This window comes from Schistocerca americana, chromosome 1 (genome assembly GCF_021461395.2).
Source record: "Schistocerca americana isolate TAMUIC-IGC-003095 chromosome 1, iqSchAmer2.1, whole genome shotgun sequence".
In the NCBI taxonomy this organism is placed as follows: domain Eukaryota; kingdom Metazoa; phylum Arthropoda; class Insecta; order Orthoptera; family Acrididae; genus Schistocerca; species Schistocerca americana.
The window spans coordinates 508,323,838-508,468,016 of NC_060119.1; the positions used below are offsets into that span (position 1 = coordinate 508,323,838).

A 144,179-nucleotide genomic window follows, 5' to 3' on the forward strand; every position below is an offset into this window, starting at 1 on the left:
GGTTTTCTGCGCCATACGGAATCTGTTATTGACAGATTATGGCTCTCAGCCAACTTAATAGAGTAGTGAGCAGACACTTTCGGGTGTTCAAACAAGATTCAAATGGCTCCGAGCACTATGGGACTCAACTGCAGCGGTCATCAGTCCCATAGAACTTAGAACTACTTAAACCTAACTAACCTAAGGACATCATACACATCCATGCCCGAGGCAGGATTCGAACCTGCGACCGTAGCGGTCACGCGGTTCCAGACTGCAGCGCCTAGAACCGCTCGGCTTCTAACAAGAAAAATGTCCAACGAAAATGTTCCAACACGAAAATGTACAAATTTCAGAGTTCAGAATAGAATTATCTCAAGGCTACTAAGATCATTGACTGTCTGGAAGTCAACACCAAGAGTAAGCAAAATATAGAAAATACAAAAAAAAAAGGTTCAAATGGCTCTGAGCACTGTGACTTAACTTCTGAGGTCATCAGTGGCCTAGAACTTAGAACTACTTAAACCTAACTAACCTAAGGACATCCATGCCCGAGGCAGGATTCGAACCTGCGACCGTAGCGGTCGCTCGGCTCCAGACTGAAGCGCCTAGAACCGGCCACTACGGCCGGCTAGAAAATACACTGTACCGTGTATCCTCGGTATTGAAAATACTTTGTCGTAATCCATTCAATCTCCACTGAAGTATGCCCTCTTAAATAGTTGCCTGTGAGTGCCCTTTCTGGTTCCAAGTACCTCGTTGACTACGTTACGGGAGTTCTTAAATCCACACGACAGCTCCTCTGTTGTAAGTACTCCGCAATACCACTATAAACAAATAATTAGAGGAAAAACAAGGACATTTGTTTCTGAACGATCACACAAGCATACATCCAGTTGAGATGAAATAGCAGTGAATCTGTCCAAGCCAAAAAGAAAATTCCATTAACGTTCACTTCCAAAAGTGAACAACGTTCAAGAGGAAAAGTCTGTTATCACACAGCTGCCCAAGCTATGGTGGTCCCTATCCGTTTGGGCGGTTTACTTTGGAAGGCAAATTCCGGACCGGTGGCAGCTTTCTTCTGACTTTCGCTAATATGAGCTTCAGCCTGCGTAGCTGACGCCCTCTGACTGAGGAAAGGTGGAGACAGACTACAGACTGCCAATGATAAACTGCTGGTTGTCAAGGAATCCTGAACACATAGCTCCACCGAAGATGAACTCTGCTGAACTCCCAATGAACTGTGCTGATGAACTCTCGCTGACACGTCCTGTTGCGAGAAGTAAAACAGTGTGGATAATCACACTGAATCAGCACGACGGCTGATGCTGCCAGCGATGACGTACGACGCGCTCATTGGCTATGCAATCAGCGTGATACAGTGTCTAGAACTGGTACACGTGACGAGACATGGCGAAATAGTGTTGTAGCCGCTGGTGGTATCTGGGTCCAACTGCCGAAATCCTAATCACTTTTGACCTCACCTCGATGTAGGGGTGCTGGCAATCAGCTACGACATAAGGGCGGTCTACACAGCAGGAGCAGCGATGTGGGATACAGCACCAAGGCAATGTGAAATTTTTTCTGGACATTCCACACTACGAGCATAGCACTCAATTTAATATTCAAACTGGCTGACTGCATCTTAATCCAGACCAATGGGTAAAGCGGAGTCCGGCAGTATGGACCATTATTTTTTTTTTTTTATTATTAGTAGATAATGCAAAAAGGTGGGAAATTAAGGAGATGGGACCTGGATAAACTGAAAGAACCAGAGGTTGTACAGAGTTTCAGGGAGAGCATAAGGGAACAATTGACAGGAATGGGGGAAAGAAATACAGTAGAAGAAGGATGGGTAGCTCTGAGGAATGAAATAATTAAGGCAGCTGAGGATCAAGTAGGCAAGAAGGAATACAAACGTCTCAAAAATGAGATCGACAGGAAGTGCAAAATGGCTAAGCAGGGATGGATAGAGGACAAATGTAAGGATGGAGAGGCTTATCTCACTAGGGGTAAGATAGATACTGCCTACAGGAAAATTTAAAAGACCTTTGGAGAAAAGAGAACCACTACCATGAATATCAAGAGCTCAGATGAAAACCCAGTTCTAAGCAAAGAAGGGAAAGCAGACAGGTGGAAGGAGTATATAGAGGGTCTATACAAGGGCGATGTACTTGAGGACAATATTATGGAAATGGAAGAGGATGTAGATGAAGATGAAATGGGAGATACGATACTGCGTGAAGAGTTTGACAGAGCACTGAGAGACCTGAGTCGAAACAAGGCCCCGGGAGTAGACAACATTCCATTAGAACTACTGACGGCCTTGGGAGAGCCACTCATGAAAAAACTCTACCATCTGGCGAGCAAGATCTATGAGACAGGCAAAATTCACTCAGATTTCAAGAAGAATATAATAATTCCAATCCCAAAGAAAGCAGGTGTTGACAGATGTGGAAATTACGAACTATCAGTTTAATAAGTCACAGCTGCAAAATACTAACACGAATTCTTTACAGACAAATGGAAAAACTGGTAGAATCCGACCTCGGGGAAGATCAGTTTCGATTCCGTAGAAATGTTGGAACACGTGAGGCAATACTGACCCTACGATTTATCTTAGGAGAAAGAGTAAGGAAAGGCAAACCTACATCTCTAGCATTTGTAGATTTAGAGAAAGCTTTTAACAATGTTGACTGGAATACTCTCTTTCAAATTCTGAAGGTGGAAGGGGTAAAATACAGGGAGCGAAAGGCTATTTACAATTTGTACAGAAACCAGATGGCAGGTATAAGAGTCGAGGGGTATGAAAGGGAAGCAGTGGTTGGGAAGGGAGTGAGACAGGGTTGTAGCCTCTCCCCAATGTTATTCAATCTGTGTATTGAGCAAGCAGTAAAGGAAACAAAAGAAAAATTCGGAGTAGGTATTAAAATCCGTGGAGAAGAAATAAAACTTTGAGGTTCGCCGATGACATTGTAATTCTGTCAGAGACAGCAAAGGACTTGGAAGAGCAATTGAACGGAATGGACAGTGTCTTGAAAGGAGGATATAAGATGAACATCAACAAAAGCAAAACGAGGATAATGCAATGTAGTCGAATTGGGTGATGCTGAGGGAATTAGATTAGGAAATGAGACACTTAAAGTAGTAAAGGAGTTTTGCTATTTGGGGATCAAAATAACCGATGATGGTCGAAGTAGAGAGGATATAAAATGTAGACTGACAATGGCAAGAAATTTGTTAACATCGAGTATAGATTTAAGTGTCAGGAAGTCGCTTCTGAAAGTATTTGTATGGAGTGTAGCCATGTAAGGAAGTGAAACATGGACGATAAATAGTTTGGACAAGGAGAGAATAGAAGCTTTCGAAATGTGGTGCTACTGAAGAATGCTGAATATTAGATGGGTAGATCACATAACTGACGAGGAAGTATTGAATAGAATTGGGGAGAAGAGGAGTTTGTGGCATAACTTGACAAGAAGAAGGGACCGGTTGGTGGGACATGTTCTGAGGCATCAAGGGAGCACAAATTTAGCATTGGAGGGCAGCGTGGAGGGTAAAAATCGTAGAGGGACACCAAGAGACGAATACACTAAGCAGATTCAGACGGATGTAGGTTGCAGTAAGTACTGGGAGATGAAGAAGCTTGCACAGGATAGAGTAGCATGGAGGGCTGCATCAAATCACTCTCAGGACTGAAGACCAAAACAACAGATAATGCACAGATATTTTGGGGCACTATGTTTGTGCTTGAGATAGACATTTATTGATGGTAACAGTAATGCTGTTAAACATGATGGAGCTCATCACTAGTTACTAACATGAACAGTGCTAGTAATATTTTGATAAGGAAAACTTTCCTGTGGTGTAGTTGATATCCTAGCAAAATCAGTTAGTTGACTTCAAAAACATTGCCTTCAGCTTTCGATGGCGTCAAAGTGGCATCTGTGTGTGTGTGTGTGTGTGTGTGTGTGTGTGTGTGTGTTCCCTTCAAATTCAGGGGTGTAGCTCTGTCACTGATACAAAGGTCATTTCAGAACCTATAAGTTAATAGTAATTACGATCTCTTTACGAGGTTCCGCAGAAGGTCTTCGAACTGCGTTTCAACTCTCAAGTTCTCTAGACAGTTTGTTGTCTCATTTGGAAGCAGAAACATGATTCATAAGAATGTTCTCGAGTACATAACTGCATCTTTCTATGCTGGAGAAGGGTCTGGTAACACTTCCTCAACAGTCGGTTTCATGGCTCTGGTTCCTATTTGTCTGTACAGTACTTCATACTCCAGGTATGATTTGCTTTCTCCAGTACTATGAGCGAAATGTAACTTACATGTAAAAAGATGACTGACTCGCCATGTTGCCGCCACTACTACCAGATACGCAAGAAACTATATAAGAGAGTCATGTGACGTTTTAGCATTTTATATATCCATAAAAAGATCTGAATATTGTAGATACCGCCGAGCATGGTACTCTAGCGGTAAAGCGCGTTCCCGGAAACACAGATGTCGCAGTATCGAATCCCGCTCGGACCACGGAAATTTTCAGTCTTCCTTTAACCTAGAATTCACCTCTCAGTGCCATGATCGACATTTTGTTATAACTCTACTTTAAACTGTAGGACCCCTTTCTCTGGTGGGATAACTGATATGCAAGTCGCCGAACTGACTTAGGACTGAAACACCTGCACACGGCCAGTGAGCCACATAAATTATATTTTCTTCTAAATACCATAGTTGTAAATAGTGTGAAATACTTTCCCTATTCTTGCAGTTCCCAGCAGTGCACAAAATATACCGTATGACCTTTCTTGAGAAAGTTCGTTATGTATTTCTCTTTTTTTGCCATTAATAAATTCAAGTAGTATCATTGCCAGTTCCATATTACTGATACAATATTTGGCTCCTTTTAAGATAGCCCGTCACCCATAAGATTTTCGCCAATCAGTATACGCCATTGTCACTGCCTGACGTCGTTTATCTGTAGTGACACGTTCCATGCAAGTTTATTGTGAATCAGTTTCGCCATCAAACCTTCTGACAAATCATAAAAGTGTGAGGAACATATTGTTAAACACCTGATCTGTTTTCTGTTTAAAATTTTCATTTCCAGTTATATCAGATTCTAGATCCGTGTATATGATCTTTAACATTTTGATGTGTATTACTTACGACAGGTAATAGTACTGCCGGCAGGCGTGTAGGACAGTTCTGCATCATCACCTGCCGAACAAACATGTGCCTATGCAATATCATACAATCTTTGCGACTGGATTGAGGGGTTCCTAGCAAATAAAAGACGTCACGCCATTGGTAACGGACATAAATCTTTAAACACAAGAGCGACTTCGAGCGTTCCACAAGGAAGTGTTGCAGGACGATTGCTATTAACTACACGTCGTGCAACGGGTATAAGCGCACATATTTTTTAGTGTGTCGATCGTCTTTTCTTTTTGTTGAACAGACGTCCCTCAAAAATATAATTTATTGTCTGACGTTTTCTTCACAGTCGTAACAGCACCACTAAGTGGACCAAACCTGTCGATATAGACTGATCATACTGCATCCACGTGTCCAGATTTTAGCACCTGACCTGCTGCCCAGGGGAAAGTAAGCATTAATGGCTTGCTTTTACCACCTGTACTAGGAGGTACTAACAAACCTAAAAACATACGACTTGTAATCGAACGATTAGTCTGAAAATGACGTAACTACTGATGTAGTGTTATCCAGTACACCGTTCTCAGACACCAGTTGAAATACCTGAGCTTCTACCCGTTACTCACCTTATACACAAACGGACAATGTCGGAGGCTCCATGAGGCCGGTCGTGGAATATGCTGCGTTATACAGGGAAGTCGCAACACTAGAAAATAGTAAGCGACATGCAGAAATGCCGTTATTGACAACTGACCCTCAAGACGAACAAACGTACCGTATTGCGCATAAATAGGAGGAAATATCCATTGTTACATGATGTGAGGAGTACGCACACGACCGACAGCATAAAACTAATCGTACAAAGATAGATATCAGACTGTCTAGCCAACCCACAATGGAGATAGCTTACAACACTCTTGATCGACCGCTAATTGAATGTTACTCGTCAGTTTTTAACCCGTACCAACAGAGTCTGATAGAAGAAACGGAGAGAATTGCCGGAAGAGAAGCGAGTTTCTTCACAGTTCCGATTAGTAAGTGGAAAAGGGTCGCAGATGTGCTCATCAAGTTCCAGTAGCACACGTCATGAGGCGTTGTGTTTCACCGTATAGTTTACCGTTATAATTGCGTGACTGTACTTTCCTAGACGAGTGAAGCAATATATTGTTTCCCTCTAAGTGTACAAGGTGCCCAAGGAGGAAGGGCCAACATTCAGGGAAGTGACAGGTACGATCATTGGAAGCAAAACACTTCATATGTATATGTTCCCTATTCCGAATGATTTACTAGACAGAACACATTTAATGTACATTGTTTCACATTTTCTATATTACTGAGTACAATGTCAAGTTTACACATGTACAACAGTTAGCAAACATTGCATCACGCGTAACACAAAGTATCAATTGAAAACTACGTATTTGTAACACATTCACCTGTAAGCATTGTCGTACATGCCACATTTCAGACGCTGAACAATTCACAATATATGTTCGACTACCCCACTTTCAGCTTCAGTGCAATTGTGCACTCTTGGAAGAACATGTGCTGCTTGTCTGAATACTTTTGCACGTCCCTTAACGAGGGCAGCAGTGTCCACGGTGCAACCAAACAGTTCATCTCGCGTGTTTATCTTTCGTCTGTACATCTCAGACTTCATCCAACTCCACAAACAGAAATATAATTGCGTAAGGTCTGGCGATCCTGGTGGCCAGTTGCTTGCACTACCACGACCAATCTAGCAATTAGGGTAAGTGCGGTTGGGATGTTCCCTCACACGTCTGATAACATTTGAAGCGGCTCCGTCATGCTGGAAGGGTATTGGAGGCCCCGTGCACAAAGGAACGTCGTCAAGATGTTCAACAAACGAATTTTGCAAAAGATGTCCTGTCGTTCACTCTTCTAAAATGAGTAGACATGTTATCGATCATGCCGCACCAATCGTTGATTGAAAAACGAACTTGGAAATTGGTTTCCATTGTAGCGTGTGAATTTTTCTGCTACCTTCGATGATAATTATGTGTGTTGTTGATTCCATTCCGTGCAAACGTGGCTTCGTCAGGGAATAGCATTAATGAAAGCAAAAGACGGATTTCTAACCAGCGGCGAGTTTCAAGCCGTGTGAAATTGTCGCCAATGTGAAGACTGTGGAAGCGCTATAGGTGAAATTGGTAAAAGTTTTCCACCTGTAATGTTCGCCGTTCACATGCTCGTGGGACGCTGACGCCTTCAGAAAGTGGAAGTGTGCTGGTAGTGGGAGCAGGTTGCTTCAGTTCAGTAATGTGCTACTGTTCCTGCACAGGTTGTTGAACTAACAAGTTGAGATGGAATGTGGGTCTGTATCACACAGCGTGCTGGAAACTCTGATAGGCACCCTGCGATCAGGAACTTGTCGAGTGGGAAAGCACCGACGATACTGTTCCACGGCAGCAGGAGCACTACCATCGAATATTCATCATTAGTGTAGATGTGGTGCGTTTTCGCCATCGCGTCTACTATTGTAGCTACCCAATGCTTTTCTCCGATGCACTCTCAATACCTCGCACGAGGTAGGTTGGGCTAAAACAAAACGTTGTTTAGGTAAGACGCGTACCTTCGCGTCACTAGCCCAAAAAAAAATTGTGGAAGTACATTACATGTGTTCTATCTCGTAAAAGATACGGAATAGGGTATATGTCCATATGAAGACTTTTGCTTCAAATGAACGTTCCTGTCGTCCCCCTGATGACTGATCATTCCTGCTGAGACATCCTCGACGTAGCTAGAAATCCACGAAGGAAAATTAGAGAGATTTGAATTCACACGGGAGCCTCCCAGCGAACGTTTTCACGGGCACCATTCGCAACTGTAGCAGCAAAAGCAAGACAGTGACTGTGGTGCACAGCATGTCATCCGCGACACACCGTAAGACAGATAGTAGAATGTGGTTGTCAATGTAGACGCAGTAAATTTTTCTTGAAAATGTTATTTAGCTATTTGCACATACAGGAAACGTTTTCGCAGTTACCAATATGAACCATCATCGAACGTATATTAGAGTGAAACTTTGTGCCGTACCGGCACTCGAAGCCGGATTTCTCGCTTTAGACGAACGGTCACTTTAACCGCTTTGGCTATCCGAGCACGAAGCCTGCATATGTCGTCGTTCACATTCCACAATCTGCACTCATCCGTTAAATATACTACTGGCCATTAAAATTGCTACACCACAAAGATGACGTGTTACAGACGCGAAATTTAACCGACAGAAAGAAGATGCTGTGATATGCAAATGATTAGCTTTTCAGAGAATTCACACAAGGTTGGCGCCGGTGGCGACACCTAAAACGTGCTGACATGAGGAAAGTTTCCAACCCATTTCTCATACACAAACAGCAGTTGACCGGCGTTGCCTGGTGAAACGTCGTTGTGATACCTCGTATAAGGAGGAGAAATGCGTACCATCACGTTTCCGACTTTGATAAAGATCGGATTGTAGCCTATCGCGACTGCGGTTTATCGTATCGCGACATTGCTGCTCGCGTTGGTCGAGATCAAATGACTGTTAGCAGAACATGGAATCGTTGGGTTGAGGAGGGTAATACGGAACGCCGTGCTGGATCTCAATGGTCTCGTATCTTAACTGCATGGCTGTAACGGATCGTGCAGCCACGTATCGATCCCTGAGTCAACAGATGGGGACGTTTGCAAGACAACAACCATCTGCACGAACAGTTCGACGACGTTTGCAGCAGCATGGACTATCAACTCGGAGACCATGGCTGCGGTTACCCTTGACGCTGCATCACAAATAGGAGCGCCTGCGATGGTGTACTCAACGACAAACCTGGGTGCACGAATGGCAAAACGTCATTTTTTCGGATGAATCCAGGTTCTGTTTACAGCATCATGATGGTCGCATCCGTGTTTGGCTACATCGCGGTGAACGCACATTGGAAGCGTGTATTCGTTATCGCCATACTGGCGCATCGCCCGGCGTGACGGTATCGGGTGCCACTCGTTACACGTCTCGGTCACCTCTTGTTCGCATTGACGGCACTTTGAACAGTGGACGTTACATTTCAGATGTGTTACGACCCGTGGCTCTACCCTTCATTCGATCCCTGCGAAACCCTACATTTCAGCAGGATAATACACGACCGCATGTTGCAGGTCCTGTACGGGCCTTTGTGTATACAGAAAATGTTCGACTGCTGCCCTGGCCAGCACATTCTCCAGATCTCTCACCAATTGAAAACGTCTGGTCAATGGTGGCCGAGCAACTGGCTCGTCACAATACGCCAGTCACTATTCTTGATGAACTGTGGTATCGTGTTGAAGCTGCATGGGCTGCTGTACCTGTACACGCCATCCATGCTGTGTTTGACTCAATGCCCAGGCGTATCAAGGCCGCTATTACGGCCAGAGGTGGTTGTTCTGGGTACTGATTTCTCAGGATCAATGCACCGAAATTGCATGAAAATGTAATCACATGTCAGTTCTAGTATAATATATTTGTCCAATGAATATCCATTTATCATCTGCATTTCTTCTTGGTGTAGCAATTTTAATGGCCGGTAGTGTATGTCCAGGAAGGTGATATTCATTGAGAGTCCAGGGCCTGGCATTGGAGAATAAATGCGAAGTAGCAGTACCTGTGTTATTAAGAAGCACGATGCAATGTTCATTCGGATGCATGCACGTCCGGAGGAATATTACTTCGTACTTCTTAATGACAAAGGCACTGCCATTTCGTATTCGCAAATACTTTCCTTTAATCTATATTTCTACTGCCGTCTGCTGGGCCAAAAACAGAAATGCAGACCACCGGAGCGGGCAGAGTTCCTCGTCTGAATTTATCACTCCGAGCTGCGAGCCAGGCCTGCGCACCGGAAGACAGGTTTGCCTGGGGAGAGCTTCGCGGCGCCTCACCGCAGGCGGTGCTCTGCGGCCGCCGGATGGCCAGCCAAGCACAGCCGACACACGCTCGCATTTTTTTTTCCTTTCCTCTCCGCCTACGCAGTAGACCTGCACTGCATATGGACATTAATCTGCGGTACGGGACAAAACTGTGATATTTCGCTAAACGTGAAAACGAATTCTCGGGGACTGGAAGTAGTGGAAAAAAGAATTCGAGTCGGCCTGTCACGTCGTACCGCTTAAAAAAAAAGTACAAAAAAAGGAGAGGAAATTCCTGGGCGTTTAGAGGCTACAGCACGAATTCCGCGAACTACACGTAGCGAATCTCACTGCTGTCGTCTGCTCTATTCCGTATTTTATCTCTTTGATCTCTGGATTTATTTACACCCATCTCCATGTCTGTGGGTACACTGATGTTACGATTGAGACTGCAGTCCCTCCTCGCTCTTTTAATTTTACCTTTTAGTCCCACAATCAAACCGGCGATCCGGTATATACACAATGTGATCAAAAGTATTCGCACACCCGTCTGTAATGCGGTTTCACTAGAGGCGGACACGCCAGCATAAAAGGAGGCGGGGAGCACTGTGTTGCCAGCAGAAAAGTAGAAAAAGCAGAAGAGGTGGGACGGGATGTCACGTATTTTCTTTTTCTGACACATGAAAGTGAGAGAAATGTTTAAATTTTGATAAAAATACGTAATGCGTGAATTTGTCTCCGGAAAGGCACGTTACAAAACGGTTCGGTGCGCTTAGTAATGTTACACACATCGAGATCCAATCAAACTTTCTACCCTACGGAATTGCTGTCATTTAGATTGTTAAACCAGAGTACAGATCTCAATGGAAATCCAGTTCTAAGCAAAGAAGGGAAAGCAGAAAGGTGGAAGGAGTATATAGAGAGACTATACAAGGGCAATATTATGCAAATGGACAATATTATGGAAATGGAAGAGAATGTAGGTGAAGATGAAATAGGAGATATGATACTGCGTGAAGAGTTTGACGGAGCACTGAAAGACCTTAGTCGAAACAAGGCCCCGGGAGTCAACAACATTCCATTAGAACTACTGACAGCCTTGGGAGAACCAGGCCTAACAAAACTCTACCATCTAGTAAGCAAGATGTATGAGACAGGCGAAATACCCTCAGACTTCAAGAAGAAAGCAGGTGTTGCCGTGTAATATCTCTTTATATTCGATGAATTATTCTGATACAGTTCTACCCTTGAACGACGTTTACAAATTTTCTATCTTCATACTCGCAGAATCCATGCGCAAAATAGTTTCATACAATAGCTATGCCATGAGCGCATAAGTATTCTTTGTAGTACTCTCTCTGGTGGTTGTTAGAAAAAAAAGCTTCCGAGATTGTCTTCGTGCCGATTAGCCTGAGCTTTGTTTGAAGAACTGTAATCTGATTATTGGGATTTATGACAGAAGATAACTGATACGAAGTTGTACGATTAAAAGTGAAAAATATATATATATATATATATATATATATATATATATATATATATATATATATATATGGCTCTTTCAGACAAAAGATTAGCAGACTGCCGCAAAGCTCGAGCCTGCAGAGAAGAAGAATCATCGCCTGATTTCATTCTAACAAGTAAAATTTCAGAATCATTTTGAGTGACTGAGCTATGACTGTGTTTCCTATCATGAACGACTGATTGCTCGAACGAATTGAGAGCTACAGAATTACGTAGAAAAGAAGGAAAAAAATTACAGTGGCGCCAGTGTGACAGGACTCTCTGTGATTGTTATATAATATATGTATTTTTTGTTTCATGAAAACCAACGAGAACGAGAAGTAACTAATCTGAAGAGAGTTTCGGTGCCCATAGTAAAAGATTGCTGATACCAAGAAACGGTTTCAACTATTGGACAACACCGAGACTACAGAACAAGGCCAGAGAAATCTAATTTTTTTATCCTGTAGTTAAAATAGTTTGAAATCAATTTAGAAAGAACTTTTTTCCAGATAGTAGTTAGATTGTAGAACTGTATATTGTGTGATTTTTCGGATCTGGACATTGAACTTTATACCATCTGTGAAGTAATTTGAAAGTTAAGTGTGCCTACGACAGTAAATTTGAAACTGTATTTAGTGATTAGAACCTGATATTGACAGTTATTTAATGGTATTGACTAGAGCGGCATTTAAAATGTCATTGAATCAGCAACGAGAAGTGCAACAGCCTTCAGCTGTTTGCGCAGGAGCAGAGGCCACGGATAGCAATTCTGAGACTGTTGTGGCTAGCGGTAGCAATATAAATAATCCCGCTGGTTCAGAAAACATTCATACAACAGCTGATCAGACTGTTGTTGACACATTAGTTGTTATTATGCAACAGTTGTCTCTATTAGCCGAAGGCCAAGCGGAGGTAAAACGAGACTTATCCGTTATACAAAATGAACTCCAAAATCAATTAGCCGAAAATCAAACAGAATTACAAAATCAGTTAAGAGCCGCCTTTACCGAATTAGACCAGAGATTAAATACCCAGACACAGGAAATAAAAGAACAGGCAGAAAGGACCGAACAGAATCTTATTGCTCAAATTGAGCGGGTCCGCCAACAATGCCAAGAAAACAATAGTAAGTTAAAAGCGGAACTAACCGAATATGTATCCGTCAAAATTGACACGATACAAAAACAAGTAGAACTGTTTCCTCAAGTAATACAAGCTCAAGAGGACATACAGTGTTCCGTAGCTATGATACCAGAAATTACAGAATCCCAAGATAATCTAAAGAAGCAATTTGACGAAGTGAAGGAAAAGCAGGAGACAGTGGAACATAGAATGAATGTACTTGCGGGAAAGTTTTCAGAAATGACATTAGAGCGCCAAAATTTTCCTTCGGAAACCATAGAAGAAACTGTGAAAGTAGCTTTACAGTCAATTTCAGAGAGTTCCGAGGAGAATTTTTTCAACAAAGGGTTAAAGGAAGTTCGAGAACAACTTGGCGAAGAATTCTCGCGTAGGAAAGAAAATATCGAAAGATCACTAAATCTCTCGCAGGAGGATTTAGAAACAGCGAGAAGTAGGAAACATCTCAATCTGCGCGTGAAATTCCGTCCACGTCAAGATCCGATGTAGACAGAACTGGAACGTCACAAGTTAGATTCGATATAACGGATAGCCACAGGGAAGAGTACGAACAGGATGATTTTTGGAATCGTAGTACCGTTGAGGAAAAGATGATTAAACAGAGACAATTTCAAATCTTTAACCCTGACAAAAAGAATGTTCACCCTGTAGTCTTTATTCGAAGTTTCAGAGGGAATGGCAAAAGATTAGTTTTGTATCTGGATATATACAATGATCAGGAGCACTGTGGGCATCCGAACAAACATCTTCTTGTAAATGTTACAACGAATTTGAGCAGGCTTTTCTAGCAAAATGTTGGTCTGCTGGAATACAAGAAAGACTTAGACAGGAAGTATTATATCCTGAGCCTTTCTCATTTTCTAGAGGATCTCTAAAGAGATATTTTGAGAAACACATTAATAAATCTTTGTATTGGGATGTACCGATTCCTTTGCCGGATATACTTAGAATACTCAAGTCCAGACTACCCACCAGTATAAGGAATCAGCTGTTATATATAAATGATAAGGATATAGACTCATTTATGACTACGCTTGATCGTATTGATATAATTGAGGAGGACAATAAAAGGGCAAGAGAAATGTCTATCAAAGAAGAGCAATAGAAGCGAATCCGAGCTGCAACTCGAGTGGGAATGGCAGTAATGGTAGCAGTAACAATAATCATAACCAACTACACTCTCCGAGGAGACTTAGCAATGGACAAATTGCAAACAATAATTATTACCATAATGGAAACTTTAGTAATGGTGCAGCGAGGGGCTATTTTAGGATCAGTAGGAATTTTAATCGATATAATCCAATGTATGGCAACACAGGACAGTTCTACCAACACCAGCAGAATAACAACAATAATTACACGAATCAAGCACGACAACATAGACAGAATTCACCACAACAACCGATAATCACTGAAGTAGCTGAAGAGACAAATACCAATCGGACCAACAATCAGTCAAACTAAACATGACCGCATCGTGCCCCGGAGGAGCGGTCAGGGGATGTGTTAGGGGCGAAACAGTAAAATTACAATTGTTAAGATATAATGATGGTGAGCTGTTGACTGAAGAGTTAACAAAGGATTTAATAACGTGTCATAATGACAGATCGAGTGTTCCGGTATCGGAAGTATTTGTTGAAATAGAGGAAGTTCCAACGAATGTGATATTAGACACCGCCGCTTCCGCCAATGTCATCTCAGGCTCTCTTTTTAGAAGAATTATTAGGAAGAAGAAGGTACCAGTTTTGCCGGTACAGAACCGCAAAATTATCGGAGCTGTTGGAGCACGCTCTCCCAATGTCAAAATACAAACGCAATTAGAGATGCAAATGGGAAATGTAGCGATAAAATGCACGTTCCTTGTAGTGGAGAAGTTATTAGTCGACTGTATTCTTGGTATTGGGAGTATGCAGGAGTACGATTGTCAGATTGATTGCTTGGAAGAACTAGTTAAATTTAGATTAAATGGAGAAGAGATAGCACTGGATTTAAATAGAAAGGAAACTGTGCATGAGAAATATAATTCAATTAATTGACACTAGAAACGGTCGTTGGAAGGAGCTTTCAAAGGATTTGATACAACAGGAGGACTTTAACCAAACAACAATGATAAAAGCTAGTGAATCAAATCAGCTTACTGGAGAACAAAGGCAGCAGCTTCATTATTTGTTAGAGGCATACGAAGAGATTTTTGATGAGAAACCAGGAATTATTAAAGGGTATATTTGTCACCTACAAGTGAAGCCACATAAGACTTACACGCACTATCCGATCCCCTGGCGTTTAAAACAATCCGTTCAAAGGGAGATAAATAGAATGTTAGAATGGAACTTGATTGAGCCATCAACTAGTCCATATTGTTCTCCGCTCTTAGTCGTCCCAAAACCTGGCGGTAACGTTAGATTAGTTCTGGATGCGAGAGAGATTAATAAAGAACTCATCCGGAAAATATAGATGAATTAATTCAAAATTTCCAGGATGTTTCGTACTTAACTAGTGCTGATTTGAGAAGTTCGTACTGGCAGGTCCAAATGGATGAAGAATCTAGGAAATGTACCGCATTTATCTATGCTGGGAGAAGTTACCAATTTAGAGTTGTCCCGTTCGGACTTAATATTAGTGCCGGAATATTTATTTCAGCGCTGGATTATGTTCTTGGACCAGAATTGCGTAGTCGTATAACTGTGTTTGTTGACGACTTATTAATAGCCACGAAAACATGGGAAGAGCATTTGCATATTTTGGAAAGGATTTTTGCTGTTTTCAAGAAAACCGGAATTACAGTAAACTTACAAAAGTCTCATTTTGCTTTACCACAAATTAAGTTCTTAGGAATTATGATAGATGCGAAAGGTATCCTGCCTACCGAGAAGAAGGCAAAGTGCAATTCGAAATTTTCAATCACCACGGAATAAAAGACAGCTGAAGGGGTTTATAGGTATGGCATCGTTCTTCCATCGTTTCATAAAGACTCTAGCCATGAATTCTGAGGCATTAAACCGGCTTCTACGGAAGGATATGCCATGGCAATGGACTGAAGAATGTGAACTAGCTTTTCGAGACATTAAAGACCTACTCGTTAACGCATCCTTATTATATCACCCTGACATGAAATGTGAGTTCTGTCTGTCCACGGATTCATCGAATGTTGGATTAGGTGCTTGTCTCTTCCAAATAAGGAAAATAAAAGGGGTACCAACATTCTGTCCGATAGCATTTGCTAGTCGAGTGTTAGCGCCCTGTGAAAGAGCCTATACGACCACAGAACTTGAAGCACTTGCGGTTATCTGGGCATTCAAGAAGTTTAACTATTATTTATATGGTTCGAAAACGATTGTGTATTGTGACCATCACTCACTAATCTTTTTGCAAACATGTAAATTATTACATCCTAGACTGTCACGTTGGACAATGTCACTTCAACAGTACCAATTTAAAATTATTCATGTGTGTGGCAAAGAAAATATTATTGCGGATGCACTGTCAAGATCCCCAGAAGGTTTAACACCGGAAATAGAATCAGTAAATACTTCGGATTTTCCAGTATTACTGATGCAGGACAATATCTACAAGACTTATTATGTACATCTTTGTAGAGATATGGGAAATTTACAACGAAAAGACCCTCAATGGAAGAAGATAATTCAGCTAAAGGAACAACAAAATTCAAGGGCTAGTTTAGATCATTATAAATTAGTAAATGGAGTATTATTCTTCAGATGTGGGAAGGACAACAATCCACGGTGGTGTGTATGTATCCCGAAGGAATATGAGGAAAAATTAATTTGGTTAACCCATTTATCATGGGGACATTTTGGTGTAATTAAATGTGCCAATAAAATAGGAGCATACTGTTATTTTCCGAATATTCGGAGAAAAGTGCACCAAACAATACAAAACTGTTTACTCTGTCAAAAGGCAAAACCGGATAATAGAGGTAGTAAACATGTTCTGCATTCAATTATTCCACGAGAGCCAAGGGCGTTAATTTCGTGTGAAATCTGCGGCCCTCTCCCACGATCAAGAGGAGGAGTCAAACTTATTGTTGGATTCTTTGACGTGTTTACAAAATATGTAAAACTATATCCATTAAAGTGTGCTACTGCCAGAGCTGTTGTAGTGAGATTGGTGCGTGACTATCTTCCGCATGTAGGTTTACCGAAATCCATAATTACAGATAATGCCAGAATTTTTACTGGATTTAAATGGAAGCAAACATTAACACAACTTGGTATTCGACAAATTTTGACATCACGTTACCATCCACAAGGTAGTCCAGTAGAACGAGTTTTCCGAGAATTAAACCGACTTATGCGTACATACTGCCACAGTAAACAAACATCATGGGCTGATTATTTGTCAGAATTTGAACAAATATTTAATAATCTGACGCATACCTCAACTAACTTTACTCCAACAGAGCTTATGTTTAGTCAGATTGAAAAGAACTTCTGGATAAACCATCTGCCAAAGTATGAAGACCATAATTTAAAATGGGAGGAAAAGATTCGACTCGCACTTGTCAATTTAACTAAAAAGGCAATACAACGGAAATTGACATATGATAAACGGATTCACCGGATTCAGACGTTTCATCTTGGAGAAAAGGTTTTATTGAGGCGACACATCCATTCCTCGAAACTGATGAAGAACATAAATAAATGGAATCTTATTTATACCGGACCATATGTTATTGTAAATATACCAAATCCTGGATCATTCTTGTTGGCATATCCCGAATCGAAAAGAATAAAGGGATTATTCCCGCATAATGGTATTAAGAAATTTTTTGAAGGATCGTAGATCTGTGATACCAAATATGGAGAAGAATTTAGAGTGGAATTTGACTATGAGTCGAATGTGTATATAAATATCAAGAAGTTCATGTTGTCTAGAGGTTAAGAGACAGTGAGATTACTCCTGTGATAGGTTAAGAGACAGTGAGATTACTCCTGTGATAGGTTAAGAGAGAGTAAGATTACTCCTGTGATAGTTTAGCACAAAAATTTTAAGATAGGTAGAAGAATTTGTTAATTACTAGTGTTTGTAAGTGTGGACTATGAGCAGAAGCCACAGTAATATACAATGAAAGTGCATCTACATTTCCTCAAGACACGGCACTTATGTGAGAATTGCGTGTGAAACTTGAACAGTGTGGGATATGTAGGTAAATACGCTGTGTGTATGATGTGCGCTGTTCGCGCAAGAAAACAAATGAACTGTGAAATGAAGCAACAGTCGATAATGTCACTGTTGCAAACAACTGAAGAAACTCTCTGGTTGCGCGAGAGAAAATTATTATAATTTTTAGATTTTTCATTATGCCTTCTTTACCAGGAGAATTAATTTAAGAATTTTAATTAACATTTTAAGAATAGCAGTTTGTGTGTTTCGTATTATGGACATAATTGTTGAAGTATATTTCCATAAATGTTCATGAGAGGATGAAGAAGATTCTGCGAGTGGGTGATTTGTTAAATGAACATACGTCATCATTAATGATATTTATTTGGAAGTGGATCTATAAATCAATTAATTATAAGAATAATGAAAATTTTTCAAATTATTCCATTTGTGGAGCCAATGTCATATGCCTATGTTTAAAATTTTTCATCTGGTCTAAACTTAAATTTTATCCATAATTTCGTAATTGAAAGCAAACCTCGGACAGATTCAATGCTCTACTTCCACGAAGATTAGATTAAAATTTTTTTTGAGAGGAATGCATTCGATATGAGCTACAACAAAATTTAAATGCCCACAGTCTATTTGGAAATGTTTTGGACAATCAGCAGTTGTAATGCAAAACAACTTTGATATTGAGGACTACAAAAAAAATTCGCGATTGTCAGGACTGATGGATGTTCCAGTCTAGTACAGATGGAAGAATATAAGAATCCACTCCGATTTTGAGTTCAACGATGAAATATGGACTTCGTTGCCTTAATCCACTCTCTTCCAGGGATTTATTCAGTCAGAACCTTTTCTTATTCCACTTTAAACCTGTTTCATGTTCACGTCCCTAACCATCTGTTCCTGAGATCATCTTCTTGTTTCTACGGCACGTTACCAGCTTCTATCCTGTACCATAAGCCATCGCCTGTCCTCCGTGCCACCTCCACTAAACGCTGTGCGTCGCCTACCCGCTGTCCGTACCCAGTGTTCCTGTTCCATCGAATTCACAACGAGATCGCCGGCTACGTCGTCGAAAGAAGAATTTTGAAAAATTTTTTGAGCAATATTGTAAAATTTTTTGGCTATGAGGCACTTTTCCTTCAATCTAATCTATGGAGCTTCTATATATTTCAAAATTACTGGATTTAGGCTTTCCTATCTTCTTTCATACCTGAGCTGGGGTCTATTCTTCCGGGTTTTCCAGGGTTTCCCTGTGAAGGCCAGTTCCCAAATGGGTAGACCTTTTTCGTAATTACACCAATCTACATCTTCCCTGGTTATGTACTCGGGATGCGGGTATACCCCGGTACATGTAAAAGCTACAGCTTAGGTGTTCTCGTAACTTACTGTCTTAACATGTTACCCATACTCTCTATAGTAAAATTCTATTGATTCAAAATATTCCTCTTTTGAATAAACAACCCAACAATTTTTCTTCTGTTAGCTCGCAAAGTGTATTATCATTAACTTTGCTCGCTGCGAGGGGCAATTGTAATATCACTTTATATTCGATGAATTATTCTGAAACAGTTCTACCCTTGAATGACGTTTACAAATTTTCTATCTTCATACTCGCAGAATCCATGCGCAAAATACACTCCTGGAAATTGAAATAAGAACACCGTGAATTCATTGTCCCAGGAGGGGGAAACTTTATTGACACATTCCTGGGGTCAGATACATCACATGATCACACTGACAGAACCACAGGCACATAGACACAGGCAACAGAGCATGCACAATGTCGGCACTAGTACAGTGTATATTCACCTTTCGCAGCAATGCAGGCTGCTATTCTCCCATGGAGACGATCGTAGAGATGCTGGATGTAGTCCTGTGGAACAGCTTGCCATGCGATTTCCACCTGGCGCCTCAGTTGGACCAGCGTTCGTGCTGGACGTGCAGACCGCGTGAGACGACGCTTCATCCAGTCCCAAACATGCTCAATGGGGGACAGATCTGGGGATCTTGCTGGCCAGGGTAGTTGACTTACACCTTCTAGAGCACGTTGGGTGGCACGGGATACATGTGGACGTGCATTGTCCTGTTGGAACAGCAAGTTCCCTTGCCGGTCTAGGAATGGTAGAACGATGGGTTCGATGACGGTTTGGATGTACCGTGCACTATTCAGTGTCCCCTCGATGATCACCAGTGGTGTACGGCCAGTGTAGGAGATCGCTCCCCACACCATGATGCCGGGTGTTGGCCCTGTGTGCCTCGGTCGTATGCAGTCCTGATTGTGGCGCTCACCTGCACGGCGCTAAACACGCATACGACCATCATTGGCACCAAGGCAGAAGCGACTCTCATCGCTGAAGACGACACGTCTCCATTCGTCCCTCCATTCACGCCTGTCGCGACACCACTGGAGGCGGGCTGCACGATGTTGGGGCGTGAGCAGAAGACGGCCTAACGGTGTGCGGGACCGTAGCCCAGCTTCATGGAGACGGTTGCGAATGGTCCTCGCCGATACCCCAGGAGCAACAGTGTCCCTAATTTGCTGGGAAGTGGCGGTGCGGTCCCCTACGGCACTGCGTAGGATCCTACGGTCTTGGCGTGCATCCGTGCGTCGCTGCGGTCCGGTCCCAGGTCGACGGGCACGTGCACCTTCCGCCGACCACTGGCGACAACATCGATGTACTGTGGAGACCTCACGCCCCACGTGTTGAGCAATTCGGCGGTACGTCCACCCGGCCTCCCGCATGCCCACTATACGCCCTCGCTGAAAGTCCGTCAACTGCACATACGGTTCACGTCCACGCTGTGTTAAAGACTGCGATGGAGCTCCGTATGTCACGGCAAACTGGCTGACACTGACGGCGGCGGTGCACAAATGCTGCGCAGCTAGCGCCATTCGATGGCCAACACCGCGGTTCCTGGTGTGTCCGCTGTGCCGTGCGTGTGATCATTGCTTGTACAGCCCTCTCGCAGTGTCCGGAGCAAGTATGGTGGGTCTGACACACCGGTGTCAATGTGTTCTTTTTTCCATTTCCAGGAGTGTAGTTTCATACAATAGCTATGCCATGAGCGCATAATTATTCTTTGTAGTACTCTTTCTGGTGGTTGTTAGAAAAAAAAGCTTCCGAGATTGTCTTCGTGCCGATTAGCCTGAGCTTTGTTTGAAGAACTGTAATCTGATTATTGAGATTTATGACAGAAGATAACTGATACGAAGTTGTACGATTAAAAGTGAAATATATATATATGGCGCTTTCATACAAAAGATTAGCAGACTGCCGCAAAGCTCGAGCCTGCAGAGAAGAAGAATCATCGCCTGATTTCATTCTAACAAGTAAAATTTCAGAATCATTTTGAGTGACTGAGCTATGACTGTGTTTCCTATCATGAATGATTGATTGCTCGAACGAAATGAGAACTGCATAGATAGGAGGAAAAATTACAGCCACATGTGAAAATTACCGAACTATCAGTTTAATAAGCCACGGCTGCAAGATACTAACACGAATTCCTTACAGTCGAATGATGGAAAACCTGGTAGAAGCAAAGCTCAGTGAAGACCAGTTTGGATTCCGTAGAAATGTTGGAACACGTGCGGCAACACTGACCCCACAAGTTATCTTAGAAAATACATTAAGGAAAGTCAAACCTACGTTTCTAGCATTTGTAGATTTAGAGAAAGCTTTTGACAATGTTGACTGGAATACTCTCTTTCAAATTCTGAAGGTGGAAGGGGTAAAATACAGGGAGCGAAAGGCTATTTACAATTTGTACAGAAAGCGGAAGGCAGTTATAAGAGCCGATGGGCATGAAAGGGAAGTAGTGGTTGCGAAGGGAGTGAGACAGCGTTGTAGCCTCTCCCCGATGTTATTCAATCTGTATATTGAGCAAGCAGTAAAGGAAACAAAAGAAAAATTCGGAGTAGGAATTAAAATCCATGGAGAAGAAATAAAAACTTTGAGGTTCGCCGATGACATTGCAATTCTGTCAGAGATAGCAAAGAACTTGGAAGATCAGTTGAACGAAATGGACAGTCTCTTGAAAGTAGGATATAAGATGAACATCGAAAAAAGCAAAACGAGGATAATGCAATGTAGTCGATTTAAGTCGGGTGATGCTGAGGGAATTAGATTACGATATGAGATGCTTAAATGTGTAAATGAGTTTTGCTATTTGGGGAGCAAAATAACTCAGGATGGTCGAAGTAGAGAGGATATAAAATATAGACTGGCAATGTCAAGGAAAGCGTTTCTGAATAAGAGAAATTTGCTAACATCGAGTATTGATTTAAGTGTCAGGAAGTCGTTTCTGAAAGTGTTTGTAGGGAGTGTAGCCATGTATGGAAGTGAAACATGGACGGTAAATAGTTTGGACAAGAAGAGAATAGAAGCTTTCGAAATGTGGTGCTACAGAAGAATGCTGAAGATTAGATGGGTAGATCACATAACTAATGAGGAGGTATTGAATAGAATTGGAGAGAAGAGAAATTTGTGACATAACTTGACTAGAAGAAGGGATCGGTTTGTAGGGCATATTCTGAGGCATCAACCGATCACCAATTTGGTATTGGAGGGCAGCGTGGAGGGTAAAAATCGTAGAGGGAGACCAAGAGATGAATGCAATAAACAGATTCAGAAGGATGTAGGTTGCAGTAGGTAGTGGGAGATGAAGAAGCTTGCACAGGATGGAGTAGCATGGAGAGCTGCTTCAAATCAGTCTCAGGACTGAAGACCACAACAACAACAAACCAGAGCACATTATGGCCATTTGATGAATCGGGCTCTGGTGGCGGTTGAGTATCATCATTGTTTGAAGGCTCGTTGACCTTTAAATTATGTACTTACTTCCGCGTAAAAAGTGGTAATGAATCTTAATTCGGGCTTCGTAAAAATGGATCTACAGGTTCCGTTGTGGAGAATAAAATGCTTAAATGACATGACGGGATAAGGAGTCGCTCACAATTTCCTAGTACATCTACCTTGTAAGTATGAGATCATCTAATAAAATTAATTTTGTAATAGCAAAAGGTTTGTTCAGTAACAGCAGACACCACTATTTATGAATAAAGTTGTTATTATTCGATAAATCAGAAGTCCCACAGAAATGACAACATGTACCGCCTAATCCAGTGACAGAACAATAGAGAGTAGTCAGAAGGGGTAGTCTCAGCTCCCTAAAGCAGTGTTCGTTTCTCCAAAAAATGAATGCAACACAGACGTTACTTCTTAAGCCTTACGCGTATGTCTGTGAGTTACAATTAACAACTGTTCTTCAATCGCTGAAGTCACATGTACATTTTCTGGTGTAATACTTTCTTACAGATTGACGGTTACTTCGTGAAAGTAATAAAAAGTGAAACGCCTTTTTATATGATACGCTTCGAGGAGAGCTCAGTGACTTCGATCACTGACTGGTCGTTGGAAGTCCACCTGAGTCGCAGATCCATCAGGGATCTAAACCTGCCCTGACAGGTTGTTGACGACGCAAAGGAACTACCACAGATAAACCAGGACCAGGCAGCCCTCACGTCCTGAAGGACAGAGAACGTTGAGCATTGCGGAGGGCGGTTGTAAGAAATTGCATGAAATCGGCGGAAGGAACCACTCGTGAGTTCCGAAGTGTTACCAGCAGTCAAGCTAGCACAGTGACTAGTATACGAAGGGCTTGAGGCGGTGTAAAGAGCAACTCACCTGGATAGCGTATAACTGGAAACCAGTGATTCGTAATGATGAATTACGCTAGACCCTGTGTTTCGGTTTTTCGCGAAAGCCTGGTGAACATTTCCTGCCATTACGTGTGGTGCCAACAGAGAAGTACGGAGGACGTCATACGGTATGGGTATGGGTATGCTTTTCATGGTTAGAGTGCGCTCAAGAAAACGCTAAAATAAGAAAGGATATGAACCCAATGCGTACCGCGTGCACCAGAGGAGCAGTTCGGAGACGGTGCTTGTTTGTACCAGCCTGACAAGGCACGCTGTCACAAAGCAGCATCTGTGAGACAATGGGTTTCGGACAATAACATTCCTGAGACAGGATGCCTTGTACGCGATGGAACACCTTTCGGATGAGTGGGAACGTCGACTTCCCTCCAGACCCCGGCATCCACCGTCGCTGCCTTCTCTGGTTCCGGCTCTTGAGCAAGAATAGGCTCCCATTCGTTCCCAGATGCTTTTCTGAAAGTAACACCAACAGAGTTCAAGCCGTCATAAAGGAATAAGGTGCACACACCCCATACTGCTGTCCTCTAATAGGCGCCCGCATACATTTGAATAGATAGTCTAAGTGAATACAACCCCATCACTGTCACCATCATTGATCTGGTTTCGGCTCTTGCAGAAGAATACGCTGCCATTCGTTCACAGACACATTCCTGAATGTACACTACTGGTCATTAAAATTGCTACAACAAGAATAAATGCAAATGATAAACGGGTATTCATTGGACAAATATATTATACTAGAACTGACATGTGATTACTTTTTCACGCAATTTGGGTGCATTGATCCTGAGAAATCAGTACCCGGAACAACCACCTCTGGTCGTAATAACGGCCTTGATACGCATGGGCATTGAGTCAAACAGAGCTTGGATGGCGTGTACAGGTACAGCTGCCCATGTAGCTTCACCACTATGCCACAGTTCATCAAGAGTAGTGAATGGTGTATTGTGCCAAGGCAGTTGCTCGGCCATCACTGACCAGACGTTTTCAATTGGTGAGAGATCTGGAGAATGTGCTGGCCAGGGCAGCAGTCGAACATTTTCTGTATCCAGAAAGGCCCGTACAGGACCTGCAATATGCGGTCGTGCATTATCCTGCTGAAATGTAGGATTTCGCAGGGATCGAATGAAGGGTAGAGTCACGGGTCGAAACACATCTGAAATGTGACGTCCACTGTTGAAAGTGCCGTCAATGCGAACAAGAGGTGGCCGAAACGTGTAACCAATGGCACCCCATGCCATCACGCCAGTTGATACGCCAGAACGGCGATGACGAATACACACATCCAATGTGCGTTCACCGCGATGTCGCCAAACACGGATGTGACCATCATGATGGTCACCTGAATTCATCTGAAAATATGTCGTTTTGCAATTCGTGCACCCAGGTTCGTCATTGAGTACACAATCGCAGGCGCTCCTATTTGTGATGCAGCGTCAAGTGTAACCACAAGCCATGGACTCCGAGATGATAGTCCATGCTGCTGCAAACGTCGTCGAACTGTTCGTGCAGATGGTTGCTGTCTTGCAAACGTCCCCATCTGTTGACTCATGGATCGAGACGTGGCTGCACGATCCGTTACAGCGATGCGGGTAAGATGACTGTCATCTCGAGTGCTAATGATACGAGGCCGTTGGGATCCAGCACGGCGTTCCGTATTACCCTCCTGAACCCAACGATTCCATATTCTGCTAACAATCATTTGATCTCGACCAACGCGAGCAGCAATGTCGCGATACGATTAACCGCAATCGCGATATACTACAATCCGACCTTTATCAAAGTCGGAAACGTGATGGTACTCATTTGTCCTCCTTACACGAGGCATCACAACAACGTTTCACCAGGCAACGTCGATCAACTGCTGTTTCTGTATGAGAAATCGGTTGGAAACTTTCGTCAGCACGTTGTAGGAGTCGCCACCGGCGCCAACCTGGTGTGAATGCTCTGAGAAGCTAATCATTAGCATATCACAGCATCTTCTGCTCGTCGGTTAAATTTCGCGCCTGTAGCACGTCATCTTCGTGGTGTAGCAATTTTAATGGCCAGTAGTGTAACTGCTACAAAGTCCAAGCCGTCATAAAGGAAGAAGGTGAACACACCCCATATTGACGTCCGCTAATGCGCGTCCGTCCGTATACTTTTGAATGGATAATCTACATGAATACAACGCCAATCCTATCATCGTCATTACAGATCGTTGCTTGTCGTTATTGCTGCCTTCCCACTATCTTCAGAGATCGCTGTTATATGCTGACTATCCTCAATGATTGCTTGTTGTACTACCTACTTTGTTTTTTTCGCGCGAAATTGTTATTCGTTATAAGCGGGCTAGGGGTAACGTCTTTGATTCATAATCAAAACGTCTTCGGTCCCGGGTTCGATCCCCGCCACTGCCTAAATTTTGATAAATAATCAGCATTGGCGGCCGAAGACTTCCGGCATAAGAAGTCAGCCTCATTCTGCCAACGGCCTTGTCAAAGAGGGCGGAGGAGCGGATAGAGGTTCAGGGCACTCTCTTGTCCTAGGGGTGGGAAATTGCCCCTAAAGGCGGAAGAATCAGCAATGATCAACGACATGAGGATGCAGAAGGCAATGGAAACCACTACATTAAAGACACGTAACGTGTATTCACAGGACATGTGGCATGTAATTGAAGAAGTTTCATGATGATCTCTCCATTGGCAAAAGATTCCGGAATAGTCCCCCATTCGGATCTCCGGGAGGGGACCCCCTAGGGGGAGCTTACCATCAGAAAAAGATTGAATAATCAACGAAAGGATAACGTTCTACGAGTCGGGGCGTGGAATGTCAGAAGCTTGAACGTGGTAGGGAAACTAGAAAATCTGAAAAGGGAAATGCAAAGGCTCAATCTAGATATAGTAGGGGTCAGTGAAGTGAAGTGGAAGGAAGACAAGGATTTCTGGTCAGATGAGTATTGGGTAATATCAACAGGAACAGAAAATGGTATAACAGGTGTAGGATTCGTTATGAATAGGAAGGTAGGGCAGAGGGTGTGTTACTGTGAACACTTCAGTGACCGGGTTGTTCTAATCAGAACCGACAGCAGACTAACATCGACAACGATAGTTCAGGTATACATGCCGACGTCGCAAGCTGAAGATGAACAGATAGAGAAAGTGTATGAGGATATTGAAAGGGTAATGCAGTATGTAAAGGGGGACGAAAATCTAATAGTCATGGGCGACTGGAATGCAGTTGTAGGGGAAGGAGTAGAAGAAAAGGTTGCAGGAGAATATGGGCTTGGGACAAGGAATGAAAGAGGAGAAAGACTAATTGAGTTTCGTAACAAGTTTCAGCTAGTAACAACGAATACCCTGTTCAAGAATCACAAGAGGAGGAGGTATACTTGGAAAAGTCCGGGAGATACGGGAAGATTTCAATTGGATTACATCATGGTCAGACAGAGATTCCGAAATCAGATACTGGATTGTAAGGCGTACCCAGGAGCAGATATAGACTCAGATCACAATATAGTAGTGATGAAGAGTCGGCTGAAGTTCAAGACATTAGTCAGGAAGAATCAATACGCAAAGAAGTGTGATACGGAAGTACTAAGGAATGACGAGATACGTTTGAAGTTTTCTAACGCTATAGATACAGCAATAAGGAATAGCGCAGTAGGCAGTACAGTTGAAGAGGAATGGACATCTCTAAAAAGGGCCATCACAGAAGTTGGGAAGGAAAACATAGGTACAAAGAAGGTAGCTGCGAAGAAACCATGGGTAACAGAATAAATACTTCAGTTGATTGATGAAAGGAGGAAGTACAAACATGTTCCGGGAAAATCAGGAATACAGAAAAACAAGTCGCTGAGGAATGAAATAAATAGGAAGTGCAGGGAAGTTAAGACGAAATGGCTGCAGGAAAAATGTGAAGACATCGAAAAAGATATTATTGTCGGAAGGACAGACTCAGCATACAGGAAAGTCAAAACAGCCTTTGGTGACATTAAAACCAACGGTGGTAACATTAAGAGTGCAACGGGAATTCCACTGTTAAATGCAGAGGAGAGAGCAGATAGGTGGAAAGAATACATTGAAAGCCTCTATGAGGGTGAAAATTTGTCTGATGTGATAGAAGAAGAAACAGGAGTCGATTTAGAAGAGATAGGGGATCCAGTATTAGAATCGGAATTTAAAAGAGCTTTGGAGGACTTACGGTCAAATAAGGCAGAAGGGATAGATAACATTCCATCAGAATTTCTAAAATCATTGGGGGAAGTGGCAACAAAACGACTATTCACGTTGGTGTGTAGAATATATAAGTCTGGCGATATACCATCTGACTTTCGGAAAAGCATCTACATCTACATCTACATCTATACTCCGCGAGCCACCTTACGGTGTGTGGCGGAGGGTACTTATTGTACCACTATCTGATCCCCCCTTCCCTGTTCCATTCACGAATTGTGCGTGGGAAGAACGACTGCTTGTAAGTCTCCGTATTTGCTCTAATTTCTCGGATCTTTTCGTTGTGATCATTACGCGAGATATATGTGGGCGGTAGTAATATGTTGCCCATCTCTTCCCGGAATGTGCTCTCTCGTAATTTCGATAATAAACCTCTCCGTATTGCGTAACGCCTTTCTTGAAGTGTCCGCCACTGGAGCTTGTTCAGCATCTCCGTAACGCTCTCGCGCTGACTAAATGTCCCCATGACGAATCGCGCTGCTTTTCGCTGGATCATGTCTATCTCTTCTATTAATCCAACCTGGTAAGGGTCCCATACTGATGAGCAATACTCAAGAATCGGACGAACAAGCGTTTTGTAAGCTACTTCTTTCGTCGATGAGTCACATTTTCTTAGAATTCTTCCTATGAATCTCAACCTGGCGCCTGCTTTTCCCGCTATTTGTTTTATGTGATCATTCCACATCAGATCGCTCCGGATAGTAACTCCTAAGTATTTTACGGTCGTTACCGCTTCCAATGATTTACCACCTATGGCATAATCGTACTGGAATGGATTTCTGCCCCTATGTATGCGCATTATATTACATTTATCTACGTTTAGGGAAAGCTGCCAGCTGTCGCACCATGCATTAATCCTCTGCAGGTCCTCCTGGAGTACGTACGAGTCTTCTGATGTTGCTACTTTCTTGTAGACAACCGTGTCATCTGCAAATAGCCTCACGGAGCTACCGATGTTGTCAACTAAGTCATTTATGTATATTGTAAACAATAAAGGTCCTATCACGCTTCCCTGTGGTACATCCACACAATTCCGAAGACGGCAAGAGCTGACAAGTGCGAGAATTATCGCACAATCAGCTTAACAGCTCATGCATCGAAGCTGCTTACAAGAATAATATACAGAAGAATGGAAAAGAAAATTGAGAAGGCGCTAGGTGACGATCAGTTTGGCTTTAGGAAAAGTAAAGGGACGAGAGAGGCAATTCTGACGTTACGGCCAATAATGGAAACAAGGCAAAAGAAAAATCAAGACACTTTCATAGGATTTGTCGACCTGGAAAAAGCGTTCGACAATATAAAATGGTGCAAGCTGTTCGAAATTCTGAAAAAAGTAGGGGTAAGCTATAGGGAGAGACGGGTCATATACAATATGTACAACAACCAAGAGGGAATAATAAGAGTGGACGATCAAGAACGAAGTGCTCGTATTAAGAAGGGTGTAAGACAAGGCTGTAGCCTTTCGCCCCTACTCTTCAATCTGTACATCGAGGAAGCAATGATGGAAATAAAAGAAAGGTTCAGGAGTGGAATTAAAATACAAGGTGAAAGGATATCAATGATACGATTCGCTGATGACGTTGCTATCCTGAGTGAAAGTGAAGAAGAATTAAATGATATGCTGAACGGAATGAACAGTCTAATGAGTACACAGTATGGTTTGAGAGTAAATCGGAGAAAGACGAAGGTAATGAGAAGTAGTAGAAATGAGAACAGCGAGAAACTTAACATCAGGATTGATGGTCACGAAGTCAATGAATTTAAGGAATTCTGCTACCTAGGCAGTAAAATAACCAATGACGGACGGAGCAAGGAGGACATCAAAAGCAGACTCGCTATGACAAAAAAGGCATTCCTGGCCAAGAGAAGTCTACTAACATCAAATACCGGCCTTAATTTGAGGAAGAAATTTCTGAGGATGTACGTCTGCAGTACAGCATTGTATGGTAGTGAAACATGGACTGCGGTAAAACCGAAACAGAAGAGAATCGAAGCATTTGAGATGTGGTGCTATAGACGAATGTTGAAAATTAGGTGGACTGATAAGGTAAGGAATGAGGAGGTTCTACGCAGAATCGGAGAGGAAACGAATATGTGGAAAGCACTGATAAGGAGAAGGGACAGGATGATAGGACATCTGCTAAGATATGAGGGAATGACTTCCATGGTACTAGAGGGAGCTGTAGAGGGCAAAAACTGTAGAGGAAGACAGAGATTGGAATACGTCAAGCAAATAATTGAGGACGTAGGTTGCAAGTGCTACTCTGAGATGTAGAGGCTAGCACAGGAAAGGAATTCGTGGCGGGCCGCATCAAACCAGTCAGTAGACTGATGACCAAAAAAAAAAGTGACTCTATTATCAAATATCGTATTATGTTGCCGTTTGTCTTCTCAGCGAAGAGGGCCGCCTGTCATCACTCACACTATTCATTATCATCATGACTATCATAGAAGTCGCTCTTCCTCGTTATTCTCATCATCCTGTTTTTTTGTGTTTCATCAAGTGACTATTTCCACTATCACTGATGATGACATTAAGTCCTTCCATCCACCACCATCGTTATATACACTATGTGATCAAAAGAATCCAGACACTCCCAAAAACATACGATTTTCATATTAGGTGCATTGTGCTGCCACCTACTGCCAGGTACTCCATATCAGCGGCCTCAGTAGTCATTAGACATCGTGAGACAGCAGCATGTGGCGCTCCGCAGAACACACGGACTTCGAAAGTGGTCAGGTGATTGGGTATCACTTGTGCCATATGTCTGTACGCGAGATTTCCACACACCTAAACATCCCTAGGTCCACTGTTTCCGACGTGATAGTGAAGGGATACGTACAGCACAAAAGCGTACAGAATGACCTTGTCTGTTGGCTGACAGAGGCCGCCGACAGTTGAAGAGGGTATCAGGATCCACTGCAAATACTACGACAGTTAGGCGGAAGATGAGAAAACTTAGATTTCATGGTCGAAGGGCTGCTCATAAGCCACACATCACGCCGGTATATACCAAACGACGCCTCGCTTGGTGTAAGCAGCGTAAACATTGGACGACTGAACAGTGGAAAACGTTGTGTGGAGTGACGAATCACAGTACACAATGTGGCGATCCGATGGCAGGCTGTGGGTATGGCGAATGCCCGGTAAACGTCATCTGCCAGCGTGTGTAGTGCCAACAGTAAAATTAGGAGGCGGTGGTATTATGGTGTGATCGTGTTCTTCATGGAGGGGGCTTGCACCCCTTGTGGTTTTGTGTGGCACTATTACAGCATAGGTCTATATTGATGTTTTAAGTATCTTCTTGTATCCCACTGTTGAAGAGCAATTGGGGGATGGCGATTGCATCTTTCAACACGATCGAGCACCTGCTCATAATGCACGGCCTGTGGCGGAGTGGTTACACGACAATTCCATCTCTGTAATGGACTGGCCTGCACAGAGTCCTGACCTGAATCCTATACAACACCTTTGGTATGTTTTTGAACGCCGACTTCGTGGCAGGCCTCACCGACCGACATCGATACCACTCCTTAGTGCAGCATTCCGTGAAGAATGGGCTGCCATTTCCCAAAAAAACCTTCCAGCACCTGTTTGAACGTATGCTTGCGAGAGTGGAAGCTATCATGATGGCTAAGGTTGGTCCAACACCGTACTGAATTCCAGCATTACCTATGGAGGGCATTTTGAGCCAGGTATCCTGATACTTTTGATCAACATAGTGTATTATCGTCTTTATGTGTCCTCCGCCACTACCACTCGAATCACGTTAAGATCCTCCTTTGTAAATCAATGTCGCTGCGATGAACAAGAGCTTGTTGTCACTTCTGACAGATGTTCTTAACTTTTCTTAGCTTCTAATTAACTCAGATTCGTATCTCTCTGCGAAAGCAAAAAATGGTTCAAAAGGCTCTGAGCACTATGGGACTTAACATCTGAGGTCATCAGTCCCCTAGAACTTAGAACTACTTAAACCTAACTAACCTAAGGACATCACACACATCCATGCCCGAGACAGGATTCGAACCTGCGACCGTAGCGGTCGCGCGGTTCCAGACTGAAGTGCCTAGAACCGCTCGGCCACACTGGCCGGCTCTGCGAAAGCAATACTTGTCTCCTTTGCCGTCGTAACCCAAAAGTTATGCCCCTTAAAACTCCTTTCTTGAAATAAATAGACACATGTCGTCTGCAAAATGAATCAGCAGTTGCACAACAATCGTCACTTACCGATTCAATGGCCACGCGGGGTAGACGCGTGGTCTGGGGCGTCTTGTCACGGTCTGCGCGGCTACCCCCGTCGGAGGTTCGAGTCCTCCCTCTGGCATGGGTGTGTGTGTTGTCCTTAGTATAAGTTAGTTTAAGTTAGGTTAAGTAGGGTGTAAGCTTAGGGACCGATGACCTCAGCAGTTTGGTCCCATAAGACCTTACCACAAATTTCCAAATTTTTACCGATTCAGTACTCAGTGGCTTTCATTAACATGTTGTATACAAAATACCTATAAGAACTTCAGACAAAGACCTCACACTCACCCCTCGAAACATAATCACAAACCAAAAAAGGCCAAAAAGTAACCGAAAATGATTATAGATTCAGATATGGAAATCTCATGGTGAGAGGTCGGGACTGTATGAAGTGCAATGGCTTCCCAGCGAAACGTCTGCAGCGTAATCAAAACAAACTTAGCAACACATGGGCCCGCCAAGATTTCCATTTTTTGGAGCCCTGAAGAAAGACATTCGTGGCTGGCGACTTGCTTCGGCCGAAGAGGTGCATGCCCTGACACAATCACTGGTTCGTAGGCAACCGCAATTTTTTTTTCCACGAAGGCTTTGACTGTCTTGTCTCACAGTGTGATAAGTGTATTAACAGTTATGGCGATTATTTCTGAAATAATGAAGACTTTACTTACTTTTTGCAATCTATCTAGTTTTCATTTGATTGCCTCTTATTCAAGGAATAAAAATCTGTTAACTTCTATAATAGTGCCCATGTTACCTCTGTATCACCGTACCATTCTCGAAGCAACATCAGGTCTTCAAGATGAAAATACATTTTATCGTCTTGAGCGATTTGTATGTGATGAACAGTAATTTTTATTTTTTGTTTTTATTTTATCAGTCCTCTGAGAGTTGATACTATCCACAACGACTTTTATTTCGTAAGCCAATTTGTTAATTTCAGCGTGGCACTGACATCCAACGACCTCAGTTATTTGTAGTGTTTATTCCAGTCTCCTTCTCTCTACAATTTGTGGTCTCCGTGGCCCCTTCTAGTGCTATAGAAACTATTCCTTCATGTCTCAACATATGTTCTATCATCCTGTCCATTCTTCTAGTTAAAATTTTCCACGCATTCCTTTCCGTGCAGATTTCTGACCTCAGCACTCTTATGTGATATTACATCTATACCGCTTAGATTCTCCTTTTTTATAATTTTGCAACAGTTTGTGATTCATTTCCGTAACAATCCTGTGCACCAGACGTACATTCCCACAAATTCCGTCCTCGAATTAAAACCTACTTTTGATACTTCGGGTAACCTTCCTTCGACAACGAACGCCTTCCTTGCCTGAACTTGTCTGCATTTTATAAGATCTTGTCACATCCGCAATACGTTAGTTCATGGGATACTGTATTGATTTCCCCAAGACTATGCTTTTGGCCAATAAAATTGCAACATCAGTAAGGGTAGCAAATATCGAAATTTCACATTTCGTTTGTATACTCAATAACAAAAAGAATACCTCTTTAAGTGTGCAGTTGATTTGGAGACATACTAGGTGCAAAACTTCGTACACAGAGTTGCCACTTCCACCGACAATAGTTGTAACCCGGGTCGGCATCGATTTGAATTCAGTTTCGATGACATGTACTGTTACGTCATTTCAAGTCGCTTGAACTCTACACCAAAGCTCTCTTAAGCGCTATGGATGGGGACAGGTGGCATACCGGTCTATCGACAAACCAGAACCAGATGTTTTCAATGGCTGAGAGATGTGTAGGACATGCTGGCCAGGGCAGCAGTCGACCATCCCCTGTATCACGCGGTATCTTGTTGAAAGTGAGCGACACGGACATCTCGTGCATAGGTCTCAAAATCGTCCGTGTCACGTCAGAAATGTAATGGTTATAGTCTAAATTACCAGTTATGCGAACCAGAGATGATCGTGTTGTGTACCATATGCCACACTGTACCATCATTCCAGTGATTGTGTCCGAATGACAGTGGCCGGATCCTCTACAAGCAAATACGGCCCTTGTGATGCTGCGGTAACCCTTAGGATGGTATCTAGGAGATTCAGGTGAAAAGATTGGGGGAAATTACGTGGCGAGATAAACTGTGTACTTTACAGTGAATAGCTGTTTCCATTACAACTGGCATCAATATGCAACAATGAACATCCTAACGCTAACGGTTGCTAGTGCCTGATTTACTTATGATATAATCCTGAACTAAGATCCTTACAGGTGCCAAAAACGCTTCTATTTGTTGAATCAATTGTGACGTTCAAAGAAAGGGAATGCTGGATTAACGCCCTCGTAACTGGATTCACACAGATAAAACGAGCGTTACATAGAAGATAGACCAACACCTTCCACACGATTAGGGCATAGAGGTTCGTACCGTCTGACCCCACCTTAACAATAAATAAAGCAAGCATACATTTGGAATGTAACCAGTAATCCGAACAACATTAATACCCCAAAACGAATGAAAGAGTCCACGTGGCTCAGTAACTAAACGAAGGTAGCAAACGTGCGAATTATTATAAATGGTAGAAAATTGACTAAATAAGCAACACACGTTCGATAAAGATTAAGTGAAGTGTAATAGTGCCGATTAAACAATGAATAGGGTACTCGATTTGTTCGTAGCAACAACAAAGCAGTTTTCAGAAACGCAGAATTTCAGGATAATTTCAGACGGAAAAACAGTTTAAATACGGAGTTCGTTATAACAAATGACGTAAGATTGGAATTAGGAAACGATGAAGCCGACTGATCATTGAGCGAAGTATGAACACCTCGGTCCAGTGATTCGCAGCCACATATAGAGGATACGAAGAAAATTCAAATAAATATTGAACTACATCAAGAAGAAGAATTATACACACACGAAGACACAATTACACACTCATTTACACCAAGGAAGAAATATTCCAACATAACTAAGTCTCACGAAGTATCTCACATGTCCACATCTCAAGTTTCCAACTGAACGAAACAAGTCCCTGAATAATGATGAAAATTCTGCCATTCGTTTCTCTAAATAAGTCATGGAATACGATACTGAAAACAAAGCTGTAAAAGAAAATGATTAAATACAGGGTGTATCGAAAAGAATCATCTGATTTTAAAAAATCATAGCTATATGTTATTTGAGATATGTGCTTGAACAACATACTGTTGGAAAGAGCAAACTTTCGAGTTTTACATGGCTCTTGCTAGGTAGCAGTGGAGTGCGTCCACTTCAGTTCTAGTAAAAATGGTGACGGGACAACAGAAAGCGTTTTGTGTTCTACGTTTTGCGCAGTGCGGGTCACTAATAACTGTTCAGTATGAGTTTCGTACTAGGTACGGTGTGGATCCTCCCACAGCACAGGGTATTAGACGATGGAGTGAACAATTCCGAGAAACGGGTTGCTTGTGTAGGCAAATCGCCGGGCCGTCGCCGTCGAACGCGTCCACCATTATTTCACAAGGAGTCCGCAGACATCCCTTCGCCGTGCAGCTCGACAGCTCAATACGCCCCCGATGTCCGTCTAGCGTGCATTGTGTCGACATGCACACATGAATCCATACAAAATTCAGCTACTGCAAACTCTTCGTGCAGGTGACAAACAACAACGTGTGGAGTTACGTAATTTCGTTCTCTGCAAGATGGAGGATGACAGTTTTCTTCGCCTGTTGTTTAGTGACGAGGCAAACTTCCATTAAAATGGAAAGGTGAACCTTCATAATGTGAGAATACGGAATACGGGAACAGCCACATGAAATTGTACAACATGAAAGGGATTCCAGAATAAAATTTTCACTCTGCAGTGGAGTGTACGCTGATATGAAACTTCCTGGCAGATTAAAACTGTGTGCCGGACCGAGACTCAAAATCGTGACCTTTGTCTGTTGCGGGCAAGTGCTCTACCATCTTTTTCTTTTTCCCCCTCCCATCCCGTGGATGTGGTACAAAGGATGCAATGGGTATATTGTTTTGAATGTTTTTTGTTATTTTATTTATTTATTTTTATTTTAACTTTTTTATTTTTAACAGTAAGTAACTGAAACTAGTAAGTACACTCGTTGCGTCGAGTTGGAGACACACATAACTGAAAACATGCTTATAGTTGCAGCAAAGGGCATAAAGAAAGAGAGCAAAGTGTGAGGCTGAGGAAGCCATGAAACAAAACCTAAGGGTTGAATCCGTACCATCATTAATGGGTACTACATCTTGCACCAGATGGGAAACAAACACTGCGAAGAACTTTTCACACCAGGGACAAAAAGAGGAAATGGGTCAAATACTGCTACAGAGTGCGGGGGGTCACGACGAAACTCTCCATCTGCTGTATCATCTAGGTATGGCTTCTCGTAATGACCAAGGTCGATCCCATGTTGTACCATGCAGTGTTCTATCATCGTCTCGTAATTTTAGCCTCTCTTACCCGTGACGTTCCAGCTACGTGGAGTGTCGTGGATTGCACTCCACAAATAATTTGCAAAATATTGTCGTTACTTTGGGTTACGGAGGATCTTGCAATGTCGTTCCTGCAAATACTTACAAAAGTCTAAAGTGTCCTTAGTGCCGTCTTGAAACAAATAATGCACTGCATGTCCACGAAGCCACCTCATGGCATTAGTTTTCGTGCGTGGGTAATAAGTCTCATCCAGGAGTAAGATAGTCTTGGGTTCGATATGATTCGGCGTCACTCGAAGGAAGTATACTGACATTTGCTTCACTAAGTGCCACACTGCCATAGACTCGCCACAGCTAAGACGGTGTTCATCGTTGTCTTGAACGCCACAACTTGTGCACGTGGGTGAGTCTTCCATATGGACGGCATGTAGCCTTGATCTGGTCACCTGCTTACCCTTGACAGTGATATACCACATCGCCGTGACGTCAGTGTCCCGTGTTACGTGGTGAATTGTCCTCCACACTACTCGCCAGTTGATGTTTGGGTGCTTCCTCCCCGCGACGTTATCGGGTCGTCCACGTTGCAGGACCCGATAAACAGTCTTTGCCGTCGCCAGTTGAGTCGATGGTAAGACAAGTAGAACGTAACTGAGTTCGAGGTAAAAGACACGATTGTAGAAGAGCGAGGAGGGGACGTGGTGTATCGGCACAGGTGGCAACAGGGAGGGCGGTGCTAGTTCTTCTATCAACAAACTCGTCAGACCGTCCGGACGGCGGTGCCATAGTTTGACTAACGCGCTCACAAACAGGGAGACCGCTCTGTCATGAACGTGATAAAGGTCAAGCATTCCTGACTTACGAAGGACCCTAAAGCAGCCAGTATACGGCGAGCTAACATCACCGGTATAGGTAATATCTGGGCGATGTGTTGAATGCGTGACGCTAAATGTGTGTTGACATACTGGGTCCGTTGGACGATGTCCAGGGCTCGTAGACGGTTGTTGGCTATCGCAGTCCGAACATGTCGTAAAAGGCGTCGAAAGTTGTGAGCAGCGGATCGTCGTATATCGTCTGTGAAATCAATGCCGAGGCACTTCAAAGTATCTCTGAGCTGTAAGTGGGTGACACTGTCCTCAGGCAGTCCGACCTCGATGTTCATTGATTTTGTGACGTTGATACGACTACCAGTGGCCATGTTATATGTAGCTATCCAATTCAGTGCGCTGGCGGTGTCTTCACCATTGCGGATGACAATCACCAGGTCATCAGCGTACACTTCATATCGGGAAGTGTGGCCGCGTAACGTCATACCCGTTAGTCGTTGGCGCAGGCCGCATAGGAGTGGTTCCATGGCCACAGCGTAAAGTAAAGTGGACAGAGGGCAGCCTTGGCGTACCGACCGAGAAATGGTGAGAGGCTGCGCAGGTCGGCCGTTGACGATCACGCTGGATGTCGCCCCACGGAGTAGTCGCATGACGACAGTGACGAATGGCTGTGGGTACTGCTTATGTTGGAGGACCGCTTTCAAATAGTCGTGGTCCACGCAGTCGAATGCTTGACTGAAATCAATTGCCGCCAGCACACCCTTCAGACAACATGCCCTCGCCAGCGAGATCAAATCACGATATTCACTAAGTGCTGTTTGAATATTATTGTCGCCTCCTAATGAAGTTTGATCGGGTGAGATGACGTGTCTTAAGGTGTGGTGTATCCGCGCCGCCAACAGTCGAGGAAAGATAAAGTCGCAGTTCAATAGCGTCAACGGGCGGTAGTCCTGCAGCAGTGAGCCACCAGATGGTTTGTGAATTGGGATGATCATCCTTTCCTCAAAGGCCGTAGGGAGCGGCACTTCCGGGGATAGTAGTTCGCGACAGATGTCCGTCCATCGGGTGGCTAATAAATATTGAAAAGTCCGGTAAAATTCCAAGGGGAGGCCATCAGGACCCGGAGACTTATTGACAGCTCCTTTTCTAATGGCGTCGATCACTTCTTCTTCCGCAATTTCTTCCATCAGGGCCACTTCCATTGCCGGGGTGACGGTGCCGTAAACCGTTTGAGAGACGTCTTCCAGTGCTGTCGGATCAGGAGTCTGAGCTGGATAGAGCTAGGAATAATGATCGTAGAACGCTGTGTTTATGTCTTGTTGCGTGATGATGCGACAACCGTCCTCCGTGTTGATGAAGCGTATCAGCTCTCGTTGGCGTCGCTTACGTTCACGAAGTAAGTGGAACATCGACGGTCGTTCGCTCGGTATCCGATCCTGCGTCCTCGAGCGGATGACCACCCCCTCTAGATGGCGTCCCATATTAGCGATGATCTGAGCCTTAGCACGGTGGACAGCCGTTTGTCGTTCCGGAGAGGGCGCCATAGCATCGTAGTCGCGCAGTACCATGATGTAAAAATCGAGTGTATGTCTACGAAAAGCAGTGTGGTCGCCACCGTAGGTTATCAACGTTCGCCTCAGTGCCGGTTTGGCGCAGTCCAACCACCAGTGGATCGTTGTGGGAAATGCGTGGAGGCGATTTTCACACGAATGCCACGTATCCTCAAGGCTTGGCGGCAACCCGGGTACGACAGGTGAGCGATGTTTAATTTCCACGGGCTGCGGCTTCTCCACACTTGTTGCCGCGCAGTGTGACGGCACAAATGTAAGCTGAGTGGTCCGAAAAAGCTGCAGGCCATAGTTCCGCATCCTGTGTCCCAGCAGCAAGAGAGCGTGAGACATAAATCCGGTCGATGCGACTGGAAGAGTGACTCGAGAAGTGTGTGAATCCCGGTCGGTAGCCGTGAAGATGTTTCCAAGTGTCCACCATCTGCCGGTCTCGGATTAGCATCTCGAGTTCCGGGCACGGATTATGTCGCGGGAGTTGGTCTCTGGGCGCCAGTACACAATTGTAGTCACCTCCAAACACCAGATGGTCGTGGCGGCCTTGGAAGAGCGGGACGACGTCTTCAGCAAAGAATCGTGAACGTTCGCGACGTTTGACCGTTCCGGAAGGTGCGTAGATGTTGATAAGGCAAACACCTAATTCTGTGAGTGCCATTCCTCTTGCCCCAGACAGAAAGAGGATGTCGTCCGCCACTATCCCTTCCCGAGGAATTACAGCAACACCACTGCCTGTGGTGGAAACTGGAGAGACGCTTGCATCATAATCCTACATGCCTGGGAAATCGTCGGCGTACACCTCCTGGAGAAGGGCCATATCAGTGGAAGCAGAATTCAACATATCCTGAAGCAAGGATAACTTAGCGCTCGTCCGTATAGTGTTATTGTTTATAGTCGCAACGCGATAAGTTTGAGGTCTATCCACAGCACCCTTGTTGGCCATCAACACCCTTGTAAGGCTGTCTCATCTCTGTATCTGATGGTGGAAAAGGATCATTACTGGTGGGGTGAATTCTACCACGTGTGGTCCGACACGATGGGCAAGGAGTTTTCCTCACTGTCGTCCGCCCAGTCGCCATGAAATACCATCGGCTGTTGGTGGCTGTTTGTGGCTGCTGAGGCACTCGGCGCAGACTCCTTCGGCGCTACTGCCTGGGAATAGGCAGCAGCTGTCTGCTTGTGATCCTGCTGTACTGTGGGGTCGGAGGTACTGAAGCCGTCACCATGGCGATCTGTTGGGTGGGATGTTACTGCGACCCCTGCACCGCCGATACCGTCGTCGGAATGTTCACAGTCCATGTCAGACGATCGCTGTGAAACTCCTTTATTTAAATTTTCTGTTTATATTGCTGAGTGAAATTGACTATGCTGTCTCTTTGCTATTCTTTATCATCTCAACATTGACCAGCAGAATTTTCCCTGACAAACAGAACTCGAACTTTACCTAATCATTAATTACTCATAATATTCAAGGGTAACGCGATCTAACTGCTTTAAAATTGATAACCTCACTTCAAATAATTAATACAAAACAATGGCCCTGAATTAGTAGAAATCCTAACAATATCCTATACAATTCATAAATTACTTACCTCACAAAAATCTTCATTACAAGAACTATTGCAATACAGTTAGAGCCAATACAGCCAGCTAAACAAGAGACTCTAACTACTGAAGGCTCGAACTACTAATAGGCATGTGGTTAGCAAAGGAAAGATTTTTTTGCAGAGCAAACAATGTATTTACCTTAAGAATGTGACAACCAGTTCAAAAATTATATAATCATCAGTAATAAATCTCAGTGACGGATATACATTCAGACCGTCCGCTAATACTGAATACCTCCAACACTGCTAATTATTAACCTCTAACCTCCATCACTGCTGACTACTCACTCCCAACTTCCATCAGTGCTGGCTGTTTGCCTCCAACTGCCATCACCGCTGACTGTTAACTTCCAACTGCTAGTCCGACCAGCCACAGAGTCTCTTACAGAGTGCGCACTGCGCTGTCAACGTTAGTAATGCAGAGTGCTACACAGCGCTGCCAACATACAAACACATAAACAGCCTAATTACAGCTGCAAGCACTCGACCGATGGAGCACGCCATCGTCTCTTGTGTTTCCACTGGGAACGCTGTTTATAGACGTGTGTTTCAGTATCCGAATATGGGTGGATTTCTTCAGCTGCTCCGGTGTCTGGAAGAAAAGCCGCTGTCGGCACAACCCGTGGGTCAATGTCCATCCCGGCATATGTGCTTTCTTGCAAGGTCGGTCGGTGATTATCCTCAGGAGGGGGCCCCGTTATAGAGACCGGATCGGGTACTGCGGAATCCACTGTGGCCTCGCTATCGGTGGTGGCTATCGGACGAAGGTGGTCCGAATCACAAAGGGTTGCCGCCCGTGCAACCTCGGTATAATTGAGGAAAAGGGTCGTCACCGTAGAAGGAGGCATAGATTCACCCGTGGGGATTTGAGTAAGCCGTCGTCCGAGACAATCCGACCTGACGTGCCCTTCTTGGCCACAACTGGAGCAAGTGCGTGGCTGACCGTCATACATAATGATCGCCCTACATCCGCCGATGACAAGATAGAATGGTACTTGTTTGATCAGTTCAATTTTGATCTGTCGCACCCCGTTAAAACCGAGTACGTTGTAAAGGTGGTCCATTTTCCGGCCATGTAGTTGACCACCTTCCACTCTGCCGTAAGCCTGGAAAGCCACGGTGACTACGTCCGGTGGTACTTCGAAAGGGACTTCGAAAACGCGTGTCGTATGGAGACCAAGCCAGGCGTGATCGATAGAGACCGCCCCAATATGGCCATCAGAATGTTTGAATATAAGCTCGTTCGCATGTGCGCGCACGAATCTGTTGCACACTTCGTCACTTACTAACTTGACGTAGACAACACTCCTCGTGATAGAGAGACGGATACCTATAATGTCCTGCGGTTCAGTTTTAACGTCGCAACGTAGAAAATGTTCCACTTCAAAAGCTCGCGGTCGTGCATGATCGAGTTGAAAACTGATCTTGATGGTGGTTTGTCTGCATGAATGTGCCATATTGCGTCGGTAGTGATGGACTCTAAACTAGCGGCGACGAAGTAGTAAACAACTACTGTCACTCGAGACCGCGCGGACGGGACGAAAACAAGACGTCCTCGCCGCAGCGCTGCGGAAAGCAGACTGTCCATCTGAGCTACCCACGCACGACTCACGCCCCGTCCAAGTTTGGAAGGCAGGAGACGAGGTACTGGCAGAAATAAGGCTACGAGGAGGCTTCGGTAGCCTATATGGTAGAGCACGTACCGGCGTAAGGCAAAGGTCCCGTGTTCGGGTCTCGGTCTGGTACACAGTTTTAATCTGCCAGGAAATTTCATGAGAGGGGCTCTACAGAATTTTACGTGTTTTGTGCAATTTCACGGCCCGTTTTTCTTTGCCGAGAACACTGTTACAGGAAGCAAATATCTCAATATGCTTGAGAACTTGCTTTTCTCACAGTTGGAGACCGATTCGAACGACTTCACTTACCAACAGGATGAAGCACCGCCACGCTGGCCTCTGGAAGTGTGGGAATTTTTAAATCAAAGGATTACTAAACGGTGGATCGGTCGCATTGGATCAAATGATTCAGCCTTACATTATTGGCCTCCAAGGTCACCGGACCTGACTGCGTGTGATTATTTCTTCTGGGGATCCGTTACCAACCATAATGAATGAACTGAGACATCAGATAACTGCAGCTGTGGAAGCTTTAACTCAGGACATGTTCGCTACAGCGTGGGAACAATTTGAATACCGCATTGACATATGCCGTGCATCTCAAGGGGGGCTTATTCAGCATCTATGAAAAGGTACGAAAAAACTTTTTGAGTTTCCCGTTCATCAAAAAATAAAATTCATTGTATATGTTTATTAGTTCCATAATTATGATGTGCCAAATCGGGCGATTCTTTTTGATACACCCTGTACTTCAGTTAGGCTAAAAACCAACACAACATCGTCACGAGGTTACCAAGCTCGCGCTTAACCGCCGATACCCACTTACCAAGACTCAGCAGCAGCGTGTTCGTGCGCACTTGCTGACTGGATCACCCAGTTATAAGAGAGGAACGGAAGGGGTCACCAATATAATGAAAAGCCAAATGGCTTACAAAAGGGGGAAAAACTCTTTACTTTGGTCAACGTACCCAACGTTGATCATGTTGTCAAAACAGCAGCCGGAAAGCGCTACACTACAGCTACATTGGTAACACAAAGGTGACACATACATTCACTCATTCTCTCATGCAAGAGGGAAGGGAAAGTAAAGAACTTAGGAATATGAGATTCTATTGCATTGCACTGTATGTGAACCGGGGGCCTAGAAACGATGGAGAGGATCCGTCCCAGCCGCAGCAGCATTGGTCCACTGCCCCATGACGAGCACCGCAGTCCACTTCACCCCACCGCCGCCCCACACCGATCTACTCTTTCAGGGTTATTGTGCGGTTTGGCCCCCGGTGGACACCCCCGTCTCCCCCCCCCCCCCCCCCCCGCCCCCCACGGAACGTCTCATACCAGAAGAGTGTAACCCCTATGTTTGCGTGGTAGAATAATGGTGGTGTATGCCGACATGGTGTAGCTGAGGCGGAATAAGGGGAACCAGCCTGCATTCGCCGAGGCAGATGGAGAACTCCTAAAAACCATCCACAGACTGGCCGGCTCACCGGTTCCGCCGGGCGGATTCGTGCCGGGAACCAGGCGCTCCTTCCCAATACGGAAAGCCGTGCGTGGAAACACAAGAGACGGTGGCGTGCTCCATCGGTCGAGTGCTTGCAGCTGTAAGTAGGCTGTTTATGTGTTTGTATGTTGGCAGCGCTATGTAGCACTCTGAATTACTAACGTTGACAGCGCAGTGCGCACTCTGTAAGAGACTCTGTGGCTGGTCGGACTCGCAGTTGGAAGTTAACAGACAGCGGTGATGGCAGTTGGAGGCGAACAGCCAGCTCTGATGGAAGTTGGGAGTGAGTAGTCAGCAGTGATGGAGGTTAGAGATTAATAATTAGCAGTGTTGGAGGTTTGCAGTATTAGCGTGAGCGGACGGTCTGAATGTACACTCCTGGAAATGGAAAAAAGAACACATTGACACCGGTGTGTCAGACCCACCATACTTGCTCCGGACACTGCGAGAGGGCTGTACAAGCAATGATCACACGCACGGCACAGCGGACACACCAGGAACCGCGGTGTTGGCCGTCGAATGGCGCTAGCTGCGCAGCATTTGTGCACCGCCGCCGTCAGTGTCAGCCAGTTTGCCGTGGCATATGGAGCTCCATCGCAGTCTTTAACACTGGTAGCATGCCGCGACAGCGTGGACGTGAACCGTATGTGCAGCTGACGGACTTTGAGCGAGGGCGTATAGTGGGCATGCGGGAGGCCGGGTGGACGTACCGCCGAATTGCTCAACGCGTGGGGCGTGAGGTCTCCACAGTACATCGATGTTGTCGCCAGTGGTCGGCGGAAGGTGCACGTGCCCGTCGACCTGGGACCGGACCGCAGCGACGCACGGATGCACGCCAAGACCGTAGGATCCTACGCAGTGCCGTAGGGGACCGCACCGCCACTTCCCAGCAAATTAGGGACACTGTTGCTCCTGGGGTATCGGCGAGGACCATTCGCAACCGTCTCCATGAAGCTGGGCTACGGTCCCGCACACCGTTAGGCCGTCTTCCGCTCACGCCCCAACATCGTGCAGCCCGCCTCCAGTGGTGTCGCGACAGGCGTGAATGGAGGGACGAATGGAGACGTATCGTCTTCAGCGATGAGAGTCGCTTCTGCCTTGGTGCCAATGATGGTCGTATGCGTGTTTGGCGCCGTGCAGGTGAGCGCCACAATCAGGACTGCATACGACCGAGGCACACAGGGCCAACACCCGGCATCATGGTGTGGGGAGCGATCTCCTACACTGGCCGTACACCACTGGTGATCGTCGAGGGGACACTGAATAGTGCACGGTACATCCAAACCGTCTCGAACCCATCGTTCTACCATTCCTAGACCGGCAAGGGAACTTGCTGTTCCAACAGGACAATGCACGTCCGCATGTATCCCGTGCCACCCAACGTGCTCTAGAAGGTGTAAATCAACTACCCTGGCCAGCAAGATCTCCGGATCTGTCCCCCATTGAGCATGTTTGGGACTGGATGAAGCGTCGTCTCACGCGGTCTGCACGTCCAGCACGAACGCTGGTCCAACTGAGGCGCCAGGTGGAAATGGCATGGCAAGCCGTTCCACAGGACTACATCCAGCATCTCTACGATCGTCTCCATGGGAGAATAGCAGCCTGCATTGCTGCGAAAGGTGGATATACACTGTACTAGTGTCGACATTGTGCATGCTCTGTTGCCTGTGTCTATGTGCCTGTGGTTCTGTCAGTGTGATCATGTGATGTATCTGACCCCAGGAATGTGTCAATAAAGTTTCCCCTTCCTGGGACAATGAATTCACGGTGTTCTTATTTCAATTTCCAGGAGTGTATATCCGTCACTGTGATTTATTACTGATGATTACATAATTTTTGAACTGGTTGTCACATTCTTAAGGTAAATACTTTGTTTGCTCTGCAAAAAAATCTTTCCTTTGCTAACCACATGCCTATTAGTAGTTCGAGCCTTCAGTAGTTAGAGTCTCTTATTTAGCTGGCTGTATTGGCGCTACCTGTATTGCAGTAGTTCTTGTAATGAAGATTTTTGTGAGGTAAGTAACTTATGAATTGTATAGGTTATTGTTAGGATTTCTACTAATTCAGGGCCATTGTTTTGTATTAATTATTTGAAGTCAGGTTATCAATTTTAGGCGTGTGGAATATGAGACACAAGTAATATAAAATAGAAGTGTTGATTACGTGAGAAACACTGAATAATAGTTATATATATACACGGTGGTCCATTGATCGTGACCGGGCCAAATATCTCACGAAATAAGCCTCAAACGAAAAAACTACAAAGAACGAAACTTGTCTAGCTTGAAGGGGGAAACCAGATGGCCCTATGGGCGGCTCGCTAAATGGCGCTGCCATAGGTCAGACGCATATCTACTGCGTTTTTTTTAAAATAGGAACCCCCATTTTTATTACATATTCGTGTAGTACGTAAAGAAATATGAATGTTTTAGTTGGACCAGTTTTTTCTCTTTGTGATGGATGGCGCTGTAATAGTCACAAACATATGGCTCACAATTTTAGACGAACAGTTGGTAATAGGCAGGTTTTTTAAATTAAAATACAGAAATTAGGTACGTTTGAACATTTTGTTTCTGTTGTTCCAATGTGATACATGTACCTTTATGAACTTATCATTTCTGAGAACGCATGCTATTACAGCGTGATTAACTGTAAATACCACATTAATGCAATAAGTGCTCAAAATGATGTCCGTCAATCTCAACGCATTTGGCAATACGTGTAACGACATTCCTCTCAAGAGCGAGTGGTTCGCCTTCCAAAATGTTCGCACATGCATTGACAATGCGTTGACGCGTGTTGTCAGGCGTTGTCGGTGCATCACCATAGCAAATATCCTTCAACTTTCCCCACAGAAAGAAATCCGGGGACGTCAGATCCGGTGAACGCGCGGGTCATGGTATGGTGCTTCGACGACCAATCCACCTGTCATGAAATATGCTATTCAATACCACTTCAACCGCACGCGAGCTATGTGCCGTACATCCATCATGTTGGAAGTACATAGCCATTCTGTCATGCAGTCAAACATCTTGTAGTAACATCGGTAGAACATTACGTAGGAAATCAGCATGTATTGCATCATTCAGGTTGTCAGCGATAAAATGGGAGCCAATTATCCTTCCTCCCATAATGCCGCACCATACATTAACCCGCCAAGGTCGCTGATGTTCTACTTGTCGCAACGATCGTGGATTTTCCGTTGCCCAATAGTGCATATTATGCCGGTTTACGTTATCGCTCTTGGTGAATGACACTTCGTCGCTAAATAGAACGCGTGCAAAAAATCTGTCATCGTCCAGTTATTTCTCTTGTGCCCAGTGGCAGAACTGTACACGACGTTCAAAGTCGTCGCCATGCAATTCCTGGTGCATAGAAATATGGTACGGGTGCAATCGATGTTGATGTAGCATTCTCAACACCGACGTTTTTGAGATTCCCGATTCTCGCGCAATTTGCCTGCTACTGATGTGCGGATTAGACACGACAGCAGCTAAAACACCTACTTGGGCATCATCATTTGTTGCAGGTCGTGGCTGACGTTTCACATGTGGCTGAACACTTTCTGTTTCCTTAACTAACGTAACTATCCGGCTAACGGTCCGGACATTTGGATGATGTCGTCCAGGATACCGAGCAGCATACACAGCACACGCCCGTTGGGCATTTTGATCACAATAGCCATACATCAACATGATATCGACCTTTTCCGCAATTGGTAAACGGTCCATTTTACCACGGGTAATGTATCACGAAGCAACTACCGTCCGCACTGGCGGAATGTTACGTGATACCACGTAATTATACGTTTTTGACTATTACAGCGCCATCTATCACAAAGCGAAAAAAGTGGTCCAACTAAAACATTCATATTTCTTTACGTACTACACGAATGTGTAATGAAAATGGGGGTTCCTACTAAAAAAAACGCAGTTGATATCCGTTTGACCTATGGCAGCGCCATCTATCGTCATCTGGTTTCCCCCTTCAAGCTAGACGAGTTTCGTTATTTGTAGTTTTTTCGTTTGATCCTTATTTCGTGAGATATTTGGCCCGACCAATATCAATGGATCACCCTGTATATAGAAATATGTTTTAAACTGTTGCAGAACACATGTCGTTTGCACCATAACGTTAACTATGGATGAAGTAATACATTCCACTATTCAGTCTTCTCCCGGGTTAGAGACGCCAATTTGAGATGGAGTAACGGGGTAAATCATACTTAATATTGTGAAACGATCCTTACAGGAACATTTCACTGTTATACTATGGAAGACTTGTTAAACATTTTCCCGTTTCAACGCCGTTGTGCCCTACATCAAAATGAGCATGTCTAGTTTTGTTTTACTAGATCATCAGACTCCCAAAAATCCATGTGCTCTCTTTGCGTGTGCTAGTCGACTTTTTCTAAGCTATCTTCCCTGCGTCGTGTGTCATGTGTAATTTCCTTCCAGAAACCAAGAAGGCCACCGCATTGTCGACTACATGGTCCCCGATTTTTGGATTTTAACCGCTAATCTAATTTCCACTATTCCTGATTGCTTCCGTCCTCCTACTCTCAATACATATTCTGCGCTTGTTAACTATTCATTTAAATCCGAGGATATTGAAACTCCACTTCGCTTTCACTGATGACACCAATCTCATAAGGGTATTTTAATACTGTTATCTCTTTCTATTAGATTTTACCACTTGAATACTTAATAAACTAGAACATTAAAAACTGTCTTTTATACAATGAAAAAAGACAAACAAGATCGCTTCACTCACAAAGATGAAAGTTACAAAACTTTTAGTAGCAATAGTTGCAATTTATTTAGAAAAAGATAGCATATTAGATTCAGGATTTAGTGTATCTGAAACAAACATTTCAATTAGTAGTACTGTCACGGGCAATTAAATAAAACATCGTTATTTAATCTCAGCGTACAAAATAATGCCGACTTATTCGCTTATAACAACTAATAACGACTTAACGTGTCAGTATTTGAACATCCAGTAAAATTTATTTTGTCTGTTTCTTTCAGATCAGAATCAGTGAGTTAAATTACGATAGAGATTTAAATTAACCACGCTGGACCTCTGGAGTAACAGACGTACGCTACTGGACCACAGATACAATTTACTCTCTTATATAAAACATAGTATTTTTAGACATGTTCCGATTGAGAGACAACAAACCCCCATTGAGGAAAGACAGTTTTGCTTTTTAACGTATCTGTCATCACTCTAATTTTACTCTCTTTTCATTACAAGTAGTTTTAAAATTCCTTCTTTAAAGTAAATATGTGACTGACACCCTAACTCATATTTTATTTCAGGGTTTCGTAATACATTTCGTCTTTAAAGATTGCTTCTTTGTATCAGCCTGTGACTGTATAGAAAGGAAAAAAATATGGAATTCTTTGGACTCACACAAAAAAATGGCAGTCAGTCACTACTGACACGTTTAAACACCATCAGGTACAATGCATAATAGCTCACAGTTAAACTGACTAAAGCTACACCAACAAGAGAAGTAAATTTTTCAACTCAAACTTTGCATAGTATAAACAGTTATTTAAGGGTCCTGGCGTAAAGAATACAGTGCAAACGTGTGGGGAAAAATGACTGAGTATAACGGAACTGAGGTGTATCTGTACATATGTCACAGGTAATATCAATTTGTTTCTTAATTTGGTGAGCATACACTTCTTTATTTCTATTTTTTATTTTAATGGTATTTATATTTTAGGGTTTGTGTACATTCTCACCACTGGTGGCTCTTATTATTTTTGGATTATCATCAAGTCCAGCACCTAGGCAGATATTGATATCATCGTTCTAACCACAGACCAATAGCGGTTCCATGCTTCGTATACGTCTACAAGTACATTTGTTGCGAGTCTTTGTGATTTGTCGTTCATATTTATTTCAGTTTCCACATTCACACAGTTGTATCGTCCGTTTCACTCAGCTGAACTACCACAATTCGTATTTTTGATCATGTTGGGTACCACAGCTGTCACTAATATTAATGATTAATGAAAAGCACCTTAGCTGTATTAATGCACTTTTATTGTTTTGCAATTGGTTTCTTTCACTGAACATCTTCAGTTTTCCAAGCTGTGCTGAAGTCATGACAAAACTGGTCTGGTTCTCACACGTAATGTTGCATACCAAATCCAAAACCAGTGATCAGAAATATTCTGCCGACCGCCTGGTGGCAGTATGGCAGTATGCTGCGTACACTTGGATTTGGTCTTTAACATTGCACAATACTGTATGACAACCACACCATTTATATCATGACTTCAGAACAACTCGACAACCTGAAGATGTTCAGTGAACGAAACCGCTTGCAACACAATAAATGTGCAATAACGCTGCTGAGATGTTTTCATTAACCATTAACACAACAGTTCAATTTAGCAAGCGGCTAGGTTTGTAGTCTCTTAATACTAAGCTGCTACGTTTGTAGTCTCATAATACTTTTCCAAATGCGGAGTGTTTGTACACGTTCTACTAGATACTGTCAAGATTTGTGCCCATGTGGAAAACTGTACTCATCAACTTACGTAGTGATAGAACTTCTACACGCTGTCCTTGTCACAGATAAAAGATAAGTCAGTAGTCACAGTGCTGTAGTTTCTGTTCACATACTGACTTCCATTTCACAAATGTTCTGATCAGCTAATACTGCTCATCTTCTATCTTCACATGTTTCGACTCTGCACTAATTACTCCCAGGATTTTGGAATTGGTAAATAGCAGACTTTGACAGATTCATGCACCCTCTTATACAAATTGGAAGACAGTAGACTCAAAATAGTACCAGTATTCAAAACAATTACATGAGGGATATCTTCCATATATGCTTTATAGGCTGACCGGTACATTACTGTAGTTACTAACATAATTCCTCATGTATGTCACTCTTATCATTGCATCGGAGCATGTTCATTTTATTGTCACTGACCCCACTCCTACTCATGACCAGAATTCTGGAGCTTAATGTAGTTGCTCATAGTTTTCCTGTGCACATGTCGTAAAAAAGTCATTACCATCTTCCGCCCTCTTGCTCTAGAGTATGACTCTTTTAATTCTGATTCTGCAGTCCACTCGAATAATGATAAGCAGAACTTTATTGGTTATATCACCGTTGTTGCTACTTTCTTTTGGCATGGCAGGGAGATCAGGCTAGACAGTAGTTGCACAGATCGCCTGAGAATTTTGTCTGCCCTCCACAACATAAATCGTGATTTCCATGCCTCCACTGCAAGCTGATCCAATATTTTGCCGTCCCAGATGTTTGTTGAACATGTCAGGTTGTTCTTATCATGATGCACACGTCCCAGCTTTTACTTTTCCTTGTATAATGTCAGTGGAACCTAACACTGACACAAATTCCTCCAGTTTGTTTCGGGGACAGTGATGTGCGTCTTCATATTTTCGCGGCGCAAACATTGTTCCATAAAATTTCGGGCGTGAAGCCGCATAAATTCAACTTCTTCTTCTGTTATTTCGGCTGGATACCGTCCAGCCATCTTCATAGTCACCAAGGCTCACTCTGAAGTTGGCTGGACGGTATTCAGTCGATATATCAGATGAAAAAGTCGAAATTTTATGAAACAGTTTCTCCCTTAATTCAATAGGCAGCTTCACCTGCAGTACTCATAAAACTTCTCTGTTTGAGATTGAAGCATGAAAGCATTTGTTGCTATAATTAGATGTTTCAAAGCTTTTCCGAAGATTGCCTTGCTTCCAGATTAAATACTTCCTTGTAAAGTCTCTTCTGAATACCCCTGGACAAGTACTTTACCAGTAAACCATATTCAAAGTCTTAAACGTCGCTAGATTATGCTGCCTCAGTGCCCCAAAGAGCAGCGTCAGCTTGAATGTACTAACGAATCTGACGCTCTGTATATCTAACAACAAATGCAGCAGCAGATCTTAGAATGATTATATGAATACAACTTGGTGTATGTTTTCCTTATCAGGTAAAAATATCAGAAACACCTATGTCACACCGTATTTTCTTTTAGCATTTCTGACACCACCCTGGTGGGGCTCCAATGTTGTATGTTTGTTCAGTGGGAACCTGAGCCGCTGCCTTGTACATTTTCTTCTATTGTCACTTGGAATGGAATGACACATGACGTCAATGTTACGCAGTAGTGATTCGATAACCCTCATGTTTTCTCACAAGTAAGTAATTTCCTTTTTAACTGATTTTATGTCTTCCAAAACAGCACTGTGACATTCGGCAAAATCTGAACCTACAGTTTCCTTAAACATTTAAGTTCTATCTGGACTTACCTCCATCAAGACGGTAATCACTATTGTTTTAAATTTATTTTTGGTTTGTCGTTAGTGGGTAGGCCTTTTCTTTCCATTCATTAAATTTTGTGCCATTTATTTTGCCTGTTAATTTCTACTTCTCCCAAGTCTACTTAGAAAATTCCTCAGCCAGTTGAAATCTATGTGCGTCATCCAGCTTCATATTCTTTCCTGCACAAATGAAAATTTTTTTACTTGATCTGATAATTTGTGGATATATTCTGCTACCCCTGCCTGTGTTTGTGCAATTTCAGAAATTCAACCTGACGTCGGAGTCTGCCTTGACGAAATTTCGCCAACGGATGTTTGGACATCGTTTATGTCAAAATATCTATTTTCTTAAACATATCTGCCGTCTGATTGACTGTTCAGTTATCTGAAATGAGGATTCTTACACTTAATTATCACAATCAACATTACTTAATTCAGTTGTATTAATCTTCTGCTGTTAGACGAACTTCACCAGACTCATCAACAATATGAATAGAGTCAAAAACATGTCCTTTTGTTTCTGTAAATGAATAATTTTTCTCTCACAAATATTCAAATTCTAAAATCCAAATATACACGTAATGACGTTTAATGTAAGGAAACAGTCTAGCACTATTTTGCATCTTTGAATATTCTGCAGTCAAAGACAGCCATCTTATCGTCGTAAAATTCTATGACTAATAATTACAACTACACTACTGCTGAAAATGGTTCATTGTATTAGATGAATTTTGAATACTGAGAGTGCTATCACGAACATCTATACGAGTACAAGACAGAGTGAGAATTTTTTTTTTCTTTCAAACTTGGCTTGTGTTCCTCCACCAATGTTGGTCTCCTTTTATTTCTGGATTTTCTACACTTTTTTTCAGTCAATAACGTCAGAATAAATTTGGAGCCATTTCGAACATTGCTATCTCGACGTATTCGATCCCATTACCCGAACACACATGGTAATATACTGAAACATGCAATTCTGTTTCTGAAAACGTTGAAAAAAAATGCAAAGTAGATCGCTACATTCAAAGAGATGAAAGTTACAGAAATTCCAGTTGTAGTAGTTGCAGTTTCCTCCCAGAGGCTATCGCCTTATAGCAGGCACCTCCAGTGCCAGGTGGGAGGTTTTACGTGCTTCGTTGAAGTTGAGAGTTATTCCGGCGTTAGCGTAGCCACTGTCAGAGTCTCCCAAGCCGGACTGGTCTAGACTGAGGAGCGAGACGAAGTGTGTTTCTCAACGCAGGGCAGGGACGGCTATAGAGGCGTAGTGAAGCCAGCTTCCCTAGAGGAGTAAACCTGATACAAATCCTGGTCCTCCACGAAATTCAACAAAAGCCTCGGAAACTGGATGGAAAACACGTATCACAACCCACGGCAAAGAGAACGGATAAAGGATCGGACAATAGCATCTTGGAATGTGAGGACAATGCTTCACAGCCTGAAAAAATGAAAGAAATAGCCAATGAAATTTTGCATTGTAAGTATGAGGCCTTAGAACTACAGGAAAGACGGCAAGGAAATGGGCAGATAGATAAACCTGAGTACTCATTGGTATACAGTGGACCGAAAGAAAGAACAGGCCGATCCGGAACAGGGTTTAGAACAACAAGGGAAGTCAGGAAAAGCCTATTAGAATTTATAAATGAAAAGATATGCAGACAGGCTAAGAGGGAAATTTAGGAATATATCAATAGTAAATGAATATACACGAACATAGGAAAAAGAGGATATAATAAAAGAACAGTTCTACGAAGACTTGAGAAAAGTATGCTGCACAGTACCCAGATATGACTCAATGCTAGTAATAGGACATTTTAAAGCAAAAATAAGGAGGAACGAACATCAATATACAGTTCTGGAAAATATTCACTACATGAAGAAAACAACGAGAATGGATTCCTACTATGCCAACTCGCAGCAAGGAATAATATGATTATTAAAAGTACCTGCTTCTCGCATAAAAGGATCCATCTGGGTACTTGGAAGTCTCCAGTCAATGGAGTAATCAATCAGATTGATCATATTTTAGTGATTGCACGCCACCCCATGTCATTTATAGATGTTCGGAGCTTCAGAGGACCAAATTGTGACAAAGATCACTTTGTGACGAAATCAGTCTTGAGAGAGAAACTGTCATTAACAAATGGCAGCAGAACAGAAAAGATGAACTGGAATACTGACAAACTGAAAATCCCTGATGAAGTAAAAAGAATACCAACTAACACTAAGCAGAAACTTAAGCAATGAAGCGACTGGAGTAGAAGTAGACTAAAGGTAGCGCAGGATTGAAAAAGCCATTAAAGATGCTGCAGAAGAAATAACAGAAGAACCCAGGAATGGGTTGATGAAGACTGCAGGTCAGGAATAGAGGAAAAGAACAGGGCAACAATAAAAGTGCCACAGAGAGAAACCGGCGATAATGTGGATAAATATAGAGAAGTAATGAGAAGAGCTAACAGGCTGTGTAATACAAAGGAAAGAGAGTGGTTTAAGAAGAGATTTCAAGAACTAGAAGAGTTAAAGGAACAGAATGAAATAAGGAAGTTATATCATGCTGCAGGCAAAATAAAGAGCAGATTCCAGTCAAAAACAATGGCGTGCTTCAGTTAAGATGGGAAAATGGTAAGGGAGGAAGAATAGATATTGGGAAGATGGGAAGAGTATTTCAAAGACAAGCTAAATAATACACTCCTGGAAATGGAAAAAAGAACACATTGACACCGGTGTGTCAGACCCACCATACTTGCTCCGGACACTGCGAGAGGGCTGTACAAGCAATGATCACACGCACGGCACAGCGGACACACCAGGAACCGCGGTGTTGGCCGTCGAATGGCGCTAGCTGCGCAGCATTTGTGCACCGCCGCCGTCAGTGTCAGCCAGTTTGCCATGGCATACGGAGCTCCATCGCAGTCTTTAACACTGGTAGCATGCCGCGACAGCGTGGACGTGAACCGTATGTGCAGTTGACGGACTTTGAGCGAGGGCGTATAGTGGGCATGCGGGAGGCCGGGTAGACGTACCGCCGAATTGCTCAACACGTGGGGCGTGAGGTCTCCACAGTACATCGATGTTGTCGCCAGTGGTCGGCGGAAGGTGCACGTGCCCGTCGACCTGGGACCGGACCGCAGCGACGCACGGATGCACGCCAAGACCGTAGGATCCTACGCAGTGCCGTAGGGGACCGCACCGCCACTTCCCAGCAAATTAGGGACACTGTTGCTCCTGGGGTATCGGCGAGGACCATTCGCAACCGTCTCCATGAAGCTGGGCTACGGTCCCGCACACCGTTAGGCCGTCTTCCGCTCACGCCCCAACATCGTGCAGCCCGCCTCCAGTGGTGTCGCGACAGGCGTGAATGGAGGGACGAATGGCGACGTGTCGTCTTCAGCGATGAGAGTCGCTTCTGCCTTGGTGCCAATGATGGTCGTATGCGTGTTTGGCGCCGTGCAGGTGAGCGCCACAATCAGGACTGCATACGACCGAGGCACACAGGGCCAACACTCGGCATCATGGTGTGGGGAGGGATCTCCTACACTGGCCGTACACCACTGGTGATCGTCGAGGGGACACTGAATAGTGCACGGTACATCCAAACCGTCATCGAACCCATCGTTCTACCATTCCTAGACCGGCAAGGGAACTTGCTGTTCCAACAGGACAATGCACGTCCGCATGTATCCCGTGCCACCCAACGTGCTCTAGAAGGTGTAAGTCAACTACCCTGGCCAGCAAGATCTCCGGATCAGTCCCCCATTGAGCATGTTTGGGACTGGATGAAGCGTCGTCTCACGCGGTCTGCACGTCCAGCACGAACGCTGGTCCAACTGAGGCGCCAGGTGGAAATGGCATGGCAAGCCGTTCCACAGGACTACATCCAGCATCTCTACGATCGTCTCCATGGGAGAATAGCAGCCTGCATTGCTGCGAAAGGTGGATATACACTGTACTAGTGCCGACATTGTGCATGCTCTGTTGCCTGTGTCTATGTGCCTGTGGTTCTGTCAGTGTGATCATGTGATGAATCTGACCCCAGGAATGTGTCAATAAAGTTTCCCCTTCCTGGGACAATGAATTCACGGTGTTCTTATTTCAATTTCCAGGAGTGTAGCTTAGAGGATGAAGAGACAGCTGCACAGAAGGAAGGAGTGGCGCTGGAAGTAGTCAATGAGCCAGTGAGGCAAGAAAGCCAAAACTACAAGAGGTCTTCCAGGCTATGCGCAAGATGAAAAACAATCGAGCCCCTAAGAAGACAGCATAATTCGTGAATTTATAAAAACTTATGGAGAACCTATAATAAACGAAAGGCACACATTAATATTCGACATTTGGGAAACGCAAACTATGTCGGATAATTGGAAAACTGGAATAAAAATCCCCATTTGTAAGAAAGGGGATAGAACAGCATGCGACAACTATAGAGGTATAACATTCCTAAGCACATCTTATAAGATCTCCACAAGTCTGTTAAACGAAAGGATACAGAAGTGCGCAGAATACATACTAGTTGAATGTCAGTGCGGCTTTCGAATAGACTGAGGAACAACTGATCAAATATTTGTGATAAGACAAGTGATGGGAAAGATCTACGAATGTGATGTAGATCTGCATTTCCTGTTCATCGACTTCAAACAAGCCTTTGAGAGCATAAACAGGCAAGAACTATACATAGTACTGAAAGAAGTTGGCCTACGTGCTCAACTAACAAGACTAATCAGAATGACAATGACAGAGACAAGAGCAAAAATATGTGTCTTTAGCACAACAAGTGAAAAATTGACTTAAATAAAGGCATCAAGCAAGGTCATAATCTCTCTACTGTCCTATTTAATACGGCCCAGCATAGTGTAGTAAATAAAATCAACGGAAGAGACACCGTATTTATGAAAACTATTGAGATTTCTATAGTAAGAAGAAATATCAATGTACTCCGAGAAACATGCGTGGCAATTGAACAGAAGCATTAGAAACTGGCCTCATAGTAAATGAAAACCAAACAAAATGTATGGTAATGCCACAATCTGGGGCCAGGAGAACGCCTTAAGACCTAAACATCAGTGGGAAATGCTTCAAAGGAGTGTCCTCTTTTAACTAATCGGTAGCCCTAATAACAAATGACAACAGAATTGGAAAGGCTATAACGAAAAGAATACAAGCAGGAAACAGAGCTCTCTTTGCAAATACGCAACTTTTCAGGAGTAGCCTTGTTGCAAGAAAAACAAAACTCCCTAGTCCACCCAGTTATCATTTACGGGTTAGAGGTATGGACGTTGACAGAACTTGATAAAAATGCAGTAGAAACCTTTGAGCGCATAATAATACGCAAAATCTATCGTCCAGTAAGGGAGGAAGAAGGCTGGAGAATATTCCACAATGCCAAATGATAAGTATTAATACAAGATGGGACATAGTAAAATTTTCGAAATCACAGGGAATGCGATGGCTAGAACACGTGGAGAGAATGGCAGACGATAAAATTCCCAGGAAAATGGTGAAGGGTGTAATCCATACAGCGAGGCCTAGAAGAATGTGGATTGACGACGTAATAGTGGATCTCACCAGTATTTGAGTCCGGGGGTGGATAAGAATGGCAAACAACCGAGAAATGCAGAGGAAAATCGTTGAAGAATCCAAGGCTCACCAACGGCTGTACCGCTACCAAAGAAGAAGAGAAAGTAGAATAGTTGCAGTTTACTCAGAAAAAGATAACATATTAGACTGAGATTCTTTCTAGTGCATCTGCAACACACACTTCTATTACTAGTAATGTCGTGGAAAATTAAATGATGAAATCGGTACTTCTTGTCATGTTTATCATAACATGTTATTGCCTTTAATGTCAGCATACAAAATAATGTCCAGTTATTCGTCATAACAACTAATAGGAACTTTACATGTCAATATCTGAAGATCGAGTACTACTTATTTTGCCTACTTCTAAAGCACTAGAGTCATCCAGTAAAATAATGACAGGAATTTAAAGTAACAACACTGCATCTCTGGAGTATCAGACATACTCGTAGTTTGATAGAGCAGAGACACAATTTACTCTCTTTCTGTATTCCGGGCTTAGACGGATGCAAATTTGAGACGCAAGTTGTAGTCCTTGCTTACTCGAGAAACACATTTGCTGATGAAACATATTCTTTCTGCTGCCAGTATAACCTGAACTTGACTACAACACAGAATATGTTTGCCTACTCTGTGATCATCGAGTTAGTTCGGGGATGACACAGTACTATTTACCTAAATTCACTTGATATCTGATTGCAGTCTAGGTGGAGACGTGCTCTCTAGCTCTCCTGTGACATACAAGCGGCGAGGTCGAAAATCATTTAGGAGAACCTTAACAAAATTTTACTTACATACATCGTCTCACGACTTTCAGTGCCTCATAGTATAACGTTGTAAATATTATGATAGTGCTCGCTTGATAATGCCTGTTGCTCCTGCTTCTGTTAGAGAAACTTTTAATTTTCGTGAACATACATTTTTGATTAACAAAATTGTCAACTATGTTTCATTATGCATCCACCACAATTGCCACATTTACCTACCAGTTGTGTATAATGCAGGACAGCATTTAGACTTGCTTAGCACTCTCTGTACCAGGCCTATTTTATGCACCCGTCCCTAGAAACCGGGCAATTTTACCAATATTAAAAAAATTACTGCATCAAATCTACTGTTTGGATTGTGGCAAATTTGGTACCATCTTGAAGCTGCACATTTCTACTTTAATTCTGAGTGAAAGAAACTACTTTACAATGCACAGCTTTAAGGTACAGTTATAGAAATCACTTAGATGTTTTAAGAATTTAGAAAAAGTCATACGAATAAGGGAATACAATTGTGATTTATTTTTAACCAAAATTGTGGCACTACATTACATGTTTCTGATAGTATACAGTATTACATATAAATTTCACACAGAATCATATTGTTTTTTAGTGTGGAAAATTTTAAAGCAAGGTTCCAGGCAGAGTGCAACGCCACACTGTTCACATTCGTATCGTGTCTCTTTACGAGAAGCCTTGCCACTCTGTTTCTTGCTCCTGGAACTGCACACGTGACACACACGAGCAGCATACTTCTTAGTAGTTGCAGGTATGTGCTGCAAAAAATGTCTCTTTGTTAGCCGACCTACAGTTCCTTCATTTCTTGGAATGAATTCAAGTGTGTCGTCTTCAACAAGCTGAACTGCAAGCACTGTTATAAAGTCTGTTATTGTAATTTTCTTCCTGTGCACTGCATTGTACAGCCAAAATGCATTTGATACTCCCATAAGCAGCAAATGGAAATATAATTTTCGCCACCATTTCACAGTTCTGTGCTGGAACGGATTGTACTGCAGGCGTTGGTCTCCAATATCCACTCCAATTTTATTGAGGTTGTAATCAAGTACCTGAAGTGGTTTCAATACTACAGACCCATTTCTCTTAGTATGCGTACCAAATGTTGCTTGATGCCTTGTAGACAATGTATACACATCTCTCTTATCTTTCCACTTCATTGCCAATACATTATCTTTACGCCGAAAAGACATTTCGCCCTTTTTCAGCTTAGCAGATACTAAATCTTTAGGCAATCCTTTCCTGGATTTGTTCACAGTACCAACAGCTCCAGTGCCTTTCTCTGCCAGTTGCTGAAATAGCTCTGGACTGGAATAAAATCGATCTAAATACACAGTGTGGCCTTTGTTCAGCAAGCTGCTGTCAGACAACAATCGCAAAATAACCGCAGACGAAGAATTGTCAACAATATGCTTACCAGCATAAACTTCAAAATTTACAACATAGCCACTACTGGCTTCAGCAACAGCATATACTTTCAGTCCATACTTATGAGGCTTATTTTGCATGTAAACACGGAAACTCACACGACCTCGAAATGGGCAAATTCCTTCATCAATTGTCACTTTTTCTGAGGGACGATATGCCTGGATACATCGCTCCTTCAAATTATTATAATATGGCAAAACTTTGTAAAGTGGATGAAATCCATCTTCGCCTGGTTTTTTCTGATTTGAATTGTCAACAAGATGCAAGCATGACAGTATCTGAGTGAAACGCAAACGGCTCATGACATGGGGACAAAAGTTACAACTAAGAACAGGATTAGTGCTCCAATGGTCCGCAATTTTTGGCTTTTTCGAAACACACATGTGGAAAATAATACCCAAGAAACGCCTCATCTCACTTATAGTCACTGGCTTCCACGAACTCAAAACTGAATGGGGCTTCAGATTATTTCCTCTTCTTTTCTTCTGTATTGTCTGTGATGCATACAAATTTGTCTGTCTCTTGAGTTCATTTACGTCACTGTCAGTAAGGAACACTTTACTGCAATCCAGTACAGAACTCGACTCATCAATATCCACTAGTATCTGCCTGGGTGTCGTGTTGACAGGCAGAGGTCGGTAGGTGTCAACTGCAGTCCACTCACTGTCTTTCGGATACGGCACAGCTGCTGGATTTGAAGCAACACCTTCAACATCATTCTCGTCTTCATCTGAAGACAAACTGTCATCAATCTCGTCTTCTAAAAAGAATATCACATTATGTGTAACTACATACATCGTTTACACATGTTCAACAGATATGTGCGTACTGCACAATTACGTGGAAAATTCGGAAATACGTACCTTCAAACACACCATTGCATTCAGAATCGTCTGAATCACTCTCTACATTATCCAGAGTGTCGCTATGATTGATCAAATCCGCAATTTCTGCGTCTGATAAACCGCGCCGAAACATGATGACAAACAACTGAATGATATACAGACTGAGAACGCAAAGATAAGTTTTAACATGAATTACAGCGCTGCCGTGACATCTATGGACGCATTTTGTTAATAAACATCTGAAAAACGTATAGCGCTGGCCAAACCCGTAGAAATAACGTTGCAGTGTTTTGAATGAAATTAAATGTAGCGGCCCGTAAATTTTACGGGCTTGGTGATTTTCGCGCGATCCCAGGCCCGTAAATTTTACGGGCTTGGCGCTTAGAGTGTTAGTCTACTTCGAAGTGGAACGTGTGTAATGTCTTATTATTTTTTGACGATTAGGCAACCTCATGTTTCAGATACTTTCGTCCCAAAGTTATCATGGTATTGTGTGTATCGTAGCGAGTCTACAGTTACTTTAGGAAGAGGTCTAGCGGTTACTACAATACGCATAAAATATTAACTTTACTAAAACTCTTTAATCTCTAATGCTTGAATTGGATGCAATCCATGGCTAGTCGAATAACAATGTGTATTTATTACTGTCGCCAAATGCAAAAGCACTATTTACACTTGACTAGCACTGAAGGACAGTCACATATCACTTTAAAATTAAACTTTGTACACGGTTCCGACTATTAGGACAAGCGCTACAGGATCTGCGCTGCGTTGATTCCCCAGTCTTCAGCGACGATCTCAGAGTGGGGCGAGCGGCGCTGCGCTCTGGTGTAAGTAGTCTACGGGCAGCGGCCGCGTATGGAATCTCTTGAGGAAGTGTCTTCGCCGCCGATTCCCATTCTGGCTGCATCTCGCAGCGACTGCTTTTAACATGTGGTGCCGTTGTGAGCTACCAACCGTAACCTGGATCTCACTCTTCGGACGACGCCATTTGATTCGTTTTAATTCATCTGTATTAGTACAGTACATATTTTACAGTGTGATACAACTGGTTCCTTGAATGCAAGACGGTATAAAAAGAGCAGTACGTTTGAAATTCTCAGAGACATATATGTTAACTACAGAAAAAGACGAATGCATACAGCGGGAACATCCTTTGACATAAGACCGAGCCGACGGCCGACTACCGGAAAGACGAAGTCCTAATCGTTCCCGTGACGCGCCAATGAAATTAACTAACCCTCAGAGATCTAACTCCAGGCATCTGAACTATGTGTCAACATTTCCAACGCCAAAGTTTCTAGAAGAAGTGTTGTAGCTATCTCGAGCTGTTGTAGTGCTGGCTTTCCCTGTAGTTAAAATCTATTTGTATGAAAATTTCAAACATATTGGTCTGTTTTATGCCGTCGAACACTTCGTTCTGTGACCTACTCCAGAACAAAATTATACGATCGGTTTTCAACCGTTTTGATGATAGTTTGCAGAAAACACGACTTTTGATCACAGATGGTTATGAAATCTCCCTCATACTCATCTTATTTACTAGCTGTTCTTCAATTAATGTTTAAAAACCGCAACTTGGGAGCGAGCTATCCTCTCACCCTGCACTCTAAGCGTAAAGTAAAGTAGTGTCATCAGTCTTTTGACTGGTTTGATGCTGCCTGCCCTGAATTCCTCCCATGTACCAACATCTTCATCTCAGAGTAGAACTTGCACACGCTCTCAATTATTTCTTCGATATATGGAGTTTTAAATATGGCTGTTACTCATCAACCGTATACTAGTTTTAGCATGGGATTATACATCGAATCTGTTGCGAATAACTGTTTGGTATACTGACCTAGGTTTCTACAGCTACTAAGGGTGTCTTCATCCGAACGAAATAACATATAGAAAATTAAGTATGACAGAAAAACACATTAACCAAGGCGACAATTGTCATGATGTACAATGTTGCTTACGTAAAATTACATTGCGAAAAAACAATGATCAGAATTTAGAGCAGCTATAATCAAATCAAAAATAAATTCCACTACCGTAAAATAAAACTAATGAAATTGCAAAATGGTAGGAAATCAAGTGTTGGGATTCGGACAAGTTAAAAGGTTGCAGAGAGTTTCGAAGGAGGAAGGGCAACGATTGACTGAAACAGAGGAAAAGAATATGGTAGTCAGAAATGAGAGAGTGAAGGCAGAAAAGGATCTTCAGATATCAACAGAGATACTGAATTTAATTGATGAAACAAGAAGATACAAAAATGCAGGAAATAAGCAGGCAAATTGGGATACAAAAGTCTCAAAAAGCAAAGGAGTGGCTACAGGATAAATGTTGGTCTATAGAGGCATTTGTAACTAGATGAAAGATGGATACAACCTAAAGGAAAATTAAAGAGACCTTTTGAGAAAAGAGAAGTAGCTGTAAGAGTGTTAACAGCTCAGATGGAAAACAAGTACTAAGCAAAGAACGGAAAGATGAGAGGTGGAAGAAATACGGGGGAAATGAACCTTAAGGCAATATTATAGAAAGGGATGAGGTAGCAAATGAAGATGAAACGAGGAATACGATGCACCACGAAAAATTTGACAGAGCACTGAAAGAGCTAAGCCGAAACAAAACCCAAGAGTAGACGACATTCGCTCAGAACTACTGATATGTGTGGGAGAGTCAATCACGTCAAAATTATTCCACCTTGTGTGCAATATGTATGAAAAGGGGGAAGAACCCTCATATTTCAAGAAGAATGCAAAAATTCAAATTCCAAAGAAAGCAGGTGCTGGAAAGTGTGAATATTACGAAACTATCAGTTTAATAAGTCATAGCTGCAAAATACTGTCACGAGTTATTCACACCAGGAGGCAGAAGCCGACCTCGAGAACAGTTTGGGTCCCGGAAGAATGTAGAAACACGCGAAGCGATACTGACCGAACGATTTATTTTAGAAGATATATTTAAAAAAGGCATATGTTCATCTGTTGCATTTGTAAACATAGAGAAGGCTTTTGACATTGTTGACTGGAATATAGTCTTGGAGATTCTGAAAGTAGCAGGGTTAGAATACAGAGAGCGAAAGGTTATTTGCAGCTTATACGAAAATCAGACCTCAATTATAACAGCTGAAAAACCGGCAGCTGGAACAGCAGCTCAACAGCCAAAATCAGACTGCCAGATTGCAATTACCTGCGAATGCCCTGCCAGCTCAGCAGCATCAGCGGACACGGCTTCCACAGCCAGTGCTTCCGCATGAGGGACATCACGCAGATTGCATGATCGATCGATCTACCGATTACGCCACACCAGGCTGTCGACCCCGCAGCTCTCACCACCCGAAATTCTGATTCAATACCAAGAGTACCATTCCGTCAGCAAGTCGTCACAGCTAGGACATCCGATGATGCAGACACTGTGTCAGTCGTCGCCGCGTCTATGCATCTATGAATCTATGACACTGACTCCACCGGGCCGCGAACCATCAACCACTGCCTGGGTATCCAACCTGGGCACAGGGACGTCACTTGCTGCCACACCGCTACCCTACAACCGTCAGTCGCCAGCCGCCAGTACGCTGTGGTAGCCGGTTTGCCAATAAAGCCATGGGAAATGCCTATGTTGGCATGCCTATACTGCTGTGCTATGATACGAGGATCACCTTCCGTCATCCGCAGTCTGTCTGTTTCAGATGTGCTCAACCACGTTTGTTCATGTTCATCAATATAGTATTCTGTCAATGACAGGATGCCTTCGTCCCGCTCTCCTTCGCCAACCTCCAGCAAACAAGTAGTTTCCCACTCCTACCATACAAGAAATCCCCTTACACATGAGTGAAAGGCGTGAAAGGGAGTCAGTGGTTCAGAAGCGAGTGAGATGGTGCTATAGCCTTTCCTCTATGTTATTCAATTTGTACTCTGAGCAAGAAGTAAAGGAGACCGAAGAAAAATTTAGAGAAAGAATTAAACTTCAGGAAAAAGAAATAAAAATTTGAGATTGAAAAATGACACTGTAATTATTTTCGAGACAACAAAGGACTTGCAAGAGCAGTTGAACGGAAGGGATTGTGTCTTGAAAGGAGTATGTAAGAGGAACGTCAACAAAAGCAAAACAAGGGTAATGAAACGATGTCGAATTCACTCAAGAAATGGCGAGGGAATTAGATTGGAAAACGAGAGACTAAAGTAGTAAGATGAGTTTTTCTAGTTCGGCAGTAAAATAACTGATAAGGGCAGAAGTAGATAGGATACAAAATGTTGACTGACAATGGCAATAAAAGCATTTTTGAAGAAGAGAAACCTGTTAACATCGAAGAGCAATTTTTAGTGTTAGTAAGTCTTTTTCTGAAGGTATGTATCTAGAGTGTAGCCATCTACATAAGTGCAATGTGGACGGTACTCAGTGTAGGCAATAAGAAAATAGAAGCTTTTGAAATGTGGTGCAAGAGATCAATGCTGGAGATTAGATTGGTAGATCGCGTAACTAATAAGGAAGTTCTAAGGGAGCTGTAGGGAGGGGAAGGGGGAGAAAGATGCGGCCTACTGAACTAAAATAAATGAAATGGGTATCTGACACTGTTGGCCAGGAAGCCCCATCCGAGGAAGTTCGGTCGCCGAGTGCAAGCCTTATTACAGTCGACGCCACACTGGGCGACTTCAGTGCCGGTGAGGCTGAAATGATGATGAGGACAACAAAACACCCAGTCCATAAGCGGAGAAAATCTCCAATCCAGCCGGGAATCGAACCCGGGTCGACAGATAAGGAGGCGGACGACTAAAAGAAGGAATCGGTTGATAGGACACATTCTGAGACATCAAGAAATCATTAGTTCACTACTGGAGGGCAAAAATTGTAGAGAATGACTAAGAGACGAATATAGTAAACAGGTTCATGTTGGTGTAGGCTGCATTAGTTATTCTGATGTGAAGAGGCTTTCATAGTTCAAAATAGCTTGGAGAGCTGCATCGAATCAGCCCTTGGACCGAAGACTGCAACAGCTGTGAGTTTCCTAGCCTTGTTACGTACACTCAGCTCATAAAATTTTATTATAATTCAAACCGTCAGAATGAGTAAGATACTGAAATGATATATTACTCTTTCCAAACTTGGTTTATTACAAATACCACACATTCATTCCCAGAATTAGCGTACAGATCAAATTACAATAAAAGAAACCCGAAACAAACTACATGGTACATGGTGACAGATGATGTCAATGGCTGGCAAAGTTATTAAAGGGGATAGGGGGGTGGGGTCAAGCTAAAACGATACCTCCCTCAGGTTAACAGCAACAACGCTTTATGGCCATATGTGAGGTACTGACAGAGATTGTGAATCAGTAGCTGAACGTCAATACGACATACGTTGGTTGAAATACGGGAGTGCAGGTCAGATGAACTTGCTGCAGTGCAGTCCTCAGATAAAGTTTGCTAATAGGCCAGGACTGCTGACATGCTCGCCACTGAACTGCCCAACGGGTGATGTGAATACTGGTAATAAGTGCGCAGCTGCAAAGGCGTACCCTCGCGCCGAGGTGTGCAGGGAATCACGGCTGGCGCGAAGAAACAATGTCCTCTGCGGCGGCTCTCCGCTAATTTGCCGAACATACAAACTCCAGAATGCAGCCCACTGGTCGTTGTCCTGCTGAAGACCTGACAGCCGTCATGGCCGACTTCATGACGAGATGATACTGCCTGCGCTCACATGCAAAGCGCACACGCTTTTGTAGAAGACCGGATGCTTTCTTGGATGATCGTATAACTGTTTCTTTCACTTCTGCAGCCCTAGCCACGTGTCCTTGCCATCCCCACAGACACAGAAAAATTTAGTGTCACAGCTATTATTGCTAGCGGCAAACAATATCTGTGATTCCCTGTCATACCTATAATTACTCGAACTGATGGTTTGCTACGTAGCTGAGATGGCTGCAGTGCCTCTGCGTGGGCTATGTAATTAACAAGGTGTGAAAGATGGCTTGCGAAACGGGTAGCTATCTTTCACAGAAACGTTCCAATCTCTGTCTTCCTCTAGTAGACTGGAAGTTACTTCTTGTTGTTTTAACACATGTCCTATCATCCCGTCCTTTCTTCTTGTCTTGTGTTCCGTATTTTCTTTTCCATGCCAGTTCAGTTTCTTATCTTACCAATCCGTGTAATTTTTCTTCCATAGTACCATATTACAAACTCTTCGATTATTTTCCTTTCCTACAGTCCATGATTCACTTATGTTCAACACTGTGCTTCAAATACACGTTCTCAGAATTTTCTTCCTCAAATTAAGGAATATTTTTTATAATAGTTTCAGCCAGGAATACCATTGCTTCGTCTGTCACATATTATTTTGCTTCGGAGGAATCTCTTACCTTAGTCTACTTTGTGGTCCCGCTTTGATGTTCAGTTTACCGCTAGTCTAATTTTTCCTATTCGCGTTGTATTCATATTTCTTCAATTTACTCTCAATCCATAATGGTGGCTCTGCCTATAGCTTACTGCTGTTTTTATTAGAATTTCAAATATTTTGCAGGAGTCTACACCTTCGAAATTTTTTTGTATGTCAACAAATCCAATCAAATTGTCTTTATTTTTCTTACGTCTTGCTTCCTTTATCGAGCGCAATGTCACAACTTCCTCTCTGGTGCCTTAACCTTTAATACAGCCAAACTGATCGTCATCTGACAGGTCCTCAATTTCCCTTCCCTTTCGTCTTTGCTATATAGGTAAATTCAAGATGAATGGGACGAAAACAAAGTATTCCTGTGACTACACTAATGACTTTATTTGAGAAATACTCTTCTAGACTGAAAGGTTAACTCTCAGAGTTTAGGTTGGCAAAAATAAAGGAAAGGATAGTAGCCGTTGTCGTTCATCACTGGCGTTAGTATTCAAGATGACGGCCTCTGCGATAGAAAACGCGTAGTGTCGTGGAATACGCAAAAACATCCATAATCGTGGTTCATTTTCGCACCAAGAGTGGTAAAGTGACACGACACTGGCACAACAGTGATAGATGGGCAAAGAAATCCTAGGAGACGGGTTATAAACGCAAGAAGAAAACCACAGAATGGCCATCTGTCGGAAATGAAAGTTGTAAAACATTCGCATGATCTACGAAAGAAGCCCAAAAAATCCACGCGTCGCGTTAGCAAAGAAGTGAATGTGTCGTAGTCAACAGCGTTGCATGTGTTACGCAAGCGTCTGCAGTTCATGTCTTACAGAATTCAAATGTTGGAGGCGCTAAAACCAGCCGAAACGAAGTCAATTATGCAATGATTTTTGAGCACAGATGCAAGTGGATAGTTTCGCGGACAGGCTTGTGTTCACTTATGAAGCCACATTTCACTTAAGTGACGAAGTGAACAAGCATAATTTTATGATATGAGATACAGAAAACCCGCATGCCTTTCTCGAACATGAAAATGACTCTCCGAAATTTAATGTTTTCTGTGCCATAATCAACTGCATCGTCTTTGGTCCTTCCTTTCTCACAGATTCTATTGTTACAGGCGTAACTTAGCACGTCGTGCTTTCTCTCTGGTTGTCGCTTCAGATGACAATTAGGGACACGCCTTCATTTTGTAGCAGGACGGCCACATTTGGCATAACCTCATAAATTGTCACCTCAACAAAAATCTTCCACATCTATGGTTGGGGTCGTGCTGGTTCGAATGACATGCCATTCATGTTGTGCTCTCCCCCCCACCCAGGTCGCCTGACCTTACACCAACGGATTTTTTCTTTTGAGGGTGTGTGAAGGACTTGGTTTACATACCGCCACTTCGTAGGACTTACCACCATGTAAGCAGTTAAGCCACTGATCGGACTACAGCGGAATGAGTCTGGCAGGAAATGCAGTACCCAATAAACACGTGCCGTGTCATAAATGGAACCCACATCGAACATCTCTGAATGTTCATAGCAGCTGCGAAAGTTAACCTTTCAGTTGTATATGAATTTCTGAAATAAATTCATTTCTGTTATCACAGGTACATTTTGCTTTTGACGCATTCAATTTGAATCAACTTATATTCTTGTTGACAACCTTAATGCATACGCTGCTAAGATTGCACGATAATCCTCATACTTATCGGTCCTTGCCAGCTTCTGGCTGGGTGGATGATACTTTGCTTAAAGTCTAATGGTATGTCTGCAGACTCATACATTCGACAGACCAATATGAATAATCATTTGGCTGCCACTGTTCCCATGTTATTACTGGTATTATGGGTATCTGTCTGCCGGTCAGAACAGAAAGTAGACATAATTCTAGTTTCTGCCCACATCTTACGTTCTGCATACTTTCACCGATATGGTATATGTCTCCATCTCCACCATGTATCGTAACTTCACACATTTCTTCTTGGCAGAACGATCAGACTTTTCACACGCATTAAACCCGACTGATTACAACACACAAGTCAGCTTAGCATGTTTGCAGCGCTTCTTTGTATTTTCATGCACGTGTGCATGCTGGCATTGATGCATGATGCCATTTAGAACTCGATTAATTCACCGAGCGTTTTAGACACACATTCAATTTTGATTTTAAAGACCAAATTCATTTTATGCACATAATTCTTTTTAATGTTGTCGTAAACGGAGTATGGAGGTAAAATTGCAAACACAATTGTGACTGCGTGTCTTCGAAGTAGAGATATAATAGTTGTGTGCATTACGCGTAAAAAACGCGCTCATTTGTTAAACTATATAGAAATCGATGACACTAGAGTGTCACGCTAGTTTTTCGTGAGCAGACGCAAGTAAGTCCTACAAATAAATAATTTTGTGCTCTCAGTGTTTTGACAGAAAGTTCATAAATGACTTGGCAAATCCTTCTATATTACCATTAATTCGTGGTGCAAGTTCTTCAAAGGGTGAAATAGTCTTACCTAATTCCTGATATGCAACTGTCAGCACAAAAAGTACTAACAGCCAACGGTGACCAAAATTTTCAATTTGTAGAGAATTCATGATAAGTGCTTAATTCTCGAAATCGGAAATAGAAAGCTATACACATCACTGTAAGTAATTCAAAAAATTAAACTTGTGAAGTTCACATTCAAATAAAAAAAACATATCTTACAAACTTTTTAACAGGCAATGACTCAGTATGGTCTGTTTCATGGTGCCACAACCGTATTTCTTTAAATGTAAAGAAAATGAATTCATTTTCGCCGTTTAATGCCCCTTTAACATCCCGTAAATACTACTTTTCTCACTCATATTCACCGCAACAGGAGTGGTTTGACCACGTATTTAGTGGTAGCATTTGTTCTTGGAAGCCTGATTGTATACCCCATGTGTTTCTTCTACGAATCATCAGGTATCTGACGTTTCAGCAAATATTCGCAATTTTACTTTTTTGCACTTTGTAGGTGGAGTCTGCACAAAAAATATTAATCAGGTGTTTTATGCGACATTGTCAACGGGAAATGTCGATTTGTTACTCATTACAAGCAAACAGAGTCGTAGAGAGGAATTTTATGTGCCCATTCAACGTAGAGGTTCAGAATTAGTCTAGTGTGATATTCGGTTCAATAATACGCAGTAACAGAGACAGTGAACCAAGAAAAATCATCTGTTATCTAGCAGTGACTGGGTAGTGGCATCGTATCTCTTGTTGTGCCATTCTGCACGGCATTGTCGATCTTCTGTTGCCAAAGCAGAGCTACTCTGTCACTGCTACATTACTGCATCCCTTTCGTGTTTTTCTGTTTCTGTTAATGAATACCATTTAGCCGAATATCGCACTACACTACTTTTGAATTACTCTGTCGAATGTGCACTTATGATTCCACTTTAAAAATCATTTTATCTGTGATCAGAATCAAACACAAATTTTCCACTAACTCTGATCGTCGTATGAAACAATACATGCACAGTGTCTGTATAGTCTTACGACGTCAACATAAAGAAAAAAGAAGAACATCAGACAACATGTTGTTCAACGAGTCTCATGAATGACACCCGGCGCTAACAGTTCTGTGTCAAGGACAGCAGTCTATTAAAATAATAGCAATGCTAGCGTTAGGTGGTGAAGCTGAACTAACAGCTGCTTTTACGTAAAAGCTTTAACATTAGTAATTCATTAGATTAATACCATAACTGGCACAGTCTATATCAAGATATGTCTAGGTATTCATAAATGGCTCTGAGAACTATGGGACTTAACATCTGTGGTCATCAGTCCTCTAGAACTCAGAACTACTTGAACCTAACTAACCTAAGGACATCATACACATCCATGCCCGAGGCAGGATTCGAACCTGCGACCGTAGCGGTCACGCGGTTCCAGACTGAAGCGCCTAGAACCGCACGGCCACACCGGCCGGCCTAGGTATTCATACTAAGACACTCTATCTGCTATGCTTTAACGACCAAACCGTTGAACCGACTTTCAAGAATTTGGTATAGAGATAGCTAGAACTCAGAGGAAGTACATAGGCTACCTTTGAAAGAAAAAAATCGAAACCTAAGAGGGTAAAGTAGGGAAGCACAGTGCATAGAAGCGCGGTCGCGGTCATGCCCGTGCCCCTCCAAGTACTCGTCTCGTCTCGAAAGTGACACTGCACAAGCCACTTCGTCCTTCGTCCTGCTTTGAGGCAGCAGGGGGATTTGGGGGGGGGGGGGGGGGGGGGGAAGGAAGGGATGCAAATCATGAGCTATGCTTTCCCGGACTGGCAGACACATGCAGCCAGCTGACGTTACAACATTTGCACTGCACCCATCTACAGATTACTCGTATTTATTTTATTTTCTCAGCACTTTAATGTTATTTAATACTTTTAGAGAATGTTCACATTTTATTTTAGCGCCAAACTTGATTCCTAGAAACAGGCGTCCATTTTGCAGTAGATAATAGATATTTTGTAATTTTCAATTTTGTATTCAAACTGGTTTTGATATTGCAGTCACAAATTAAACAGACGTTTAGCGATTTATTGTGGATTTTTTTTTTCGTGTTCCTTTCCGCTACGATTATTTTCTACTGATTTTTAGTCTTCTGTAAAAACCGAACTTTTATATCATCACTTTCTTGTCCATCTGTCTGTCTGTGTATCTGTCCAAGTGTTAAAAATCCTTTTTCTCAGGAATGAGCAGACATATCAAGTTGAAATTTATATCACATACAAAGATCTATGGTCCTTTGGTGGTGTAAACTATTGAAGCTTCTAAGACAATGCAGTCAAGATACAGCCATTTATGTCACATATATTGATACAAAATCGTCCATTAAAAGCTATACGGTAGTTCCCATTGACCTAGAATCGTGAAATTTGGCAATACGCAAGATTCCACAGTACAACTAAACGAAAAAATTAGAACATTGTTGATTTTTAATTATATCACATAAAACAAATTTCTTTTATCATTAGTTATACGGACTACAAACATAAAACTAAAATATTCTCGAAAGCCTTGGAATTACCAGGACGGAAATCTTGCCAGTATCAATGTCGATAAAAAGCAAGAATTGTTGAGATTCTCGCCTCCAGGGATGAATGAACTGTCTATATACATAATCAAGTTTCTAAAACACCTTCAGAGCTCGAGTCCTACTCACACTTGACCAATTTTTTAAAGTACTCGTTAATCAATTAATTAAGCAAAGTTATTTTTCTTATAATTTTACAAAAGTGCTGTTAAATTGAGTAGTTGTTCAGAACTTAGTTGTTCCTTTGTTCCTAAGACAACATTTTCTTCTTCTTCAGTTCATAAAACGTTTTCAGTTTTTAAAAAACCTCTCCATCTTTTTTAAGTTGGGTAGTCGTATAACAGCTTAAACACTTGGGCCGATATACTGTTGGGCCCATTGAAATTCGCGGCACAACTAAAAGTGAAAGTATTTTGATTCAACGAATCCCAATCATACAGACAGAATTGCCTTTTCAGTCTGAAAGATTGCAATTCCCACTAAAAATTGCTTTTGGAATGACCATAAATAAAACCCAAGGCAAACACTCAGTTGCCGGTGTGAATTTAGAAAACTGCTTCTCCTCACTGACAACTAGTGTATATGTGGCGTGCTCACATATATCCGACCCACAAAATCTGACTATCCTTGCAAAAGAAAGCAAGATCAAAAATGTTCTTTATGGAATTGCGTTGAATTAAGATCGAGCAATAAATAACTGATAAGAAAGAAATTTATTTGTAATTTTTAATATTTTGAATTAAGATTCCACTTACGCTACAATAATAGATACACGTTCATTACGTATCCGTATACCGATATTAAATACATTAATAAACACACATACACTACGATAGGCCTATACTCACATATTTATAAATTACTAGCTTACTTACTCACTATCACCCATCATAACAGAACCACTGCTACACATGCGCATCCATGGTAACACATAGTTTTTTTTATATTTTATCCTATGATTGATGTCCCTGTTGATACCAATTAAAACGACGTTAACTGACACTGACACTCACGCTACATACATATTTGCTGCAGCGAATGTGCTTCGAAATAGGCGTGATGTTTGAAGAATTTCGCACAAGACGGAATATAGAAGGAGCGTTAAACAGGCGAGCTGAAGTATTTTGTTTTACTTATAGATACTGAATTTTTAGCGACAGCTAGCTTGGAAATCTGGTCATTACTACAAATACAATGAGAAGTATTTCAAAAACCATCGTTACTCGTACATCTTTCCTATACAGTCATGGAGTCAGATGCCTCAGTTGTAAGACACTAGACTCGCATTTGAGAAGACAGCATTGCAGATACCCCTCTGCCCCTAGCTACTTGCCTTTTCGCTGATATCTCAGAATCAGGTACGGAATCTTCTGAAACTGCTCATTTGAAAAGGACATGATCGATGTTCTTCCCTACTCTTCTTCAATCCGAGTTTAGCCGGCTGCTGGTGGCCTAGCGGTTCTAGGCGCTTCAGTCTGGAACCGCGCGACCGCTACGGTCGCAGTTTCGAATCCTGCCTTGGGCATGGATGTGTGTGATGTCCTTAGGTTAGTTAGGTTTAAGTAGTTCTAAGTTTTAGGGGACTGATGACCCGAGATGTTAAGTCCCATAGTGCTCAGATCCATTGAATCTGAGTTTGCGGCCCGTCCAGATGGTACGTTAAACCTTACTCCTTATCCCTCCCTTCTGTCGTAAAAGTCAGACAGTGACAGCCTCGGTCATGTTGGACGAAAAGGTGTGCAGCAACCCCATATTTTAGTAAATGCTTTAAAGTGAGAAACCAATTATTGATTCACGATATATTCATAAGAGGGGCGATCAGTAAGTCACATAATGCATGTTTTTCTCAGCCAGTTTCAGCTGAAAAATTGCAGAATTTGTAGTGGAGCCGGCCGTTGTGGGCGAGCGGTTCTCGGCGCTTCAGTCCGGAACCGCACTGCTGCTATGGTCGTAGGTTCGAATCCTGCCTCGGGCATGGCTTTGTGTGATGTCCTTGGGTTAGTTAGGTTTAAGTAGTTCTAAATCTAGGGGACTGATGACCTCAGATGTTAAGTACCATAGTGCTCAGAGCCATTTGAACCATTTTTTGTTGTGGAACATCGTATAACATTCCTGCTTCGGTTCATTAGTTTCATAAAGCCGCTATACGTAGCTTTCAAAAAGGTGTAAGTAACGGAAGTGCATTCCAAGCAGAGAGCTGTCATAGAGTTTCTTTTGTCAGAAAACCAAGCATCACAGATATTCGTAGCCGCCTGTAGAATGTCTACAAAAATCTAACAATGAACAAAAGCACGGTGAGTCGTTGGACGAGACGTCTATTACCATCGATTCGATCTCCCTCGTGCCAGCCGACCACACACAACTGTGACTCCTGCAATGTTGTAACGTGCGGACACTCTCATTCGAGGTGATCGACGAATCAGAATCAGACGCCTCGCTGCTCAACTGGACGTCTCTGTTGGTACTGCTGACACACTCGTCCACTGGTTTGGGTACTCAAAGTTGTCCGCCCGCTGGGCTCGTCACCATCTAACAGAAGACCATAAAGACCAATGAAGGACCAACGGTGCGCAGTTGCTTGCGCGTTTAGAGGTTCATCGTGATAATTTTTGTCGAAAATCGTGACAGACAATGAAACATGAGTTCATCACTTCGAACCGGAAACAAAACGGCAATCTATGTAGTGACGCTACATCACCTCTTCTCTGCAGAAAATGTCAAAGCCAGTAAAGTCATAGCGACAGTTTTCTGGGACTCTGCGGGGTTATTCTGTTTGATGTCCAGCCCGCCTTCCGACTACCATCAGTTTGGCTCAATGCAGTATACACTACTCAGGGACAGCACGTGGATGATGGGGAGGTTATTGATGCAGCAAAACGTTGGCTCTGACGTCGATCAGTACCATGCAGACATACAGGCCCTTCCAGTTAGGTGGCGTAAGACCGTCACATTGTTACAAAATATGGTTTGTAGCCAAAAGAGTGGGGAATAATATGTTGTATTGAAATCCTGAATAAAACTAACCCAGTTCCAGAAAAAAATGTTTTGCATTACTTATTGTAAATGCTTCGTATTTGAAACTGTATAGTCTTCATAAAATCTTGAAACTTTACTTACTTTTTCGTGTCCGGAAACCAATCACAGTTTTTTAGCTCAGTACTGGGCCATACTCAGGGCATCTTTCTTGTCCAGCCATGAATTGTCCACATCGCACCTGCAGGGACAGTTTTTACAGACCACGAGCTGTTCCCTGTCTTGCACAACACCACAAACGCACTCGTCACCCACGTTACCATGATCCCACCTGATCATGCTTGTTTTCGCCGGGTCCATCCCTGTTCTTATGTGGTTCAGGATGGAGCCGCCAGGCACTACTTGTGTGGGTGGACAGCCACGTCTTTGTTCTTCAACGGCCGGGTTTTAGAACATTTTACAGAATCCGTCCAGGCCCGCACTCAGTGCCAAAGAGGGGATGTCTATCATCAATAGTTTGTGTGAGCATCCCTGTGAATTCGTGAGATGTTCTTCTGGAGCTGGGAATTGCAAGATTACTAGCCACATATAGCTTTGGTAGGGGTGCGGGTTTCATAAATCCTGTTGCTATTCGACATGTTTCATTAAGGCTTACGTCAACGTCCTTGGCGTGCGTTCATCTGGTCCATACCACGCAGACGTATTCAGCTGCAGAAAAACATAGTGCTTGTGTGGTGGTTCTCAGGAGAGTATGTTTTGTTTTCCATATGCTGCTGTTTACGAATTTCTGCAAAACGTTATTTCTGGAAGCCACCTTTTGATGGATCTTTTCACAGTGGTGCCTATATGTCAGATAGATTGGTTTAGCTGTGTGTTCCAGTGTGGTGTTAGCCGAGGACACATTGAGCTTTCGCTTTTCTTGCCGAGATCGAAGATAGAATGCTCTTACTTGTGTCTTCTAAGGATTCGGTTTGAGGGAGTTATTTTGATCATATTCTGACAAGACTCTGTGTGCTTTCTCTAGCTTCTGCTTTACGTCCACGAATATCCTGCTCTGTGTTGTGATTGCCGCGTGATCTACATATGAGTAATGCTCAGTGTGTTTAGGAATTCGCTGGTCGTCAGCGTATATGTTAAAAAGGGATGGGCCAGAATTCTTCCCTGGGCCAGTCCATTTCTTTGGTTTCTCCATCAGATTTTCTGTCCCTCAAGAACGACCTAATGTTGCCTATTTTGCAAGACAGACTCAACGATCTTGACGAAATACGAGTAGTAAACCCTGATCCCGTTATAGAGTTTCTGTAAGAGCGACCTACGGTTGACTATATCGTATGCAGAGCAGAGGTCGTCCCTATAATCTCATTTTCAAACCCTCCTTCTACATGTTGGGTTAGGTACAGATTTTCGCTTGTGCAAGATTTTCCTTGTCTAAAGTAATCTTATTGAGGGCTGCCATACTGTTCAAAACGAGTCTCTCAGACAATCTGTGCATCTGACAAAGAAGTGATACATCTACATCTACATCTACATCTATACTCCGCGAGCCACCTTACAGTGTGTGGAGGAGGGTACTTATTGTACCACTATCTGATCCCCCCTTCCCTGTTCCATTCACGAATTGTGCGTGGGAAGAACGACTGCTTGTAAGGCCGGTAGTCCTTCAAAGAGCCTGGTTTCTTCCCAGCCTTCAGCAGCGCCACTATACATGTCTTTCTCCACGTCTTGCGGATGTTTTAAGAGCTGCAGGATCTACATATTGGCGCCCGAACCAAACTTTTTGATCTGCTCCGTGCACGTATCGTCCAACCCGGCACTTAACTGTCTGTCATAGTATTGAGGCCTCGGCTGAGTTCTTTCATTGTGATAGGCACTGAGAACATAAGGATTTCAGATTGTAGCAACCTGTTGACCTTCATTTTGCGTTTCGTATCGGACCATTCAACTGGAATTAACGGCGCCCTTTTGATCATCGGGGAGCTTTTTGATAAGATTCCTGACTATTTTTCTGCTGTGTGTCATATCCACCATCCGCAAGGTCTCGAGCCATCTATGTCGTGGTTCTTTTGAAAGGGCACGGCCGACTTCCTTCCCCATCCTTCCCTAACCAGATGAGACCGATGACCTCGCTGTTTGGTCTCCTCCCCCAAACAACCCAACCCAACCCATGTATTTTGCCTCGCTTCCTCAATGCTGTTCCGCACTTCCATCAGTGCTGTACCACATATTATAGTTTCTTCATTAAAAGGATCTTTCAGGTATGGTTTCTCATATTTGGCGAGGAGTTTCTGATTCCTATGTGTAAGTCTGCGATGAATTAATGTCTGCAGCCTCGTTGTATGCTTTGTCTTCAGATTCTTTGTAATATTTTTACAGATGCCTGGTAATTTAGATGTAGGAGTAAGTTTCGCGAAGGCTTTGTCAAGTTCCTCCTGAAAATATGTCCAGTTAGCCTTTCTGAAGTGAAATCTTTCGTGCAATAGCACCCTAGCGGTCTTAACTGCTGCATACTCCTGCAGCCCAATTGTCCTATGCCAGTTTCGAGGAATGGGCTGATATTCAGTTTTAATATAGCTGTCTTGTATCTTAGAGTTGGTGATACAGTTATTCGTGTTGTCGCCACACTTCCATATTTTAGTCGTAAGGGAGCAGGGTAGGTTTGGGTCATGAAGGAGAGACAGAGACCGCTTGTGATTGCCCACTCCTCCAGTAGCTGTCCGTTTTCATCTGTTTCATGCTGTAGCACTTGAAGTCTCTTCCTACGAAATTTGTTTTTTGGTTGTTAAAATTTTTTGGCAGTGAGAAAGTGAATGTTTCTCATGGAAGGGACACAGATGTGACTGTGATGTTTCCACTTATGGATTGTTAGTATCTGAGTGATGTTAACTGTGGTTTTATCGACAGAAGTCACTATCGTATCTCGCGAGATCTTGAAAAACGTCCATATAATGCGTTTGATTAAAACTATAATTATGGAATGAACGAAGCATTAGGGGATTATATGTAAATAATTAAAAAAGTTATAACTGTTTTTTTTATTTTCAACAGTTAACTTCATATGTTAATTGTTTAACAAGGAACTGTTTCCATAAAAAGATAAACCTCGAAATAAAATTATAGTTTCATAAACTTCCCATTATAAGTGCTTCCAAGCCGACATTAATTTTAATAAAATTCCGATTCAAGGTCCCCGATGATCCGTGCACAAATTAAGTGGATTCTTCGTTGTAATGCTGACTAGAAAATTATCCGTCGACGTAGGATGCTTCTGTTCACTGAACCATAGAACAACTTCTTGCAATGAACAAATCGTTACAAAAGAAGCATCCTGATTTTATTATCTTTTAAAGAGTTTACTTGTTCTTTGTTTTCGTTTCCTCTGGCTCTGAAAGGGAGTGGAAAACGAAAATTGTTCTGCTCTAATGGCTCTCCAAAGAAGGGAGTTCTGATTATCGACAATTCAGAACGCTCTCTGACACAGGACCAATTCAGTGAATAATTCATTAAAAACTCAATTAACTTATTTGATATTTCCAGCCGAGGTACCTCAGGGCTTAATTTCTCCAGGCGGATGGCTCTCACCCTTCTTTCGCCGTCACCGTAATCTCCGTAAAAATCACGAACACTTTTTTTTTTCGTCTTTCCACAAGAAGAGAGGTACCGTAGATGGAACGTTGTACGGCAGGTATTTGTTATGCAACTATTATTCATCCTAAAGAGCAGAAAATTTCTTCCATCTGACATTAATTACGCTAACTGTTTTCATGGACTTATTAACGGGATAATTAATCTTCCAACTGAATCTCATTTCGGATGTTGCTCTCCTTATGTTTGTTTTAATTAAAGAACATAAAACGCTTCGCTTTGCTTAAGGTTCAAATGCCTCTGAGCACTATGGGACTCAACTGCTGAGTCATTAGTCCCCTAGAACTTAGAACTAGTTAAACCTAACTAACCTAAGGACATCACAAACATCCATGCCCGAGGCAGGATTCGAACCTGCGACCGTAGCGGTCTTGCGGTTCCAGACTGCAGCGCCTTTAACCGCACGGCCACTTCGGCCGGCTTTGCTTAAGGAAGTGTGTAGTCCAGTAATATGGTAAACAACGAAATCAGGCCGGTACTTTAAACGGGCTATGATAATGTTCCAGCTTATATTTCTGTTAAGTTTATTTCGTAGACGTTGAAGAGTCAACGTTAATTTTGTTGTGTGGGTAACACTGTTCCTATGTCTCAAGTTTCGAGTAAATTAACAGGATAATAATAAGTTCTACATTTACCGTTAAGGTATTGACAGCTCCATCGTTAATCAATATGAGCATTAACCTGTTGCTTTTCGCTTTGCCTTTACGAAAAAAAAGAGTTACACAAAGGGAAGAAACAAGATTGAAATCTTCATTCTTCCGAACTGAGAATCAAAACATAGGAATGGTGTGAAAATCATTCCCCTCGATCGTGACGTGGTGATACAGCAATCTTATCACACCTAATATTGAAAACAGTCGTAAGTTGCACAGTGTCCTTTGTCAACTATAGAGCGCCATGTTTCGCCCTGGTAGGGCATCATCAGGTCATTTGGAAATACAGAGAGAGGACGACATTACAATTAACACTACATGGGCCTGTCCTCCGCTACAACGCAAAGTGAGAACGAGAAAACAGGCCGAACGAAACCGTATAGTTATTTTAAATTGGGAGAAACCACAGCTAAATCCGCACTGGCTGTTGAATACTTTTCATTAAAAGTCGTGACCGGTTTCGCGCCATTAGAAGACGCATCCTCAGTAGTCTTTACGATAATAAGGAAATATTTTTTTACTAAGAATCATTAATAAAATGGCGTAAAGAATAAAGGCATACTGAAAAGTAGTTTTATAGATTTGTGCTTGAAGAGTACTCACGAAGATTCTTTTTAATAAATCATCGCCGAGAGGGTTCACCTGAAATGAAATCTCAGGGTGAATACAGACTTCTCTGACGTGACATGTTCCACGTCACGTCAGGCACCGTGGGACCACGTCAGACATAAAGCGGTGTTCACATTGACCTGACGTATAGCAACATGAAACAACTACTTCATGTGCATTGTATTTCCCGACAGTTTGTTTTGAACCTGCAACCATGAATGTACTCCGTGTTTTTGATATGCTGGAAGAAGAAGAAGTATAAATGGCTGCTCTGTGTATTGCATCCATTTACTAGTCTAGAGAATGGGTGCATCCTTTCAATATGGTGCGAGACGAATTCGGGGAGTTAAAGAATTTAACGCCTCAACTAACAGAAGATGAAGAGCGTTTTAAGTGGTATTACAAAGTGACAAAAACTGAATCCTATCATCTCCTGAGGTTGGTTGGTCCGATAATAAACACTCCACTCAACTCAGGGAAAGCATTCCAGCTGAGATACGTTTTGCAGTTTCCTTGAGACAAGTTCCAACACATTATTTTTTTTTTATATATCTTTGAGAGAAAAAAATTATCATAGTGACATTTTGAAATTTTTATTGATTTTCTTCTCACAAAGAGTGTTTTGTTATACATCAGAAAAGTAACTACAAATTAGTAAAGTTTTCTTGCTGTTTCTCTTGCCAAGTGTAAGAGAACGTTGAGTCCGTTCAGAAGTCCAAGATATGTTCAGATTGCTGAGGAGATTGTGTTGAGGAGAACTGTTGGAATGATGATAGATCTGTATTAAGAGTATTGCGGTAAGCAGGGTTCACCTGAAATGAGCTCCCACGTGCAGCTTGCAACGCTGTCCCCAAAACAATGTTGCTCACTTTCATCTTCACTTTTATTTGCTCATCAGGAGGCAATATTTTCACACTTTTTGCCACGCTGAGGAGAAAAAGTTCACATTCATCGTCCACGTTGTTACTTCATGCAGCGGGTGCACTTTGAAGAAGTACTTGAGAGCGCAAGCGTTGGTTGTCTTTCATAATTGTAACCATTTCTTGTACGGATTACAACAAACGCCGGCCGGTGTGGCCGAGCGGTTCTAGGCGCTTCAGTCTGGAACCGTGCGATCGCTACGGTCGCAGGTTCGAATCCTGCCTCGGGCATGGATGTGTGTAATGTCCTTAGGTTAGTTAGGTTTAAGTAGGTCTAAGTTCTAGGGGACTTATGACCTCAGATGTTAAGTCCCATAGTGCTCAGAGCCATCATCTGACAACAAACTTTTTTTTTTCAACATAAGCTCTTACGGGCTTCGCTGAAGGTTGAGTAAAAGTTGTTGGAGAATCTGACACATTGTCCGTGGGACTGTCGATGGCCTCGACCATTGTAGGGATTGCTCTTCGCAATAGGGCGTTTCTTGGTGGGCTGGACTGGGAACTTTCTGACGAGACCACTTGTGAGTCTGTTTCATCAATCGGACATAAGCCAATCTCTTCCCGTGTCCCATCATAATCTTCATTATTGGGGCTCTCTTCTGCATTACCTCGAGTTTTTCTTGTTACGAGAGATGGATTCAAAAAAGCCAATTCATCTTCAAATTTCCATTTTTTCAAACTCTTTGCTGCCTGACCTGATCTTGTGGCTCAACGGTGATTTGCCTGGATCTACGCTTTCCGCAGTTCATTCCACTTGTCTTTACATTCATTGCCTAGAACGGAGAAATTAGTTTAGAATTGTAGGTTTGTCTTTAGTTATCTATTAGTTATTCATTTATTCTCCTTTGGCGCCCAAAGACAATTAAAGGTCGCCTAGTGGTCAAAGGACAACATAAAGAGTAATATTTCAATAATTGGGCTTTCCTTCACAGTTCACAGGTACTTGACAACTGGAAATTCTTACAGAACATTGGGTTTTTCTTTTCGGATTGGATTTTCAGCAATTGGAGAAATAGGTAAAGAGTATTGCGAGGTAATTTGGAGAACTCTACAACCGATTTACGTGCCAGAATCAAACAAAGATGAATGAAAACAGATCGCCAAGGATTATGATGAGAATTGGAATTTGGACAGCAAGCAAGTTCAAATCCGATGTCCATCTGGTGCTGGTTCATTGTGCTGTAACTACTAAGGCACATATTCCAGTGTTTTATTGGCTTTGGTAGATGAAATTACAAATTCACAATTGATAACGCTGTAGCTTACAGTAAAAGAAGCGATGGAGGAACTTTTGAGCGATCTGAGATGGGGAACAGATTTGAAAGCAACAAATACGCCGTTCCACAGGACAAAGAGCTACTACTAGCAATGGAGAAGTTTCGTTGTATAATTGTTGCAGGTGAAGCCTTCCCTCTTAAAACCTATTTGATGCGTCCATACAGCAAAGCAGCCATTAAAAGAGACGAAGAGAAGGTTTACAGCTACTGACATTCAAGGGCTCGAAGGACTGTAGAAGATGCGTTCGGAATTCTAGCCGGGCGCTGGAGAACATTTCTAAAGCCTATTGAAACTAAACCAGAAACTGCAGATATAATAATTTTAGCTTCCACCTGTCTACACGACATGCTTCGGAACACATCAACCAATATTTTCCCTTTCGAGAAACAAATCCGAATGAAAGGTGAACACATTCATGGCGTAGCCAACCTCGAACCCATTCGTAGAAATTTCGTGAGAGAAGCGGCGTATACCAGAGATAAGCTCAAAAAGACTTCGTTTCTGATCATAGTTCAGCAAGTTGTCCTTGGCAATGGAACTCCATTCGAAAGGGTATAGTTGCTCCCTGATACATCCAGTATTATTTATTTAAAAGGCGAATTCGTTATAAGCGACCGTTTGAAACTCAATATAACCTAGATTCAACTTCAATTTTGGGTGTTATTTTTAGTTACAAATTCAAATTGTTCAAATGGCTCTGAGGACTACGGTGCTTAACATCTGAGGTCATCAGTCCCCTAGAACTTAGAACTACCTAAACCTAACTAACCTAAGGACATCACACACATCCATGCCCGAGGCAGGATTCGAACCTGCGACCGTAGCGGTCCCGCAGTTCTAGACTGTAGCGCCTAGAACCGCTCGGCCACCCCGGCCGGCTATAAATTCATGCAACCTAATTTATATAATAAATATATGTTGTATTCATATCTGGTTTTATTTGATATTGATTGATACTTGTTTCCTATCGACAACAAATATAACGCCTACTGAACTATTACAAATCGTAAGAAAAAGAACAAACTAATAAAATATATGGAAAAAATAATTGTTTTCACTGACCTGGAGCGCCAAATATTTTCCTATTTCGTCCCAAGCATCTTTCCTTGAATGCTGGCTACAATATTCGAGGCTTGTACGGTCATACGGCACCGGATTTGACCGAACGTACTCAATCAAAATCTCCTCCATCTTCAAATAATAATTGGAAACGGTACCGGAAAAACGACTTGACTTTCATGACGTCTTCGCATTGCTGACGAAAAATCTAGATCTTTGTTATTCTTCCCACGCGTCATAAAGCGTGTTACGTCAGATTGCATCATCCAAAGCATTACCACGTCACGTCAGCTCAATATAAACATATGCACATAAAACCCTGTGTTGCAATGTGACGTGAACCCACGTGTTCCCACGTCACGTCAGAGTAGTCTATATTCACCTTTAGAGTCACTGTATATCACTCACGTCAAGTTATAAACAAACAGAGCGCTAAACGCGAAGGGGTTAACAGAATCTATAAAAATAAAATCTGGATAAAAAATGTATGGTCCTAACTAAGCTTTAGACAAGTAATCCACCGGGACAAAGTCTGAACCCAGTAAACGATAAGAGCCTTACCGCATCACAGGCAGCAAGGTGGTTGACAGGCAGCAGGCAAAGCAGTACTGACCGCTATGCAGTGGGAAAGTAGTTTGCAAGTGGCGTCAGAGGCGATAGGAACAAAACCGACACTATAGAAGGGGCAAATGGTGGGGACGGCAGATCATGTGCTAAAAGGTTGAGACCTACTTACAAAAATACTAAAAGTGACAGTTGAAATGCAACATACTGTGTTAATAAATGGTGAGTGGTAATATAAATTCCCTGTTCCACAAATGCAATTTAGAAAAAAATGGAAAGTGGACAACTGAAATGTAAAACATTAATAAAGCCCAAATGCTAGCACAGAACTTTCTTTCACAACCGCAGTACCGTATCTGAACCACAAAAGCAAAGGGCTAGTCTGCGAATCACAACGAGTCGGTAGTGTCATTCTCGGCTAGGATCTGAAGACTCACTGATCGGGCACACACTGAAGCGCCAAAGAACTGGTGCAGGCATGCGTATTCAAATACAGAGATATGTAAACAGGCAGAACACGGCGCTGCGGTCGGCAACGCCTATATAAGACAAGTGTCTGGCGCAGTTGGTAAATCGGTTACTGCTGCTACAAGGGCACGTTATCAAGATTTAAGTGAGTTTGAACGTGGTCTTATAGTCGGCGCACGGACGATTGGACACAGCACTTCCGACGTAGAGATGAAGTAGGGTTTTCCCGTACTACCATTTCACGAGAGTACCTTGAATATCAGGATTCCGGTAAAACATCAGATCTCCGACATCGCTGCGGCCGAAAAAGATCCTGCAAGAACGGGACCAACGACGACTGAGGAGAATCGTTCAACGTGACAGAAGTGCAATCCTTCCGCAAATTGATGCAGATTTCAGTGCTGGGCCATCAACAAGTGTCAGCGTGCGACTCATTCAACGAAACATCATCGATATGGGATTTCGGACCAGAAGGCTCACTTGTATACCCTTGATGACTGCACGACACAAAGCTTTACGCCTCTCTTTGGTCCGGCAACATGACATTGGACTGTTTGATGACCGGAAACATGTTGGCTGGTCGAACGAGTCTCGTTTCAAATTGTATCGAGCGGATGGGCATGTACGGGTATGGAGACAGCCTCGTGAATCCATTGGCCCTGCCATGTCAACAGGGGACTGTTCAAGCTGGTGGGGGCTCTGTAATGGTGTGGGGCGCGTGCAGTTGGAGAGATACGACTCTGACAGGTGACACGTACGTAAGCATCCTGTCTGATCACCTGCATCCATTTACGTCCATTGTGCATTCCGACGAACTTGGGCTATTCCAGCAGCACCATGCGACACTCCACACGTCCAGAATTGTTACAGAAAGGCTCCAGGAACACTCTTCTGAATCTGAACACTTTCGCTGACCACCAAACTCCCCAGACATAAAAAATATTGAGCATATGTGGGATGCCTTCCAACGTTCTGCTAAGAAGAGATCTCCGCCCGCTCGTACTCTTACTGCTTTATGAGCAGCCCTGCAGGATTCATGGTGTCAGTTCCCTCCAACACTACTTTAGGCATTAGTCGAGTCCATGCCACGTTGTGTTGCGGCACTACTGCTTGCTAGATATTAGGCTGGTGTACTAGTTTCTTTGGCTCTTCAGTGTAATAAAATAGTTGGCTATAGGAGTAATACCTTTCTGTTTAGACCGTCAAAAATTACGAAAAGATCCCTGTGTCGCATATATGTCTGCGCATTCAAGACAGACTCAGGGAATCATTCTGCAGCACGGTAATTCTCGCCTTCTGCTAAAGTATCACGAATGCCGCCATTGCTTTCGAAATGTAATACCAGCATATTCTTTCTCATGCCGGTGATAAAGTGAACAGTTCCGCGAAACTGCGCGCTTGGAGCCGTCTCTGAGCTGGAATCGTTGACGTGCACTCTAAAGCGGGTTTCGAAGTTTCTTCCCGTCTGACGTATATACAGTCAGTTCCACGAGAAAGTGTACGCCGTTATCTGTATGAAATAAAAGTCACTATTATAAATTATATTTTTACAAGAACATAGATGTTATTACTAATTGCACAGTTACCTAACAGCTAATCCAATCTCCGCTATTATCGATTATAATGTGGTACCTTAGCCCTCTCTACGGTAAATCATTCACATTTCCAACCTATAAATATCGTTTGACCCACTTCGCAACGAATGTCTTTGACTTTATAAGAATTTTAGCAGCAGCTCCCTCTGAAAGCTTTGGTCCTTTGCATGATTTACAACCCCCCCATGAACCATGGACCTTGCCGTTGGTGGGGAGGCTTGCGTGCCTCAGCGATACAGATAGCCGTACCGTAGGTGCAACCACAACGGAGGGGTATCTGTTGAGAGGCCAGACAAATGTGTGGTTCCTGAAGAGGGGCAGCAGCCTTTTCAGTAGTTGCAAGGGCAACAGTCTGGATGATTGACTGATCTGGCCTTGTAACAATAACCAAAACGGCCTTGCTGTGCTGGTACTGCGAACGGCTGAAAGCAAGGGGAAACTACAGCCGTAATTTTTCCCGAGGGCATGCAGCTTTACTGTATGATTACATGATGATGGCGTCCTCTTGGGTAAAATATTCCGGAGGTAAAATAGTCCCCCATTCGGATCTCCGGGCGGGGACTACTCAAGAGGATGTCGTTATCAGGAGAAAGAAAACTGGCGTTCTACGGATCGGAGCGTGGAATGTCAGATCCCTTAATCGGGCAGGTAGGTTAGAAAATTTAAAAAGGGAAATGGATAGGTTGAAGTTAGATATAGTGGGAATTAGTGAAGTTCGGTGGCAGGAGGAACAAGACTTCTGGTCAGGTAACTACAGGGTTATAAACACAAAATCAAATAGGGGTAATGCAGGAGTAGGTTTAATAATGAATAGGAAAATAGGAATGCGGGTAAGCTACTACAAACAGCATAGTGAACGCATTATTGTGGCCAAGATAGATACGAAGCCCACGCCTACTACAGTAGTACAAGTTTATATGCCAACTAGCTCTGCAGATGACGAAGAAATTGAAGAAATGTATGATGAAATAAAAGAAATTATTCAGATTGTGAAGGGAGACGAAAATTTAATAGTCATGGGTGACTGGAATTCGAGTGTAGGAAAAGGGAGAGAAGGAAACATAGTAGGTGAATATGGATTGGGGGACAGAAATGAAAGAGGAAGCCGCCTGGTCGAATTTTGCACAGAGCACAACATAATCATAACTAACACTTGGTTTAAGAATCATGAAAGAAGGTTGTATACATGGAAGAACCCTGGAGATACTAAAAGGTATCAGATAGATTATATAATGGTAAGACAGAGATTTAGGAACCAGGTTTTAAATTGTAAGACATTTCCAGGGGCAGATGTGGACTCTGACCACAATCTATTGGTTATGACCTGTAGATTAAAACTGAAGAAACTGCAAAAAGGTGGGAATTTAAGGAGATGGGACCTGGATAAACTAAAAGAACCAGAGGTTGTACAGAGATTCAGGGAGAGCATAAGGGAGCAATTGACAGGAATGGGGGAAATAAATACAGTAGAAGAAGAATGGGTAGCTTTGAGGGATGAAGTAGTGAAGGCAGCAGAGGATCAAGTAGGTAAAAAGACGAGGGCTAGTAGAAATCCTTGGGTAACAGAAGAAATATTGAATTTAATTGATGAAAGGAGAAAATATAAAAATGCAGTAAGTGAAACAGGCAAAAAGGAATACAAACGTCTCAAAAATGAGATCGACAGGAAGTGCAAAATGGCTAAGCAGGGATGGCTAGAGGACAAATGTAAGGATGTAGAGGCCTATCTCACTAGGGGTAAGATAGATACCGCCTACAGGAAAATTAAAGAGACCTTTGGAGATAAGAGAACGACTTGTATGAATATCAAGAGCTCAGATGGAAACCCAGTTGTAAGCAAAGAAGGGAAAGCAGAAAGGTGGAAGGAGTATCTAGAGGGTCTATACAAGGGCGATGTACTTGAGGACAACATTATGGAAATGGAAGAGGATGTAGATGAAGATGAAATGGGAGATATGATACTGCGTGAAGAGTTTGACAGAGCACTGAAAGACCTGAGTCGAAACAAGGCCCCCGGAGTAGACAACATTCCATTGGAACTACTGACGGCCGTGGGAGAGCCAGTCCTGACAAAACTCTATCATCTGGTGAGCAAGATGTATGAAACAGGCGAAATACCCTCAGATTTCAAGAAGAATATAATAATTCCAATCCCAAAGAAAGCAGGTGTTGACAGATGTGAAAATTACCGAACTATCAGCTTAATAAGTCACAGCTGCAAAATACTAACACGAATTCTTTACAGACGAATGGAAAAACTAGTAGAAGCCAACCTCGGGGAAGATCAGTTTGGATTCCGTAGAAACACTGGAACACGTGAGGCAATACTGACCTTACGACTTATCTTAGAAGAAAGATTAAGGAAAGGCAAACCTACGTTTCTAGCATTTGTAGACTTAGAGAAAGCTTTTGACAATGTTGACTGGAATACTCTCTTTCAAATTCTAAAGGTGGCAGGGGTAAAATACAGGGAGCGAAAGGCTATTTACAATTTGTACAGAAACCAGATGGCAGTTATAAGAGTCGAGGGACATGAAAGGGAAGCAGTGGTTGGGAAGGGAGTAAGACAGGGTTGTAGCCTCTCCCCGATGTTGTTCAATCTGTATATTGAGCAAGCAGTAAAGGAAACAAAAGAAAAATTCGGAGTAGGTATTAAAATTCATGGAGAAGAAATAAAAACTTTGAGGTTCGCCGATGACATTGTAATTCTGTCGGAGACAGCAAAGGACTTGGAAGAGCAGTTGAATGGAATGGACAGTGTCTTGAAAGGAGGATATAAGATGAACATCAACAAAAGCAAAACAAGGATAATGGAATGTAGTCTAATTAAGTCGGGTGATGCTGAGGGAATTAGATTAGGAAATGAGGCACTTAAAGTAGTAAAGGAGTTTTGCTATTTGGGGAGCAAAATAACTGATGATGGTCGAAGTAGAAAGGATATAAAATGTAGGCTGGCAATGGCAAGGAAAGCGTTTCTGAAGAAGAGAAATTTGTTAACATCGAGCATAGATTTAAGTGTCAGGAAGTCATTTCTGAAAGTATTCGTATGGAGTGTAGCCATGTATGGAAGTGAAACATGGACGATAAATAGTTTGGACAAGAAGAGAATAGAAGCTTTCGAAATGTGGTGCTACAGAAGAATGCTGAAGATTAGATGGGTAGATCACATAACTAATGAGGAAGTATTGAATAGGATTGGGGAGAAGAGAAGTTTGTGGCACAACTTGACCAGAAGAAGGGATCGGTTGGTAGGACATGTTCTGAGGCATCAAGGGATCACCAATTTAGTATTGGAGGGCAGCGTGGAGGGTAAAAATCGTAGAGGGAGACCAAGAGATGAATACACTAAGCAGATTCAGAAGGATGTAGGTTGCAGTAGGTACTGGGAGATGAAAAAGCTTGCACAGGATAGAGTAGCATGGAGAGCTGCATCAAACCAGTCTCAGGACTGAAGACCACAACAACAACAACATGATTTACAAGGAACAAGTCCTCGCGATGCTTCAGATTTTTGCACTCATTTTAAACTGGAACCGACAAAACAAAACATTCAACTCTCATACTGTTCATGTATACACTGTGCATAAGCGTATTGATTATAGATACGAGACCATTACCAGAGATGTCGCTGCGGACGTTACATTTAAAGTTGTGGCGTACACTTTCTTGTGGAGATGAGTGTATTTAGCATTACAGTCTTCACAAGTGGTACTACATATCGCTGATGAATTAAAATTATCCAGTGTTGCAGTCTTCCGATGCCTGAATTTTTGGCCATTATTCTTTGGGATCTAAACATCTGGAGGCATATTTTTCGCAGTCAATCATATGTCGATTATGCTGGAAATATTACCACAGAATGGTATTCTATTGAATTTATTTTCAGGGAATGACCTGCTATTTGCTGGGGCAAGGAAGGTCAAAGCTCCAGAAACCACTGGAGTATGAGCAGTATTACGCTCCGCAATCAACTTTTGTGAAACTTTTTTTTAATTTTACCAACAAACTCAGCGTCATATCCATTTCAGTATGCTATGAACTGTATTATCTTGAATTCTGTCGTCGCTATACACAAAGCATCCAGCCAGCCATTGCGGTTCAAAAAGGCGGCGTTGCGGCCTCTGCTCCACAGATTACAAAGTGTGCCGCCATCCCAGGAAGCTCACGATCTATTCTGTAGTCCCATACTTTCCATGGCCCTAGATTTCTCGTCCTCTTAACAGCTGATAATTGCAATTTCCGGTGAACAGACTGCGTAAATCCAGTAGGCTCCTATTTTATGAAAACGTGGTTTAGGTTCCTGCATCTCTCTGTAACAGTTCTACCTCACACGAACATGTATCCGATCATCCATTCTAGATGGACAAATAATGACAACCTTGTTTTACAGTCCTCCAATCGTTAATCATCAGGAAAGTATGTGCATGACCTCGTTCCGTACTTGTTAAGACCTATTCGGTCCGTAGCTGCATCCATTTACTCATGGCTTCCCACTTTATCGAATACGAGTCCGCAGCTCGTGGTCTCGCGGTCGCGTTCTCGCTTCCCGAGCACGGGGTCCCGGGTTCGATTCCCGGCGGGTTTAGAGATTTTCGTCTGCCTCGAGATTACTGGGTGTTTGTGTTGTCCTTATCATTTCATCACCATTCATTAATGTGGCGAGTTTGGACTGAGCAAAGGTTGGGAATTTGTACGGGGCTGATAAACGCGCAGTTGAGCGCTCCACAAACCCAACATCATCATTTATCGGGTATGGATAAATTGTGTAGCATTGACAACTTTCGTTTCGATTTACTGCCGGAAATCGTATCGATATGAGTAGTCTCGCCTTATCTGTCGTAACCTCGACGATATCTCCGCTATATAACAGCGCTAAATTTCTCTGTGTCAGTTCGATTACATGCGGAAGTTCTGTCGGAAAATCTCTCTGCGCTTGACATAATCCTTTCAACAAATGTCGAAATTCCATCAACACCGAACTTACTGCCCACATACTGCATGATGTACGTCTTCTTGCATTCCTACTACTTCGAATATTGCGTCGTTAATACTGTCCTCTCATCTAAGGTAGTCAGTGGTCTCTGAATGACTGCCAGGTTATTATTATTGGTTGTTGCTACTGCATTGTGCATACACTCCGTGAGTTCTTTCGCTGCTCCCAGTATCACTCCAGTACCGTTCAGTACATGACACTCCAAGTTCATTAAATGAATAGTACGCCACTCTACTGTGGTTTGCGCACCTTCTACTGGATCTTGCACCTGACATATCATCGTATTAGTTCTTGCATATTTTCTTCGTTTGTTGTGCCAAATAAGTTTTTTAACGAGGTCGCACCTGCGTAGATCCATCCCCTCTTTCTACGTATAGGTGTCTGAGGTACTACATCCATCAGTTGCATCATCTGTGCACCTAAACTTGCAATACGAAAGCTGCAGCTCCTGGTATTCGTCGTTTATCGCTAAGACAACGGCTTCTTTCTGCGCTTCCTTGCATGGTTCCCTGAATATCTTTTGTAGCCTGTGAATCTCGTTTCTAACCTTCCAAACCTCGAAACCTAGTCCTAGTGTTCAGTAGATCTGCCTGTTCGGAAAACAACATTCCGGAGATCAATGATTGGTTCAGGATTGCACTTATCACTTCTCTGATGACGCGTAATGTGTCACGAATACAGTTATTCTCTCGAGTGTTCGTGCTGTTATATCACATGGTGGAAAGGAATGCTCGTCAATTCCTTTCCCTTCTTCGAAACGAGAGTCCACATAACAAAAATGACGAATGACTCATACAAATATCTTATGAACCCCTAACACATAGTACAAATACAATACTACAAACACAAAGAAGAAAAGATAAAATAACATTGAAAAGTGCACTGTAAACTTGTTCCTTGATATAAGTTCGTACAGTACCTATGTGTAGCACGAGTATATGGTAGCACATTCTACTTAACCTTCCTCGGTTTCTGGTTTGCTGTGGTACTGTTACCAGAATATATAGTAAAGCATGAGTTTATTTTACTCATGCGAATAATGTAAGTTTTGCTATGTAACTGGATCTTAACACTGTCCAGAGAGATCATCTCTCTAATCTGATATGGACCATTATACTTCGTAAAAAATTCCTTGAGTTTCCCTTTTAGCCTGTAAGAATTTGTAATCAACATTCATTATCCAACTCAGAAACTTGGAAGCTGATTTGCTTGCTGTCCCATATGTTCTTGCCTTTCCAGTGCTTTTCTATTGCCTTGTCAAACACATTGCCATACCGCACATATTCTTTTCCAAATTTCTTGGCTGACTCAGTGTCAGATACTAACTTCAGTTTTAGTATGTGGTTAGTATACTGAAATGAGACGGTATTTTCCTTCTGTAGACCACCTCCTAATGCATGAGATCAGTACTAGTATGGACTTTAGAATGGTACTACTGATAATGTAACGAAGTTATGTGTCCCAGTCTGCTTAGTGGCTGTTAAAGTAATGACTCACCATCTTTAACATTGTTCTGTGAACATGTTCCATACGTCAGTTTCCTTTAAGATGAAATGGGCTCATCTAAAGCTTGTGACCACGATGTACTCAGCATAGGTGTTTTATCAAATCAGGTATGAAGTAAGTATCCTGGTAAGGTAGTAAGTTTTCCAGCACAGCATATTTAAGAATCCACTTATTCACTAACACTGTAGAAACGGAAGCAGCTTGACAGTCAAGAAATTCTGTCATAGATACAAACCTAGAAAAATGGTCAATGATTGTTAATATGTATTTATTACCAGCTGGAGTTTTATTGAATGAACCCAAAATATCAAACTGTATCGTTTAAAAAGGTAACACGTTGTTCCTTGTGACAACAGAACCAAAGCATGCAGGATACTTTTTGAAGACCTGCTGAACAAGCCTTTGTGTGTTGTGAATTTTGGCTGTGACCTACATTCCTGACAGTCGATATCAGCTGCGTTTTCTCGCTGCCGGTCACTCAGACCTTTCCCAAGCGTTTGCAATACTGCCATCTTGTGGCTCAAAGTATCTGCGAGTTATGTCTTCTCACTGTCTGTGATCAACCGTGTAACTAAATTCACTGTACTTAATGTCCCACATGGTTAATTTCCTAGAGGATCCTTCAAGCCTAATAGCCACTTTAAGGAAACATGATCATCTAAAGTACATGATCCCGCACATCACTCCTTTCTTTCTCTGTGGTAGAGTAATTGCATTCCATTCTATTTACCTGTTGAGACGCACATGCCATGGGGTGCTCTTTACCTATCGGCACAACCACAAATAGTGTTTCTAGTAGCGCCGGAAAGGATAAATTGCTAGTCAAAATCTGGAAACACCAGATCTGGTTCTTTTTTAATTGTTTCTTTAATGCTTGAAAAGCACACTCATACTCTGCTGAAAATTCACATTTAATCCATTTGCCTAACAAATGGTTCAATATCCGCATTATTTGTGTACTGTCTTTAATAAATTTTCAATAATAATTACAGAGGCCCAGAAAAATTGAATTACTTTGTTGTTTGTGAAGTTTCAAACTCATAAACTGCTGATAGTAAAAGGGGTTTGGTTCATACACCCTCCTCATTAATGTCATGGTCAAGTACTTGACCTGAGTTCAATACCAAACGTAAGATGCACTGCTCTTTGTCTATCGAATACCACCTCCAACCATTTCACATGTCCATCCACATCTTCCGAAAGAACTGTATTTCATTGAGATACTCCATGCAGTTTCCAGGTTTCAGGCGATGCAAAACTCCATCTAGCAATCTTTGAAGTGTGGCTGGCGTATTTTCACACCCAAATGGCATCCGGAAATATTGAAAATGGTCCCACAGAACTGTAAAAGCTGTTTTAGTTCTACCTTTTGGTATTACCTACATCTGATGGTCCTCGTTTTGCAGATCCATTCTAGGGACGTACTTCTCAAGTGATACTGTGATAATTGGTATTGGATAGGCATCAGTGGTAGTTGCCAGTTCAGATGTCTGCAGTTACAACAAAAGCGATATTTCTTGGTGTCATCCACTGACTTTTTCAGGATCAAGACAGATGCTCCCCATGTTCTATCTCTGGTTTCTGTAATACCTTCTGCCAGTTGTCGGTCGAAAAATTCTTCCAGGAGCGGTTGTAAATGCTTCTGTACGCCGTATGGCTCCTTATTAATGAGAGTATTACTCCCTGTTGTATGCGATGTTGGGTAATAGGAGTTGTGGGTAATGGACCCTGCACATTCAACAAATCGGGTTGTGGTCGGTGTATGACCTACTGTATCTGTATCCTCTTCCACTAAACTATCGTATTTGGCAATCATTAAGCCCTCTGGTAGACTTGTGTCATCCATTCCTAAGTTATCCAGGCTAATCAGAACGATGTATTCCTCATTGGAGATAAACTTCTGCACACAAAACAGCGCATTGTATCCAAATGGTTGTTATTCCCCAGTGGTTCAACCACACATAATTTCCTGCGGTAAGTCTGTACCCAAGGATATCTAACTAAGTTTCCTGTGCCTGATGACACGTTCATGAGAAGCTACACTACTGGCCATTAAAAATGCTACACCACGAAGATGACGCGCTACAGACGCGAAATTTAACCGACAGGAAGAAGATGCTGTGATATGCAAATGATTAGCTTTCCAGAGCATTCACACAATGTTGGCGCCGGTAACGAAACCTACAACGTGCTGACGTGAGGAGAGTTTCCAACCGATTTCTCATAGGCAAACAGCAGTTGACCAGCGTTGCCTGGTGAAACGTTGTTGTGATGCCTCGTGTAAGGAGAAGAAATGCGTACCATCACGTTTCCGACTTTGATAAAGGTCGGATTGTAGCCTATCGTGCTTGCGCTTTATCGTATCGCGACATTGCTGCTCGCGTTGGTCGAGATCCAATGACTGTTAGCAGAATATGGAATCGGTGGATTCAGGAGGGTAATACGGAACGCCGTGCTGGATCCCAACGGCCACGTATCACTAGCAGTCGAGATGACAGGCATCTTATCCGCTTGGCTGTAACGGATCGTGCAGCCACGTCTCGATCCCCGGGTCAACTGATGGGGACGTTTGCAAGACAATAACCATCTGCACGAACAGTTCGACGATGTTTGCAGCAGCATGGACTATCAGCTTGGAGACCATGGCTGCGGTTACCCTTGACGCTCCGTCACAGACAGGAGCGCCTGCGATGGTGTACTCAACGACGAACCTGGGTGCACGAATGGCAAAACGTCATTTTTTCGGATGAATCCAGGTTCTGTTTACAGCATCATGATGGTCACATCCGTGTTTGGCGACATCGCGGTGAACGCACATTGGAAGCGTGTATTCGTCATCGCCATACTGGCGTATCACCCTGCGTGATGGTATCGGGTGCTATTGGTTACACGTCTCGGTAACCTCTTGTTCGCACTGACGGCACTTTGAACAGTGAACGATACATTTCAGATGTGTTACGACCCGTGGCTCTACCCTTCATTCGATCCCTGCGAAACCCTATATTTCAGCAGGATAATGCACGACCGCATATTGCAGGTCTTGTACGGGCCTTTCTGGATACAGAAAATGTTCGACTGCTGCCCTGGTCAGCACATTCTCTAGATCTCTCACCAACTGAAAACGTCTGGTCAATGGTGGCCAAGCAACTGGCTCGTCACAATACGCCAGTCACTACTCTTGATGAACTGTGGTATCGTGTTGAAGCTGCATGGGCAGCTGTACCTGTACACGCCATCCAAGCTCTGTTTGCTCAATGTCCAGGCGTATCAAGGCTGTTATTGCGGCCAGAGGTGGTTGTTCTGGGTACTGATTTCTCAGGATCAAAGCATCGAAATTGTGTGAAAATGTCAGTTCTAGTATAATATATTTGTCCAATGAAGACGCATTTATCATCTGCATTTCTTCTTGGCATAACAATTTTAATGGCCAGTAGCGTATCTTCAGCATGTGGTGTGCAGTGTGGTCAGCAACAAATCTATGATTTTCACTACATCTGACAATTTCGTCTCGTGAGAATAAGCAATTGTTTTGACATTTAAGACAATTCTCCTTCATTGTCGAGTCTCAGTTACATATTTTTAATTACATTACATGTTTAGATCACTCAGGATCGTCTTCAGATCCGAACCAAAGTAAAACTAAATATGTACCATTTAAAATTTTGGAATAAGTAGAAAAAAGAGGCATACATAATTTACCTAAGTAACTGGCTCAGCGATTGGTTATGTCTGTTCAAACAACGTATCAGAGCACTGAGTTTTGCAACTGCAGTCAATGTTTTAATGCAGTATATGCTGGAGGCTGGAGAGAGGGAGAGGGGGGGAAATGGAGTAACATTAATTGCGGGAGGGGAAAGGAAGCAGGAATGGGTTGGTACGGATTTCATGAGTTTAACGAGAGGGTCTTGCTAAAACTGTAGACATTGTGGTTATAAGAAAGGCAGGTGAACACCATTTTAGCATGTACAGAAAACTGACATGTGCATACATTGACGTTAAGTCTTGGCGCCCTGAAGGAATAAATACAGCATATTTTCGATCCGTAATTCTCTATTCAGCCTTCAGTCACCAAGTTGATTAGCAGCAGCTCGCAATGCATTTTTGTATTTGGCCATCCTCTTGAGAGTTATGTGCTGCATCTCGTATCCTCCATGATCTGGTTGATGTATTCCAGTCTCGGTCTGCCTATGGCATTCTTCGCTTTTACTGCTCCTCAGTGATATTTTTGATGATTCCATCAAGTCTTAGCAGAAGGCCCTTCTGTGTTTGATGAGCTTCAGGAGACAAGACTTCGCTTCTTCCAGCCCAAAGAGCATCTCTTCAATTGGTATCTTGTCTATCCCGGAAATCTTGAGCATTCTCCGGTAGCACCACATCTCGGAAGGTATTATTTTAAGTTTTTCTGCTTCCTCGAGTGTCCATGTTTCATTTCACTCCAAATAAAGGTGTTTATGAAGTCTTTCCGGAGATGTTTATTTAGTCTGATGGATGTGAAACGGTTTCTTCTGTTATTAAAAGCAGCTTTGATTTAGTGGATTCTGCTTGTAGCGTCCTTCCTTAACCTTCCGTGTGATGTAATTTTACTACCTAGGCAGGCAGAAGATTCGGGCGTGTCTAGTCTCTCATAATTGAGTATTGGGCAAGAGTATCTATCTACTCACGACTAAGATTTTTGTTTTAGCTTTATCAATTTTCTTATTATAGGAAGAGCTGACGGTGGTTCCCATGTCGGCCAGCATCGCTTCTAATTCTTCTGCAACTTCACTTAACACAGCAATGTCGTCTGCAAATCTCAGCTAGTCTATTTTCTTACCATGAATTTTATTTCCTTCTATAGCTCCTAGTTTCCACTAGCTCCGTCTATTGCCTTCTGACTGTATCCACTGAACAAGACAGGAGATAATGAACAGCCCTGTAGTACACCCTACTTAATAATTGCTTCATGTTTATATTCTGCGCATTTAATCATAGCCATTTCTTATCTATACAGTCTCTGCACTACTTTTCTGTCCTCATGCTTTATAGCAATCTGTCTCAGTGTCTTAAAAAAATGTAGCCAGTCTGTCAAATAGTTTTTCTAAGGCGATGAAGTCCATATATATATGTCTTCAGCCTTGTTTGGTCTTTTCTCCAGAATTAATCGTAAGCCGAGTATTGCTTCTCGTGTGGCTGCACCTCTTCGAAACCAAACTGGTCGTCCATGATCTTTGCATCTATTCTGCCTTGGATCAGCTAGAGAATCACAGATTTCAAGATCTTCGAGATGTGTGTTGTCAAACTCAGGGTGCTGTATTGTTCACATCAGTTTGTGGATGCTTCCTTTGGTACTACCATTGGGATAAATTTTTAAAGTTTCTTGGGAGCCCCCCGGTTTCGTAAATAACTTCTATGAGATGCGACAGTTCTTTATGTATCTGTTTCCAGCAACCTTGATGAGTTCTGCTGGTATACCGCCAACTCCAGTGCCTGTCCAAAGTGCCTCACTGCAACGTCAAATTCATCGTACAAGATACAGTCATCCTCCTCTTCCTTATGAAGTTCCTCAGCGTTCTACAATTCAAAGTAATGTTTCCACCTTTCTATTATGTCTTTCTGCTCATATAATACCATTCCATTTTGGACTCCATTGCATTTTATTTGTCTGTTTCAAAATAACTGTTTAATTGATTTGTAGGCACATGCTAGCATTCCTAACTTGATATTTTCTATCACCTCTTTTCACTGGTCCTCTAAGAACTGTTTCTTAGCCTTTTTTGACTCTCGGTTGAGTTCATTCCTCAATCCTCTGTATTGCCTTTCTCCTTCCACAGCGTTGTCTTGTTTCATCTCTTAAGTTTATATTTGCTATTATGCTTCCTACAAACCATTCCCTTTCATGTTTTACCTTTTGTCTCCCAACTACTTAATTTTCTGCCCCTCGGATATTACTTTTCAAGAACTCCCATGTTTCTTCGACATTTCTGGTGTTGTTCATTACTGTATCCAAGTTCTTCATTCCTTGTATGTCGACCTAACCGTATCATCCTTTAGTCTATTCACGTCCCATTTCCCACAAGTTCTTTTCTTTCTGAATTTCAGATCGCATTCTCCTATCACTGTGTTATGGTCACTACCAAAGTCTGCGCCTGGGTAGCTTCTACAGTTTCTTATTTTATTCTGGAATATTTGTCTAACTATAACGATCTGATATCTCTTTTCATCTGCAGGGGCCCTCCCATGAATACCTTCTCCGTGGATAGTGTTGAAACTACATGTTACATATTACTTTTTACGCTTTTATAATTTCAGTGTTTTAAAATTTTTAATATTTAATGTCACTTCATGCAGTCCTCTACAGAATTCCGTTTCTGTAATTTTACACTCTTTATGTCTTTGACTAGTTATACATTCATTGTTCCGGGTCTATACTTTTAATATTTTAACGAAAATTTTATAAAATTTTATTTTTTTTCTTTCACAGTTAGACCTTATGATATTATACTTTCAAAGTTTCATGCTTTTAATATTATGAGACACTTATTCAGTTTTAGCTACTTTATTTCCAACAATATAATCTGCTATTTCATCCCTTTCAAGTTACACATTTCCAATGGCCTACACCTCTGGTACCCTAACAGAAGGTTTTTTTTTATGTAACTGGCTTTTTCAGTACTTGATTTGTAAAAAAATACGTTTCAGTGCTGTGACCTTGAGGGAAATTTTTGAAATTTAAGCTTCTTAAAACGTTATTTCATCGCTTTTCTGCGCATTTTAAAGATGAGAATACAACTTTTGTGCTGGTAACAAATAAAGTTCTGTCGTACCACATCACAAAAACTGCGCTTCTGATTTTTCACGTCAGAGGTACCGGTACAGGGTACCAGTGCATACCGTCACAAATCAAGCATTGGACTTCTTGCAGTTTCAGTGTGGCCCTCTCTTGTTAAACTCACACCATCCCTGCCACTATCCGTACACCTACCTTTTTTCGTTTCCCTGCTCACAAAACCCCCTTTCTCAATTTCATAATTTTAGAATTGTATCAGTTCGACTTTTCATACAATCGCTGTTGTACTCTATTAGTATTTTAATGATATTTTTTACATAATTATATGTTCTACAATTTTAGAAAGACCACTCGACCGCTCTTGTTAAACTCATCCTCACCACCCCACCATCCGTGCTTCCTTTTCCCTCCCCCTATCACCCTCACTCCATTTCCCCTTCCACTTCCCCCTCTGCCATACCACCAACATTTTCGGCACCTATTTGAAACACTGACCTCAGTTGCAAAACACGATACTCTGATATTTAGTTCTAAAAAGACAAGATGGGTTGTTGAATTAAATACTTAAGTAAATTCTACATTTATGTACTTTTTTTTCTTATTGTAAAATACTGGAGGGTACATATTTTGTTTCATATTGTTTTAGATCTGAAGATGATCCTGAGTGATAAAAACATGTAACGTAATTGAAAATAGGCAATTGAGAATGAACAATAAATGAGAATCGTCTTACACCTCTATGATTAGTGTACCTTGCGACATTGCCTCTCTTACAGCAATAGCACCCATCTGAAACAAAGTTCCTCCAAGTTCATTAGTTTGCTTCTAAAGATTGATTTTGGCATAATGTTCAGTAAGGAAATCAACCACGAAAATCACAGACTGTCCTTGCCCACTTATGGCAACACCGCCGCATGTTCAGGAAAAGCCTTAGCCCCAACATTCAAATTGAAGTATGTTGTCCCCAATGTGTGTGTATCAATGTGTGTATATAATGTACAACGAGGAGCTCCTAGTCTCCATCTGCCCAAGACATCAAGTGGAACAACCTACACATGGGCCATTGTATCCATTACAACAATTGTATCCATTAAAAATCTATGTTCCTAGCCACCAATGAAACCTCACAAGCAGCTGTCTGTCTCTGCTTCTAACTACACAGTATGGCATTTTATTAGGAATGTTTGACAAACCGTTTTTCCCGTAACCGATTCTCTCGTTTCCAAGAACTGCACTCAAATGCTTTGTGGTCCACTTGCCCACATTCGTACCCCATCACACCCACGCCTGTGACACTTTACTAACGAAACAAACATACAACCGTCAGCACGACCTTTTTCGCTACATCTATCTGCTCTGAGTGCATGGCTACTCTGACAGATGCGGCCAAATATGAAGGATTCTCCATTCTAACCTACACGACATTTCAACAGGAATGCCGCCCAGAAAGACATCGGGAGCTCTACTTTCAGCTTCCTGGCTTAACATCATATTCACTTCTTTGTTCCGTGTCAGTTCGTACGCCGAAGAGCCAAAGAAACTGGTCCACCTGCTTAATATCGTGTAGGGCCTACGCGAGCACGCAGAAGTGCCGTAACACGACGTGACAAGCGCTCGACTGCCGTCTGAAGTAGTGCTGGAAGGAACTGACACCATGACGCCTGCAGGGCTGTCCATAAATCCGTGAGAGTACAAGGGGGGGGATAGAGAGATCTCTTCTGAACACCTCGTTGCGAGGCATCCCAGATATGCTCAATATTGTTCATGTCTGGGGAGTCTGGTCGCCAGCGGAAGTGCTTAAATTCAGAAGAGTGTTCCTGGAGCACTCTGTAGCAGTTCTGGACGTGTGTGTGTGCATTGTCCTGCTGTAGTTTCCCATGTCCGTCGGAATGCACAACAGACATGAATGGATGCAGATGATCAGACAGGATACTTACGTACGTGTAACCTGTCAGAGTCGTATCTAGACGTATCATGGGTTCCATATCTCTCCAACTGCACGCGGCCCACACCATTACAAAGCCTCCTCCAGCTTTAACAGTCTCCTGCTGCTACGAAAGACCATGGATTCACGACGTTGTCTCCATACCAATACATGCCCATCCGCTCGATACAATTTGAAACGAGACTCGTTCGAACAGCCAACATCTTTCCGGTCATCAAACAGTCCAACGTCGTGTTGCCGGACCCAAGAGAGGCATAAAGCTATGTGTCGTGTAGTCATCAAGGGTACACGAGTGGACCTTCGGGTCCGAAAGCCCATATCGATGACGTTTTGTCGAACAGTTCGCACGCTGACACTTGTTGATGGCCCAGCATTCAAATCTGCAACAATTTGCGGAAGGGCTGCACCTCTGTCACGTTGAACGATTCTCCTCAGTCGACGTTGGTCCCGTTCTTGCAGGATCTTTTTCGGCCGCAGCGGTGTCGGAGATTTGATGTTTTACCGGATTCCTGATATTCAAGATACTCTTGTGAAATGGAAGTACGAGAAAATCCACACTTCATTTGTACCTCTGAGGTGCTGTGTCCCATCGTTCGTGCGCCGACTATAAGACCACGTTCAAACTCACTTCAGTCTTGATAACCTTCCATTGTAGCAGCAGTAACCGATTTACCAACTGCACTAGACACTTGTCTTATATAGGCGTTGCCGACCGCAGCGCCGTGTTCTGCCTGTTTACATATCTCTGTATTTGAATACGCATGCCTACACCAGTTCTTTGGCGCTTCAGTGTGTGTCCGACCAGTGAGTCTTCAGATCCCAGCCAAGAATGACTCTCCCGACTCGTTGTGCTTCTGAGTAAACATGTTTAACATTCCCCAAAGATGCGAGTACTATTCTGGTTGTGATACCTCTACCCTAAACCTTCAGTCAACTGTTCATGGTAGGTTACATACGTTTTAGTTTCATAATCAGTCGTAAACTGGCCATACGAAGGCATGTTTCGTCACCAACCAGTCAAAAATGGCTCTGATCACTATGGGACTTAACTTCTGGGATCATCAGTCCCGTTGACGTTAGAACTACTTAAACCTAACTAACTTAAGGATATCACACACATCCATGCCCGAGGCAGGATTCGAACCTGCGACCGTAGCGGTCGCGCGGTTCCATACTGTAGCGTCTAGAACCGCTCGGCCACCCCGGCCGGCCCACCAACCAGTCAGCTTAGCTGAAACTCAGACATCCTCTTTCGCTCTGCCAGAAGAAGGTCTCACTAAATTTGATATTGTTGGATTGACAGAGGGAGAGGGTACACTGCGTTATTTCAACTTCCTGAAAGTGTCCCTGTAGCCATTCCTTGCCGCCCGCAGTGCTTCTGCCTGGCTCCTGCAATTTTCAAATTCCCCACTTCTCTGCTCAATTACAGCTTGTAATCTAACGATTTGTTCCGCCATAACGGCAAGAGAAGTATTCGAATTAGCACTTTTCCGTCGGCATGTTGCGTACTCTACTGCAGCCTAACCAAAGGAGCATACACTACAGGGGAAGCGAACACAAGGTCCAATTTATAAAGTGTACAACAAAAAAGGAGTTGCGCTCACTCTTATGGTGTATAATAGCCCATCAACATTCATTACAATCCCGTGCCAAATGATCCCTTCGTCGGCAAGTAAAACATCTGCCTGTCACACCCTTGGTGCAGGGCACATCGTGCTCAGAAAGATTAAAAAATGTACACCGCAGAGCTGTCAAATACATTTCGCGACAAACGCATCTAAAGTCGGAGAGGTCAGGAGGTTTCAATGCAGCATCAGAGTAACTTTCAGATTCAAATGAGCGTCTCTGCGCATATCGTGGCAATCAGATTTTACAATGAAGCAAGGCTAGGTCAGCTACAAGGCAACAAAACAACTTTCACTATCCACCCTTAGCCTGAAGCGCCGACTACAAGACAAGCGTAGCTCATACCAGCAATGTCAATGTGTCGATAAGTTGTGACGACGTCGGATATCGCGAAGAGCACTTCCGACAACCATCTGGGAGAGTGAGGGCTGTTGAGAGGCCAACTTCTGTACACCATGACTGGCATTGAGAAACCCGCTTCTATACGCCATGATGGGTGTTCATAAGCCTGCTTCTGTACACCGTTTGAATTGTCAGCCCTCTGGTATGGAGCACGTCGGGCCACGAGGTTGGACTGATGAGGCAGTGACGTAACAAGTCTTGGAGGCCGAGGGCTGGTGAGTGTTCCAGTCCTTCCCCCGAATATGTCAGTGACAAAGTGTTACGTATAATAACACTTTATTAAAGTGACTGCTACTATGAATATTGCCTTTCCCGCCCCACAGGATAGGGGCTGCGCTGCTCGCTCAGGAAGTCTAAACAGGGGAATTTAAAGCCAGAAATCACGTCATTGTAGCAGGATAATCAGAGGAGTCAGCGACCATGTTTAACGCAGTGGTGTCTCAATTACGTCACTGAATACAAATAAAATAAATGGTATGGATTTCAGTTTGAAGTGGTAAAACGAAACTGCCAGATAAAATATTGACAGAATCTCTGTAGACTGTGAGAAACAAACAATGAATTTTTTACAGATTTGTATTCATTGTCAATTTCAGTCCTGTAATACGGCCTTTTAGTTACTTACTATTCGTGCATACGCTCAGTTATTAGCTATAGAATTCCTTTCTGGAGGAAGAAACATACGAAATATGAGCACAGTTTTGAAATCACAGAAAAGAGACATAAGAATAATAAACAAAATCAGCATTCGGGCTTATTCTACAGATCTGTTGAGAACTAAAACCATATAAGTACATCTGCTAATCAGTTACGCACATCAAAATCAAAGTTCATAACTGCTGCTCAAACACGTTTGTTCACCACCATGGAACACTATCCAGACCGATCTTACATTTACCGCAAGGAAACCATTCTATAGTAAAATTGTGCAAGAAATTGTGTAAAGAAATTAGAGAGATTAAAATTTTAAGCAAGTAAACAATAATCAACGGCTTTGCCATTTAAAAACCCATTTCCTTTTTTTACTTTGCATCAAAGCTGCGAAATGGATAATACTAAAATCTTATCCACTTTGCGAACTAAGCATGTCACTCGTTATTAAGAGATGCTGACTCACTGCTTCAAGCAGGCAAAGGGAAGTTGCGTTGCACAAATTGGAAACAACGTTGTCGTGGTCCTGGTGTTAACTGATAGTGTTTCTATAGCATGTGTAGTCTGTGCAGTGATTGGTTCCGAGAAATGTGGCACTACCAGTTTTCATTAAGAAATAATTCCTTCGTAAAATCAAAAAATATTGTACGCTAAGGATAAACTGAATGTGGTTGTGGTGTTGTTAGGAGACTGGCCTGTACACAGGACGGTAGCTGCAATCCCTATCTGGCCGCGGACATTTAGTTTTCCTGCGATTTCCCCAAACAACTGCCTGGATGGCTCCTACTATAAGGACACAAGCGCCATCTTCGTCAAACAAGATCAATTACTGTACATAGAAGTTATATTTTTTGTTGAAACTTCCTGGCAGATTAAAACTGTGTGCCGGACCGAGACTCGAACTCGGGACGTTTACCTTTCGCGGGCAAGTGCTCTACCAACTGAGCTACCCAAGCATGACTCACGCCCCGTCCTCACAGCTTTACTTCCGCCAGTACCTCGTCTCCTACCTTGCAAACTTTACAGAAGCTCTCCTGCGAACCTGCAGAACTAGCACTCCTGAAAGAAAGGATCTTGTGGAGACATGGCTTAGACACAGCCTGGGGGATGTTTCTAGAATGGTCCCGAGTTCGAGTCTCGATCCGGCACACAGTTTTAATCTGCCAGGAAGTTTCATATCTGCGCACATTCCGCTGCAGAGTGAAAATCTCATTCTGGAAACATCCCCTAGGCTGTGGCTAAGCCATGTCTCCGCAATATCCTTTCTTTCAGGAGTGCTAGTTCTGCAGGTTCGCAGGAGAGCTTCTGTAAAGATTGGAAGGTAGGAGACGAGGTAGTGGCGGAAGTAAAGCTGTGAGGACGGGGCGTGAGTCGTGTGAGTCGTGCTTGGGTAGGTCAGTTGAACGCCGGCACGGTAACTCAGCGTGTTCGGTCAGAAGATTAGCTGCCCTCTGTAATAAAAAAAACTGAGTTAATGGATCAACGGCGAACTGAAACGGGTGTCTTGCGACGTCCGCCCCGAGCAGATACAACGAACAAAATGAGATTAAAAAAAAAAAAGTTGGTAGAGCACTTGCCCGCGAAAGGCAAAGGTCCCGAGTTAGAGTCTCGATCCGGCACAGAATTTTAATCTGCCAGGAAGTTTCATATCAGCGCACACTCCGCTGCAGAGTGAAATTCTCATTCTGAATAGTTTTTGTTGTTGTAACCTGATACCAAAGCACATCTACCATACTTGTAAAAGTGATCCGCGGATGAGTAAGTCTGGTGTTACTATAACAACTATGTAGGAGAAACGAAACATGACAATGGCTAAAATGATTATGATTGCATGTTGACGTGTGTGCAGCCAGGACGTTTTCAAATTACAAACACTGAATCATGAAAAAACTTCATATATGTTCCAGGGGAATATCCTTCCATGCAGTCAATGATCGCCAACAGTGTTTACTGGAGAACCGCTACGATCAAGTTGCCGGCTATCCACATGCTAGACACGTTCGATAGGCGACTGGTCCGGCGAAATTTCAGACCAGTGGTACCTATCGCTCTTCGAAGAAGTCATGTACATACCTGCAACATGTGCCCAGATGTTGTCCAGCTAGAATATGTCATTTAGAGTTACCAAAAGGCGGGCTATACGTCGCACTCTAAACCTCACTGACGACAGATTGCAGTTCAGAATTCTCTCGTTAAATACGATTCTAGATCGTTTGCCATCTACATTAGGGATTCAAATCATCATACCCAAGATATTATAGACTACTCTGTAAACCAGCATAACATATTTATAACTCGGTGGAAATGAATGAACGTGCGGCAGCGTGTTACCAGAGGTCTCCTAGTGGTGCGCAGAAAGCTGTATGTCGCATGGTGTGAGATCAGCGTTAGTAGAGCGCCAAATGGGACTGTCCCAACAACACGAGGTAGTTGAAGGAACGGGAAAGAAAATGTGTGTCGATCAGTGAGCAGTTACAGTGCACTCTGGTGGTATTACTCATTTCATCATCGCCTGGATGACTTCACACGGAGAAGAATCACCGGGAAACAGGAACAAGGACGAAGCGTGACGAGTGTAGAACACGAGTTCGGCATTGCTTAAAGCATCGTTTCACGGGCACCGAGAGCACTGCTGCCCGAAGGAGACGAGATGGTCGACCACGATCAATTACCGCAGCAGATGACCGCTGCAGCAACATGGGACCCACATAAAGCAGCAGGTGCAGCTGCAACCACATTTAACAGGACTGCCAGACACGCAGTCTCAGGCCTCACACCACAGTAAATGGATTGGGATGGTCTCTTTGCCCAACGACCAGTACGTTATGTTCCGTCGACATCATCTGCGATGGAGCGAAGAGTATAGGGACTGGAACGACAACTAGTGGGGTCGCGTGCTCTTCTCGGATGAGAGCAGACCGAGTCTGAGTAATGATTCTGGGCGTATCATCGCAGGTAGGAACGTATAATGCACCCAAGAACATTGTCGAACGTGATTGTTTTGGTGGTCCACGTGATATTGTGTGGGGAGACATAATGTTGCAAGGGCGTACTGACCCAGAGGACGGGTGGGGGTATGCCGGCAGAAACGCTTGCTGTTGGCTTGAGCCGAGGTCTACGAGAAAGACAGGCTGCAGCATGTACGTCATAAAGGTAGACCAAGGCTTGCTCACTCGCTCAACTCAGCAGGCAAACTACGTCTCTACACTTGTTAACTGGTAACTAGGTTTGTACGTAAAAACGAGAATCGCATCTTCTTCTGGGATCCTCTGTTATGGAGTCTTACTGTTATTAGTACAACAATGATCGGAAGCCCATAGGCCTGCTTATAATTTGTTACGATTGTACTGTGGTACAATAAAATTAAAATCATGCCAAAATGATTATCAGTTGCATAAGGCACAACTTCTTGTATGAAATGAGGACTGTTAAGCAGAAGAGACTAAATGTTATAAACAAGCAGTTATACCATTTATATCGAGTGTTGATCTTAAATTAAATTTTATTGTAGTACTGTTAATCAGTAATACCTCTTAATAGCAGATTTCAGTAGAAGATGCTATTCTCGTTAGTATATACACGCCCAATTGCAAGTTAATAAGTTTAGAAACGCACTTTGTCTGATGAGCTGAGCGAGCGAGGGAGTTCAGGCCTACCTTCGTGACGTACTCGCCGCGGCCTGTCTTCCTCGTGGGCCTCGGTTTGAGCCCTCTGACGTCACGCTGAGGCAAATGCGCCGCACCGCAGACGATGTGGCGTGTTGCTCGTCCATGTTACTTTCGGTTTGGGATGATGCTCACAAGGGAACCTCCCCATCGTACCCCCATCAGATTTAGTTATAATTTGGCACAGTGGATAGGCCTTGAAAAACTGAACACAGATCAGTCGAGAAAACAGGAAGAAGTTGTGTGGAACTGTGAAAAAATAAGCAAAATATACAAACTGAGTAGTCCATGGGCAACATAGGCAACATCAAGGATGCTGTGGGCACAGGAGCGCCGTGGTCTCGTGGTTAGCGTGAGCAAATGCGGAGCGAGAGGTCCTTGGATCAAGTCTACCCTCGAGCAAAAAGTTTCCTTACTTTATTTTTGCAAGTTATGATCTGTCCGTTCGTTCATTGACGTCTCTGTTCACTGTAATAAGTTTAGTGTCTGTGTTTTGCAACCGCATCGCAAAACCGTGCGATTAGTAGACGAAAGGACGTGCCTCTCCAATGGGAACCGAAAACATTTGATCCAGAAAAACACGTCTGATATATTCTAAACGACACTGGTGACGGCATGTGCGTCACATGACAGGAATATGTTGTCGACCCACCTAACTTGCACACTTGGGTAAAAAGATTCTTATACCTTGCCCGATTTAGGTTTTCTTGTGGATGTGATAATCACTCCCAAAAAAAGTGATGAAAACATAAGAGTGTGTCACATAAACTGCAACAAATGAATGCGACAGTTTCACAGTCGCACAGTTTTCTCTGTGCTCTGTCAAAACATATGTTTTTAACGTTTCAAATTTTTTCCGTGTGCAGACCGTCAAATCCTGCATATGTGCAAGCAAATCAGAACATGTCCTGGAATTTTGGAGAGCGAAATTGATTATGTGTGAGTGCTTGAACTCTGATAATTGTCTGAAAATAATGCTTTAAACTTTTTACTGGAGGGAGAGCTTGAACCAAGGACCTCTTGTTCCGCAGCTGCTTACGCTAACCACGGGACCACAGCGCTCCTGAGCCCAGAGCATCCTTGATGTTGCCTATGTTGCCCATGGACTACTCAGTTTGTATATTTTGCTTATTTTTTCATAGTTCCACACACCTTCTTCCTGTTTTCTCGATTGATCTGTGTTCAGTTTTTCAAGGCCTATCCACTGTGCCAAATTATAACTAAATCTGAGGGGGGTGCGATGGGGAGGTTCCCTTGTCAGCTGGATAAATCAACAGATGTATAACACCTTAGGACCAAATAAATGATAACTAATATGAGAAATAGATCAGTCGTTTGATGGAGAAGCAAATATTAATGTTGCGTGTTCCAGCTTTTCATTGCTGTTTAGTAGGTGAAGATGCAAGCTGTAGTTGCTTCCACCTAATGACACATTTCTTCATGGCTTCCACCTTTGCTTCTTGATTCATATACCTAATCCTTGTAAATGTTCTTATTCTTACAGTAAGAGCAATAACTGTGTCATGAGCCAGAGGAAACTTTTGCTTCAAACTAGAGCACAGGGACTTTAAATTTCTTTGTGAGCACAATCCGTTTCCATAAAAAGCAGCAAATTCTTCTTCAAACCATTATACTTTTTTCGTCCATGCTGGCCTTGGAGATAAATGTCACCATGTGGTACAACTTATATCTGCATTAGGCACCCTTCTTCAATTATTCGTGCTGGAATAAGTAATGATTTATCAGTGTTTCGCCACTTAAATGTAATATAGCCTGCAATGTATTTCACTGCATCTGGAAGAACATCTGAGATTACAGAATCATCAGACACCGTTAATACATCGGTTAATAACTCATCTTCGATATTCACAGTTTCTGGAATTTCGCTTACTGGTGAGTCATCAACAATACAGTGGTCACTGGTAATAAACATAATGAAACTTAGGGGTACCGAATCGGAGACGTCACACTGAGAACGTTCTACGTTTAATTCTTCAGTAACCGGAGTGTTTCCAGAGAAAAAAAAACACTTGCATTACCCACCAATATAAGGGGACGCACCCCGTTTCTTACCTCAAATGGCGTATCATTGTTATAAAATGTACCTAATCCTCGTACCCTAGAAAAAAAATTTCAGGCAACCTTGATTAGTCTGGTAGTAAACATGCAGCTGACTTTCGTAGGTTTTAGTCTTTCGAGAAGACCAAAGAGAGATTTTTTGACTTAGTGAAACCTTTTTGGAAACGTTACAGTCTATCACAGCTCACATTGCCAAACAACTGTCTGGGAATCTCTTTAGTGAATTCTCCGGAATTGTGATTCATTCCGCATGAAGATTCACCTTTTGGAACTCTGGAGTTCAAGACATCAAAGACGTCGTAACCGGATTAAATAAAATTACTTTCAGCGTGTTTGTGAAGAATATACTTCAAAGCATAAGCTGATCGTCGTGAAAACAGACGTGCGCTCCTCCGATTACATTTAAGTGTGCTTCGGTAATGCGATATGTTACTACTACGTCGCTTTTTTATGTTTAAAAAGTTCTCGTATAGCTGTCTTAGTTATTTGAAACCTATTAGGTAGTGTAATGAAATAGTTCCTCAATAACTTTAAAAGATGTGATACATCGAAGGAAACCCTTGCAGTCTTGTCATCGTGTACTGCATCTGCAAAATATGTTTTATCTGTATTGATGCACAATTCCTTCTAAACTTCTAATTTTTTTCCCACCTGTATCACATATCACAGCTACAACATTTGTTCCTTATTCTTTAATTATGTTAATAATGCTCTGAAGCAAAATATTAGTAACAAATGTGCCGAAGTCGTGATAAACGTGTTGCTTCTACTGCTTACGCAGCCTACGGATCATGCTGACTTGAACACTGAAATGTAGACCGACTACTATGTCCTCCGACGAAACGTAACATACGCCAGCATCGACATTGATTTCGACAAATGTCAATTGTTAGTCGCTCTTGGGTAGTAAAAGTGTTTGACTTCGCTTTCAACAAACATAGGACATCTTCGAGAGTACCCGGTCTGTATTTAAATTCCTTTGTCCGTTTCTGAACTGTTGCCCTGCAGAGAAAAACCACGTTTCGCTTTCGCAAATATGCATCTGCTTCTGACGATAGAGCTCCTAAAGTCAACGAATGGGCAACATCCTCTGAATTCCACTTGATTCTATTGCTTTCGTTCGACAGACGTTGTATCTATACCGATGTAAAACATTTTAACAACACATTGCTCACATTCTTTGTAATTCGGTTTTATCTTTCTCGTCAGATGACCTTTTCGTCCGCAGCGAAGAGCATTTGTTTTGCTTCATAACGCTATATCACTTCTCTTTAGATCTGCTTCTTTTCTGTATTTAGTTTTATTATAAATTCAACCTCATCCCTCAATTTCTTAATATCTGAATCCTTGTTCACTATTCCACTGATATCATGAACAGTATCATTAGCTGAGAAGTGGTCGGCTTTTTTTTTTTTTTTTTTTTTTTTTTTTTTTTTTTTTTTTTTTTTTTTTTTTTTTTTTTTGGATGATACGGTTTCTACAATCTTGAAAGCTCGTTTTTGGAAACTTCTTGCTTCGCAGTATTATGCACGACTTTCAGATCCCCAAGGAATGAATTTACTTTTATTATTCCTACATTAATTAAATAACTAATTAATGCAGTCGTTTCCATTGCGATCTTCATTGCTGAGTCTTCCACCTGTTAGGGCCAGTTTACCACCCTTTGCGCAAGAAGTTGCACTGTAGGTCCTGTAACTTTCAAAGAAATTAAGTCTTTCTTTAATCCCTAGTACTGTTGCAAGGGATGGTGCTATTTCATACTGCTTTTTAGTATTACCACCACTTGTAGGATGTGACGTGCTAAAGATTTGAGCACTAGTCTTGAAGTCCATATGTCTTGCATTTATGCGTATTGAAAGACAGCTGCGATTTTTTGCACCAAGTGGAAACTTTGTTGAAGTTTCTCTGCGTTTGATTACAGCTATGCAACGACAATAATTTCCTGCAAGCAACAGCGTCGTGATCGAATAATCTTATAATGCTCCTGGTCCTGGAAAACCGTTTATATACAGGGTGTTCGGATACTCCCATTAAATACTTCTAGGACTTGTAGAGGGGATTGAGTATGCAACATTCTGAACAGGAACCTATGTCCGAAATCGTACCATTTCCGTTCTACTACGCTTTCAATTCAGATGTGCAACGCGTCCACGTCTGCTGAGGGAAAAACAAAAGTCTCAGAGTTGCTTGTCCTTGTATGCAATAGGGTAAACAGTATGGCGTGTACTCCGTCAGACAGCCACCTGATGCCGCACGCAAAGTTTAATATACGAGACTCCTATAGAGATGTAGAGACAGAGGAAATCTGTTAGCATAAGTTCTGGCCGATGCACTAGAAATTTAAGAGACAGCAGGTGGAGTGGAGAGTGTATACCAGAACATGCTACGTAGGTACAATGTCTGTGACAACACTGCTCATGTCCCTAGGCATCAGCACTGTTCTGTACGTACAGTATGCTAAGTTCCTTTTTCTTTTGGAATCATGTAAACACGTAACGTTAAAGCGTTAATACGAACAAATGTGCAAAAGTGATAAATGGATGTTTCGTTATGTTTAGTGCTGGTATGACACTGTAGCACTGCAAAGAGCGTGTGGCGGTTAGATTCAATGTGCTGCAAATTAAAATCGTGGGACATTGATTTACATTGCCAGAAGGCAGTAGACACATGTGGACATCCTCACTGCCGCCCTGAGTGCCAAAATTTGGTGTTTTCAGACAATATCTGCTGCAAACCGTTCTACAATGATGGTCATATACATCTTAGAGGCTACCGTACTAAAAGCAAAAGGGAAGGGCAACCTACTTTTTTTTCAGCGAAGTACATTGGTGGGCAAAATCCAAGGCCGATAGTAACTCTTAAGTAACATAGTTCGATGAAAAACAGTTCAAATGGCTCTGAGCACTATGGGACTTAACATCTGAGGTAATCAGTACTCTAGAACTTAGAACTACTTAAACCTAACTAACCTAAGGATATCACACACGTCCATGCCCGAGGCAGGATTCGAACCCGCGACCGTAGCGGTCGCGCGATTCCAGACTGAAGCGCCTAGAACCGCTCGGCCACAGCGGCCGGCTTAACATGTGTGTCCAGACTACATCTGCCACGATGTTTTTGCCGAAAGGCGATAATTACAATGCGATTTGTGAGGGTTCCCTAGCGGCAGATGGTTCTTAATAGGGTGTATGATCACGACGATCAGCAATGTATGCTCTGTGACGTGATCCCATACTTGTCCTGAGGTTTGTAGGGAGTTCCTGTGGTAGGGCGTTCCATTTCTCCACCAGGGCGGTTGACAGGTACTGCGTGGTCGATGGTGCTCGTGGACGTAGTGCAATACGTCTCGTATTTGAGTCGGGGGCGCGGGCAGTCCAGTCCAGTCGCCGAATATCCTCTCGTTCCGTGAGCTTCTTCACCTGTGCTGTTCGTTGCGGTAGCACTGTGTCATCCATAAACATGAAGTCAGGGCCAAACGCATACCTGAAAAGATGCGCATGAGGAAGAAGTACAGCATTACAGTATCGTTGACCGGTGAGAGTATCGTGCTCAGAGATATGGAGGTCAGTACCAAGGTATATAGAAAAAGGAGGAAGGCCATTACAGCCCCTGGCGAGCAAAAACATCCCAGACACCCTTGCGCTCCTTGACGTCACTTAGAGGACTCGCTTGGCTGTGCATTCGGCATAACACGGAAGCCGTGGTGTGCATCCAAACAAATTAACTCGTTTCGTATCAATCATCAACAACGGTTACTGTACTCACGCTTTAGCACAATGCATTAATATTGCTCGAAATACGACAAACGTTATTTATCAATGTTTTCCGAAAGAGGAGCACTAGCAATGTGAATGGGTAGTTTGATGCAAATGCACGGGCAAAGTGAATATGGAAACTGCCCGTATGTGCTCAGTTCATTTTCGTCTGAAGATTATTAACTGGATTTGACAAACTAAGTTTTAGGGTTACCTGCAAGAAAGCCGCTACTCAACGCAGCAATCCGCAGCGTAAACATTCCGAACTGACACAGAAAGCAGGGATACAAAAGCAAATATAAAAATTCAGTACATAAATAGACCTTAAAATAAACTCAAAACTTAACTTAAGATAAATCAATTCACAAAAATTTAACGCAGTCTTTCATGTGTTACGAGATAACTCCAATTCAGTGCGTCACTCTCTATCACTTGGAAATAAATAAGTTTGTTGCTAAGGTTTATTAGCTTTTGCTCCGGGATGTTATAGCTTCATTTCTTGTGGAAATAGCCGATATTTTTTTCCTATCCTAAAGCTGTCTTAACTGTTTCCATATAAGAATATAGTAACAAATTGCGACTGAATTCTTATACCTGTACATTTCGCATGGTGCTCTGAGACCTTAACAATAATAGTCTTCTTTCAAAATGGCTGCGTAGCTCATGTATGTGGAAAAAAAGAGCCGTGTGAGGGTGCAGCTCAGCGATGGAAGGGGGCAGGCCTTGCGGCCAAGCCTGGGGATTCAACGGCCCCTGCCCACATTGTCTCCTGCGGCCTGTAGCTGACTATAAAAATAGATGCTTTACTTGTGTCACATTGATGAGAAATCGTTATTAGTTTGTCAATTTAAAAAGTCGTGGTTTCCTCTCCCTCTGGGAAAGTAATTTTTCTTTGTCATTTTCTTTATTTAAGACATCTACACTGAAAAAATAAGTTGATAAATGTGTAGACGACATGCTTAAGATTTCTGAGTTCGTAAACTGTCGGCTGTTTCAATTTTCATGTATAAAATTTTATCATAACAAGCTATTGGGGTGATTTCTCTCCCTTTTTTTGTCTAACACTAAACAAGGATGAAGTGGCGAATTGTCACTGATGTTTTATCGCTTTTGCCTATTGTTTATTTGATTAAGATGCAGTTTGGAATGGACACCACTGCATTGACGACTATTCGTGAAGCTTTTCGCAACCTGCTGCCCCCGGAGATCCGAAAGGGGAACTTGAAACTCCGGCTAAATTTCAGTGGTGGTTTGCCGCTGCCTTCCACTGACTTCTAAAGCCTGTCTACTCACCGACTCAGTTTTCCGCTGGGGTTGGTTACCGAAACTTCCACTTTGTTTTTCGACTTAGCAGTGGCACCTTGTGTAGCCAAGAAAGTTGGAAAATTAAGTTGAAAGAACCTAAGAGAACTCTCTGAGTTCTTGTAGTCTAATATCACTTCCAGTTTTTTTTTTTTTCACAGTCTCTACATGTTTGCAACCGCCATCCCCCTCACCGCTCACTTCCTGGCACTGTAACATTATGGCAACGACGCCTATCACTTCGTGGCATACAGGATCAGAAAAAAATGGAGGTAGTTTCCGTGTTCAGTAATCTCGGCTCCCACATTTCTGTTGCTGACGACTGCAGCCACGAAATAAAGAGATGCTTGTTACTTGGCAGAAAGGCAATGTTCAACCTTTCCACTGTAGTGGAGTCCGTTATCACAAAGCATGGCAGAGAGTGAGTTTCTGCGAACAGTTCTCATTCTCATGAGAATCGACAGCAAACCAACGCCAACAACAGTACTACAAGTATAAATTACCACCTCACAAGTGGAAGATAAGGAGACAGAGGTAGTGTATGAGTATATTGAACGGGTAATTCAGTACGCAACGAGAGCTGAAAATCTAATAATCGTGGGGGACTGGAACGCTGTGGTAGAAGCGATTAGACGAAAGCGTTACGGAAGAATATAGGTTTGATAGTATGAATTAGGAAAGAAAGAGAACCACAGAGATCAGAAGCGGGAAGAGATCCACGCAGTTCCGAGCAGGTAAGTGCGTGAACTACCGCACAATCAAAATTCAGCGTAGCAGTTCACGCATCCAAGTTACTGATAAGAATAATAAACAGAAGAATTAAAAGCTGTCCAATGATTACGAGAACGCCGACCGCGGTGGCCGTGCGGTTCTAGGCGCTTAGTCCGGAACCGCGTGACTGCTACGGTCGCAGGTTCGAATCCTGCCTCGGGCATGGATGTGTGTGATTTCCTTAGTTTAGTTAGGTTTAAGTAGTTCTAATTCTAGGGACTGACGACCTTAGTTGTAAAGTCCCATAGTGCTTGGAGCCATTTGAATCATCTCCTTATCAGTGTTTTCCATATATTCCTTTCCTCTCCGATTCTGCGCAGAAGCTCCTCATTCCTTACCTTATCAGTCCACCTAAGGTGAAGGTAAGGGATTCTAATCTCTTGGAAGCGTAATAACACATGACTGCATAGAAAGGAGGGCATGAAAAGCAGACTAGCACAGGAAAAGAGCGTATTCCTAACCCAAAGAAGTCTACTGTTATCAAACATCGGCGTTAGTTTGTGGACGAAAATTCTTAAAACGTACTTTTAGAGCACAGCATTGTATGGTTGTGAGTCATGGACTGTGCGAAAATAGAGGAGATGAGAAGCAAAGTGATTGAGATATGCTGCTATAGAAGGATGTTAAAAAGTAGGTGGACTAATAAGATAAGGAATGGGAATGTTCTCCGCAGAATCGGGTAAGAAGGTAACATATACACTCCTGGAAATGGAAAAAAGAACACATTGACACCGGTGTGTCAGACCCACCATACTTGCTCCGGACACTGCGAGAGGGCTGTACAAGCAATGATCACACGCACGGCACAGCGGACACACCAGGAACCGCGGTGTTGGCCGTCGAATGGCGCTAGCTGCGCAGCATTTGTGCACCGCCGCCGTCAGTGTCAGCCAGTTTGCCGTGGCATACGGAGCTCCATCGCAGTCTTTAACACTGGTAGCATGCCGCGACAGCGTGGACGTGAACCGTATGTGCAGTTGACGGACTTTGAGCGAGGGCGTATAGTGGGCATGCGGGAGGCCGGGTGGACGTACCGCCGAATTGCTCAGCACGTGGGGCGTGAGGTCTCCACAGTACATCGATGTTGTCGCCAGTGGTCGGCGGAAGGTGCACGTGCCCGTCGACCTGGGACCGGACCGCAGCGACGCACGGATGCACGCCAAGACCGTAGGATCCTACGCAGTGCCGTAGGGGACCGCACCGACACTTCCCAGCAAATTAGGGACACTGTTGCTCCTGGGGTATCGGCGAGGACCATTCGCAACCGTCTCCATGAAGCTGGGCTACGGTCCCGCACACCGTTAGGCCGTCTTCCGCTCACGCCCCAACATCGTGCAGCCCGCCTCCATTGGTGTCGCGACAGGCGTGAATGGAGGGACGAATGGAGACGTGTCGTCTTCAGCGATGAGAGTCGCTTCTGCCTTGGTGCCAATGATGGTCGTATGCGTGTTTGGCGCCGTGCAGGTGAGCGCCACAATCAGGACTGCATACGACCGAGGCACACAGGGCCAACACCCGGCGTCATGGTGTGGGGAGCGATCTCCTACACTGGCCGTACACCACTGGTGATCGTCGAGGGGACACTGAATAGTGCACGGTACATCCAAACCGTCATCGAACCCATCGTTCTACCATTCCTAGACCGGCCAAGGAACTTGCTGTTCCAACAAGACAATGCACGTCCGCATGTATCCCGTGCCACCCAACGTGCTCTAGAAGGTGTAAGTCAACTACCCTGGCCAGCAAGATCTCCGAATCTGTCCCCCATTGAGCATGTTTGGGACTGGATGAAGCGTCGTCTCACGCGGTCTGCACGTCCAGCACGAACGCTGGTCCAACTGAGGCGCCAGGTGGAAATGGCATGGCAAGCCGTTCCACAGGACTACATCCAGCATCTCTACGATCGTCTCCATGGGAGAATAGCAGCCTGCATTGCTGCGAAAGGTGGATATACACTGTACTAGTGCCGACATTGTGCATGCTCTGTTGCCTGTGTCTATGTGCCTGTGGTTCTGTCAGTGTGATCATGTGATGTATCTGACCCCAGGAATGTGTCAATAAAGTTTCCCCTTCCTGGGACAATGAATTCACGGTGTTCTTATTTCAATTTCCAGGAGTGTATAAATTACTGACAAGGAGAAGGGATAGGATTATGAGACACATGTTAAGACGTCAAGGAACAACTTCCATGGTACCTGAGGGAGAAGCTGTAGAGGGTAAAGACTGTGAAGGTAGACAAAGATTGGAATACATCCAACAAACAATCGAGGACATAAAACGTAAACGTTACTATGAGATGAAGAGAGTGGCGCAAGAGAGGGGTACGTGGCGGGCCGCAGCGCACTACTCAGACTGATGACTCAAAACAAGTGAGAGAACGAAAAAAAATGGCGAGAGACAAAGAGAAAACGAAGTGGAGAACGAAGAATAAAGGCAATCATTCTGTGTGAACCGTTCGTAAACCCAATTAGACGACAGAATACTAACATCGTTATTCTTTGTTGCTACGTAATTCCATGTATGGTGCAATTTAGGTCCGAATGATAGATGCTGGTATGAGTTTTACGTTGTGCGTTCTTCCCATGGGGTATTAAAACACGTGCTATTTCTCCCTGGGACACAATTCCCTCGTTGAAGTCGCTGCTCGATGGCGTGTCTGTGGAACACCTCGGAGAAAGGTCAACATACTAAGAGGTCACCCTGCTCCTGATCGGGGCAGCTCTTGGCCCCGAAACTAATGAAAAGTTACTAACTCTAAGTGAGAAGAAAAGAAATTTACAAGGCCCAGTCACATTACGTGATCATCTGCCAAGAGCCTTATTAACCATCTTTTGCAGCACGGACGTGCAGGAAGAGGGTCAGTGATTTTCTAGAAGTGTCGACAGGGATATGGGGTCATGCCAATTCCAGTGTCATGACCAGCAGCACTATGTGTCGCAGTCGAGAATCCAAGATCCACGGCGTGAACAGCTCGATCGAAGTGGTCCCACAGATTCTCGATTGGGTTAAATCTGGGGAGTTTGGTGCCAGGAGAGTACGGTTAACTCACCCAGGTGTTCTTCGAACCACGCTCGTACATTGCGAGTTGTGCGACACACTGCATTGTCCTGCTGGTAGATCCCATTGTTCCGAGGGCAAAAAAACTACATGTGGGGGGTGGAAACGACTCCCAAGGCACCAGGGAACGCCACGAAGACAATCTGTGATATTTGCTATTTTTGACTTCATTAAAACAGCAAATACGAGTAGTTAATACTTTCAGCCAGAAGGCAAATACTTGTTTGTAAATAATGATTCATGTATAATGAGGAGTCGCATGGCGACTGGGGAATTTTCTAAATAATGTAATTCGTCGTCTTTGGGCGGCAAACAGAAAAATACGGATAGATATGCGATCCTTCACTATTTTGTTCGCTGGAGAACAAATGAAGCCTTGAGCGCTAAAAAGACTTGTACTGTTTTTCTCAAGTAAGACGGACGCAGATTAGTGGCAGTCTGATCTAATTTTTACTAAATGTATAAAAACGTGTGATGTCTAAGTTTGAGTGAAGTGCAAAGAACTGTTATAACTTACCGTGACGACGCACGAGCGACTCAAAGAAGACAATGGCCATATAAAAGAGCGCTCAATAATAAATATTTGTTCTGGGAATACTGAATCATTTAGCAGTGCTCATTCCTATCATCTCCTCAGTATTATTTTCATTTTAATTATGCATTTTGCTAAGATTACAGACACGGAGATCAGCAGTCCAATGTGTGTGTTACATTGATAAAAAGAAAACTGTTTTATCGTCTTCTTGCATCAGCTTTAATATTGAATTTCACTTTTGTGTGATGTTACGGTTGTTTTTGCGCCCTTAAGAACTTTCTGGTCCCTTAGGAAATTGTTTTGTCATAACAATAACTTCACAACCGGGTATGATCGTATCTACTATCATGAAGTAATTAGAAAGACGATAATGCGATTTCTTAATCCATGGCACGCTAGTTGTGACTGCCTCAAGCCACGCGAAACTGCAAGTAAAAACTATTCACATCTCATAATGCAATATTTTATGACAATGGTCAATCCATGATTCTTACGCCAATTGTGATTGATAAAACAGTAAGCTAAATCTCAATTTCCAACTTTCCATTGAATAACAACATCACTTTTATTTTGTAACATCACAAATCCTCAGACCATAATGCTCCCTCCTCCGTCCTCGACCGTTTAGGTGATTGTTGTAGTGTGTTTGTTTCCATACATTTCACGCCATTCATCTGTCCGATGCTCCATTTTGTAATTAATAATATTGTTGCTATTTGTAATGACGCATCAGCCGTGACGGTAGTGCCTATCTATACGCATTATTGCCGCGTGGGGTAGCCGCGCTCTAGGGCGTCTCGTCATGGTCCGTGCGGCTCCCCCCGTCGGAAGTTCGAGTCCTCCCTCGGGCATGGGTGTGTGTGTCGTCCTTAGCGTAAGTTAGTGCGTAAGCAGTTTGGTCACATAAGACCTTACCACAAATTTCCAAAAAATTTGTACGCGTTATTGTTCATTCTGTATTTTTTGTCTCGTGACACAGGTTATAGTCCGATCGTTCTTTTTATTATATAACGTTTACACAAACACGCTTAACGAAAAACCATGTCTCTGTTCTCATGGTGCCTGACTCTTTAAATAAAATATTTACTCTTCATGCAAAATTGTATAAATTCTGTAACTGATAGTATTATTTCTTTTTGTAATGACGCTCGCTGCGATGAACAGCAGTCAGCATGGGTGCGTGAACCATGCGCCTTCTGCTGATGCCAAAACGCAGCATTGGGCGCTGTATGGTCCTTGGAGAGACACCGTTGTTGGCCCCTTGGTTCAGTTGCACGTCTATTCGCCCTTACATATCTCAGCAGCGGTCATTCACCACAGTCATCTACGGCCCAAGGTGCGCCACTGCTGTCTCTGTGCCGGTTTTGGATAGCGCCATTTTGCCATGCACTGTATATTTTTAGCCACTACGTCACGAGAACAATTTATAAACTTAGCCATTTTGGAAATGTTTCCTTCCTTGGCCCGAACGTCAATGATCATAACCTTTTGAACGTCAGACAGATCTTTCCGTTTCCACATCAAGGCAATGACTGCCCTCTTTTCCACTGTCGTCTGAGTGGTTACGGCACGCTGACGTCGAACACAGGTGCTGGAGGCACTAGTGTGACTGGACCGTGTGTGTACGATACTGACAAAAAGAAGATATCAGCTGACAGGGCTCATCGTGAATTATTGAGATATTGCCAGTTTGGTAATGTAGGGAATTTTTTGGGGCTAAAATTGTAGTGGAAGGCCAGCACTTGATTACAATAATTTACAAAGGGTGCAGTGCGCAGCAGTCATGCAGAGATGAACAGAATTGCACCGGATAGACTAGCTTGGCGATCTGTATCTTCAGATGTCAATATCGTTTACTTGTTTAAAGTAGACATGAAACAATTCACAAATCTATATCACTAATAACATTATCATTCTAAGCACTATTGCTCATCTCTTTGTGAGTATCGAGCCTAAACTGAAATCTTTTTCTGTATTTAGTGCAGTGGTTTTTCTTCTGTATAAATATGACTCTGTAGGTGCGGTGATGAAAAAGCAGCTATTAGGAAGTGAGAAAGGAGAATAGAGATTGCCCACAACCACACAGATAACTATCTGTACAAGATCGAGAACCATCAGTAAATTCTATCACACCGACGATGTTCAAGCCTCTAACTATTTCACTACTTGCATCCTACTAGTTTCATGTTCGTTAAGTGACTATTTTCTCGTGGTACTTTGCTTATTTCCATAAATGAAGACTTGGCGAAGAAGGTACGCGATTTGCCATAAATAAGTTTCTTTAGAGGCGCGCTACGTAGGATTGTCGAGCGCCAAGAAAGTGTTTCGAGAAAGAAGCTTTTTGAGCAGTGCGAAGAGTAAAGTGATTCATGGATTTTAGAATAAATAATTTTAAAAATTCATATAAATATGGCTTTATAATTTGGTAAACCGTTAATAAGTGGAAACCATGCTTTCGTAGGGAGGGGCGGGGGATACCATTTATGTGCGAGTTCTGAATTTCGTATTTCTACCAGTGCCATGAATATCCAAGACCTGTTGTGGTACATTCTTGCAATTGGAATTTTCAGTTGAAATTTTCGAAATACAACGTAATTAAAAATCTGTTTTTTGTGTACGCACGACAAAACGTTTTGCCTCGCAGCATTTCTGTAATTTGAGAGACGTGGCCGCAGAAAGCGTAAGAAAATCTTAATTAAAATCTGTAATATGCAGTGAGCAGTGACCCAAGCGACGTCTGCTTGTGTATTTGCTTGCTTCTTCGAATGGATTCATTTAATTTAATTCTGGGGTCACTTTTCACCGAGCGCTCGCAGAAAGTAGTTTGCGAGCAGTGACAGGCGTGTATTGTTTGAAGAGCGAATTTGACCGTGCCGAGCTGGTCTTCAGCGTATGAAACCGATGTCAGATAAGGCTACGAAAATCCAAAAGTAGAAATTTGCATCTTGTATTACATATCTTACAACCTTGTAGATAAATTTTACACCAAACTTTCTATAATTATTCCTACTTTGAAACACGCATATTAATTTCTAGCTACATTATCCTGTTGTTAATTCCCGGAGATTTTCAGGAGATCATTTTATTTTTCGGAGATTCAGTGACGTTCGTAAGACTCTGTACGTGAATTCTGATTCTTACAAGGATGTTTTGTCAATCAAGCACCCAATAAGAACAGAGCCATTCCAATTTTAAGAATGAACTGAATAAGTTAATGACCCCCTTTTGAAAGAAATGGTTCAAATGGCTCTGAGCACTATGGGACTCAACTGCTGAGGTCATTAGTCCCCTAGAACTTAGAACTAGTTAAACCTAACTAAACTAAGGACATCACAAACATCCATGCCCGAGGCAGGATTCGAACCTGCGGCCGTAGCGGTCTTGCGGTTCCAGACTGCAGCGCCTTTAACCGCACGGCCACTTCGGCCGGCCCCCCTTTTGAAGTTCAAAAAACTTCGAATCCATCATGGGCAGGTTTCAGGAAAGAAGTACGCGAGGATACTGGACGTGCCCTCATATGCCGGGAAGTGTGGACACGTAATGCGCTTAGAAACATTGTCGAAAATGATGGTCCAGCTGTTAGTGTGTGGGGAGGGCACACTGATCTTCAAATATTCGAAAACAACATCGTTGACACTATTTCTTTCCCGCCTGTATCTTTTCAGGACAGTAGTCGGCCTTGATTTCTTTTTTTATGGATGATAATGCAGAAACACATCGAACAGGGCAGGTGGGGGAGCTCTTGGAACGAGAGGACTTTTTTTTTTTTTTTTTTTTTTTTTTTGCCTTTGAGTGTGTACTCAGTTTAGCCATTGGCAACACATAGTGACAAACGGCTATTTCCTTGAATTAAATTCCATCGAGCACACGTTGGGTGTGTTGCGGAGACGCATTGCAGCACGTTCACACACACTAACGACCATTCAGCAATTCCCAACCGAACTGGCGGGAGAGTGGAACGCCCCAGCACATAAACTCCTTACCAAATTTGTAGCCAGCATGGGATCACGTTGCAGAGCATACATTGTTGTCCTTGGTGATCACCCCATTAAGAACAATATCCCATGTTTTGTAAATTCCAGGGGAGTATCATAAATCGCGGTGAGTTCAGTGTAATTATTGTCTTTTATTAAAAGTGTCAATTCTCTTCGTCTGTAAGTTACCTTCTGAACTATACCGTAGCTGTTCTTTCTATCTAACGCCCAAGTTTCATCAAGCTACACTACTGGCCATTAAATCGCTACACCACGAAGATGACGTGCTACTGACGCGAAATTTAACCGGCAGGAAGAAGATGCTGTGATAGGCAAATGATTAGCTTTCCAGAGCATTCACACAAGGTTGGCGGCGGTGGCGACACCTACAACGTGCTGACATGACGAGAGTTTCCAACCGACTTCTCATACACAAACAGCAGTTGACCGGCGTTGCCTGGTGAAACGTTGTTGTGATGCCTCGTGTAAGGAGGAGAAATGCGTACCATCACGTTTCCGACTTTGATTAAGGTCGGATTGTAGCCTATCGCGATTATGGTTTATCGTATCGCGACATTGCTGCGCCGGTCGGAGTGGCCGAGCGGTTAAAGGCGCTACAGTCTGGAACCGCATGACCGCTACGGTCGCAGGTTCGAATCCTGCCTCGGGGATGGATGTGTGTGATGTCCTTAGGTTAGTTAGGTTTAAGTAGTTCTAAGTTCTAGGGGACCCACCGATTCCATATTCTGCTAAAAGTCATTGGATCTCGACCAGCGCGAGCAGCAATGTCAAAAAATGGTTCAAATGGCTCTGAGCACTATGGGACTCAACTGCTGAGGTCATCAGTCCCCTAGAACTTAGAACTACTTAAACCTAACTAACCTAAGGACATCACACACATCCATGCCCGAGGCAGGATTCGAACCTGCGACCGTAGCGGTCGCGCAGTTCCAGACTGTAGCGCCTAGAACTGCTCGGCCGTTCTGGCCGGCTCACAGTCCATGTTTCACTACCAAACGATAATGTGCTCGAAACGTAGATTCCCAGAAATTCCTTTCTCAGTAGTAGATACTAGTATATTTCTCTTGATCAAGAATACCTTTCTGTCTCCTTTTTATGTCCTCCTTGCTCCATGCACCGTGTAGTATTTTGCAGCTTAGGTAGCAGAATTCCTTAACTTCATTTACTACGTGATCACCAATTCTGATGTTAAGCACAGGGTGACAATCATTGAACAATATGAAAATAAAGTAAAATAATTACAAACTACGGCGTGCACACACCTTATTCAATATGTAAACGACACTATGCCTGTCATCATTACTGATCATGTGGCGCAGAGGAATAGCGAAATTCTGCATGAACCGCTAAAGTGTTGCAACATCGATGCTGTCGATGACCTTCTGAATCGCTGTTTTCAACTCAGGAATGGTTTTGGTGTTATTGCTGTACATCCTGTCTTTAATATAACCCCACAAAAATGAGTCGCATGCGTTCACACTAGAGAATATGGCGGTCAATCGAGGCCCATGTCAGTGGCCTCTGGGCACCCCAGAGCCAGAACGCGGTCCCCAAAGTGCTGCTCCAGGACATCACTCTCCTGCTTAGATGGGGTCGAGCCACGTCTTGCACGAACCACATCTTGTCAAAATCAGGGTCACTTTGGATAACGGGTATAAAACCATCTTCCAAAACCTTCACGTACCGTTCGGTAGTCACCATGCCATTAAGGAATATCGCACCGATTATTCCGTGATTGGACACTGCACATCAGGTAGTCAACCGTTGAGGATGAAGATACTTCTCGATCGCGAAGTGCGGATTCTCAGTCCCCCAAATGCGCCAAGTTTGCTTATTGACGAACCCATCCAAACGAAAGTGAGCTTCGTCACTAAACCAGACCATACAGCGCGTACTAATTCCCATTATGCACGAGGGCAACAGTGCAGTTTGGGCGTTCTAACTCAAACCGTTCAGAAGTTATGACGATTCTATTTCATAAAGTTCTCCCTATTCTCATTTCTGCTATTTCTCATTACCTTCGTTTTTCTTCCATTTACTTTCAATACATTTTCTCTACTCATTAGACTGTTCATTCTATTTAACACATCCTGTAATTCATCTTCAGTTTGACACAGGATAGCAATGTCATCAGCGAATCTTATCACTGATGTCATTTCACATCGATTTTTAATCCAACTCATGAACGTTTCTTTTATTTACGTCATTAACTGTTCGCTGTATAGATTGAGCGGTAGAGGCGAAAGACTATATCCCTGTCACACACACTTTATAATCAGAGAACTTAGTTCTTGGTCGTCCATGCTTATTATTCCCTCTTGGCTCTTGTACGTATTACATATTACCTGTCTCTGACTATAGCTTACCCCTACTTTTCTCATAATTTCTTGCACCATTTTACATTGTGGAATGCTTTTTCCAGGTAGACAAATCCTGCGAATTTGCCTTCACTTTTCTCAGTCTTGCTACTATTATCAATCGCAACGTGAGATCCGCCTCTATTGTGGCTTTATTTTCAAGCCAAACTAATCGCCATCTAACAGTTCGTCAATTTTCTTTTCCATCCTTCTGTATATTTTTCTCCTCAGCAACTTGAATTCATAATCTGTTCACCTGACTGCGTGATAATTCTCCAACTTGTCTATCCATGTTGTCTTCGGAATTGTGTGAATGATATTTTTACGAAAATCTGATGCTATATCGCCAGTGTCATACATCCATACATCCTACACCACATCAATGTGTGTAGTCGTTGTGTTTCCACTTCACTCTATGGTATTAGAAATTTTAATGGAATGAATTCTTACTCTAGAACTGGATCCCATATCTCTTTCTTGCCCATTCCCGTTTATTCTTCAGTCATCAGACAAATCCCACCCCCGTCATAGAAGCCGTCAGTGTGCTCTTTCCACTGACCCGCTCTCTCCATTGCATTTAGCAGTGTAATTCCCATTGAACTTCCCATCGGAGGTTGGTCTGACTTTTCTATTGCTGAGCCAGTCCTGGCGCCTTGTCACGGTCCACGCGGCTCCCTCCGTCGGAGGTTCGAGTCCTCCCTCGGGCATGGGTGTGTTTGTTGTCCTTAGCGCAAGTTAGTTTAAGTTAGACTAAACAGTGTGTAAGCTTAGGGACCGATGACCTCAGCAGTTTGATCCCATAAGATCTTACCACAAATTTCCAATTTTTCCTTCCGACAATAATTTCTTTTTCGATTTCCTCACTTTTTCATGTACACATTTCTTCTTAGCTCCCCTGTACGACTTATACCTAGGTGACTTATATTTCTGTATTCCTGAATTTCCTTGACCACTTTTCTACTTCCGTCAAACATAGATCAACTGAAGTAGTTTTTCTGTTACCCACGGTTTTTTCGCATCTACTTTACTTGTGCTTATGTTTTTTAGTCCAACTTGGGATGCCTACAGTTTTTAAATGTGCCCATTACTCTTTAGTTCAACTGTCCACAGAGCTATTCATAATCGCAGTATCTATAGCCTCAGAGAACTTCAAGCATGTTTCTTCATTCCTTAGTACTTCCGTAGCCCACTTATTTGTGCGTTGATTCTTCCCAGTCGTCTCTTTAGCTTTAGCCTACTCTTCATCATTGTGATCGGAGTCTATATCTGCTCCTTGGTGCGCCTTACAGTTCCATGGCTGATTTTGGAATCTCTGTCTCATCATGATGTAATCTAACTTGAGTCTTCCTGTATCGCCTGGCCTTCTCCAAGTATACCTCCTCCTCTTGTGATTCTTGAACAGAGTATTCGCTATTACTAACTGACATTTATTGTAGAACTAAATTAGTCTTTCCTCTCTCTCTCTCATTACTATTACCAAGTCCATATTCTCCCTTAACCCTTTCTTCTACTCTCTCTCTTACAACAACGTTCAAACCCTCATGACTATTAGATTTTCGTCTCCCTTTACTTACTGAATTACCCTTGAATATCCTGATACACTTTCTCTATTTCTTCAGCCACTCTTGTGACGTCAACATGTATATCTGAGCTATTGTTGTCGATGCTGGTTTGCTGTCGATTCTGAAGAAAAAAACTCAATCACTGAACTGTTCACAGTAACTCATTCTCTGTCCTACCTTCCAACTCATAACAAATCCTACTGCCGTTACACCTTTTTCTCTTGCTGCTGATATTACCCTATACTCGTCTAACCAGAAATTCTTGTCTCCTTTCCATTTCACTACAGTTCACTGTCAGGTAAAAGACTAATTAGTAACTTGATAAGATGCGCTTCATTTATCGCTTCGCCAAGGTATCAAGGTTCATGGCTACATTTAAATGCCATTCAAAGAAATTCCTACAGCCTTTCCAGCTGTCCTTGTACACACATGGGCCCAGTTATTCTAGCTTGAGCCTCCTTTGAGTTCCGTCTGAGATCTGTTTTATTTCAGATCTGTTTTGTTTCAAAATCACGAGTAAATTACTCAGTAGTATGATACTCCTCTGAATGATTTACTGTATATCTCATAGCCTTTTGACCATTCCAGGAGAGAGGAAGGTTTTCAAAGTACTTTTCCTTTCAGCTCAAATTTTGTAACACTATTAGTGCCACCTCTTTTCAGTTCAGATTGCAAGTAACCAATCAGTAGTTTTTTCTCTTGATTAATGATTTTTAACACTACTTAATTAGTCTGTCTTGGCTGGTTCCATATCTAGAAGTGGTCTGTGCTCACTGTCAGATTTCATTTCGACCGGCTCTGTTTCATATCTTCTTTTACCAAAGAAAAATTGTCAAAGAGCCATATGTTTTCAGAAGCTATTTTATTTAGACGAACAGTTTCGGCGTTTCATTATTGCCATCTTCAGGCCCCATGCACTCCACGAATAGCCAATCACATTTATCGATACTTGCCTAACTGGCGCCATCAGTATCAAGATTCCATGAATTCGTTTTTGACAAACCTTCAAAGTAAACACTCCAAAAACGAATTCACGCAAACCAGTCATGCAAGTATCGATACATCTGATTGTCAATACTTGGAGTACATAGGGCCCTGAAGATGGCGCTAATGAGATTCCGCAACTTCTCGTCTAAACAAAATAACTTCAGAAGACATGCGGCTGTTTGGTGATTTTTCTTTGGGAAGTATTTGACCATCCGCTGTCCCGATACACGATGGATCAACTGTTCCAGATAGTCTAGGTGTAGAAGTAACGTGCGGAGACATACTCAAACTTGACAGGCCACTCTTTGCATTTAAACGAACAGTGTTAACATGAATATTTGCTGCTTCAGTGTTCTGAACGACCCATTATCCCTCGTATGATAGGTTGAAAGCGCCTGAGCACTAGCAATGCTTAAGGCCGACACAGATTGTACTGATATTTTCTTATCTCCTGCCATGTATTCTCTGTATTTGTCCATAGATCATCTGTAGTCGTTGCTCCATGTGGTACCGATCTCGTAACCTCTGCCCACATGTTTCCAGCGGGGTTGAGGTGTGGTTACTTAGGAACGACGGAAAGAAGCCTTGTTCGAGGATGGTGTTGGAAACAAATATAAGTGGCTGCAATGAATGAGTCAACGGTCCTGTAAAAAAGTTACCATCTGTTAATTTTGAAAGAATATATTTTTGACTAGTATTACTAATTTATATACTGTGAGAAAATACCACTTCTGCAATGGCACTGTCGTCTAAACTAGAGGTTTAAAAGTCATATTAGGAAAAGAGGTTTCAAATTCCACGATACTTCGATTGGTGCAGAAAAAACTCACATTCAGAAGGGAAGGAAGCGATTTCGGAGAGTACAGAATGACTGGCGATTTAATTCAAGGTGTCAAGAATCTCACGCCTTCATTCAGGATATATCGTCTTCTGAAAGCGAACGAGATTAATTTAAAATGGCATCAGGTTTTATAATCGTCAGGTAGTTAAGTATGTCTGCTGTTAGGCCTGGCTCTTTGGGATCTCGGGTTCTATAAAAGTCGTGTAATCTTTTACTTTTTATATTTGCTGGGATCGGAATGCGTTAGTCTATGTTTCTAAAAGCAGAGGAGAAGTCCACTGGATTACTTTTAGACTCGTGTTTCGTGGCTACAAACGCTAATCTGTTTTGCCTAATTAAAATAACAGCTAGCCTTTACTTTCCTATTCCTTTTTCTCTCTTCCACTCTCAAAGATACAAAAATTATACAGAGTTACTTTTACGGGGATATTTTCGAAGCAAACTTTACACAATCTCGGTCGCTTAGTGTGCTGCATTTACGAATCATGTCCGTGGCAGACGCCGTAAGCCCTTTACGCCTTGTGTCAACCCACTCACTGCCAACTTTTCGTTCTTTTAACGTATAGAATAAATAGAAGAGTAATAAACTTTAGTCGGATTAAGTCAGGCGATTCTAAGGGAATTAGGTTACGTAATGAGACGCTGAAAGTGGTAGACGATTTTTGCCGTGTGGGCAGCAAAATATCTGACAGCAGCAGAAGTAAGATGGATACAAAATGTAGACTGGCATTTAGTAAGAACACCTTTTCTGAAAACCTGCATGTGCTAACATCGAAGATAAACTTGGGTGTTACGAACTCGTTTATGGAAATATGTGTCGATCCTCCTGCTGCTGTTTAATGGTGTAGCAAAGTTGAAAATACCGCTACAGCTGTAAGATTCTATCATTTGACACACAACGAGGTTTCCGGCTCTTATACGCCCATCTTCAGGTGTCGTAATTTGTTGCTATGACCCCGAGAGCCTTGGTGGACTTGTATAAGATGCGGTGTGCTACCAACGAGAGTAGAGGGTGAGACTCCGTGCTGTGCGCTCGTTGGTAGCACACCTTGTCTTGTGCACGATAGCACCAAGTTGCAACACCTGAAGATGGGCGTATAAGAGCCGGAAACCGGTCGTGTGTATTAAATGAAAGAACTTACAACTGTAGCGGTATTTTCAACCTCTGGTATAATGCTCAGTTGCTGATGTTCCTCCGACAGGATTGCTTGTAGTTAATGGTGCAGGTTGTTATCAGTACACATGAGCATTAGCCCTAACCTGGCTTTACTTATTATCGGAGCCACAGAAATATGAATAACACTTAATGAGGTATTATTCAGTTTTCTACTCTTTTTCAGGCACGTGTCCACACCGCTTATCTCAAACTTGGACAGCACAGTGTCCCACACTGGATTGGATGTGCGAATCCACTTATGAGGGACTCCAGCTCCGGAAATGCATTCTTCTTCCCACTAGTGTAATCAAGACTCTCCAACATCGAAGAGATTGCTTTTCAGCGCTGTTGTCACAGTGATTTTCCGGTGTGGGACTGGTTTATACTGCTAAATTCCCCTTTCCTGTCCCCTTTCCTGACCTGAATAATTTCCCTTTAAGAAGTCACACTGAGTTAGTAAACAAATCATTTTTTAACCCAAGAAATTCCTTTTATGCATAAGTCTCCCCTACTCTCACCTTTCACGTTACGAGCTATATAGATCAGCTACACTTATGGCAATGAGAAAGTGTTTACTGCCGCAATCCCCTGTGACATAGTCGTAAATTCCTCACCATCTAAAACGGAAGCTGCTCTCGAAATCAGTTCCAGGTTCGCTGTATAGCCAGCATCTTATTAATCCCTTTGGCTACTACTTTAATTGAGATGTCAATGGTCACATACAAGTGAAGAGTCTTAACCCTCCATGTCATACAATGGATAGCCAAAGAAACTGGTAGAGCTGCCTAATATTTTGTAGGGATCCCGCGAGCACGCAGAAGGGCGCAAAATGACGTGTCATGGATTTGACTAATGTCTGAAGTAGTGCTGGAGGGAACTGACATCATGAATCCTGCAGGGCTGTCCATAAATCCGTAAGAATACGAGGGGGTGGAGATCTCTTCTGAACAGCACGTTGAAAGGCGTCACAGATATGCTCAATAATGTTCATGTCTGGGAGTTTGGTGGCCCGCAGAAGTGTTTAAACTCGGAAGAAAGTTCCTGGAGCCACTCTGTGGCAGCTCTGGACGTGTGGAGTGTCGCATTGTCCTGCTGGGAATGCCCCAGTCGGAATGCTAAATGTACATGAATCGATACAAGCAATCAGACAGGATGCTTACATACGTGTCACCTGCCAGAGTCGTATCAAGACATATCAGGGGCCGGCCGGAGTGGCAGAGCGGTTCTAGGCTCTACAGACTGGAACTGCGTGACCGCTACGGTCGCAGGTTCGAATCCTGCCTCTGGCATGGATGTGTGTGATGTCATTAGGTTAGTTAGGTTTAAGTAGTTCTAAGTTCTAGGGTACTGATGACCTCAGAAGTTAAATCCCATAGTGCTCAGAGCCATTTGAACCATTTGAACATATCAGGGGTCGCATATCGCTCCAACTGCAGAAGCCCCACACCATTACAGAGCCTCCACCAACTTCAACAGTCCCCTGTTGACCTGCAGGATTCATGGATTCATGAGGTTGTCGCCATACCTTTACAAGTCCATCCGCTCGATACGATTTGAAACGAGACTCGTCGACAATTTTCATTATGGTGACATTCGTGACATTCTAGTTATGTATGAAACTAGACTGGACATAGGTATAGTCCGTTTGAGGTCAACAGTGCATAATATCTTACTGTTCCTTGCTTTGGACAAAGTCGTTTTCCACTCATATTTAGTTTTGTTAAATACGCTTTCACCGTAAACCAACCTGTATAAATGTGCAATGCAATTCTATCTTCCAATGCTGTAATGTGGTGTCAGTCTAAAGCGCTCCCTTAGATCGGCGTATGGTAGCGCAGTTACACCGAGCGCTGGCTGTGGATAGCAGCGAAAACGTTGAGAGCTGTCCAAGAGGTTGTTCATATTGTTATTACGAGATCAGATTATATGCGTCACAAAAAAACTTAAAACATGCAAGCAAATATGCATGAAAAATGCTTAAAAATACATGAAAAGTGTCGAAATATGCAAGATCAAATAATAAAAAAATATGGTAGTTACTGTGTGCATTATACCTCATAGTCGAACCCATGTGCATATCAGCTACGAGGAGGATCGCCGGCCACGTGAAAAATCAGTACATTTAGAACGCTGATATCATTTTCTGAAACTTTCTGGTAGAGATTAGGGAGGGGGGCCTTTCTGGGATTATTTTCTAAAAATTTGTAAAATGAGGACGCATACAGTGTTTCAAGAATTCTTCGTTCTTTGCTTTTGTTGTCGTAACAAGCGGATGCTATGAGAGTGAGTCACAATGAGACAACCGATATGTACAGGACCAACTTCGAGATACATCGCACGGAGAGGATCACGCTCAAAAACTCAGTAATATTTTATTAAAAAACAATATACAATCATGATTTTTTTTGAACAGCATTAAATTTGAATTAATGCTACTGGACCAAAGCATCATTTCCAATTTATTTTACATTTTTTTGCTATTGTAAACACAAACGACCCGTTAACGTTCCAAATGTTCGGTAGTAAGATTGTGTCTTCGATCAGTTAAAACATTTTTATAAGCAGAAAAAGACCGTTCTGCATCCCCTGGGATAACTGGACAGTATTTGAATTTGGGCACTATGTTGGCACTTATTGTTCCTGGTAAAAGACCAACCACCCCATTAATAAAACTATCAATTTGGCACAAGGGTTCAAAGCCTGGTTTATTGTTTAAAATATTTTCAAACTTTTCTTTAAGTTTTCTTGAGAATATCTATGGCAATGAGGAGTTCACTAGAATAATTTTATTCATTAACTGAATAGATTCATTCAACGCCAAACCTTGAATTTCAAGCTTTTTAATACTTGCAGGTATATGGAAGAAATGAGTGCTTATCATAGCAATTTCTTTTTTAATACCGGAATCTCTTTGTAGGTCTTGATGCGAGCAGGAGCTTTAGAAACAACTTTTTCATTCACAAACGTGGAACGTACTTGCGATGTACTCCATGAGCAAGGCACGTCGCATGAATCAAATTGGGATAAAATACACGGAGGCGTTTTCCTGCTTTGATGATATAGGGAGCAGCATCTGAAATAAACACAAACAGTCTTTCATCTGCAGAAGATTCTGCAAATATTCACCTCATTCACAAATCTGGCGATCATAGAATGATTCACTTTTTCAAGTTCTTTGCAGGCCACTAAATATAAAGAAGAAGGCTCTTCTTTCAAAGCACTAACAATTAAATTTGAAATGTAATGGCCACAAGTGTCTCTAGTTTCGTCAACTGAAATCCAGATAATGCTGTGCTTGTGTTCATTGCGTATTTCTTCCAGAAAATTTACTTAAATTGTCGGTATGTAATTTTTACGCAATGTTGATTCATACGGTATATTTTGATTTAAGCAATTTTTACGCAGGAAGCCTTTGAGGATCGGCTTTGTAAGTCACTGAATACGAATATTGCTTGCAACGAATGCTTCACATAGATCCATATTAAACCTACTTTTTTGGTTACCTTTGGACAAACCCCTCCTACTGCAACTTGCTGTTGTCAGAAGTTGTTGTCAGAAGTTGTTGTCGTGGTCCTTTCTTCTGCAGCCCTGCGATATGAACACTTGTCTTGACTGATGGTCTATTTCGAACTTTTTTTTTTGTTTGCACGAAACATTTTTCTCGCCAACTCGACACTATGAACCAATTCCGTCATACGTAATTGTTCCAGGAAGGTCAGCTATCCACGAAACGACGTTTCTTTTTTTCGGGAGGCATGGCGCACAACACGTTACACACTACACGTAGCAAGCACGTTCAACTGTGTACAAGTAAATAGACAGCTAAACTGAAATGATGGACGTGCTACTAAAAGCTTGTGTAGTTTAAATTGTTGCTGACACGTACTGTGTGACAGTGGAGGGGATTCACCGGGGGCGCGGGCGCAGGAGCTTTGACTCTGTCTGCCCGTTCCTGTTCCTCTTCTGTAATGACTTCGCTTGGCAGTGGCCTCTCGATTAGCGATTGTATGCAGTTGTGAGACATCAAAACTGGATCGAGCTAGAGACCGCCAGTCTAAATTTTTAAAACATTGTAAACGTAGAACGAAAATATGCAACGTCAGTAGATTTTAGTTAAAATGTGCAATAACCGGTGAAAAGGAGCCAAATATGCAAATGCATATGCAACATGCAAATACATATAATCCGGTCTCTAGTTATTATAGTTGCGGCTTGGCAATATTGCTGACGATGGTTGGCATCTCTGTTATCGTTAACTTACTGTCGAGACTGGTGCTGAGTGATCCCCCTAAATCGTCGCAATATTATATTTTCGTATTGATGAAATAATCCGGATGTAGGATATCGAGATCGTAAATTTAATTTTTCGATCCTAGGAAGATCACGATATATTTAAATTGAAAATGGTCTTGTATTTCGCGTTGTGAACTGTCAGCATTAACTACCACCAAAACAATGGCAGAAAGTTGAACACAGCAGTATCCCAGTCTTATTATCTAAGGTAAGACTAGTTTCTGATTCATGTCTCGTTCGACTAACGATGTGTATCGCTTCAGTTTTGTCTTTTTTTCTCTGCAAACAGCCAGAAGGGAAATTAGCAACAATATGCTAAGAAAATCTTTACATTGTGTTAACTGAACGATCAGCCTATCGGTGTATGCACGACTGTGCATGGTACCAATATGTTCCAAAAACCTTCGTGCTAAAATAAGATTTCTCAGAGGGTCATCCCTTATCACAGCGATAAGGGGTCACATGTTTTGAATAGACCTTGGTCTAGCGACCGTTTGTGTATTTATCGAAAGAACTAACTGTCCTACAGTACAGAGTCAAATTTAAACATTACACACTTCTCCAGCCCCGGCAGTTGACAAAATCGGTTGGCTCTTTTGCATTAGATGTGGTCTAGGATGGGCCTCAATTGGCTTACTAAAGCACCATTTTTTCATGGGCGGTTCCTGAGAAAACAGCACCTTGGGTCGTAGTTCTCTAAATAACTAACCATAGCAAATGGCTCAAATTTTAACTGCATGTTCTTTAAACGTTTACCTAGGAAACACCATTTTCCCGTTTTAGAAAATCTTTGTCTTTCGTAAGGATACTGTCAAAAACCATTATTTTTGGATAACAAAAGTACCAGTTGCGGCCGTGGCCACTTTCCTGTTCATGGCAAATCGTCGACATTTTTACCGTATGTTCTTAAGATTATGTCCTCGGCTAAACTTGAAACTTTTTTCGGTATCATTATCCGCTACAGAGATCAACAGGTTCAAAGTTAGCGTACTTATGCGCATAAAATATGCATTTAATACCTGGACTGTGGCATAAATGTAGTTTTAATGGCGTAAATGTAGTTTTAACTGCTAGTAAGCAGTGGCAAGGGTTTTCGGGTTATCGTGAGTTTTATGAGGTGAACTGGACTCGAAAGCATTTAAATGCTTGACATGGCTCGATTCTGAAAGTGGTACGTTCTGCCGGCAACTGTGACCGAGCGGTTGTAGGCGCTTCAGCACAGAACCGCGCTGCTGCTACGGTCGCAGGTTCGAATAGTGCCTCGGGCATGGACTATGTGATGTCCTTAGGTTATTTAGGATTAAGTAGTTCTAAGTCTATGGGACTGATGACCTCATATGTTAAGTCCCATAGTGCTTAGAGCCATTTGAACCATTTTTGGTGCGTTCTGAGTAGTTCACTTTTTAAAATTAGGTGCACCTTCAGTGAAATCCCAAATCCAATTAACCATTTTAAGGCACATTTCTGTTCAAGATATACTTGCATTTTAGGTATGTTCTCAACTGTAATAATGGACGCAGCCTATCATTGCTTGAAACTTTTATTAGCTATATGCTGATTTTTTGTCAGATATTCAAATATGCCCGAAGTGGTACCGCAGTGACAAAAATGGGGTAAAAAAGCATAAATATGCCTGAAAAGAACTTACAATGAAGCAAGAATTATGTACCACTGGAAAGACTTCCACTTCTGAAAAAAACTTCTAATAACATTTTTACTCTTTTATCTAACAAAACATAAGCTGGGCGTTTTCGACGAATCGTAATAGATGTCCAAAGTATTCAGAGACATGTAAATCAAAAGATTTTGTGTTAACTTTACATTATTTGTTGTTTGTATGTGGCAAAGTATATAAGTGTGCCGAAGTTTATAAATAAACTGTCAAACAACAATAGAATTCGTTTTATATAAACAGCACACTCTGCTGCAGAACGGAAATAAGGAGAATCAGTGGAACAATGCTCAGGTTGGAGCTCTCCTCTTTAATAGGCTCTGCCGATGACAAAAATTTGAGTTTTGATCATCACATAGGACCATCATGTCAGGGGGATAGTTATGAAGTTACCATACTGAAATGAAATGAGTGAAATGACATCGTTGGCCGGGAGGCCCCATCCGGAGAAGTTCGGCCGCCAAGTGCAAGTCTTATTTCAGTCGACGCCACAGAGGGCGAAATGCACGCCGGTGATGAGGATGAAATGATGATGAGGACAACACGACACCCAGTCCCCGAGCGGAGAAAATCTCCAATCCGGCCGGGAATCGAACCCGGGCCCGCTTGCATGGGATGCGAGCACCTTAGACCACCCAGCTAAGCAGGCGGACAGTTACCATACTAATTAGCATCAATCACATCACAGTTACTGTAGCTTGACGAAAACATGCGAATTCTTGTCAAAGTATTACATGAAAAATATCCTCTCAAAGGAAAAGAAACGAGATACAAAACATTAATAATAATATTAAACAACATAGTGTGGTATTTTAACTCGATCACAACTACAAAATTAATTTTAAGCCATACTCATGTCTTGCATATTAGTGTAAAATAATACTCATCATATTAGAACAGGTCGTCTATCTCCGTTGCTGACGAGCGTAAAATTCAAATCGCGGACTTTTTGTGGAGCATGACTCAGAAACAGTAAGGTACTTCATATTATCCAAAGCAATGAGCGCTTGCGGTAAAGGGCGGCGGGTTGCACCACAACCGCCGCCACCACCACAGCCACCTCTGGTACCAGCCATTGAGAGGCAGAAAATCTGTCTCGAAAATGTCATTGGACGGAACTGTTACTATATCCGCACTACCGTTACATTTACGACTTCAGCATTCAGACGAAAAGCGCTATAAAAATTCAGGCAGCGAATGGTCTGAACTGCCAGATGTCGCTTTCAGACTACACACAGTCTGCCGGTAGGCCGCGGGAGCAGACGTCGGAGTAGACATCGGAGGACAGCTTGAACAGAAGTCGACTTCTTCCAGGAACAGTCTCAGCCTACAGTGTTGTCAGATTGTGCAGATAGGTGGGCTGAGAGATACATCAAGGTGGCCAGGCTATTTGTCCCATGTCACAGTCGGCACAGACTTCGGCTCTGCAGCGACCGCCTGTCGGCTAGGTTTCATGTTAAAGAGTTTACTTGCACACAAAAAATTGAGTGGCCCCATTACCAATTGGCTGACGTATAACGACGACTCATATCTACATGAAAGAAAAAAGAACACGTATAAACCTTTTACTGTACCAACTATTTTATTTGCTCCATTTTACAGACTTCACAACACCGTTTAATGAAAGATGGGCCGTCAAACTGACACCCCCGTCCGATTGAAAATGCTTATTAGAATATTCATACTTAGAAATAAACTCATTACTTTGAAACACCGGTGTTACCTGTAGAAATTTGCATAGTGCTACATAAAACTGGTATTATTTCTTTGGGAAACAGTTAGTAGTCACTTGTGTTCAAACTATAGCATTAATCCATAAGACTTTTATCGATTTCAAGAACCTCATTACTAGATTTAAGCCACTTGAATATTTAATATGTGTCAACACCCTCCTCCTCTCTGAATCTGTGGTCTTCCAGATGCAGCATCGTGACTTATTTTGGTATCTAGGACGACTGGACTTAGTAGACTTTGAAAACACCAACGCCCTGCAGTCTTCATTCTCCCTTAACAGTGACTTAACTTATAATTTCAAAGCGCTGAATGATGATTCAGTGATCAATGGCGAGCGAGTAGCAGACCGTGGCTGGACGTGTCTCGGCGTAGGGCAGGCGCCCATATCGCAACGCAGCTGCCGAGGCTGCCGCGTGTGCTAGTGAGATCTTGCGTGCGGCTGCCACCGTGACGTCACGGTAGGCGCGACCGCCCAGGGCGATATGGCCACATGGCCACATCGGCAGCGGTCAGCTACAGGTGACCCGTCCCCCGACTCTGAGGCGACAGGGCAGGCAGCCGGCTGATGTGATCACTTTGCGGCAGTTCAAGAGGAACAGGGGTGTGAACTGAATCCTGCTCATCTCTCATGTCAGTGGAGAGCCGAACCATCTGCAGGGGTGTCTCGCCTGCAGCCAGGTAACTGAGGCTCGCCCCTGGAGTCACGCGACCACCTGGGACCACTGTTGTTTGATGCAAGAGTCTCGAGGGACCCGACCTGAATGTAACTGATCCCGACCAGAAAGGAGGGACTAGAGGTCAACAGACCAAGCGATTGACGTCTCTGGACACTTGGCACAACACTGACAACTGCTGCTGGAGGTCTGTCTTCAACAAGAGCAACTGTTTGTCATCTGCTGCCCCATCTCTGGTCTGTCAATAGTCCAGATGCCTACCTGCTGCTGCCATAGACTGGACACACGTGCGCCCTCAACACCACTGCCACAGCTGATACTGATAAGTAAAAGGTTAATCTCTCTGAGCAGCAACTCACCCGCTACACATGCCACATTCGACCTGTTAGACACCTCTTGAGTGTAGTACTGTGTGAAAGAAATGGAAGCAGACATGTGTGGTCTGAAACTGATTTATGCTGAAGCTGACCATCATTAATGGAACGCATTTGGCAAGTACACAGATTCCTAATCATGATTGTTTTGTGTGATACTTTATACCAGACCTTTTTCTCCCCAGAATAATATATCTGTCAACTGTCACTAAATCGATCGTTGACAGATCCCTGAATGTTTATTAAATGGTTCCAGGTATCGAAGCAAAGTTTCCGGCAAATGATAGTAGGCTAAAGAACAAGTTATTTGTTGTAGTGGCAGATCTGTATCTGTTTTGGAAACGGTGCTCAACAGTTATTACTATTTTGTGTGTGTGTGTGTGTGTGTGTGTGTGTGTGTGTGTGTGTGTGTGTGTCAAATCTTATGGGACTTAACTGCTAAGGTCATCAGTCCCTAAGCTTACACACTACTTAACCTAAATTAGCCTCAGGACAAACACACACACTCATGCCCGAGGGAGGACTCGAACCTCCTCCGGGACCAGCAGCACAGTCCATGACTGCAGCGCCTTAGACCGCCCGGCTAATCCCGCGCGGCATTACTATTTTGTACGCTGGTGTCTGTGACTTTGTGAAATTGCGTGAAGGATGATTTTCATGGCGACCATGGTAAAATGCTAAGCAAGCGAGGAAACCAGTGGCAAGAATTTGTAAAAATTTATTATCATGAGCTGATTGGAGTGGCAAATAGAGAAAACGACCACTACGTGCGAAACAATAACGGACAAAGACCCCTAAGCCAGTTTGCACGATACTGAGACCAACAGTTCAATCAGCCAATCCTTTATCTTTTGAATACAGCACCAATATAAGTTTCTTCCTTTCCATCTTAACCACCATCAGCACTTGCACGAAGGTAACTTCCAGCAGTGGATCTTTCTTGGTATATTCATTTTGATGCACGTAGGAGGCGTAAGATCTGTTTCGAACAAGATCTTTTTTACGGGTGGGAATACATTCAGAAACTATGGACAAGTAAATTTACGCAATATGCGTTAGTGGGTGCTGCAGAATCCTCACTGGCTCCGTCGAGTTGAATTTCAGTAACAGTGTAGCACAAATGTATGGTGTGGAATCCTCGGTGAAGTCATAGTTGGACCCTGAATTATAGCAAACACAGTAACAGACCGATTAGACGCTATTTTCTTCAAAATATTTTTCCAGCAGTTGTTGAAGCTATCCCTCTAATGAATTACCAGAACATTTCATTTCCGCGTAATAGTTGTCCTGCCCATTCTGCTTCAGAACGGAGGTGATCCAGTGTATCGAACGTAGCTGGGGCTTTGTATGGAACGCGGTGTCGCAAGTGCGCTCTCCTGATCTCACGTCAATGATTTGTTTGCTTTTGATAATTTTGAAAAATAGTGTTCCAGACAGAAGTAATGACGTCGGGTGATACGAAGAGAGACATGGTGCACGCCTATGGCAACACTCAAGGTGAACTAATGAAGTCTGTTCTTTTCTTCAGCATTTAATCTGATAATGAACCATTTGCCCTGTTTAAAAATATTTTTTACGTTTATGTAGTTTGCTCGTTTATTATCGTTTTCTACTGTTCATATCTTGTGCTATTTGAGTCCACCATCAATCCAAAAATCATTATGTACGAATTTAGAATACCGGAATGTCACTTATTTGGAAAGGTTTGGAGTCACAGTGGTATAACTCACAGTTTTTGTATTTGGAAAAAGTGGATCATTTAGTGGATTCATTAAAATAACCTATGACATATTGTTTATTACCATACGGAATGATATTATGTTTTACTTAACTTAGAAAATAAATGTCATCTATTATTTTATTAGATGTACTATGAGCTCCAGTTCATTAAAATGAGAGAACTTACACCACTATGCCTTTAAACGTACTAATAGTTCTGCGTGTCGTAGAAACATGCGTCTGCCATCTGTGGAATTTAATGGAAGTTGGGGCTCCCCGTGATCAGCAACGGGTTCCGAGACTTTTTTCGTGCTAAGAAGGTTATTCTAAATGTAAAGAGCGTTTGTTTGTCCAGACATTTTTACTCAAGATAATGAAGGTAACCTTATTTTACAACATATTTTGTTATCTTCTCTGTTAGGTTGACATTCAAACAAACATTTGTTGCAGCACTCAACTAACGTTCCTATGCCTTCTGCATACTTAGATGACGCCTACTTCTTGGACAAGTTGCTAACACTCTCTTTCAGTTCGCTGTCATTCCCATAGTGCTTTCTGGTCAAAAAGTCATTCAGTTTCTGAAAAAGTTAGTGATAACTCTGGCTCAAGTGTGGGCTATAAGGCGGATATTCAAAAACTTCCCATTAAACTACCGAAGCAAATCACTGGAACGCTGCAGACTTCAGGCAGACGTTACGCCCCATTTCGTTGTCTTTCATTGCAAGCCATCTTGGACTTTCATTTCAGCAAGATTTTTTCCGCACACACGCGGCGAGCCTTTATACTGGTTGTCTTCGTGCTTGCCAAACCCTACCTTGCCCTGCAAGGTCGCCAGATCTCTTCGCACTTCAAAACGTATGAAACATTATAGGCAGGGCACCCCAGTCAGCTCCGGGTTCTGACGATCTACTGGGCCAATTGGACAGAATTTGACACGATATACCTCACGAGAACATCAAACAACTCTGTTAAGCTATGGCAAGCCGAATAACTACTTGCATAAAGGCCAGGGATGCAGCAATGCATTACTGACTTGCACAATTTGAGAAGCTCTTTCTCTGGAGTACATAGTCCGCCCCGATGGCTGAGTGGTCAGCGTGACGGATTGCCGTCTGACGGGCACCGGTTCGATTCTCAGCTCGGTCGGAGATTTTTCTCCGCTCAGGGACTGGGTGTTGTGTTGTCTTCATCATCATTTCATCCATATCCGGTGCCCAGGTCGCCCAATGTGGCGTCGAATGTAATAAGACCTGCACCAAGGCGGCCGGACCTGCCGCGCAAGGGGCCTCCCGGCCAATGACGCCAAGCGCTCATTTCCATTTTTCTGGAGTACATAATATAAATTTTTGTTTGGCTTGTCATGTATGTCACATATACCAATTTGCTTCCTCTTTGGATAATTCCCTCGTGGTATGTCTTTTTTCCACCTACGCAGCGTTAACAAGGTTGTTTTTCGTCATGGTATTCACACTAACCCCCCATGAACAATGGACTTTGCCGTTGGTGGGGAGGCTTGCGTGACTCAGCGATACAGATAGCCGTACTCTAGGTGCGACCACAACGGAGCGGTATCTGTTGAGAGGCCAGACAAACGTGTAGTTCCTGAAGAGGGGCAGCAGCCTTTTCAGTAGCTGCAGCTTCAGAATATGTCCTACCAACCGATCCATTCTTCTAGTCAATTTGTGCCACAAATTTCTCTTCTCGCCAATTCTATTCAATGCCTCCTCATTAGTTATGTGATCTACCCATTTAATCTTCAGCACTCTTCTGTAGCGCCACACTTCGAAAGCTTCTATTCTCTTCTTGTCTAAACTATTTATCGTCCACGTTTCACTTCCATACATGGCTACGCTCCATACATATACTTTCAGAAACGACTTCGTGACACATACATCTATACGCTATGTTAACAAATTTCTCTTCTTCAGAAACGCTTTCCTTGCCATTGCTAGTCTACATTTTATATCCTCTCTACTCCCCAAATAGCAAAACTCGTTTACTCGTTAAGCGACTCATTTCCTAATCTAATTCCCGCAGCATCACCCGATTTAATTCGACTACATTCCATTATCCTCGTTTTGCTTTTGTTTATGTTCATCTTATATCCTCCTTCCAAGCCACTGTCCATTCCGTTCAGCTGCTCTTCCAGGTCCTTTGCTGTCTCTGACAGAATTACAATGTCATCGGCGAACCTCAAAGTTTTATTTCGTCTCCATAGATTGTAATTCCTGCTCCGAATTTTTCTTTTGTTTCCTTCACTGCTTGCTCAATATACAGATTGAATAACATCGGGGATAGGCTGCAACCCTGTCTCACTCCCATACCAACCGCTGTTTCCCATTCATGTCCCTCGAGTCTTATAACTGCCATCTGGTTTCTGTACAAATTGTAAATACCTTTCGCTCCCTGTATTTGACCCCTGCCACCTTCAGAATTTGAAAGCGAGTATTTCAGTGAGAATAGTCAAAAGTTTTCTCTAAGTCTACAAATACTAGAAACGTAGGTTTGCCTTTCCTTAATCTATTTTCTAAGATAAGTCGTAGGGTCAGTATTGCCTCATGTGTTCCAACATTTCTACAGAATACAAACTGGTCTTCCCCGAGGTCGGCTTTTACCAGTTTTTCCATTCGTCTGTAAAGAATTCTTGTACGTATTTTGGTGCCGTGGCTTATTAAACTGATAGTTCGATAATTTTCACATCTGTCAACACCTGCTTTCTTTGGGATTGGAATTATTATATTCTTCTTGAAGTGTGAGGGTATTTCCTCTGTCTCATACATCTCTGTCACTAGACCTGGCTCTCCCAAGGCTGTCAGTAGTTCTAACGGGATGTTGTCTACTCCCGGGGCCTTGTTTCGACTTAGGTCTTTCAGTGATCTGTCAAACTCTTCACGCAGTATCATATCTCCTACTTTATCTTCATCTACATTCTCTTCCATTTCTATAATATTGTCCTCAAGAACATCGCCCTTGTGTAGACTACTTACTCAAAAAATGGTTCAAATGGCTCTGAGCACTATGGGACTTAACATCTATGGTCATCAGTCCCCTAGAACTTAGAACTACTTAAACCTAACTAAACTAAGGACAGCGCACAACACCCAGTCATCACGAGGTAGAGAAAATCCCTGACCACGCCGGGAATCGAACCCGGGAACCCCGGCGCAGGAAACGAGAACGCTACCGCACGACCACGAGCTGCGGACATCTCTATTTACTCCTTCCACCTTTCTGCTTTCCCATCTTTGCTTAGAACTGGGTTTCCATCAGAGCCCTTGATATTCATGCAGAAGGTCCTCTTTTCTCCAAAGGTCTCTTTAATTTTCCTGTAGGCAGTATCTATGTTACCCCTAGTGATATGCACCTCTTTATCCTTACATTTGTCCTCTAGTCATCCCTGCTTAGCTATTTTGCACTTCCTGTCGATCTCATTTTTGAGACGTTTGTATTCTTTTTTGCGTGCTTCATTTACTGCGTTTTTATATTGTCTCCTTTCATCAATTAAATTCAATATCTCTTCTGTTACCGAAGGATTTCTATTAGCCCTCACCTTTTTACCTACTTGATCCTCGGCTACCTTCAGGATTTCGTCTCTCAAAACTTCCCATTCTTCTTCTACTGTATTTCTTTCCCCCAATCGTGTCAGTCGTTCCCTAATGCTCTCCCTGAAGCTCTCTACAACCTCTCGTTCTTTCAGTTTATCCAGGTCCCGTCTCCTCAAATTCCCACCTTTTTACAGTTTCTTCAGTTTTAATCGACAGGACATAACCAATAGATTGTGGTCAGAGTCCACATTTGCACCTGGAAATGCCTTACATTTTAAAACCTGGTTCCTGAATCTCTGTCTTACCATTATATAATATATCTGAGACCTTCCAGTATCCCCAGGCTTCTTCCATGTATACAACCTTCTTTTATGATTCTTGAACCAAGTGTTAGCTATGATTAAGTTATGCTTTGTGCAAAATTCTACGAGGCGGCTTCCTCTTTCATTCCTTACTCCCATTCCATATTCACCTACTACGTTTCCTTCTCTTCCTTTTCCTACTATCGAGTTCCAGTCACACATGACTATTAAATTTTCGTCTCCCTTCACTATCTGAATAATTTTTTTTATCTCATCATACATATCATCAAACTCTTCATCATCTGCAGAGCTAGTTGGCATATAAAC

General features: G+C 42.8%; 1 protein-coding gene across 1 annotated transcript; it reads right to left on the reverse strand.

Moving 5' to 3' along the window:
* Positions 1-1,130: 1,130 nt before the first annotated feature.
* On the reverse strand, positions 1,131-81,074 carry LOC124568457 (piggyBac transposable element-derived protein 4-like). The gene is made up of 4 exons (XM_047131054.1): positions 80,997-81,074; positions 77,019-77,229; positions 58,813-60,327; positions 1,131-1,249 (listed from the first exon to the last, which is right to left on the reverse strand). The coding sequence occupies exons 1-4, from the start codon at positions 81,072-81,074 to the stop codon at positions 1,131-1,133; spliced, it is 1,923 nt and encodes a 640-aa protein (XP_046987010.1).
* Between the last annotated feature and the right edge of the window lie 63,105 nt (positions 81,075-144,179).

What these genes read in the sequence shown, in the direction of transcription:
- LOC124568457 (XM_047131054.1), bottom strand. Translation starts at nt 81,074, where the DNA reads ATGGTCGAGGCCATCGACAGTCCCACGGACAATGTGTCAGATTCTCCA. An exon ending in TGAAGAAACTATAATATGTG is followed by an intron (nt 60,328 to 77,018) that starts GTACAGCACTGA and finishes TATTCTTTTTAG; the next exon opens with AAGACGAGATTGATGACAGT. An exon ending in ACAGAGTGGCAAGGCTTCTC is followed by an intron (nt 1,250 to 58,812) that starts GTAAAGAGACAC and finishes TTCTCGCAACAG; the next exon opens with GACGTGTCAGCGAGAGTTCA.